Source organism: Ranitomeya imitator, chromosome 1, assembly GCF_032444005.1.
Source record: "Ranitomeya imitator isolate aRanImi1 chromosome 1, aRanImi1.pri, whole genome shotgun sequence".
NCBI lineage: Eukaryota > Metazoa > Chordata > Amphibia > Anura > Dendrobatidae > Ranitomeya > Ranitomeya imitator.
In genome coordinates, this window is record NC_091282.1 from 34,352,404 (window position 1) to 34,496,582 (window position 144,179).

At 44.5% G+C, this 144,179-nt stretch overlaps 1 long non-coding RNA gene across 1 annotated transcript; it reads right to left on the minus strand.

The window, feature by feature from the left end:
* Positions 1-12,588: 12,588 nt before the first annotated feature.
* LOC138657589 (uncharacterized) lies at positions 12,589-120,751 on the minus strand. The gene is made up of 3 exons (XR_011317078.1): positions 120,660-120,751; positions 25,691-25,835; positions 12,589-13,203 (listed from the first exon to the last, which is right to left on the minus strand). It is a non-coding gene; the product is annotated as an uncharacterized lncRNA (long non-coding RNA).
* Between the last annotated feature and the right edge of the window lie 23,428 nt (positions 120,752-144,179).

Here is a 144,179-nt window from a genome sequence, read left to right on the forward strand (position 1 = left end):
AAACGCATGCGTTTTTTTGTGCATGCGTTTCTTTGCATTAAAAACGCATGCGTTTTTATATTAAAAAACCAGAAAACATACTGATATGCCACCCTCCACCATAAAAGTGATAAAGGGGATCCTAACCCTAACCCTAAAGGGATCCTAACCCTAACCCTAAAGGGATCCTAACCCTACCCCTAAAGGGATCCTAACCCTAACCCTAAAAGGATCCTAACCCTAACCCTTACCCTAAAGGGATCCTAACCCTAATCCTAACCCTAAAGGGATCCTAACCCTAACCCTAAAGGAATCCTAACCCTAACCCTACCCCTAACCCTAACCATAAAGGGATTAGGGTTAGGGTTAGGATCCCTTTAGGGTTAGGATCCCTTTAGGGTTAGGGTTAGGATCCCTTTAGGGTTAGGGTTAGGATCCCTTTAGGGTTAGGGTTAGGATCCCTTTAGGGTTAGGGTTAGGATCCCTTTAGGGTTATGGTTAGGATCCCCTTTATCACCTTTATGGTGCAGGTTGGCATATCAGTGTGTTTTCTGGTTTATTAATATAAAAACGCATGCGTTTTTTTGTGCATGCGTTTACATGCGTTTTTTCACCATGCGTTTTTTTTTCCAAACGCATGCGTTTAAAAACGCAAGTGTGAAACCAGCCTAAAATGGTCCATCTGGTACCTTTGCCTAAGTTGCCTTCCTCCTCAGATCTGGTTCCATTATTTTTTCAGCATGTGGTTCGTTTGCATGGCATTCCGGAGAATATTTTGTCTGACAGAGGTTCTCAGTTTGTCTCTAGATTTTGGCGGGCCTTTTGTGCTAGGATGGGCATTGATTTGTCTTTTTCTTTGGCGTTTCATCCTCAGACTAATGGCCAAACTGAGCGAACTAATCAGACCTTGGAGACCTATTTGAGATGCTTTGTGTCTGCTGATCAGGATGATTGGGTGTCTTTCTTGCCGTTGGCCGAGTTTGCCCTTAATAATCGGGCTAGTTCGGCTACTTTGGTTTCACCTTTCTTTTGTAATTTTGGTTTTCATCCTCGTTTTTCTTCTGTCTCAGGAAAGGGCTTAGCGTTTTGCTAACCGCCGTCGGTGTGTTGGTCCCCGGCTTCGTGTGGGGGATTTGGTTTGGTTTTCTTCTCGTCATGTTCCTATGAAGGTTTCTTCTCCTAAGTTTAAGCCTCAGTTTATTGGTCCTTATAAAATTTCTGAAATTATTAATCCGGTGTCTTCGTTTGGCTCTTCCAGCCTCTTTTGCCATTCATAATGTTTTCCATAGATCTTTGTTGCGGAGATATGTGGTGCCCGTTGTTCCCTCGGTTGACCCTCCTGCCCCGGTGTTGGTTGAGGGAGAGTTGGAATATGAGGTTGAGAAGATTTTGGATTCTCGTTTTTCGAGGCGGAGGCTTCAGTATCTTGTCAAGTGGAAGGGTTATGGCCAGGAGGATAATTTTTGGGTTGTTGCCTCCGATGTCCATGCCACCGATTTGGTTTGTGCTTTTCACTTGGCTCGTCCTGATCGGCCTGGGGGCTCTGGTGAGGGTTCGGTGACCCCTCCTCAAGGGGGGGTACTGTTGTGAATTCTGCTCTTGGGCTCCCTCTTGTGGTTTCTAGTGGTATGGCTGCTCCTTGGAGTTAGCTGTCATCAGCTGCCTCCACTTATCGTCTCTTCTGCTCGGCTATTTAAGCCTGGCTCTTTCTTCAGCCAGTGCCACTTGTAAATGGTTCCTGGTTGGATTCACATCTCTTTGGAGTTCCCTGTTATCCTGACCAGTTCAGCAAAGCTAAGTTTTTGCTTGCTCTTTTCTGTCCATAGATTGTGGACTTATCCATTCTGTGCTTTCTATGTTTGTCCAGCTTATCAGTGTGAATTTATTCTGTCTTGCTGGAAGCTCTGGGAGGCAGATTTGCCCTCCACACCTTTAGTCAGGTGTGGAGATTTTTTGTAAACTCTGCGTGGATTTTTGTAGTGTTTTATACTGACCGCACAGTATTCCATCCTGTCCTATCTATTTAGCTAGACTGGCCTCCTGTGCTCATCCTGGTTTCATTCTGTGTATGTCTTTTCCCTCTCCACTCACAGTCATTATTTGTGGGGGGGCTAATCTATCCTTTGGGGATTTTCTCTGAGGCAAGATAGCTTTCCTGCTTCTTTCTTTAGGGGTAGTTAGCTCTTAGGCTGTGACGAGATGCCTAGGGAGAGTTAGGAGCATTCCACGGCTACTTCTAGTGCTGTGTTGAGCTTAGGGACTGAAGTCAGTACAGTTACCACTTCCTTCAGAGCTCGTTCCATGTTGCTCCTAGACCACCGTATCATAACAGCCATCCCTGTCTCTGGGGCAGATTCCCGGTGCCCTCAACGTCTCTGGGAGCAGATTCCCGGTGCCCTCACTGTCTCTGGGGCAGATTCCCGGTGCCCTCACTGTCTCTGGAGCAGATTTCTGGTGCCCTCATTGTCTCTGGAGCAGATTTCTGGTGCCCTCACTGTCTCGGAAGCAGATTCCCGGTGCCCTCACTGTCTCTGGAGCAGATTCCCGGTGCCCTCACTGTCTCGGGAGCAGATTCCCGGTGCCCTCACTGTCTCGGGAGCAGATTCCCGGTGCCCTCGCTGTTTCTGGAGCAGATTGCCACTGCCCTCACTGTCTCTGGAGCAGATTCCTGGTGCCCTCACTGTGGAGCAGATTCCTGGTGCCCTAACTGTCTCAGGAGCAGATTCCCGATGCCCTCACTGTCTCTGGAGCAGATTCTTCAGATTCTGTATTGAGTCATAAATCCTCCTGACAGATTTAGTCCTGTGTTGATGGAATTAAATACTTTAATAAGTTTGTTTTCCAAAACTCTGCAATGTTGTTGTGCTTTAAAGTTGCCTTTTAATATGACAACTTTCATATTGTTTATATTGTGTCCTGGACTACAGAAATGTAAATGGTAAATGTTTTTTTTTGTCTCCAATTGTGTGATGATGAGACCTCATTCTTGCTCTCAGTTTCTGTCTTTTTTCTCCCACATAGAGGCCCCCAGTAGGACACATAGTGCACAGAATTAAGTATTACACATTGGAAGAAGATCATGTGAATGTCCCGGGAATCGTATAGTCCTCCTGTGTGTTGGGGATCTGTATCCTGGCTTTGGTCTCTACATGAGTGCAGGTTTTGCAGTTCTTCACATCGTATAGATCAGTTCCTCTCGTTGTACCTGAGGGCATTGAAGTTCGGATCATGAGGTTTCTCAAGTTTGGATGTTGCCTGCAGCACAGCAAAGGATGATGTTTGAATATCGTCTTGAGCCGGTCATCCTTGTGTAAGATGTGATGAAGTTTTTTAGCAGTTTTTCTCAGTACCTCAAGCTGTGGGTTGTAGGTCACCACCAGAGGTACACGATTACTTTCCTCTTTTTCTCCGTATTGAAGTAGTTGATTTCTAGGGATCCTTGTGGCTCTAATAATCTGATCATCAATGGAGGTGCGGTGGTAGCCTTGATTTTAAAATGTCTTTTTAAGATGTGTTAATTGTTCATCCCGATCCGTTAGGCTGGAACAGATATGATTATGTACAATACTCATTATTCACAACACCTCTGCTACAGAACTTCGGAGAGAATACAGAAGTATACATGTTTTCTACAGCACCAAGAAAAAGGTCCAAATGGAAATACAAACTTTAAGGAGTCCACTTACTGAAATCGTACAGCAGAAATTGCAGCATTTTTATACAATACTGCAGTCATACCTAATAGACAACAATAAAAAGAAACTCCACAGACTTCGACTGAAAGCAGGAATCTATTCCAGCACCAGCATGGAGCAAAACTGCCAGAAGGACACAGGTAGTCAAATGTGTTATGAACTTGTCATCTCACATACCCACCAAACTAGAACTCAGTGAGCTTTCCAGAGGTCTCACATTTTGTCCTACAAAACCTCTGGATAAAACAGAACTTTGTAGTGACATGGAACAATATTTTAGGAGACTGATTCTTAAGGAGACTTTGATGCTAAAGAAGACTTGATGCTTCCAAGCGTCCAAACGCACTAAAGGACAAGAAAAAATCTGACTGGGCACCTCCTCCTGGCCGCAACACCATTCTAGACTAGGGTTGAGCGAAACGGGTCGGCCAGATTCAGAAGTCGCTGACTTTTGGCAAAGTCGGGTTTCATGAAACCCGACCCCTGTGTGGGGTCAGCCATGAGGTCGACGATCTTCTGAACTGGAATCGGAATTCCGATACCGATTCCCGATATGTTTAAGATATCGGGAATCGGTATCGGAATTCAGATTTAAGTGTAAAATAAAGAATAAAAATAAAAAATATTGCTATACTCACCCTCGGACGCGCCCTGGTTCTAACCCGCAGCCTTCCTTCCTAAGAATCAGCGCTTGAAGGACCTTTCGATGACGTCGCGGCTTGTGATTGGTCACGTGACGCCCATGTGACCGCTCACGCGACCAATCACAAGCCGCGACGTCATCGAAAGATCCTTCAGGCGCTCATTCTTAGGAAGGAAGGCTCCCGGTTACAACCAGGGCGTGTCCGAGGGTGAGTATAGCAATATTTTTTTATTTTTATTCTTTATTTTACACATTAATATGGATTGCAGGGCCTGAAGGAGAGTTTCCTCTCCTTCAGACCCTGGGAACCATTAGAAACCCAATGCACTGCATTGGGTTTCGTGTTTCGGCCGACCCCGACTTTTCTATAGGATCGGCTGATTTCACTCAACCCGACTTTTGAAAAAGTCGGGTTTCGTGAAACCCGACCCGATCCTATAAAAACAAAAGTCGCTCAACCCTATTCTGGACCAATATTTTGACTGATTTAGACATTTGGTGCAGGCCAATACAAAAAAAGAAAGGAAACAACTAAAACAAGGAGATCACTATTAAGCCTGCAGATAAAGGTGGTGCCATAGTCCTTCTGAATACAACTGACTACATTACAGAAGCACACAGGCAGCTGACGGACATACAGTACTACACCAAACTTGATGATGACCCAACTCTAAAATATATGAGGGAGTTGAAGAAGAGTCTTCAGAGGTCTGGGTACAGATTCCACAAACCTTCTGGACTTTATCCCTGAGAATCCCAGGATAGGAATCTTCTACATGCTTCCCAAGATTCATGAGCCAGGAAACCCAGGAAGGCCAATCATCTCAGGGGTGGGAACACTCACTGAAAAGATCTCAGGATGGGTAGAGAATGTCCTGAAACTGCTGGTAGGGAAGACAGACAGCTATTTCCAGGACACCACGAACCTTTTAATAAAGTAGGTCCTCTCCCAAAGAAGGCCATCTTAGCCACCATGGATGTGGAATCCCTATACTCAAACATCCCACATGAAGATTGACTATCCACCTGCCAAACGTTTCTTGAAGCTAATGGGATCCCTTCTGAGTCCGTATTAAGATTCACCAGATTTATACTCACACACAACTTTTTTTCTTTCGGAGAGGAGATATATCTACAACTCAACAGAACTTCTTTGGGCAGCAAATTGGCACCCCAGTATGCCAACCTTTTCATGGCTAAACTGGAAAATGAATTTTTAGCATCCTGCTCCATCAAACCCTTGGCTTATTTCCGTTATATCGATGACATCTTAATTAATATGCACTGAGTCTGAAAAAGAACTTCTAAAATTCCATGACAAATTTAATACATTTCATCCCACAATAAACCTGACATTGGACCACTCAAAAATGGAAATCAACTTCCAGAATACCACCATAAAAATTTAAAATGGTTCGATCCAGACATCGGTGTATCAGAAACCAATTGACCGTCCCACATATCTCAGATGGGACAGTTTCCACCCGAAACACATTAAAAAAATCCTTTGTCTACAGCCAAGCCCTTAGGTATAGTCCATAAACCGAAAAGAAGTATCCACAGAAAATTGTATACAGTGTAAACCTTATTACTAAATAAATTGATTGCACAACAACAAAGAAAATAAAAATAATTACACAAGACATAATTATACAAAAAAATGAAGAGGTTAAAAAATGAAATGTAAAACAATGATATGTGAGAGGGCAGGATATGTCACCTGGATTGGTAAAAAATAAATCAAAACAATAATACATCCATAATAACAATCAAAATTTATAATTTATAAATTATATGTAGTTACCTTCCTTGCCATATTACTCAATATCTTTTAACAAAGATACGTCAATTTCTTACACACATTGGGTCATTAGTATTTAAATTAATTAAATACAGCATTAGGCACTTTATATTATGAATTAATGTATCTTTAATATTGATTAATGCGTGTACAGCAGCCCCCATAATTTTGATTGTTACTATGGATGTATAATTGTTTTGATTTATTTTTTGCCAATTCGGGTGACATATCCTGCCCTACCACATATCATTGTTTTATATTTTGTTTTTTAAACTCTTCATTTTTTTTATAATTATGTCTTATGTAATTATTTTTCTTTTCTTTATTGTTGTGCAGTCATGTCTTAATATTTATCGATAAAAGTTTACACTGTATACAATTTTCTGTGAATACTTCTTTTTGGTTTACGCTTTGTATTTTGGTATTCATGGTACAACTTAATTGACTCTTATTTATGGGATTTCTTTTCTATATAGGTTTTTGTTCCTTAGATATAATCGTAACTGTTCCAGCCCAACGGATCGAGATGAACACTTAACACATCTTAAAAAGACAATTTTCAATCAAGGCTGCCACCGCACCTCCATTGATGATCGGATCATTAGAGGCACAAGGATTCCTAGAAGTCAATTACTTCAAGATGGAGAAAAAGAGGAAAATAATTGTGTGCCTCTGGTGGAGACCTACAACCCACAGATTAAGGTACTGAGAAAAACTGCTAAAAAAAACTTCACCACATCTTACACAAGGATGACCAGATAAAGACAATATTCAACGGCCCTCCCTTGCTGTTCTACAGGCATCCTCCAAATTTAAGAAACCTCATGATCCGAAGTTCAATGTCCTCAGATACACCGAGAGGAACTTATCAGTACCATGTGAAGAACTGCAAAACCTGCACTCGTGTAGAGATCAAAGACAGGTTTCAGATTCCCAACACACAGTAGGACTATAAGGTTCCCGGGACATTCACATGTTCTTCTTCCAATGTGGTGTACTTAATTCTGTGCACTACAGAATCTGAAGAATCTGCTCCAGAGACAGTGAGGGCACCAGGCCTCTGATCTTGGATATTGGGACTATAAAACGTTCACACCACTAATCTAATCCAATTAAGGAAGGGACCTAAGAAGGGACCTAAGAAGTCTCGAAAGCTTGCTTTCTAACATAATTTATTTTATTTTTGTTAGCCATTAAAAGATATCATAACTACAAGATTATCTTGTTTTACACACTGAGAGCATTATTTTATTACCATATCCCTAGCACTATTACTTACCAGAGTCCTATCCCTTAATGTTATTCCTAACCTTAACCCTGGTCCTAGCTGTATTGCTAATCTTAACTCTAGCGCTAATTCTAGACTTAATTCTAGTATTAACTCTGCCCCTAGTTCTAAGTATAGCAGAGCATCTTGTAAAAGTAATTTCGACTGATGCCTTGCTGCGCGCTGCAAAAGGAGGGGCGGCCATGCGTTGTGACTTGCTTGTTGGGTCCTTTGCACTCACTGCACCTGTGAGCCAGTGACTCAGTAACTAGAGTCTGATGGGCCTCGGTGCAAAACTTGGATCCCTGGCCCCACTTACATGTCCGACAGATATATGGGCCATTGTAGCGTTCCAGATCCTGTGAAGACATATGTGTTACACCCCCATGCAATAAAATCCCCCATTCTGGTATAAGGTCCCATTCTGGCCCCTTCCAGTAATATAGGCCCCCCATCCTGGTATAACGTTCACCCTTCCTGGGCCTCTTCCAGTAATAATGTCCCTGTTTTGAGGCTCTTCTCTAAGACATATATAGAAAAATAGACAATTCTACTCACCTTCACCGCGCTCCCATTGCATATGGCCCATTTTTCCATAGTCAGTGCATAAGACGGCAGTTGACTTCAGCGTAGAAGTGATGGGCAGCGTATAACGTCACTGCCATGCAGCGCCAGTGACTTACATGCCGTCGTCAGCTGCCGGCCTGTGAATGACTGTCAGTGTATGTTGCATTGCAAGGACCTGACGGGTCTCTGCGCCACAATACATTTCAGCAAAATGTGTGTCCTCTTTCCGATTGTTACGACCCTGCTGCAAACTGCAAAAGAAATTGCACTTCACAGCCTCTTAGTGAGGATTTCCTAGGGATCAGGGCTGGTCTTTTGATCATTTTCATAGCGATGGGTTGGGTGGTTGAAACCCTATAGAATTTTGCACTTGAGCAATTGCCCCTTTCGTCCCCCTTACTCTACACGACATCATGAAGGGATATCATACAACACCACCTTGAGAGCCCAACAGGAAGATCCCTATAATGGGTGCAGAGGCAACAGATGCACCTGGGCTATCGGCCCAAAGACCCACTCTGTCACTTTAGAAGACACCAATATCATAAATGACCCATGGTAAGTCAGGTCTTGTTACAGACTATGCATTTGGGCCAAGGAGCTTCCACTTACGCACATGGTGACTACGGATCTGCCGTTTACTGAGGTCTAATATAATAAAGTCTACATTTCAGCTATTCTCTTAAAGAACGACAAATATTAGAAAATGAGGTTAGATCCTACATAGTAAAGTGTCATCGAGGTCTAGTGGGCCCGGTAGCACTTTGATCATCTCGAGAGGCTCTTGACTTGTTTGAACTCTTAGGTGACTTCACCATAAACTAGAAAATCATATAGAAAAATTGTTAAAATAAGCTAAAGAACTTTCCATTGTGTATTGACCTTCGAGCGGCCACATGTCGCGGAGCTGTGTTAGAAGCATTATTTATCTAGCACAGTTGCCAACTATCCTGGATAGACTGAAAGGGAGACCTCCTAGACTACCGAATGACTCGGCAAGCTTCCTGGACCTCAGTAAAAAAAAATTAAACACATAGAAATTCAGTGATTTTGGAAGTTTTTGTTGATTCCAATCACACGTTCAAGGAGGTGAAGAATGAAGCATGAAGAACACTTTCCATTTTGGCATAAAAGTGGTTCCTCCCATGATCGCGAGGCCAAGTTTTTCCCTTTCTCTCCTAAGATACAATGAAGAAGAGTCAGTAACATGGGAAAAATTGATAAACTCATTGCAGGCTTCTGATGGCCAGGCAGAGGAAACCACCTCACTTTTTTAAACACCTTAGATGCTGAGGTCGTTTTTGACTGCAGCATTTAAGGAGTTTAACATAGGAAGGAGGTGAGTTCATTATGCATTTGGCACTATACAACATGAAAATATAACAGCTCTTGATGAAAACAGGAGTGACATTGTTTGGTCTGAAGATTCAAAATAGAATGATCCTTAAAGGAGTTGTCTGGGCTTGGGATATAAGTCTGCAGTTGCTCTGTGTGACTGCAAGCTAGTGAATCCTTACAGCTCAGCTTGGACACGTGGAATCCTCAGCTTCTACATGTTCAATACTCAGCTTGGACACGCAGTATGCTCAGATTGGACATATAGTCTCCTCAGCTTGTGCATGTGGAATCACAGACGTAACCTTCAGTGGAAAATTAAGGTAACATTATCGGAGGATCCCCCATCAAGTGCCTTTGTTGAAACCATACAGTTGATCCAAAACTATCTTGCAAGGATTTACGAATGTGGTGAGATAAAAGTTCTATAAAACTGTCACAAATGTCAAAGAAATCTTAAACATTATTTTTCTTTTGAAGAGACGCCTCCACCCAGACATCATCATCAAAAAGGCTAATTTTTACAAAAACAATTTCTATTAAGGAGTTTATGAGTTAAGTCATGTGTGAAGTATTGTTTTGGATCCCGCTGCTGTCACTATGTAAAAAAAATTTTAGAGTGCTGAGATGTGAAACGTTTATCCTTAATTGTGGGTTCCAGTCTGCGTCGGTAAGGTGGGGCAGAATAGTTGATGTTTGTGTCTTAGCTTGTAGAGAAAGGAAGCATCTAAAAGAGATTTCAGGTTATTTAAAATCAGGTTCTGAAATAGAAAGTATATGTCAATGTGAATGATTAGAGTTTTCTTAATTTTAATGCTTTCCTTCACATTAGGGCTGTCGTGTACTCTCGGCATTCCCTTGAGTAATGCCCAGAAGGCTTTCCTTTTTGGCCGCCAAATGAAGTAAACATTTATATAAATTTCCATTAATCAACTTAATCCAGTTGCATCAAGAGACTGGATTAACTCCAAGTTAAAGATTCCCAGTTACAAAAATAAAAAAACACATATCCGGGGAAGTTGGAAGAGGAGGAAGTTGGACGGATGTATTCAACATTTAGAACCCAAGGAGCTAAGATTTTGAAGGATCGTAAAACCTAAAATCTAAGTTACCTACAGATTCGTCCTTCATTGCCTTTCTTCTTGGCTTGACATATCCTGAGATGAGTGATGCGAGGTGGGCAGCTTTGAAACCCACCTCTGGGTGCTCTATCAGGAAATGTTACACGTGCAGCCTGTTAAAGTTAGCAGCATGTCTCGATAAAATACTGCTATTGTGAAATTTTAAGCTCTTTCAAGATCTGATGTCACCTCAAGTCCTTTCAAGAGTAATGACTTTTTAATTTTTATTGTGTTTTACAAGACTCTAGACACAATACAAACATAGCTAAGGCCACTATATACAGTACAGACCAAAAGTTTGGATACACCTTCTCATTTAAAGATGTTTCTGTATTTGCATGACAACGAAAATTGTAAATTCACACTGAAGGCATCAAAACTATGAATTAACACATGTGGAATTATATTCTTAACAAAAAAAAAAGTGTGAAACAACTGAAAATATGTCTTATGTTCTAGGTTCTTCAAAGTAGCCACCTTTTGCTTTGATGACTGCTTTGCACACTCTTGGCATTCTCTTGATGAGCTTCAAGAGGTAGTCACCGGAAATGGTCGTCCAACAGGAGTTCCTAGAGATGCTTAGCACTTGTTGGCCCTTTTGCCTTCACTCTGCGATCCAGCTCACCTCAAACCATCTTGATTACGATCAGGTCTGGTGAATGTGGAGGCCAGGTCATCTGGCGTAGCACCCCATCACTCTCCTTCTTGGTCAAATAGCCCTTACACAGCCTGAAGGTGTGTTTGGGGTAATTGTCCTGTTGAAAAATAAATGATGGTCCAACTAAACGCAAACCGGATGGAATAGCATGCCACTGAAAGATGCTATGGTAGCCTTGCTGGTTCAGTATGCCTTCAATTTTGAATAAATCCCCAACAGTGTCACCAGCAAAGCTCCCCCACACCATCACACCTCCTCCTCCATGCTTCACGGTGGGAACCAGGCATGTAGAGTCCATCCGTTCACTTTTTCTGCGTTGCACAAAGACACGGTGGTTGGAACCAAAGATTTCAAATTTGGACTCATCAGACCAAAGCACAGATTTCCACTGGTCTAATGTCCATTCCTTCTGTTCTTTAGCCCAAACAAGTCTCTTCTGCCTGTTGCCTGTCCTTAGCAGTGGTTTCCTAGCAGCTATTTTACCATGAAGGCCTGCTGCACAAAGTCTCCTCTTAACAGTTGTTGTAGAGATGTGTCTGCTGCTAGAACTCTATGTGGCATTGACCTGGTCTCTAATCTGAGCTGATGTTAACCTGCGATTTCTGTGGCTGGTGACTCGGATAAACTTATCCTCAGAAGCAGAGGTGACTCTTGGTCTTCCTTTCCTGGGGCGGTCCTCATGTGAGCCAGTTTCTTTGTAGCGCTTGATGGTTTTTGCAACTGCACTTGGGGACATTTTGAAAGTTTACCCAATTTTTCGGACTGACTGACCTTCATTTCTTAAAGTAATGATGGCCAGCATGGAGGAGGAGGTGTGGGGGTGCTTTGCTGGTGACACTGTTGGGGATTTATTCAAAATTGAAGGCATACTGAACCAGAATGGCTACGACAGCATCTTGCAGTGGCATGCTATTGCATCCGGTTTGCGTTTAGTTGGACCATCATTTATTTTTCAACAGGACAATGACCCCAAACACACCTCCAGGCTGTGTAAGGGCTATTTGACCAAGAAGGAGAGTGATGGGGTGCTACGCTAGATAACCTGGACTCCACAGACACCAGACCTGAACCCAATCGAGATGGTTTGGGGTGAGCTGGACCGCAGAGTGAAGGCTAAAGGGCCAACAAGTGCTAAGCATCTCTGGGAACTCCTTCAAGATTGTTGGAAGACCATTCCCGGTGACTACCTCTTGAAGCTCATCAAAAGAATGCCAAGAGTGTGCAAAGCAGTCATCAAAGCAAAAGGTAGCTACTTTGAAGAACCTAGAATATAAGACATATTTTCAGTTGTTTCACACTTTTTTGTTAAGAATATAATTCCACATGTGTTAATTCATAGTTTTGATGCCTTCAGTGTGAATTTACAATTTTCATAGTCATGAAGATACAGAAAAATCTTTAAATGAGAAGGTGTGTCCAAACTTTTGGTCTGTACTGTATAATTAAGTGTAAACTCTTTGGGAGAAGCAAGACCTAAAGTGGGAAAAAGAAAGATCCACGTCCCTAAACCAGACCGATCCGTTTTGACCTACGTAAACAAATATGCAACGATGATTCTGATATACAGATGTCTTTGAGTTGTAAACCCCCAGGTTTCATTATTAATGAAGAAACAAGTTCGCTGATGCGAAGAGCACCAAAAAAGGAAGGGATAAAAGAAATAGACAACAGAGAAGCTTCCCAGGGAGACGAACAAACATTACTACAAGCTGCTATTAATTTCAGAAGTACTGCATATGAGATGGTCCTCCTGCTGTCTGTCGAAACCCTTTCCTTGAGCCAGCCTTTAAGGGCTTGACGGATCATAAATTGCTTTGTAACATCACCTCACGCTAACAATTTGAAAAGGAGAAAGTGCCCTACAAATGTCTCTGGGCTACAGAGACAGATAAGCCCATGCCATGAAGATGTAATAAGTACTGAAATGCAGCCTCTAACCGTAGTACCTCATCACCACCTACGTTTCTGTTACCCACAAAATCTTTCCATTGGTGCCACATCTTATCGTAAAGCTGCCATTTCGGAGGAGACATGGAACTCCTGATCATTCCCATTAACCGATGTCCAGTAGGTCCCACATAAGTGGAGGGCATAGATGACCCGTTGGGTTGGCACTGGGGTGCATTGACTGGAAATCCTACCAAAGAGAATGAGACAATGCATTAGCAATTATATTTATGAAACCAGGAACATGCCAAGCCCTAAACCAAATATGCTGAAGACATCGTAGAACCAACTGTCACCACAGTCTCAATACTGGGAGGGAAGAAGATGACAAATGGTTAATACAATGTACAACACTTAAGTCATCAGTCCAAAATCAAATCTTCCGGTTACCAAATTCATCTGACGAAAGTTCAACTGCTGCCACAGTTGGAAATAATTATAATATAAACAGAGAGAAAGCTGCAGACCAAAAATTGGGGATCACCAGACACTAATACTACTTACTAACTATGTTACCCTTACTAACTATGTTACTATTGTATCATACAATTATTAGGTTCTGTAGAAGGACGTAGATCTGGGGATTTATTATGATGGAATATAGGCTGAACTGGATGGACAAATGTCTTTTTTCGGCCTTACTAACTATGTTACTATGTTACTATGTAATACAGAAATAATAATTTTATTGAATACAAAGCCAACACACATGTTAAAAACAATTAAAAGTCAAAAGACATGACATCAAAGAACCCAGACAGCCTATAATAAAGCCTAAGACTACCCCTCCCCAGGCCAAACATGATACATGTAGTAAAACAGGAATGTTGATCGCTAATGAAGGTCAAAGTAATATGTGCAGAAACCAACAGTGACTCGATGTAAATCACAATAATGCCTATAAATACAAGAACATATATCAGCGTAGCAACCAACCAAATTATACTATTATTCCACTGCACTGATTCTACCTGATAGTGGGCAAGAAGCCTCAGAATAAACTATCTACAAAGTGCAGGTATCACTCATAGCACTCGAACAGACCAAGAAACCATACTGTGCATGATAACACAGTGGCTAATACAGGCCCAAAACAGCGCATGGTACAAGTAGAAAGCCTGGGAGCAGGGGAGCCCATGGAGATGCCCGACGCGTATCGCCACCGCAGGGTGGCTTCGTCAGGGGCTCCACTGCTCCCAGGCTTTCTACTTGTACCATGCGCTGTTTTGGGTCTGATATATGTTCTTGTATTTATAGGCATTATTGTGATTTACATTGAGTCACTGTTGGTATCTGCACATATTACTTTGACCTTCATTAGCGATCAACATTCCTGTTTTACTACATGTATCATGTTTGGCCTGGGGAGGGGTAGTCTTAGGCTTTATTATAGGCTGTCTGGGTTCTTTGATGTCATGTCTTTTGACTTTTAATTGTTTTTAACATGTGTGTTGGCTTTGTATTCAATAAAATTATTATTTCTGTATTAGTGTCTGGTGATCCCCAATTTTTGGTCTGCAGCTTTCTCTCTGTTTGTATTGTATAAATTTTGTACAGACCTTGGGTGTATCCCTCTACATATATTGTGGTGCCCTCCTAAACAAATTTGGTAGTTGGAAATAATTACAAGAGCGTTAGGTTTTTGCAAATGCCAGACTCTCTCCACAACAACGGCCAGGCACCCTGACTCAACATATCACCAAAAATTGCACCAAACCCAACGGATCCAGTGGAATCAGTGAATGACGAAATCTCCTGACTAGAAGCCTCCAAACCGAACTGACCAACCATTGAATGACAAAAGGAATTGTTTTCATACCAGGATCTCCGCATGAAGGGAACGAGTTATGCGGATTCTATTATCAGGATGCCTGGCCCTCCTCGATGACAAAAATAGATGCTCAGAGAACACTCTGCCCATGAGGATGACTCTACACGCAAAAACCAGGAAACCCAAAAGCAATTGGATTTAAGAAAGGGTTACCTTCTTAACTGAACAAAGACTATCAAAGAGGGCTTTGAACTTAGAATTTCTTTCAGGAGGTAACCGGAAAACCATAGACTGAGTATCAGTTTCATTACCTAAGAAGGATAACACACAAGTAGGGCCCTAGATTTTTTTTTCAAGGAAAAAATAACCCAACATTTTTCCATGAGGAGTTTAAAAGTACCTAGTAATTGTTGGCATTCACCCGATGCATTACGACCGACGAAAAGGAAATCGTCCAAGTAATGAGTAACAAATCTGGAACCAGTTTCATACCACACAATCCATTCAAGAAAAGTACTAAACAATTCAAAATAATGGCACAATATGGAACAACCCATAGGGAGGCACGTTTCAAAAGAGTACTTGCCATTAACCGATCAACCTAGGAGATAATAACAGTCCGGATGCACAGGAAAAAGGCGAAAAGCAGATTCAATATCAGCTTGCTAACAGTGCTCTGACCCCAGTATCTCTGATCAGCCAAACGGCTCTATCAAAAGAGACATAAGACACTGAGGCATCTTCAAGGGGAATACCATAATTTACTGACTTAATGTTAGGATGAGACAGATGATTTATTAGATGGAATTTTCCAGGCTGCTTTTTGTGGACCACCCCAATGGAGGAAACTGGTAAATTAGAATATGGAAGGGAACTGAAAGGGCCAACCATTCTACCCAATGAAACCTCTTAAACAACTCGTCCCTTAAAACGTCTGGGTATTTTACTGTCGAATTTCATTTATGTAAGAATATTGGGGAACTGTTATATTGAAAGGGGATGAAAAAAATATGTAAATCCATATCTAATTTGACCTGCCGCAGATTTGTTGGGGCAAAGATCTAGCCACGGCCATGCTCGCTGGAGTCTTTGGGTTGTTTGTGTTGGCTTCCAGGGCAATCTAGATGGAGGTCGAGGGCAACGGAAAGCAGAGTGACCTCCCACACAGGAAGAGCATTCGTGCTTGCATAATCCATAGAATTGTCAGTAACCTTCATTGAAGAGCCAGCATTCTCCCGGTCACCGGATGGCCAATGAATCAAGGGACCTTGTGTAGATCCTGACGCAATAAATGGGGCAAGAAAGGGATTCTGTTTTGGAGCTGTCATGAGTTGTAACCAGACGTCAGTTGAACGAACACCCCAACCGATATTAGTGTGTAAGGAAAGATAAGAGTTGAAAATAAGGTCAAGCTAGATGAAGAGCTCCAAACAACACTCAGGGAAAGTCTTGTAACCAATTATGAAAATTCTTGCAACTTTTGGTTTCCTATCATAAACCAAATCATTCTTTACCCACGGTATGCTGATCAACAGATATTAGTGACCATGTAACTAAATAAGCATTATTCTATATTTTTGGTTTGGTTGTTTCATCTAAGTCAGAACCCAGCTGTGTTACCCCGCAGAAGATGGCATCTTTATAAATACTGGTATGATAAGCAGGAACCTAAAAATTGGTAAATTACATTGCAGTGCTAGGTGGTCCTCCAGTGCCTTAAGGGACAGAACTAGTGGTAACCCAGCTACTGCCCCCCAAACTCCGTTAAATTGAGACTCACCAGTAGAAGTTGGTGCCTTCAAGCTTGTATGAATGTAATTTTTGGCAGGCTTTGCATGGTGCAGAACTTTTATTAGTGTAGGAGTACAACTACATGAAAATTTGAACAGAATGTGCATGGTATGAGGCCCACCTTTATGTCTACCGTAATAGAGGGTGTACTGTATTGGAGTCCCTCTTGCATCACATTTTTTGGCTTTTCTTGTTTCCTTCATAAACTACACTGAAATTTTAAAGTTTTTACTAAAAATTTCAATTTTGGTATACTTTAAATTATTATTTAAAAAATCCTTTTTAAATTTTGCGTTATATGCAAGACATTATACAGAAAAGAATAATTCTTAACATGTTTTTTCTGTAAACTCCAACTTTTTGTCAATTTTGAATGTTTTATTGTCAGTCCTTAAAGTGGAGTAAAATTGTGACACCATTGTTCTCAGTAGCGATTTGGGAATCAGAGATGCTTCCAGGGGTCTTCCCCATGCTGCTTTTCCTCTATTCATCACTTTTTCCATCCATTTCAATATTTTCACTGCCAGCCAGAACTCTTTGGAGGGTCTGCTGGAAAAATGCTTGGAAATCCCATTGACTCCCATTATACTCGTTACTCGAAAAGAGCATTCAAGCACTAGGAATTGCTCAGTTCAGATAATGAACATCCGAGTATTTTAGTGCTCACTCATCTCAAATAATAATTCAAATTAGGCTTGCAGTGGTAGTAAATTGAGGTGATTGGGGCAAATAGCATCTGAGGGATAATTACTATTGCAAATTACTGTATATACTTGTGAATAAGCTGAGTTTTTAAGCACTTTTTTGTGCTGAAAATGCCCCCCTCAGCTTTTAGCTTATACACGAGTCATTGTCCCAGAAGCTGGCGGGGAAGGGGGAGCAGCGGATCAGTGGGTCACAGGAGGCAGGAGCTGGCGGGGAGGAGGAGCGGCAGAGCAGCAGGTCACAGGATGCAGGAGCCGGTGGCTGTGGCTGTAACTGTGCCCGCTGCTAAAGAGAAATGAATATTTACTGCAATGGCAATGAGTATTACTTTCTCTTATAGCGCATGCACAGTTACAGCGGCAGCCACCGTCTTCCAGCAGAAGTAAAGAAAAACCTCCTACTTACCTTCCCTGCACGCCCTTGCAGCATCTTATTGTTCCGGCTTCCAGAAGCTCCTGTGGCTGAGTGATCATGTGTCCCAGCTGAGTGGAGAGAGGTGAATATTCATTACCTTAATGAGCGGAGTCACATGATCGCTCGGCTGCAGGTGCTGCTGGAAGCCGGAACAACAAAATGCTGTGAGGGTGCGCAGTGAAGGTAAGTAGGAGGTTTTTTTAATTTTTTTAGGCTTTTTTCATGGGGGCCATGCATACAAGGATAGGGATGAGGCACTATGCATACAAGGATAGGAATGAAGAGCCATGCATACCAGGACAGGGATGAGGAGCCATGCAGACAAGGACGGGGATAAGGAGCCATGCATGCAAGGATGGGGATAAGGAACCATGTATACCAGAATTGGGATTAGGAGACAATGCATACCCGGCTTATACTCGAGTCAATACATTTTCCCAGTTTTTCGTGGCAAAATTAGGTGCCTCGGCTTATGCTTGGGTCAGGCTTCTACTCGAGTATATACAGTTTAAGCCTTAATGTAAAACATATTTTTACCAGCTGCAGATTATCAACATCATATCATTTTTATTTTTTTAACAAAATCATTTAATTAACATTGAGCAGAATTAACTTAAACATATTGGTTTGGCCTCCACAACTGTCTCAGTTTCTCATTTGTCTCCTTGGAACATTCATGGCCCCTAGCGGTTGACATTCAAAATCAAGAGAAACTGGTCAATTCCAACATGGGGATTCAGAAGTATTTTTCATTTTAGCTCTGCTACTTGTTATTTTTACCCATAAAAATGATCACCATGCACAACAGCAAGTTTTAGTTTCTAAATGGTGGACACGATACATAGACGACTTTTTTTGGTTGCAAATGGAAGTGGCCATGCAAAATTACAGAAACAACACTAGCATTGGCTATTGACTCCTTCTGATAATTACGGCTTAGTTCTATTTAGTTAAAGGGACGTTCTGCAATAACAGTCATCCTATGAACAAGAGGGGCGCTGGTTCAGGACAAAACAAAACTTTCTTATAACCTCAGACAACTCTGATAAAGGATTTGTCTCATTGTGACCATTCCTTTGAAACTGATAATTATCTCATGATAATCTATGAAATTCTAGGCTATCCCTGGCTAAAAAAAGTTCTGGTATCAGAGTTTCTCTTTCATGACGTCACATTACCCTAATGAAATAATCAAGAAACTAACAACAACAACTGGAACACAATTGCGAAGTTGAACGAAATTTATTGGTTATTTTAAATTTTTGTGGAAATTCAAAAGCTGAAAAGTGGGGCGTGCAATATTGTTCGGCCCCTATACTTTCAGTGCAGCAAACTCACTCCAGAAGTTCATTGTGGATCTCTGGATGATCCAATGTTGTCCTAGATGCCTAATGATGATAAATATAATCCACCTGTGTGTAATCAAGTCTCCGTATAAATGCACCTGCTCTGTGATAGTCTCAGGGTTTTGTTTGAAGCACAGAGAGCATCATAAAGACCAAGGATCACAACAGGCAGGTCCGTGATACTGTTGTGGAGAAGTTTAAAGCCGGATTTGGATACAAAATGATTTCCAAAATGTTAAATATTCCAAGGAGCACTGTGCAAGCGATCATATTGATATGGAAGGAGTATCATACCACTGCAAATCTACCAAGACCCGGCCGTCCCTCTAAACTTTCATCTCAAACAAGGAGAAGACTGATCAGAGATGCAGCCAAGAGGCCCATGATCACTCTGGATGAACTGCAGAGATCTACAGCTGAGGTGGGACAGTCTGTCCATAGGACAACAATCAGTCGTACACTGCACAAATCTGGCCTTTATGGAAGAGTGGCAAGAAGAAAGCCATTTCTCAAAGATATCTATAAAAAGTGTTGTTTAAAGTTTGCAACAAGCCACCTGGGAGACACACCAAACATGTGGAAGAAGGTGCTCTGGTCAGATGAAACCAAAATCGAACGTTTTGGCAACAATGCCAAACGATATGTTTGGCGTAAAGGCAACACAGCTCATCACCCTGAACACATCATCCCCACTGTCAAACATGGTGGTGGCAGCATCATGGTTTGGGCCTGCTTTTCTTCAGCAGGGACAGGGAAGATGGTTAAAAATTGATGGGAAGATGGATGGAGCCAAATACAGGACCGTTCTTGAAGAAAACGTGTTGGAGTCTGTAAAAGACCTGAGACTGGGACGAAGATTTGTCTTCCAACAAGACAATGATCCCAAACATAAAGCAAAATCTACAATGAAATGGTTCACAAATAAACGTATCTAGGTGTTAGAATGGCCAAGTCACAGTCCAGACCTCAATCCAATCGGGAATCTGTGGAAAGAGCTGAAAACTCAAGTCCCCTCTATAATTTGTACTAATAACAACCAAAGAAAAGTCCAAAGTACAGATATTTTAATCTCTCTACAATGAAGCTCTTTGTTGTGTCTTCCCTCTCTGATGGGACATTGTCTCGGTCTACAAGTAAAGAAGAATTTTCCAACATCTGAAAAAAGTTAAATTAAATCTAAATCTTAACTTTTCTGCCACCAATATAGTGGAAATTGTTAGAAGAAATGTTAGAAGAAAACTCGATCATTCCTTTTTTGGCCCTGTAGAACTTGGTTACAAAACATATCGTTTGATAGCCTTCGTCGAGAGAAGCTTCAGCTTGGAGATTGAGGAGATTGAGATGCATCAAAGTTCTAGAAGACCGTTTACCATAGTAATAGTTGTCAAGAAAAATCTATTCTTCCCACAAAAAGGATTTGATAAAGTCTCAAAAGACTTGAGATCTTAAGTTGGGTTTGCAACCATTTCCAAAACAAATTTGCTTTTCAACCCTTTATTTCTTCACTTTTTGGATTATTTAGTAATCTTAGACCTTCAATCAACTCTGCCCGTCCTTGGTGACATTTGGTCTCGGTACCTCTTACAAGAATCCCTATTGAAATCCTTCCCTGAAAAGACCTTTTTTGCTATTTCTCGATCAGTCAGGAAACCTTTTCTTTACGTGTGACCAGATTGCCACATACTAAGGACTGTTCCATTCTTCCTGCCAAAAGTTTTCTCAGTTGCCAACCTTAATTAAGAAATGTTTCAGCGAGCCAGCTCTGTTTTCTTCACGAAACAAACAACAAAGATCTTTACACTTCGTTCTTGTCAAAAAAGAGTTGTTCTATTAACACATTGAAAAGATCAAGTTCTGAAACAGCAGGGTTGTATTTCAACACCATGGACCTAGAAATGATGTTATAGGGGTCATCAACCCATGATTTATATAAATAAATAAAAAACATCCTGCATTCTTTAAATAATAAAGTATATGATACTCACCTTGCTCATCCCCTGTTGCTCCACTTCCAAAGTTGCTTGGGTCCCCCGGCTGATGCTGCAGCCAATCACCAGCAAAAGCAGCGCCTAAAATCTTTCCATATGGCCGAGTTTCAACCCATTAATGATGCAGACAATTTTCATTTTTGTGTTTATATTTTTTCTTTCCATTTTTTAATTTTTGGTCAATTTTATCATATGGGGGCTTATTTTTTGATGGGCGAGTTCTAATTTTCAATGTCATCATTGAGTTTACCATATAATGTACTGAAAAGTGAGGAAAAAAGCTCCAAAAGGGGTAAAAATTGTTGCAAAGAAAAAAATTAGGTCATTGTTTTTTTGGGGAATTAACCTGGTAACATCTCCAGCCCTGTACGATTGTGGCGATACCTTACTGGTCTAAGGTTGTATTAGTTTAGTACCTTAAAAAATGTTATATTTATAAAAAAAGAAAAAAAAAAGAAAAATTGAATGGTCTTGCCATTTTCTGAGACACATAACGTTTTTATTTTTCCACCTATGGTTCTGTCTGAGTTCTTGTCTTCTGTGTGCCGAGCTGTAGTATTTGCTGATACCATTTTGGGGTATATACTATGTTTTGAAAGCTTTTTATTGCATTTTTTGTGGGAGGTGCAGGAACCAAAAAATAGTAATTAGTCGGTTAAATTTTTTGTTACTTAATGATATTTCTCAAAACAATTTTATATATTAATGGATTAGACTTAAGGAAGCGGCGATACCAAATATATACATTTTTTCCCTTTTTTTAAACTGGGAAAATTTGGGGTGATTTAAATTTGTATTTTTTTAATTAGTTTAGTCCCTATAGAGAACATGAATTTGCCGTTATTTGATCACTTCTTCTTTTTACTACTCCATTGCAGTATATAGTGAAAATCACTGTGTTCTATGAAGCCAATTCTATTCCTGGGCTTCCCAGGAGTACCAAGATGGCAGCGAAAGCGGTCTTTAACGTCACGGATGGAGAAGTTATTGAGCGGGATTGCACAGCTTAAATACAGGTGGCAGAAATTAAATGGTTAACAGCAGCGATCAGACCTAATGCCGATTACTGCTACCTGAGGCAGATGTTGGGTGTGTAACACAGCCGGTATCTGCCTTGTAGGGAGCGGGTTCAGCCCCTGAGCCTGCTGCTTAGACCCTGAATAGCTCTATGATGGATCCATCATGGAGCATGAAGGGGTTAAGGAAGGCTCAGTTTTGCAATAGCTGGATAGACACATGTTGGAGAAATAGTTAAAATGTGCTAAACCAGCAGTCTCCACAAATCACTAACCCAGGAGTTATATTACAAAAGTCAAAACAAGACCTGGCAGTCTGATCACAGTCGGGTGCCCTAAATGTTATTGCTTCCAGCAGCAAAAGTGGATTCTTCACACGGCCCAGTGCAAGAATCTCCAAAGTAAAAATATTCATGTGCACTTCATAGCTGCCGGATAACACACCCTGATGGACCAGAATAAAAAAAAATCCCTTTAAAGCCTGCCTGGAAGGATTTTTTGTAGATTTCACATGTAGAAGAATTTTTGTTTCTCGAGAAAATAGTGAGAGTAAAGAACTCCTAAGTGGTAACATTTAGCAGTTATATCACTATTTTAGTTTCCATTTAAAGAAGCCCTCCTCCTCCTCTTCCTCATCCCATCAAAGTTTGCGTCATCATATTATATAGCGCTGTGTACTTACAATTGCTCATTTTCCCTTTCTACCCGGCTAATGCTTCTCTTTTCTCTTCTCTGTGTAGAAATAGGACGTTTCTTTTCTCTGCATGAATCATTGCCCCCCTTCAACTCCTGACCCAGCTGCTCCCTCCTCCCTCTGGCGGGAACTTATGACTCATGCAGGGAAAAGAGACTTCCTGTTTCTACATATAGTGGAGAAAGTAGAAGAATTATCTGGGTAGAAAGGGAAAATGAGCAATTGTAAGTGCACAGTGCTGTATAATATATTAAAACGATAAAACTTTGATGGGAGGAGGAAGATGAGGAGGATTAAGGCTTCTTTAAGTGGTAGTTCTTTTAAAGTAAAACTTCAAAAACTAGTTTTAGCAAAACACCACACAAAAAAAACCTAACGGTGTCTTCAAACTGGGTATTTGAGCAGTTTTTACAGCAGAAACAGATCATAAGTCCTTCAATAGCCAACTTCTCTGATTTTGGGGTCTTCCTAAAATAAATTAAGTGTGAGTACACCCAAAAAGAGGTAGAAGACCATAGTAAATTCATTAAAAAAAGATACAAATAAATCTTGGACTCCATGCAAGGAACCATAACAGGAGTTTGCTTAGTTGCCTCTGAGATCCTCAGTCTCAGCATCCAGTCCAGACCTCCTTGGCCAGATCAGGACATTGTTCACTTCTACAGCCAACATCTTCAGCCTATCTGAAATGTGATGACATTGTTGCGTCATGGACATAGTATTATCACAGGAACAAGTAATGTCGGACTGTTCCACCACTAGGGTGGCAATGCAAAAGTGAAGTCTCTCCTAGTCCGGCTGCCACCGAGGAATGGATTGGACAGCACAAATCTTTTGCTCATCTCCACTTTGTATGTCCTTGTCATGTTCTTCTACATTTCTTCTGGGTTCTCTGGTTTTGGGACTTGCGCCCTTCATTGTTTGACCTTCTGCTCATCTCCACTTTGTATGTCCTTGTCATGTTCTTCTACATTTCTTCTGGGTTCTCTGGTTTTGGGACTTGCGCCCTTCATTGTTTGACCTTCTGCTCATCTCCACTTTGTATGTCCTTGTCATGTTCTTCTACATTTCTTCTGGGTTCTCTGGTTTTGGGACTTGCGCCCTTCATTGTTTGACCTTCTGCCACTTCATTGTTTGACCTTCTGCTCATCTCCACTTTGTATGTCCTTGTCATGTTCTTCTACATTTCTTCTGGGTTCTCTGGTTTTGGGACTTGCGCCCTTCATTGTTTGACCTTCTGCCTCTTCTGTACAGGCAAAATCAAAATGTGGAAGGAAACACTGATGGGATTAGAAGATGCCAAATTAAAGGAGGGGCTGCAAAAACTGTAAGGGGTCTCCATATATCGTGTGTCCTTTAACATGTCGGTGTCTTCCTATAAGGAAGAGGAACCTTCCGACCTCTTCAGAGACCAGGACCTCAGTGTAAATATCACTTCTTATCTCCATAAAAGCTATGATAAACTCTATTAGCAAAAACAAAAAAACTTTCCAAAAAGTTTCTGCATACTACAGTGTGCCATGGTGGTGCCGTGTTTTGGGGATTGGGCGCAGTTCAAGCACCCGTGACACCTTCCCAATGATCAGGTCAAAAGAGCACACTGAGTATAGTGCCCCAGAGACCAAAACACTCACCCCCTAATAAACCCGAGACCACCAAGAGTCATCTGAAAATGAACGATTGTTTCAAACAAGTTTTTAAGTTAAAATATTTTGTTTAAAAATTGTGGGTTTTTTAACTAAATTAAAAAAAAATCTTGCAATTTTTATAAAACTTACATGATCTAATATTAGACCCCAGCATGCTCCAATATGGACAAAGGTCATTGTGAAGGAAGAGGAGGAGGAGGTGAGCTGTGACATCACCTATTGTGAATGGCAGATGCTGCGTTATCTACTGTATATATAGGTGTTATCAGTCATTGTACAGGAGGAGGAGGTGAGCTGTGACATCACCTATTGTGAATGGTGGATCCTGTGTTATCTACTGTATATAGAGGTGTTATCAGTCATTGTATAGGAGGAGAAGGTGAGCTGTGACATCACTTATTGTGAATGGCAGATGCTGTGTTATCTACTGTATATAGAGGTGTTATCAGTCATTGCACAGGAGGAGGAGGTGAGCTGTGACATCACCTAATGTGAATGGTGGATCCTGTGTTATCTACTGTATATAGAGGTGTTATCAGTCATTGTACAGGAGGAGGAGGTGAGCTGTGACATCACCTATTGTGAATGGTGGATCCCATGTTATCTACTGTATATAGAGGTGTTATCAGTCATTGTACAGGAGGGGGAGGTGAGTTGTGACATCACCTATTGTGAATGATGGATCCTGTGTTATCTACTGTATATAGAGGTGTTATCAGTCATTGTATAGGAGGGGGAGGTGAGCTGTGACATCACCTATTGTGAATGATGGATCCTGTTTTATCTACCGTATATAGAGGTGTTATCAGTCATTGTACAGGAGGAGGAGGTGAGCTGTGATATCACCTATTGTGAATGTTGGATCCTGTGTTAACACCTCTATATACAGTAGATATCAGTCATTGTACAGGAGGAGGAGGTGAGCTGTGACATCACCTATTGTGAATGGTGGATTCTGTGTTATCTACTGTATATAGAGGTGTTATCAGTCACTGTACAGGAGGGGGAGGTGAGCTGTGACATCACCTATTGTGAATGATGGATCCTGTGTTAGCTACAGTTTATATTTGTGTTCCTTTCTTAGATAATAATAATGTTAAGTCATGTATTTTGAAGTATGAGTAGATTTAAACAATCGATCATTATTGGATAACACGTTAAGTTCTTATTTTCTACCAGACCATCGGTAGCAGAATATAAACAACCTTCTCTTCTGACGCTAGATATTTACTCATGTCAATCTCTATTTGGAACAGGATTCATTTTTCCTTAATGACCCAAAAGTGTAGAAAATGTGACCTACTTTGCAAATATAATATGTTCAGCCTCCAACACACATCCTTAATCAGGGGCCCCTGGAGACACATGAACCTAATGTGCCATGGTAATATCGCCAGACTTCCACAGTGTGTAAGATGTCAGTCCCGAGAGGATTTCTTCAAGATTAGCTGCAAAAAGACAAAACACATGAAGCACAAGGATTATAAAAGGTAAATGACAATCCACTTCTGGAATGCACAAGCAGATGGTCCAGGAGGGCATGTACACGTGGCATTTAAAGGGGCACATTTGCCTAAAATAAGATGCAAGATGACGCTCCCGTAGACTTCAAAGACTTCAAAGACATATTTAAAGCCTTCCTTCTTTTTGATGTTCTTAAAGAAATGAGTTTCAGAAGCAGAAAAGTTTTGCGGCTGAATTTAGCAGCTAGACACGACGCATATTTCCTGTCAGTCCCTTTAACACTTGAAATCTCGACTCTACGTCAAAAGAGCTGCTAATCAGAACAGTCTCCCATCTGGTCAGCAGGACCATGTCGTATAGGCTTGTCTGTGGGAGTGTTTGAAGATATAATGGATATTTTTAAGATGTTTTGTTTGAAAGGAGACGGTACGAAAAAGACAAATTTACGAAAAGGTTCTCCTCTTTTTAAAGGGAAAGTGCCCCTAAATGTTTTTTCTTGACTTAAGAGAGTTTTCCCTAGAGTTATCCCAAGGGCTATCCCAAGAATTATCCCAAGAGTTATACCAATAGTTATCCCAAACGTTTTCCCAAGGGTTTTCCCAAGAGTTTTCCCAAGGGTTATCCCAAGAGTTATCCAAAGTGTTATCCCAAGAATTATTCCAAGGATAATCCCAAGAGTTATCCCAAGCATTATCCAAAGAGTTATCCCAATAGTTATCCCAAGAGTTATCCAAAGTGTTATCCCAAGAATTATTCCAAGGATAATCCCAAGGGTTATCACAAGACTTATCCCAAGGGTTATCCCAAGCCTAATCCGAAGCATTATCCAAAGAGTTATCCCAAGAGTTGTCCCAAAGGTTATCCCAAGGGTTATCCCAAGAGTTATCCCAAGAGTTTTCCCAAGGGTTATCCCAAGAATTATCCCAAGTATTCTCCCAAGAGTTATCCCAAGCATTATCCAAAGAGTTATCCCAAGAGTTATCCAAAGTGTTATCCCACAAATTATTCCAAGGATAATCCCAAGGGTTATCCCAAGCCTAATCTGAAGCGTTATCCAAAGAGTTATCCCATGAGTTGTCCCAAAGGTTTATCCCAAGGGTTATCTCAATAGTTATCATAAGGGTTATCCCAAGCATTATTCAAAGAGTTATCCCAAGCGTTATCCAAAGTGTTATCCCAAGAGTTATCCCAAGCTTTATCCCAAACGTTATACCAAGCATTATCCACAGAGTTATCCCAAGGGTTATCCCAAGAATTGTCCCAAGAGTTATCCCAAGAGGTATCCCAGAGGTTATCCCAATAGTTATCCCAAGAGTTATCCCAAGGGTTATCCCAAGAATTATCATAAGGGTTATCCCAAGCGTTATCCCAAGCATTATTCAAAGAGTTATTCCAAGAGTTATCCCAAGATTTATCCCAAGCATTATCCAAAGCATTATCCAAAGCGTTATCCCAAGCGTTATCCCAAACATTATCCAAAGAGTTATCCCAAGAGTTATCCCAAGAGTTATCCCAAGAGTTATCCCAAGGGTTATCCCAAGAATTATCCAAAGAGTTATCCCAAGAGTTATCCCAAGAGTTATCCCAAGGGTTATCCCAAGAGTTATCTGAGAGCTGACAGATTCTCTAAATAGAACCACACAGGAGAGCTGACAGATCCTCTATATAGAACCACACAGGAGAGCTGACCGATCCTCTATATAGAACCACACAGGAGAGCTGACAGATCCTCTATATGGAACCACACAGGAGAACTGATAGATCTTCTATATATTACACCACTCAAGCAGGGCTGGGATGAGGTATTTTGGTGCACTAGGCAGATGAAGCCAATGGCCCCTCCTAACCACTGATGAACAATCAGCCCCCAAGTAAAGGAATGGGTCAGAGATTAACATACCTCCAATCTGCCTCCGAAGGGTCCCGTAGCAAGCTCTGACAACCACTTCCACTACAATTGTTACCTTTTTCACTCATATAGTGCTGGGCAGCCCGCCTTATCTAATAGTATGGGCGTCATTAATAGGCTGTAAACCAGGCACTGTGCATCACACAAAACAAAAAAAGCACGCTATTATACTGAGAAAAAACAAGGGTTTGGAGGACTATTTTGACCAGGAAAGAAGTCAAATTGGTTAATTCAGTGACATACGTCTTCATTTACACGAAAAATCATGTTGACAAAATGCATAAATAAACACTAAAATCTTCCAAAATGGAATAATTTAATAGCTTTTGGTGAAAATGTAAGATGTTGTAATATTGCCTTGAGTTATGACTCACTCCTTCCAAAGAACATGCTGTTTGCAATTTTTTGATTTCTTTATAAGCTTTTAACAGTTGAAAAAAGAAAAAGGTTGTCAGGTCACCTTCGGTGAGATTAGCACATATCATTGTTATTCTAAAGAGTGATACTTTGTAACAAGGCCAAAAGAAACAATACCAAATCAGTAATAAACCAAAAATACAAAAAAAAATAATTACGACCACGGGGCAGAGATCACGGGAGGGAACGATCCAATCTGTAACTGTTCTTCCACAGAGCCAATAAAAATAACAATAGCTCGAGGTTCTTACTTTATAAGTTAATGTTCTCCTGGATGACCAGCTTTCTTAGCTAGGTAATAAAGGAAGGACGTGCCACTGCTCAGCAAACCGAGAAGCCTGGCAACAAACCATGCCTATCACAATCAAAGGTTGCCAATTTTACAAAATTCCATTAGATCATGTTATACTTTGGTGCCAAGATCTGAGTCTCAAAAAATTGATGCTACAAGATTTATACATCTGACCATAGACCCATGTGCACAGGTTTATGTACACATAGGTAGATGTACATGAACCAGAAAAGAGTGAAATAACACTGTCTAGTGACTTCAAAAATAATTCTCATAATTACAACACATCAATGAAAGTTACATTTCCCTCCAACATTAAGAAGGCCTCTATATAGAACCGCACAGGAGAGCTGACAGATCCTGTATATAGAACCGCACAGGAGAGCTGACAGATCCTGTATATAGAACCGCACAGGAGAGCTGACAGATCCTCTATAAAGGACCACACAGGAGAGCTGACAGATCCTCTATATAGAATCACACAGGAGAGCTGACAGATCCTGTATATATAACCACACAGGAGAGCTGACAGATCCTCTCTATAGAACCACACAGGAGAGCTGACAGATCCTCTATAAAGGACCACACAGGAAAGCTGACAGATCCTCTATAAAGGACCACACAGGAAAGCTGACAGATCCTCTATAAAGGACCACACAGGAGAGCTGACAGATCCTCTCTATAGAACCACACAGGAGAACTGGCAGATTCTCAGTATAAAACCACACAGGAGAGCTGACAGATCCAGTATATATAACCACACAGGAGAGCTGACAGATCCTGTATATATAACCACACAGGAGAGCTGACAGATCCCCTAAATAGACCCACACAGGAGAGCTGACAGATCCTCTATAAAGGACCACACAGGAGAGCTGACAGATCCTCTAAATAGACCCACACAGGAGAGCTGACAGATCCTCTATAAAGGACCACACAGGAGAGCTGATAGATCCTCTATATAGAACCACACAGGAGAGCTGACAGATCCTCTATATAGAACTACACCGGAGAGCTAACAGATCCTCTATAAAGGACCACACAGGAGAGCTGACAGATCCTCTAAATAGAACCACACAGGAGAGCTGACAGATCCTCTATAAAGGACCACACAGGAGAGCTGACGATCCTCTATATAGAACCACACAGGAGAGTTGACAGATCCTCTATATGGAACCACACAGGAGAGCTGACAGATCCTCTAAATAGAACCACACAGGAGAGCTGATAGATCCTCTATATAGAACCACACAGGAGAGCTGACAGATCCTCTATATAGAACCACACAGGAGAGCTGACAGATCCTCTATAAGGGACCAAACAGGAGAGCTGACAGATCCTCTATATAGAACCACACAGGAGAGCTGACAGATCCTCTATAAGGGACCACACAGGAGAGCTGACAGATCCTCTATATAGAACCACACAGGAGAGCTGACAGATCTTCTAAATAGAGCCACACAGGAGAGCTGACAGATCCTCTATATAGAGCCACACAGGAGAGCTGAAAGATCATCTGTATAAAACCACACAGGAGAGCTGACAGATCCTCTATATAGAACCACACAGGAGAGCTGACAGATCCTCTATATAGAACCACACAGGAGAGCTGACAGATCCTCTATATGGAACCACACAGGAGAGCTGACAGATCCTCTATATGGAACCACACAGGAGAGCTGATAGATCCTCTATATAGAACCACACAGGAGAGCTGACAGATACTCTATATAGAACCACACAGGTGAGCTGACAGATCCTCTATATAGAACCACACAGGAGAGCTGACAGATCCTCTATATAGAACCACACAGGAGAGCTGACAGATCCTCTGTATAGAACCACACAGGAGAGCTGACAGATTCTCTAAATAGAACCACACAGGAGAGCTGACAGATCCTCTATATAGAACCACACAGGAGAGCTGACAGATCCTCTATATAGAACCACACAGGAGAGCTGACATATCCTCTATATAGAACCACACAGGAGAGCTGACAGATTCTCTAAATAGAACCACACAGGAGAGCTGACAGATCCTCTATATAGAACCACACAGGAGAGCTGACCGATCCTCTATATAGAACCACACAGGAGAGCTGACAGATCCTCTATATGGAACCACACAGGAGAACTGATAGATCTTCTATATATTACACCACTCAAGCAGGGCTGGGATGAGGTATTTTGGTGCACTAGGCAGATGAAGCCAATGGCCCCTCCTAACCACTGATGAACAATCAGCCCCCAAGTAAAGGAATGGGTCAGAGATTAACATACCTCCAATCTGCCTCCGAAGGGTCCCGTAGCAAGCTCTGACAACCACTTCCACTACAATTGTTACCTTTTTCACTCATATAGTGCTGGGCAGCCCGCCTTATCTAATAGTATGGGCGTCATTAATAGGCTGTAAACCAGGCACTGTGCATCACACAAACTTGTGTGATTGGCGTCCTATGCAAGCCTCATTTATGTGTATTTTTTATTTGGCAGCCACCTCCTCCATGAATTGGTAGGTTTGTGTGTGGCTGTTTTCATCAGTAGTTGGCACCTGTGCTGCCCCTGCCTTTATCATGGGGGTCTGCTGCTTCTTGCTAGTGCATTTGTAATCTGACTTGGTGTTGGTATGTCTGTGACTTTTTTTGGTATGATTTTTTACTTTTTATCCTTTAGTGAACTGACAAATGCAGTTTGCAACAAACTGATGGTAGATGTGGTGCCATATTCTTGTACTGATGGTGGTTCTCATGCCAAATTCCTGACTGATGGTGTTTCTGGTGACTTATTCCTGTACTGATGGGGATTCTGGTGATGTACTCATACACGTGATAGTTGTCTTGGTGCTATATTCATGTACTACTTAGTGTTATGGTGATGAATTCATGTTATGATGATGGTTTTGATGCTATGTTCCTCAACAGAACCATCACCACCACTACATGTATAAGAAAATAAAATCATTCTCAGTACATAAATAGAACACCAGAGTCATAAACAGTACATAAATACATCACCAAAACCATAATCAATAAATAAATAGATCACTAGATCCAAGATCAGTACTTGAATACATCACAATAACCACCATCAGTACCATCATTATATTAATGAGTCAGGAGAACCTCAATCAGTACATAAATACATAACAAAAACCACTGTCAGTAAATAAATACATAAGTACCATCATCTGTACAAGTATTCATCACCAAAACCACTATCAGTACATGAATACATCACCAAGCTTAGTACAGCGAAAAATTGTATTGTCAAGTCAGGCCCAGGTACATTTGTATCTTGTGAACCTACACCTCCCAGTGTCTCCTTAACAAAGGTAATGATATGCTGGAAGTTGCTGTTATCAGTCTTTATCAGACTGCGGACCATACAGGAATCACAGTATTGATGAGACGAAGTCAGTATCAGCCAGATACCTTATAGGTGACATCTTCTCTGATGAAGTCATTTCTTTTTGTCATCCTCTATATACTACACCACACGGGACCCATCCTCTATATACTACACCACACGGGACCCATTCTCTATAATACTACACCACACGGGACCCATCCTCTATATACTACACCACATGGAACACATCCTCTATACAATACACCACATGGGACACCTCTCCTATATATACTACACCACACGGGACACATCCTCTATATACTACACCACACGGGACACATCCTCTATATACTACACCACACGGGACACATCCTCTTTATAATACACCACACGGGACACATCCTCTATATACTACACCACACGGGACACATCCTCTATATAATACACCACACGGGACCCATCCTCTATATACTATACCACACGGGACCCATTCTCTATAATACTACAACACACGGGACCCATCCTCTATATACTACACCTCACGGCACACATCCTATATATACTACACCACACGGACCCATCCTCTATATACTACACCTCACGGCACACATCCTATATATACTACACCACACAGACCCATCCTCTATATACTACACCACACGGCCCACATCCTATATATACACTACACCACACGGGACACATCCTCTATATACTACACCACACGGGACACATCCTCTATATACTACACCACACGGGACACATCTTCTATATACTACACCACACGGGACACATCCTCTATATACTACACCACACGGGACACATCCTCTATATACTACACCACACTGGACACATCCTCTATATACTACACCACACGGGACACATCCTCTATATACTACACCACACGGCCCACATCCTATATATACTACACCACACTGGACACATCCTCTATATACTACACCACACAGGACACATCCTCTATATACTACACCACACGGGACACATCCTCTATATACTACACCACACGGGACACATCCTCTATATACTACACCACACGGGACACATCTTCTATATACTACACCACACGGGACACATCCTCTATATACTACACCACACGGGACACATCCTCTATATACTACACCACACGGGACACATTCTCTATATACTACACCACACGGGACACATCCTCTATATACTACACCACACGGGACACATCCTCTATATACTACACCACACGGGACACGTCTTCTATATACTACACCACACGGGACACATCCTCTATATACTACACCACACGGGACACCCTCTATATACTACACCACACGGGACACATCCGCTATATACTACACCACACGGGACACATCCTCTATATACTACACCACACGGGACACATCCTCTATATACTACACCACACGGGACACATCCTCTATATACTACACCACACGGGATACAACCTCTATATACTGCACCACACGGGACACATCCTCTATATACTACACCACACGGGAAACGTCCTCTATATACTACACCACACAGGACACATCCTCTATATACTACACCACACGGGACACATCCTCTATATACTACACCACACAGGACACATCCTCTATAGACTACACCACGCAGGATACAACCTCTATATACTGCACCACACGGGACACATCCTCTATATACTACACCACACGGGAAACGTCCTCTATATACTACACCACACAGGACACATCCTCTATATAGTACACCACACGGGACACATCCTCAATATACTACACCACACGGGACACATCCTCTATATACTACACCACACAGGACACATCCTCTATATACTACACCACATATCCTCTATATACTAGACCACACGGGACACATCCTCTATATACTACGCCACAGGGGACACATCCTCTATATACTACACCACATGGGACACATTCCCTATATACTACACCACACGGGACACATCCTCTATATAACTTGAAGACACAAAAGAGCACAGTGAGGTCAAAAATACTATGTTGTAAAAAAAATCACAGTAATAAGCAAGTGCTAGTCAAAAGATGGAAAAACAGGGTATTTCGTTGATACGTTTTTTTGCAAAAAAAAATGTATACTAAGCTGCTCCACCAATCGTCAAGGTATACCCATATACAGCAGTCCTAACTAATGTATATAATCCCTATCTGATGTATTTAAAAACCTGATCATCTGTATAGTACCTGTATAAGCAGGGTTCAGAGAGGGAATATCCATGTGGACATGCTGGATGGAACAGCTTTGATGCAAATGACTCATAAGGAGTGGTGGACTCCCTAGTCTTGTAGAAACAAGAGAACAATTATAGAACCAGAAACACATGGGCTACTTGCACATTGAACACGTCTGTAGGAACCTGTTCACACACCACCAAGAAACTTGAAGACACAAAAGAGCACAGTGAGGTCAAAAATACTCTGTTGTAAAAAAATCACAGTGATAAGCAAGTGCTAGTCAAAAGATGGAAAAAACAGGGTATTTAGTTGATACGTTTTTTTGCAAAAAAAATGTATACTAAGCTGCTCCACCAATCGTCAAGGTATACCCATATAGAGCAGTCCTAACTAATGTATATAATCCCTATCTGATGTATTTAAAAACCTGAGCATCTGTATAGTACCTGTATAAGCAGGGTTCAGAGAGGGAATATCCATGTGGACATGCTGGATGGAACAGCTTTGATGCAAATGACCCATAAGGAGTGGTGGACTCTCCAGTCTTGTAGAAACAAGAGAGCAATTATAGAACCAGAAACACATGGGCTACTTGCACATTGAACACGTCTGTAGGAACCTGTTCACACACTGTTAGGGTTGGCGGAACGCACCGAATATATTTATTAAATGAGACAGGTGCGTTTGCAACCCGGGATCCACCGTGCAGGAAAGATCCTGCTGCTAAGCAAGGCGGCGAAGCAAATTAGTACAAACGAACTCTGTTACTTCACAGAGCCCGTAGTAAAGAGAACGCTGTACCCTGTTTAGCTCACAGGGGACACAGCTATTGTGTAGAGCTGGCAGTGGTCATGCAGTCCAACCAACAAGCAGCTCCTCTCCGGTGGAGCCAGAATTCTAATGGCTATTAGCCAGCCCTGAATTCAAACATAAAGTCCTCGCCGGAGGTGCCAGCATACTAGGGTCCCTGACCACACACATGACCACACTGGCGCTGAGCTTGTACATATTTGATACTAGCGCATGGCCGTGCGGTCATGAGAACCTTTTATAGCTGTAGCACCTACAGGACCTTCCAAGAAAGGACCAATGGATGGCTGCCACAGAACTTGATCAGGTACAGGACCTTCCTGGAGGACCAATGGAAGTTGCTGCAGTACCTGATCATATGACCCTTAATTTCCACTGAGAGATCTTACCCTGGGCATGCTCAGTGTGTGCAAAGCAGGACTTAGTCCCAGAAAAGCCTGCTCACCGCAGACCAGTGCAGGGTACAATAGTAGAGCCTGGAGAGGCAGCAGTAACTCTTTGCACAATATCAGATTCAGTGAGCAGGCTCCACTGCGGCCGATGCAGAATGGGAGACCGCAGCAGACATGGTTCGAGATTCCCCCTGTGCAGCGGCGGGAACTCGACTCCTAACATTACCCCCCTCCTAGGGCCCCCCTCCTTGAGCCTCGCTACTCTCAAAAGCTGCAATGAGCAGCGGAGCCCGAATGTGCTCCACAGGCTCCCAGGTTCTATCTTCTAGACCGTGACCCTTCCAGTCCATCAGATAAAATTTCTTGCCACGTACCACCTTGCACCCCACAATAGCATTCACCTCAATCTCATCCGTGGATGAACCCGATGTCTCGGCAGATGACTCAGAAAACCGGGACAAATGAACGGGCTTTAAGAGGGAAGCGTGAAAAGTGTCGGTGATACCAAGGCATGGAGGAATAGCCAAACGGTAGACCACAGGGTTGACCTGTTCCAGAACCTTGAACGGGCCAATGTTGCGAGGCGCAAACTTAGTGGACTCAACTCGCAGCCTGATGTTACGGGCGTAGAGCCACACTAAGTCGCCAGGAGCAAAGGTTGGAGCGGGGCACCGGTGTGTATCAGCAGAAACCCTCATTCTCTCCTTGGAGGCCTGGATGGCATCCTGTGTGTGGTCCCAAATGTCACGTGCCTCCACCACCCAGTCTGCCACCCTAGAATCGGTGGATGACACGGGCATGGGCACAGGGACACGCGGATGGTGGCCGTAATTAAGGAGAAAAGGAGTCTGCCCAGTGGAATCGGCTACGGCGTTGTTCAAGGTAAATTCAGCCCAAGGTAGCAAAGATGCCCAGTTATCCTGCCTAGCAGAGACAAAATTCCGCAAGTATGTCACCAGAGTCTGGTTGGTCCTCTCTACCAACCCGTTCGTCTCGGGATGGTATGTAGAGGAGAGATTCAACTCTATGCTGAGTAAACGGCAGAGCTCTCTCCAAAACCGAGACGCGAACTGGGGACCCCGGTCACTGACAATTTTATCGGGCATTCCATGTAAACAGAAAATATGCTTTATGAACAACGCCGCCAAGGCCCGTGCAGAAGGTAACCGTGGAAGCGTCACCAAGTGCACCATTTTAGATAAATGATTGGTGACAACCCAGATAACGGTGCAGCTACGAGACTTGGGTAAGCCCATCACAAAGTCCATCCCAACCATTTCCCAGGGCCTGTCTGCCACCGGTAGGGGGTAAAGCATCCCAGCAGGCCATTGCCGAGGAGACTGATTCTGGGCGCAGGAAACGCACGCCCGAATATAGTCCCCGACATCACGGGCCATATGCGGCCACCAGTACATTCTCGCCAAAAGCTCAGATGTCCTTTTGGTCCCAAAATGCCCACTCACTCTGGACGAGTGAGCCCAAGCGAGAACCTCCGGTCGCAGATTCGCTGGCACGAAAGTCTTGCCCGGGGGCACAAACTCTAGCGAAACCGGAGCTACAGTTCTCAGGCTCTCAGAAGGGACAATAAGCCGAGGCTCCTCCTCCTCAGATGACACTATGGAGCAGGAGAGAGCGTCGGCGCAAATGTTCTTCTCCCCGGAGAGAAAATGAAGAGTAAAATGAAAACGGGAGAAGAACAGGGACCATCTAGCCTGGCGAGAATTCAGCTGCTGGGCCGTCTGTAGATACACCAAGTTTTTGTGGTCAGTGAAAACCTGGAAGGGAAAGCGAGCTCCCTCCAAGAGGTGCCTCCACTCTGAGAAAGCCAACTTCATGGCTAGCAACTTCCTGTCCTTGATGGAATAATTCCTCTCCGCCAGTGTGAAGGTCTTGGAGAAGAAGAAGCAAGGATGCTTCCGACCTTGAGCATCCTTTTGGAAAAGGACTGCTCCAGCACCAACGGATGAGGCATCCACCTCCATGATAAATGGCTTATCTACATCGGGGCGATGTAGAATGGGAGCGCTAGCGAAGTGTGACTTAACCGAGAGGAAGGCCTTGGAGACATCCTCCGACCACTACTTGGGATTTGCTCCCTTCTTGGTGAGGGCAACCAAGGGAGCTACCAAAGTTGAGAAGTGTGGGATGAACTGACGATAGTAATTAACCCCTTAATCCCATATGACGTACTATCCCGTCCAGGTGACCTGGGACTTAATTCCCATGGACGGGATAGTACGTCATATGCGATCGGCCGCGCTCACGGGGGGAGCGCGGCCGATCGCGGCCGGGTGTCAGCTGCCTATCGCAGCTGACATCCGGCACTATGTGCCAGGAGCGGTCACGGACCGCTCCCGGCACATTAACCCCCGGCACACCGCGATCAAAGATGATCGCGGTGTGCCGGCGGTGCAGGGAAGCATCGCGCAGGGAGGGGGCTCCCTGCGGGCTTCCCTGAGACGATCGGTACACGGTGATGTGCTCACCGTGTACCGAGCGTCTTCTCCCTGCAGTCCCCGGATCCAAAATGGCCGCCGGGCTGCATCCGGGTCCTGCAGGGAGCACTTCCGGGTCAGGATCAGGCTGCAGCTGCAGCTCTAATCCTGCCCGGCTGTATGTCAGATCACCGATCTGATAGAGTGCTGTGCACACTGTCAGATCGGTGATCTGTGATGTCCCCCCCTGGGACAAAGTGAAAAAGTTAAAAAAAAAATTTCCACACTTGTAAAAAAAAATAAAAAAAAAATTACTAAATAAAGCAGAAAAAAAAAAATATTATTCCCATAAATACATTTCTTTACATAAAAAAAAAACAAAAAAAACAATAAAAGTACACATATTTAGTATCGCCGCGTCCGTAACGACCCGACCTATAAAACTGGCCCACTAGTTAACCCCTTCAGTGAACACCGTAAGAAAAAAAAAAAAAAAACGAGCCAAAAAACAACGCTTTATTATCATAACGCTGAACAAAAAGTGGAATAACACGCGATCAAAAAGACGGATATAAATAACCATGGTACCTCTGAAAACGTCATCTTGTCCCGCAAAAAACGAGCCGCCATATAGCATCATAACCAAAAAAATAAAAAAGTTATAGTCCTGAGAATAAAGCGATGCCAAAATAATTATTTTTTCTATAAAATAGCTTTTATCGTATAAAAGCGCCAAAACATAAAAAAAATGATATAAATGAGGTATCGCTGTAATCGTACTGACCCGAAGAATAAAACTGCTTTATCAATTTTACCAAACGTAGAACGGTATAAACGCATCCCCCAAAAGAAATTCATGAATAGCTGGTTTTTGGTCATTCTGCCTCACAAAAAATCGGAATAAAAAGCGATCAAAAACTGTCACATGTCCGAAAATGTAACCGATAAAAACGTCAACTCGTCCCGCAAAAAACAAGACCTCACATGACTCTGTGGACCAAAATATGGAAAAATTATAGGTCTCAAAATGTGGAGACGCAAAAACTTTTTTGCTATAAAAAGCGTCTTTTAGTGTGTGACGGCTGCCAATCATAAAAATCCGATATAAAAAACTCGCTATAAAAGTAAATCAAACCCCCCTTCATCACCCCCTTAGTTAGGCTAGGTTCACATTGCGTTAATGGGTTAACGCTAACGGACAGCGTTGCACGGCGAAAATGTCACAATTAACGCCGTGCAACGGGTCCGTTAGCACAACCATTGACAGCAATGTGATTTTCGGGTGTAGCGCATCGCTAGAGCGTGCCATTTTCGGCTCGCGCTAGCAAGGTGCCGTTCTTTTGTGGCGCGCCTCAGACGCTGCTTGCAGCGTCCGCGGCGCGCCCGAGGTCCGATCCCCGATCTTCCAGAGCGGGGACGTTAACGCGACCACTAAACACGACACCTAAAAAGACATTGCGTTAGCGCAATCCGCTAGTGCTAAACGGATTTCCCTAATGCAATGTGAACCTAGCCTTAGGGAAAAATAATAAAATGAAAAAAAATGTATTTATTTCCATTTTCCCATTAGGGTTAGGGTTAGGGCTAGGGTTGGGGCTAGGGTTAGGGTTAGGGTTTGTATTACATTTACGGTTGGGATTAGGGTTGGGATTAGAATTAGGGGTGTGTCAGGGTTAGGTGTGTGGTTAGGGTTACAGTTGGGATTAGGGTTAGGGGTGCGTTTGGATTAGGGTTTCAGTTATAATTGGGGGTTTCCACTGTTTAGACACATCAGGGGCTCTCCAAACGCGACATGGCGTCCGATCTCAATTCCAGCCAATTCTGCATTGAAAAAGTAAAACAGTGCTCCTTCACTTCCGAGCTCTCCCGTGCGCCCAAACAGGGGTTTACCCCAACATATGGGGTATCATCGTACTCGAGACAAATTGGACAACAACTTTATGGGTCCAAGTTCTCTTGTTATCCTTGGGAAAATAAAAATTTGGGGGGCTAAAAATCATTTTTGTGGGAAAAAAAAGGATTTTTTATTTTCACGGCTCTGCGTTGTAAACTGTAGTGAAACACTTGGGGGTTCAAAGTTTTCACAACACATCTAGATAAGTTCCATGGGAGGTCTAGTTTCAATATGGGGTCACTTGTGGGTGGTTTCTACTGTTTGGGTACATCAGGGGCTCTGCAAATGCAACGTGACGCCTGCAGACCAATCCATCTAAGTCTGCATTCCAAATGGCGCTCCTTCCCTTCCGAGCTCTGCCATGCGCCCAAACAGTGGTTCCCCCCCACATACGGGGTATCAGCGTACTCAGGACAAATTGAACAACAACTTTTGGGGTCCAATTTATTCTGTTACCCTTGTAAAAATACAAAGCTGGGACTAAAAAATCATTTTTGTGAAAAAAAAAAAGAATTTTTATTTTTACGGCTCTGCGTTATAAACTGTAGTGAAACACTTAGGGGTTCAAAGTTCTCACAACACATCTAGATAAGTTCCTTGGGAGGTCTAGTTTCTAATATGGGGTCACTTGTGGGGGGTTTGTACTGTTTGGGTACATCAGGGGCTCTGCAAATGCAACGTGACTCCTGCAGACCAATCCATCTAAGTCTGCATTCCAAATGGCGCTCCTTCCCTTCCGAGCTCTGCCATGCGCCCAAACAGTGGTTCCCCCCCACATATGGGGTATCAGCGTACTCAGGACAAATTGGACAACAACTTTTGGGGTCCAATTTATTATGTTACCCTTGTGAAAATACAAAACTGGGGGCTAAAAAATAATTTTTGCGAAAAAAAAAAATAAATTATTTTAACGGCTCTGCGTTATAAACTGTAGTGAAACATTTGGGGGTTCAAAGCTCTCAAAACACATCTAGATAAGTTCCTTATGGGGTCTAGTTTCCAAAATGGTGTCACTTGTGGGGGGTTTTAATGTTTAGGCACATCAGGGGCTCTCCAAACCAACATGGCGTCCCAACTTAATTCCAGTCAATTTTGCATTGAAAAGTCAAATGGCGCTCCTTCCCTTCCGAGCTCTGCTATGCACCCAAAAAGTGGTTTACCCCCACATATGGGGTATCGTCGCACTCAGGACAAATTGCACAACAACTTTTGTGGTCTAATTTCTTCTCTTACCCTTGGGAAAATAAAAAATTGGGGGCGAAAAGATCATTTTTGTGAAAAAATAAGATTTTTTATTTTTACGGCTCTGCATTATAAACTTCTGTGAAGCACTTGTTGGGTCAAAGTGCTCACCACACATCTAGATAAGTTCCTTAAGGGGTCTACTTTTCAAAATGGTGTCACTTGTGAGGGGTTCCAATGTTTAGGCACATCAGGGGCTCTCCAAACGCAACATGGCGTCCCATCTCAATTCCAGTCAATTTTGCATTGAAAAGTCAAATGGCGCTCCTTCCCTTCCGAGCTCTGCCATACGCCCAAACAATGGTTTACACCCATATATGGGGTATCAGCGTACTCAGGACAAATTGGCCAACAATTTTTGAGGTCCAATTTCTTCTCTTACTCTTGGGAAAATAAAAAATTGGGGGCGAAAAGATCATTTTTGTGAAAAAATATGATTTTTTATTTTTACGGCTCTGCATTATAAACTTCTGTGAAGCAATTGGTGGGTCAAAGTGGTCACCACACATCTAGATAAGTTCCTTAGGGTGTCTACTTTCCAAAATGGTGTCACTTGTGGGGGGGTTTCAATGTTTAGGCACATCAGTGGCTCTCCAAACGCAACATGGTGTCCCATCTCAATTCCTGTCAATTTTGCATTTAAAAGTCAAATGGCGCTCCTTCCCTTCCGAGCTCTGCCATGCGCCCAAACAGTGGTTTACTCCCACATATGGGCTATCAGCGTACTCAGGACAAATTGGACAACAACTTTTGGGGTCCATTTTATCCTGTTACCCTTGGTAAAATAAAACAAATTGGAGCTGAAATAAATTTTGTGTGAAAAAAAGTTAAATATTCATTCTTATTTAAACATTCCAAAAATTCCTGTGAAATCCCTGAAGGGTTAATAAACTTCTTGAATGTGGTTTTGAGCACCTTGAGGGGTGCAGTTTTTAGAATGGTCTCACACTTGGGTATTTTCTATCATATAGACCCCTCAAAATGACATCAAATGAGATGTGGTCCCTAAAAAAAAATGGTGTTGTAAAAATGAGAAATTGCTGGTCAACTTTTAACCCTTATAACTCCCTAACAAAAAAAAATTTTGGTTCCAAAATTGTGCTGATGTAAAGTAGACATGTGGGAAATGTTACTTATTAAGTATTTTGCGTGAGATATCTCTGTGATTTAAGGGCATAAAAATTTAAAGTTGGAAAATTGCAAAACTTTCTAAATTTTCGCCAAATTTCCGTTTTTTTCACAAATAAACGCAAGTTATATCGAATAAATGTTACTACTAAAATGAAGTACAATATGTCACGAGAAAACAATGTCAGAATCGCCAAGATCCGTTGAAGCGTTCCAGAGTTATAACCTCATAAAGGGACAGTGGTCAGAATTGTAAAAATTGGCCCGGTCATTAACGTGCAAACCACCCTCGGGGCTTAAGGGGTTAATGAACCCCATAAAGCGCTGCACCGCTTTAAGTGAATGGGGTTCCTGCCCGTCCATCACAGCCTGTAGCTTGGCAGGATCCATAGCCAAACCCTGGGCAGAGGTGATATAACCAAGGAAAGGCAAGGACTCTTGCTCAAACACACACTTCTCCAACTTGGCGTAGAGGGAGTTTGCCCGTAAGAGGTCGAAGACTTTGCGAACATTTCTCCGATGGGAGTCAATATCTGGAGAGTAGATGAGAATATCATCCAGATAGACTATGACTGAGGTGGTGAGCATATCCCGGAAGATGTCGTTCACAAAGTCTTGGAAAATGGCTGGGGAATTACAGAGCCCGAAGGGCATCACCAGATACTCATAGTGCCCATCCCTGGTGTTAAAAGCCATCTTCCATTCGTCCCCCTCACGGATGCGAATCAGGTTGTAAGCACCCCGCAGATCTAATTTAGTAAATACCCTTGCTCCCCGTAGCCTATCAAAAAGCTCAGATATCAGGGGTAGTGGGTACTTGTTCTTAACGGTGATGGCGTTAAGACCCCTGTAGTCTATGCATGGACGTAAGTCTCCACTCTTCTTCTGCATGAAGAAGAACCCAGCCCCTGCAGGTGACACTGACTTCCTAATGAATCCTCTTGCCAGATTCTCTTGGATGTACTGAGACATTGCCTCCGTCTCCGGGAGAGATAATGGATAGACTCGACCCCGGGGAGGCTCAGCACCAGGCAAGAGGTCAATAGGACAGTCATAGGGGCGGTGAGGCGGAAGGGTCTCCGCAGCCCTTTTGTAGAACACGTCCGCATAGGGCCAATAGTGCTTGGGGAGAGAGGAAAGATCTGCGGTACCTCTTTTGTAGCAACCTGAATGCACTCCCTCTGACATCTACCCTCACAGGATTTACTCCATCCCAAAATTCTCCCTGAGGACCACTCTATATGAGGAGAATATTAGCGTAGCATGGTATCCCCAACAGGACCTCATCAATTCCCTCAGGAATGACTAACAGAGAGATAATCTCCTGATGTGATGGAGACATGTAAAGAGTGAAAGGAATGGTTTGGTGGGTAATCTGTGAGGGTAGTGTCGACCCATTTACCACTCGAACGGTTACTGGTTTGGCGAGCATCACCAGGGGTATTGCGTGACGCTGGGCGAAAGCGGATGACATAAAATTACCCTCCGACCCAGAGTGCACACATAGCTCTACCATAAGAGTGGATGGGCCTATGGTAATTGTCCCCTTGAAGGACAACTTAGAGGCAAACGACGTTGTGTCTAGTGTACCTCCTCCAACTGCCACTAGATGCTGACGTTTCCCCGACCGCTGAGGACACTTGGAGGCAAGATGTCCTGACTGCCGGCAAACATGACAGACCTTAAGTGCCCGAGCAGACTGGGACTTGGACCGCACTCGTGTCACCTCTATGGCCTCATGTGACTCGGACGCCTGGACTGGAGATTCCAAGGGTCTGGCGAAGGTGGGAGCCAGCCGAAACCTCTGCCTGCACTGGGCTCGCTCCAACCTTCGCTCGTGAAAACAAAGGTCTATGCGAGTTGATACGGCTATGAGCTCCTGTGGCGGGAATCTCCCTAGTGGCCGAAGCATCCTTTACATGGTCAGCCAGCCCCCTCCAAAATACAGGAATTACGGTTTTATCTGGCCATTCCAACTCAGACGCTAATGTCCGGAAGTGGACGGCAAAATGGCTGACCATAGTTGAATTCTGAGTCAAAGCCAGCAGTTGGAGCGCTGTACCATGGGTGACTTGAGGTCCCACAAAGACCTGTTTCAGAGTGTCCAGACACCAAGGAACACTCCACACACATGATCGTTGCACTCCCACAGCGGCGTAGCCCACTCCAAAGCTCTGTCCAACAGGAGAGAGATTATGAATCCCACCTTTGCCCACTCTGTGGGAAAAGGTGCAGCCAGGAGCTCGAGGTGTATACCACACTGGCTCACGAAACCCCTACAGGACTTACTGTCCACAGAGTATTTCTCAGGCAATGGGAGGTGAGATAAAGTCGGAACAGATGTGGCAGTGGGTAAAGCTGCTGCAGCCACGCTAGCAGCCTGAACAGCTATTGCGGTAACAACCAGCGCCGAGGGAGCACACTCAAGAGACGCCAACCGGCCCTCCAGCAGCTGGATGTACCCCTGCAAACGCTGTTCATCCGCCATTACTTAGCCAGATCCTGGCACTAGTATACTGTTAGGGTTGGCGGAACGCACCGAATATATTTATTAAATGAGACAGGTGCGTTGGCAACCCAGGATCCACCGTGCAGGAAAGATCCTGCTGCTAAGCAAAGCGGCAAAGTAAATTAGTACAAACAAATTCTGTTACTTCACAGAGCCCGTAGTAAAGAGAACGCTGTGCCCTGTTTAGCTCACAGGGGACACAGCTACTGTGTAGAGCTGACAGTGGTCATGCAGTCCAACCAACAAGCAGCTTCTCTCCGGTGGAGCCGGAATTCTAATGGCTATTAGCCAGCCCTGAATTCAAACAAACTCCTCGCTGGAGGTGCCAGCATACTAGGGGCTTATTTCAGCCGGGTCCTTGACCACACACATGACCACACTGGCGCTGAGCTCGTACATATTTGATATTAGCGTATGGCCGTGCGGTCATGAGAACCTTTTATAGCTGTAGCACCTCCAGGACCTTCCAAGAAAGGACCAATGGATGGCTGCCACAGAACTTGATCAGGTACAGGACCTTCCTGGAGGACCAATGGAAGTTGCTGCAGTACCTGAGCATGTGACCCTTGATTTCCACTAGATAGATAGATCTTACCCAGGGCATGCTCAGTGTGTGCAAAGCAGGACTTAGTCCCAGAAAAGCCTGCTCGCCGCAGACCAGTGCAGGGTACAATAGTAGAGCCTGGAGAGGCAGCAGTAACCCTTTGCACAGTATCAGATTCAGTGAGACGCTGGGACCGATGTCTTCCCTGAGCAGGCTCCACTGCGGCCGATGCAGAATGGGAGACCGCAGCAGACATGGTTCGAGATTCCCCCTGTGCAGCGGCGATAACTCGACTCCTAACACACACCACCAAGAAACTTGAAGACAAAAAAAAGAGCACAGTGAGGTCAAAAATATTCTGTTGTAAAAAAAAATCACAGTAATAAGCAGGTGCTAGTCAAAAGATGGAAAAAACATGGTATTTAGTTTTTATGTTTTTTTGCAAAAAAAAGTATACTAAGCTGTTCCACCAATCGTCAAAGTATACCCATATATAGCAGTCCTAACTAATGTATATAATCCCTATCTGATGTATTTAAAAACCTGATCATCTGTATAGTACCTGTATAAGCAGGGTTCGGAGAGGGAATATCCATGTGGACATGCTGCATGAAACAGCTTTGATGCAAATGACCCATAAGGAGTGGTGGACTACCTAGTCTTATAGAAACAAGAGAACAATTATAGAACCAGAAACACATGGGCTACTGGTACATTGAACACGTCTGTAGGAACCTGTTCACACATCACCAAGAAACTTGAAGACACAAAAGAGCACAGTGAGGTCAAAAATACTCTGTTGTAAAAAAAATCACAGTAATAAGCAAGTGCTGGTCAAAAGATGGAAAAAACAGGGTATTTAGTTGATACGTTTTTTTGCAAAAAAAATGTATACTAAGCTGCTCCACCAATCATCAAGGTATACCCATATAGAGCAGTCCTAACTAATCTATATAATCCCTATCTGATGTATTTAAAAATCTGATCATCTGTATAGTACCTGTATAAGCAGGGTTCAGAGAGGGAATATCCATGTGGACATGCTGGATGGAACAGCTTTGATGCAAATGACCCATAAGGAGTGGTGGACTCCCTAGTCTTGAAGAAACAAGAGAACAATTATAGAACCAGAAACACATGGGCTACTTGCACATTGAACACGTCTGTAGGAACCTGTTCAAACACTGTTAGGACTGGCGGAACGCACCAAGAAAGATGTAATAGATGCGTTCGCAGTCCGGGGTCCACCGTGCAGGTAAAAACCTGCTGCTAGTAAATGGCAGCGTAATATGGCGGTGGAAGCGAACCCGGTAAAACCACAGGTCCGCAATACCGCACTAAAGAGTGCAAGCAAGGAGTCAGCGAACACAACCCCAAGACACAGGATTGAAGTCCGATTAGACCACTTGCTGACACAACACCGCAACAGGGTGTGTTAGGCAACTCTTATAATTAGAGCACCGAAGTGCGAACTGTGCCGTGCTGGCAGGCACCACTAAGCACCCAATCGTGGGTCAGGAAGTGCACTACTGGCGTGTGGCGCCGCACTGGCGGTCACAGCAATAGACGCTGATACGTGTGTGACACGTTGAGTGATTAGTCGGGCGCTAGATAGCAGCCATACTCCATACGCGAACAGTCATACAATAGGGTAGGGGTATTTAATGAACGACTTGCACTCACAACAAACACACGTATTCAATTGTAAGACAATACTAGCGAATGGCCGTCCGGTCATGCGCAGTTTATATAGCAGCAGCACAGGAAGTGGCCACAGTACCTTTGCCCTTCCAAGACCTGCCAAAAGGACCAATGGAATGTGCTGCAGAGCCTGAGCACATGACCCTCGATCTCCAATGGGAGATCTTACCCTGGACATGCTCAGTACGTGCAGACAAGGACTTAGTCCCAGAGAAGTCCGCTCGCTGCTGACCAGCACTGGCTTTAATGGCAGAGACTGGAGAAGCAGCAGTAACTCTCAGAACAGAGTGAGAATGAGCAAGACGCTGGGACCGACGTCCTTGCTGAGCAGACTCCACTGCGGCTGGACAAGAATGGGAGACCGCAGCGGAGGTGGCTCGAGATTCCCCCTGTGCAGAAGCGGGAACTCGACCCCTAACAAACACCACCAAGAAACTTGAAGACACAAAAGAGCACAGTGAGGTCAAAAATACTCTGTTGTAAAAAAAAATCGCAGTAATAAGCAAGTGTTAGTCAAAAGATGGAAAAAATAGGGTATTTAGTTGATACGTTTTTTTGCACACAAAAAATGTATACTAAGCTGCTCCACCAATCGTCAAGGTATACCCATATAGAGCAGTCCTAACTAATGTATATAATCCCTATCTGATGTATTTAAAATCCTGATCATCTGTATAGTACCTGTACAAGCAGGGATCAGAGAGGAAATACCCATGTGGACATGCTGGATGGAACAGCTTTGATGCAAATGACCCATAAGGAGTGGTGGACTCCCTAGTCTTGTAGAAACAAGAGAACAATTATAGAACCAGAAACACATGGGCTACTTGCACATTGAACACGTCTGTAGGAACCTGTTTACACACGACCAAGAAACTTGAAGACACAAAAGAGCACAGTGAGGTCAAAAATACTCTGTTGTAAAAAAAATCACAGTAATAAGCAAGTGCTAGTCAAAAGATGGAAAAAACAGGGTATTTAGTTGATACATTTTTTTTGCAAAAAAAAAGGTATACTAAGCTGCTCCACCAATCGTCAAGGTATACCCATATAGAACAGTCTTAACTAATGTATATAATCCCTATCTGATGTATTTAAAAACCACATGGATATTCCCTCTCTGAACCCTGCTTATACAGGTACTATACAGATGATCAGGTTTTTAAATACATCAGATAGGGATTATATACATTAGTTAGGACTGCTCTATATGGGTACACCTTGACGATTGGTGGAGCAGCTTAGTATACATTTTGTTTGCAAAAAAATGTATCAACTAAATACCCTGTTTTTTTCCATCTTTTGACTAGCACTTACTTATTACTGTTATTTTTTTTACAACAGAGTATTTTTGACCTCACTGTGCTCTTTTGTGTCTTCAACTTTCTTGGTGTGTGAACAGGTTCCTACAGACGTGTTCAATGTGCAAGTAGCCCATGTGTTTCCACATCCTCTATATACTGCACCACACGGGACACATCCCCTATATACTACACCACATGGGACACATCCTCTATATCCTACACCACACGGGACACATCCCCTATATACTACACCACATGGGGCACATCCTCTATATACTACACCACACAGGACACATCCTCTATATACTACACCACACAGGACACAACCTCTATATACTACACCACACGGGACACATCCTCTATATACTACACCACATGGGACACATCCTCTATATCCTACACCCCACGGGACACATCCTCTATATACTACACCACATGGGACACATCCTCTATATCCTACACCACACGGGACACATCCTCTATATACTACACCACACGGGACATATCCTCTATATACTACACCACACGGGACACATCCTCTATATACTACACCACACGGGACACATCCTCTATATACTGCACCACACGGGACACATCCTCTATATACTACACCACACTGGACACATCCTCTATATAATACACCACACGGGACACATCCCCTATATACTACACCACACGGGACACATCCTCTATATACTACACCACAAGGGACACATCCTCTATATACTACACCACACGGGACACATCCTCTATATACTACACCACACGGGACACATCCTGTATATACTGCACCACACGGGACACATCCTCTATATATTACACCACACGGGACACATCCCCTATATACTACACCACACGGGACACATCCTCTATATACTGCACCACACGGGACACATCCTCTATATACTACACCACACGGGACACATCCTCTATATACTACACCACACGGGACACATCCTCTATATACTACACCACACGGGACACATCCTCTATATACTGCACCACACGGGACACATCCTCTATATACTACACCACACCGGACACATCCTCTATATACTACACCACACGGGACACATCCTCTATATACTACACCACACGGGACACATCCTCTATATACTACATCGCACGGGACACATCCTCTATATACTACACCACACGGGGCACATCCTCTATATACTACACCACACGGGACACATCCTCTATATACTACACCACACGGGACACATCCTCTATATACTACACCACACGGGACACATCCTCTATATACTACACCACACGGGAGACATCCTCTATATACTACACCACACGGGACACATCCTCTATATACTACACCACACGGGACACATCCTCTATATACTACACCACACGGGACACATCCTCTATATACTATACCACACGGGACACATCCTCTATATACTATACCACACGGGACACATCCTCTATATACTACACCACACGGGACACATCCTCTATATACTACACCACACGGGACACATCCTCTATATACTACACCACACGGGACACATCCTCTATATACTGCACCACACTGGACAAATCCTCTATATACTACACCACACGGGACACATCCTCTATATACTACACCACACGGGACACATCCTCTATATACTGCACCACACGGGACACATCCTCTATATACTACACCACACGGGACACATCCTCTATATACTGCACCACACTGGACACATCCTCTATATACTACACCACACGGGACACATCCTCTATATACTACACCACACGGGACACATCCTCTATATACTACATCACACGGGACACATCCTCTATATATACTACACCACACGGGACACATCCTCTATATACTACACCACAAGGGACACATCCTCTATATATACTACACCACAGGGGACACATCCTCTATATACTACACCACACATCCTCTATATACTACACCACACGGGACACATCCTCTATATACTACACCACACGGGACACATCCTCTATATACTACACCACACGGGACACATCCTCTATATACTACACCACACGGGACACATCCTCTATATACTACACCACACGGGACACATCCTCTATATACTACACCACACGGGACACATCCTCTATATACTACACCACACGGGACACATCCTCTATATACTACACCACACGGGACACATCCTCTATATACTACACCACACGGGACACATCCTCTATATACTACACCACACGGGACACATCCTCTATATACTACACCACACGGGACACATCCTCTATATACTACACCACACGGGACACATCCTCTATATACTACACCACACGGGACACATCCTCTATATACTACACCACACGGGACACATCCTCTATATACTACACCACACGGGACACATCCTCTATATACTACACCACACGGGACACATCCTCTATATACTACACCACACGGGACACATCCTCTATATACTACACCATACATCCTCTATATACTACACCACATGGGACACATCCTCTATATACTACACCACACGGGACACATCCTCTATATACTACACCACACGGGACACATCCTCTATATACTACACCACACGGGACACATCCTCTATATACTACACCACACGGGACACATCCTCTATATACTACACCACACGGGACACATCCTCTATATACTACACCATACATCCTCTATATACTGCACCACATGGGACACATCCTCTATATACTACACCACACGGGACACATCCTCTATATACTACACCACACGGGACACATCCGCTATATACTACACCACACGGGACACATCCTCTATATACTACACCACACGGGACACATCCTCTATATACTACACCACACGGGACACATCCTCTATATACTACACCACACGGGACACATCCTCTATATACTCCACCACACGGGACACATCCTCTATATACTACACCACACGGGACACATCCTCTATATACTGTACCACTCAGGAGATCTAACAGATTTAGACTTGCTCTAAATGTGAGCCAGGGCAGTAATTACTTTGCAAATTGTTCCATTATCTGCAACGTATAGGATGCTACAAATCTAACAATCTCATCTTAATTAAAGATTTCTGTTGGTGCCAGACAAATACAATTACTTGTAATAAAACCTGGAGATATTAGTTTAAAATGTCAGAAGTTGTCGTCCATTCATCCATCTAAATGATCAGTTATGAAGACAGTGTCTGCAGAAGATACCTAATGAAATCCTGTGGCACCTTACAGTCTGCTGGGTAACATTAGTAATTATAGCCCAATAACAATATTCACAGCTGGAAATCTGCTAGAGAAGATAATAGGATAAAATGCAATCTAAATTATTTTATTATCCTTATGAGGTGTGTGGCAGGAATTGTAGAATAAAAGCAACTTTGAAAATAGATGAAATATCTCCAATTATTTTGTATTTACAGCTAAGGATCAGATCTATGTATCTAGAAGTGGGAGGCAAGCAGACATAGTCTGATAAAACTAAAAGTGAGTGGGGGAGGCTGCATTTCCCTGCACAGCTAGTCACCTCTCCTGTTTCCAGTGCCAGTCTATTAATCTTCTCTCTGTCGCAGATGATTCATTTTTATCTTATGTGCATTGTTTTACTATAACATTCCAGCGTATACCTCTGATATTTTCTCAGTAGGACACTGAAAGCCCACACAGGTGGCTGTCTGACACTTGAGTATTCAGGTAGCTAGCACTTTCTACTGCCACATACCTACACACAGTCTCACCACACCACAAAGCCAGCTCTGCTATCGACTGGGCACCCCTTCATCAAGGTACTTTCACACAACTCTGCTGTACTGATTCTAAGAGCTGTCCACAATTCCGGATCTGCTACAAGACTATATCAGACTTCTGTCTTAGCTCTGCTTTTCTAAGGTGCTGTTTGCACACTTGGCTCTCCTAATCCATAATGTTTACCAGTAGTGTTGAGCATTCCGATACCGCAAGTATCGGGTATCGGCCGATATTTGCGGTATCGGAATTCCGATACCGAATTCCGATACTTCCCGCGTATCGGATACCGGAATCGGAAGTTCCCAGAATTCAAATTGAACGCAGCAGCCAATGAGGAATGAATGAAAGTGTGGGCACATCCTGTTTAGCATGGTGGGCATGTAAGTACTGGCAAGGCTGGGATTGGCTGCTGAAATGATGTCACTCTGCACTATAAAAAAGCGCTGCCGCCATTTTGCGCTCACTCTGCTGTGATTTCAGTTAGGGACAGGACGCTGTGTTCTAACTGAGGGCCAGTTGAGCTTGCTAATTGCTTTATTTTCCTTTCCAAAGGCTAATTTAGCAAAACGCTGTGTGTTCTTCACTGTTCACCTTGCTCTTGCCTTGCAGCGCTGTTTTAACAGCGTTCTGCAAGGTCTCTGTGTGTGTGTGTGTGTGCAGCTCACTCTGTAGTCTGTGTGCAGCCATATACCCGGTTGTATTCAGCTCAGGGGGGGTTCACACTGCCTCACACAGTTGTTCTTTTTTGCTCTTAGTGCAGCCTGCTGCACATTTTTTCTCAAATTTCCTATTAGTGTTTTTCCACCAGTCTCCAGCTCTATTGTGGAAAAACACTACATAGGATAACCTAGAGGGGGGTTTTAGGGCCTTGCAGCGCCGTTTACGGCTGTCTGCACGGTCTCCGTGTGAGCCCAGCTCACCCTGCAGTCTGTGTGCAGCCATAGCCGGTTGGATTCAGCTCAGGGTTCGTTACTGGCTCATACCTTGAGAAAAATTTTCCTTTTTTTCAAATAGTGCAGCCTGTTTAAAATTTGAAAAAAAAAATTCCTATTAGTGTCTTTCCACTCGTATCCAGCTAAATAGTGGAAAAACACTATATAGGATAACCTAGAGGAGGGTTTTTTGGCCTTGCAGCGCCGTTTACGGCTGTCTGCACGGTCTCCGTGTGAGCCCAGCTCGCCCTGTAGTCTGGGTGCAGCCATAGCCGGTTGGATTCAGCTCAGGATTCGTTACTGGCTCATACCTTGAGAAAAATTTTCCTTTTTTTTCAAATAGTGCAGCCTGTTTAAAATTTGAAAAAAAAAAAAATCCTATAAGTGTCTTTCCACTCGTATCCAGCTAAATAGTGGAAAAACACTATATAGGATAACCTAGAGGAGGGTTTTTTGGCCTTGCAGCGCCGTTTACGGCTGTCTGCACGGTCTCCGTGTGAGCCCAGCTCGCCCTGTAGTCTGTGTGCAGCCATAGCCGGTTGGATTCAGCTCAGGGTTCGTTACTGGCTCATACCTTGAGAAAAATTTTCCTTTTTTTGAAATAGTGCAGCCTGTTTAAAATTTGAAAAAAAAAAAATTCCTATTAGTGTCTTTCCACCAGTCTCCAGCTCAATTGTGGAAAAACACTACATAGGATAACCTAGAGGGTTTTTTTTGGGCCTTGCAGCGCCTTTTACGGCTGTCTGCACGGTCTCTGTGTGAGCGCAGCTCGCCCTGTAGTCTGTGTGCAGCCATAGCCGGTTGGATTCAGCTCAGGGTGCGTTACTGCCTCATACCTTGAAAAACAATTTCCTTTTTTTCAAATAGTGCAGCCAGTTTAAAATTTGAAAAAAAAAATTCCTATTAGTGTCTTTCCACTTGTATCCAGCTAAATAGTGGAAAAACACTATATAGGATAACCTAGAGGAGGGTTTTTTGGCCTTGCAGCGCCGTTTACGGCTGTCTGCACGGTCTCCGTGTGATTTAAACTAGCTCTGTAGCCCGATCTGCACCAAAAAAAAAGTTAAGTTCACCAAACACAACTTAACACTTGTGTAGGCCACATTTGAAAAATAATAAAGTTTAGTCCACAATTTACAACATTAGTGTTTCTTACACCTGTTAGGAGGAGCATTACAGGAATAAGCACACTAAGGCCTTAGTACTTTTCTGCTTATCTTTATCTGTCAACCAAGATGAAGAGGGAAGGGAGTAAGGCACGTGGGCGTGGGCGCGGAGCAGGGAGAGGAGCAGGGAGAGGACGTGGTGATTCTGTGCCTGCTGCGGGCGCCGGTGACTCATCGTCACTCAGTTTCAGCAGGGAACAGTCCTTCATGCGCAGCTTTGTCGGAGAGCGCCGTGCACCGCTGCTGCGTGAAGACCAAATTGAAGCCGTTGTCGGGTGGATGGCAGCTAACGCCTCGGCATCGACTTCAGTTAGTGCCACATCCTCTCAGGCACAGAGCACTGGAGAGCAGCCATCTGTCTCTTCACCACCTGCCAAATTGGCCAGGCAGTCAGAGAGCCCAGGACAGGAGCCGTCTCTACTTCTGTTCTCTGAATCTCTTGGCTTGGAAACAGGGGGCCAGCCAAGCAGCATTGGAGAAATGGAAGAAGAGGCAGTGTGCAGTGATGCCCAACACCTTTTTCTCGCTGACTCTGAAGAGGCAGGTGGGCCAGTGCCTCCGGTGACCACAGCGCAGTACGCATCTGATGATGAAACTCAGGTGCCGGTTTCTCGTGCGTACTGTGCTGCTGAGACTACCCAGGAGGAGCAGTTGGTGGCAGAGGGTAGTGGAGATGATGAGGTCCTTGACCCATCGTGGCGTGAGGAACAGGAAGGTGGTGGGAGCAGCTCAGAGGAAGAGCTTCCTCTTACGGGCCAAAGAGGGAGAGGGAGGGGGAAGACTGCGGAGCCTGTAGCCTCCACTTTGGCACCCGTTAGGAGCCTGTCTCTTTCCAAAGCCAAAAAGGGCGCTCCCAAGACTTGCAGTGCCTGGTCCTTTTTTGACACAGTTGCAGATGACATTTGTTTTGTCAAATGCAAGCTGTGTCATCATAAAGTAAAAAGAGGGAAAAATGTCAGCAACCTCAATACCACAAATATGTGGAAACATGTGCGGACCAGGCACGCGGTGGAGTTACAGAAACACACTGAAGATGTAGGCCAACCAACAGCGGCAGCTACCACCTCTTCAGCTCGTGTTGCCTCTTCCTCCAGCTCACGCACAGCTGGTTTGGCTTCCTCCCAGAGACCTTGTGTAATTCCACCCACAGCACCACCTTCCCAGTCATCCTCACACTCCCAGTCTACTCTACAGCCATCGGTAGTACAGGCATGGGAGAAAAGGCGGGCATTCTCGGCCAACCACCCCCGAGCACAGGCTCTGAATGCAGGCATTGCCAAACTGTTGTCCCTGGAAATGCTCTCGTTCAGGCTGGTGGAGACTGACAGCTTCCGTGACTTGATGGCATTGGCAGTCCCACAGTACAAGGTGCCCAGCCGCTTTTACTTCAGCAGGCAGGCTGTCCCTGCCCTGCACAGGCATGTTGAGGCAAACATAAAACATGCGCTACTGAACGCCGTCAGTAGCAAGGTCCACCTCACCACCGATGCGTGGACCAGTCAGCATGGACAGGGGCGATATGTTTCCCTCACTGCCCATTGGGTTAATGTTGTTGAGCCAGGTACAGATCGTGCGAGTGGCGCAGGACGTGTCCTGCCCACTCCAAGGATTGCAGGAATCCAGTCTGTACGCATCGACTCCTCCTCTTACACCAGTTCCTCTGATTCCTCTCTGCAGGATCCGTCACAGTCCACCCCCACATGGACCCGTGAACGTTTACCTATGACCGACATGAGCACAGCCGTGGCCAAACGTCAGCAGGCCGTCTTGAAACTAGTTTCATTGGGGCATCGAAGCCACACAGCGCAGGAGCTCTGGAATGCCATCAAGCAGGAGAGCGATGTGTGGTTACTGCCAGCGAATCTCCAGCCAGGCATGGTAGTGTGTGACAATGGCCGAAATCTGGTGGCAGCTTTGGCCCTTGGCAACCTCACTCACATCCCATGTCTGGCACATGTGCTCAATTTGGTTGTGCAGAGTTTTCTGAGGGACTATCCGGATCTTGATGCCCTGCTGCACAAGGTCCGCCTAGAGTGTGCTCACTTGCGGCGTTCCAGCTTGGCCAGATCCCGCATTGCTGCTCTGCAGCGCAGATTCCGCCTTCCGGAACACCGCATCATATGTGACCTACCTACCCGGTGGAATTCCTCGTTACATATGTTGGAGCGGTTGTGTGAGCAGCAGCAAGCAGTTATGGAGTACCAGCTGCATCAGGCGCAAAGAAGTCGCAGTCAGCGCCGATCAGACTTCACAACCACAGAGTGGGCCACTCTGAAGGACGTCTGCCAGGTTTTGCGTCCTTTTGATTATTCCACGCGGATGGCAAGTGCAGATGATGCACTAGTCAGCATGACTGTCCCCCTTATCTGCCTGCTTCAGCAAACTTTGCAAGGGTTAAGGGATGATGTGGTGGAAGAGGTGGAGGATGAGGAGTCACCTTTTCCATCAGCTTCTGGAGAGTCAGCGCCACGTGGTTCCTCACAAAGGGGTACGCAGGTGCCAATTTGTGAGGAGGATGAGGAGGAGTCAATGGACGAGGAAGAGCTCCGTCCAGAGGAGGGAGCGACACAATTGTCCAGTGGTCAGTGTGTACAGCGAGGGTGGGGTGATGACGAGCGGGCAGAGATCATGTCTCAAGCAGGGGACAGCGTTTCTGGGCCGGTTGGCACTCTGCAGCACATGGTGGATTTTATGCTGCAGTGCCTGAGAAATGACCGCCGCATCGACCACATTCTCAACATGCCTGATTATTGGGTGTTCACCCTCCTCGATCCTCGCTACCGGGACAACGTCCAAAACCTCATCCCTGCGTTGACCCGGGAGCGTAAATTGCGGGAGTACCACGACACACTGGTGAATTCCATCATCTTCTCCTGTCCAACTGAGAGGAGTGCTGCTAGTGCTTTACAAAGCAGCTCAGTGCGTCGAGGCAGTGGGGGAGGCTCTGCCCAAAGAGGGAGCAGAAGCAGTGCCTCTGCCCAAGGCAAGCCGAGTATGGCACAACTCTGGCACACTTTTGTGTGCCCGCCCCAAATGTCTACACCATCACCGGCGGCTCCAGTCAGCAGGAGGCAACGGTTCCGTCAGATGGTGACAGACTACATGGCTTGCCCTCTTACTGTACTCCCCGACGGCTCTTCCCCGTTCAAGTTTTGGGTCTCTAAGCTGGATACATGGCCAGAGCTAAGTCAGTATGCATTGGAGGTGCTGGCTTGCCCTGCGGCTAGTGTCTTATCGGAACGTGTCTTTAGTGCCGCAGGTGGTGTACTAACAGACCGTCGCATGCGACTATCCTCCGATAACGTTGACCGGCTTACTTTCCTGAAAATGAACCAGGCATGGATCTCGCAGGAATTTGCCACTCCTCTGCCTGATTAATTAATTGGGTGTCATCCAGGTCTTCTGCTGTGTTCATCTTTCTACCACCTGAAATGCTATTCCTGGGCTCCAACACCGCCAGTTGCGGCTCAGAAGTGCAGGCTGCACAGTCAAAACATACGACCCAGTGTTATTGGGTTTCAGTAACGTCAGCTGATCCCCAGCTGTGTAGCCGGCAATGTGTCCTGCGACCGCTACGCTGGCACAACAACCTGAATGTAAGGGAACCTGCCCCCCCCCCCCCCCGTCGTTTGTTACTGAAAGAGCCATCTTGTGCAGCAGTAATGCTGCACAAGGAAAAGGTAGCTATTTTTTTTGGGCTCCTTGCACACGCAGAACTTAACACTTATAAAATGTGTTCACTGATACCGTTATACCGTCCCAGAGCTGGGACTTTCCTTCGTAATGTGACGCAGCACAGCCGTCATTCCTACCCCCTTGGTGCCATGCGCTGCCTCCTCAGCGTTGTTTTAAGCTGTCACGGAGCCTGCGCTGTTCTGTTATCCCTTGGCCATGCCCTATTTGCGCTGCCTGTCTTCTGACATAATTTGGTGTCAGGCTGGCTGCGCCTGTGCGGCCGCGCTGCCATAGATCCCGCCTCGCAGTGTCTTCTGATTGAGTCACACTGCGGGCCTGGGATCCATGGGCATGCGCAGTGCATATCTTCCCCTCGGGCTCTCGCTCATTTCCCTCCGCCTTCTTTAGACTGTGCGCCGTCAGCTGATCCCTAATAGCATGCCACGGCCGTGACAACGCACAGTCTGAAGAAGAGGGAAGGAGGGGAGTGAGAGTCGAGGATATGCACTGTGCATGCCCATGGATCCAAGGCCCGCAGTGGGATTACGTTAGACGAGACTGCGAGGTGGGATCTGGAGCAGCGTGGACGCACAGGCACTGACAGCCTGACACCAAATTATGTCAGAAGACAGGCAGCGCTAATTGGGCATGGCCAAGGGATAACAGAACAGCGCAGGCTCCGTGACAGTTTAAAACAACGCTGAGGAGGCAGCACATGGCACCAAGGGGATAGGAATGACAGCTGTGCTGTGTCCCATTACGAAGGAAATTCGCACCTCCGTGACGGTTTAACGGTATAAGGGGACACATTTTTAGTGTTTACTTCTGTGTTTGCAAGGAGCATAATTAAAAGAGCAACCTTTTCCTTTTGCATCCTTAGCGCTGCACAAGATGGCTCTTTCAGCTACAAACGTCTTGGGGGGGGGTTAAAGGTTCCCTTTCAACTTGCTCCAATCAGGCTTCGGCCTACACTCTGTTCCTCTGCTCCTCCTGCTGTCCCTGGGCTCTAACACCGCCAGTTGGTGCCTGGAAGTGCTGTGTGCACAGTCAACAGTCGCTCCTCTGTTATTGGGGTTCAGTAACGTCAGCTGATCCCCAGCTGTGTGTGCGGTAATACCTCCAATCTGCTCCTCCTGCTGTCCCTGGGCTCTAACACCGCCAGTTGGTGCCTGGAAGTGCTGTGTGCACAGTCAACAGTCGCTCCTCTGTTATTGGGGTTCAGTAACGTCAGCTGATCCCCAGCTGTGTGTGCGGTAATACCTCCAATCTGCTCCTCCTGCTGTCCCTGGACTCTAACACCGCCAGTTGGTGCCTGGAAGTGCTGTGTGCACAGTCAACAGTCGCTCCTCTGTTATTGGGGTTCAGTAACGTCAGCTGATCCCCAGCTGTGTATCCGGCAACGTGTCATGCGACCGCCACGCTGGCACAACTAAAATGTAAGGGGACCTGTCCCCCCCCCCCCTAGGCGTTTGTTACTGAAAGAGCCACCATGTGCAGCACTAATACTGCACAAGGGAAAGGTCGCTCTTGAAATTATGCTCCTTGGAAACGCTGAACTACACACTCATGTAATGTGTCCCCTCACACCGTCCAACCGTCCCAGAGGTGGGACTTTCCTTTGTAATGTGACGCAGCACAGCCGTCATTGCTACCCCCTTGGCACCGTGCGCTGCCTCCTTAGCGTTGTTTGATTCCGTCATGGACCCTGCACTGTTATGTTATCCCTTGGCCATGCACAGTTTGCGCTGCCCGTCCTCTGACATCATTTGTTGTTATCCTGGCTGCGCCTGTGCGTCCACGCTGCCCGAAATCCCACCTCGCAGTGTCGTCTAATGTGATCCCACAGTGGGCCTGGTATCCATGGCCATGCGCAGTGCATATACTAGCCTCTCATTCCCCTTCTTCATGCTTCTTCAGACTAGGCGGCGTCAGCTGATCCCTAATAGCATGCCACGGCCGTGACGCCGCACAGTCTGAAGAAGCATGAAGGAGGTGAGTGAGAGGCGATGATATGCACTGCGCATGCCCATGGATCCCTGGCCCGCAGTGGGATTACATTTGATGACACTGCAAGGTTGGATCTCGGGCAGCTTTGACGCACAGGCACTGCCAGCCTGACACCTAAATGATGTCAGAAGACGGGCACCGCTAACTGTGCATGGCCAAGGGATAACATTACAGCGCGGGCTCCGTGACAGAACCAAACAACGTTGAGGAGGTGGCGCACGGCACCAAGGGGGTTGGAATGACGGCTGTGCTGTGTCACATTACAAAGGAAAGTCCCACTTCCGGGATGGTTTGACGGTGTGAGGGGACACATTATATGAGTGTGTACTTCAGCGTTTGCAAGGAGCATAATTTTCGGAGCCACCATTTTCCATGTGCAGTATTACTGCTGTACAAGATGGCTCTTTCAGCAACAAATGCCAGGGGGGGGGGGGGGGTTAAAGGTTCCCTTTCAACTTGCTCCACTGCAGGCTTCGGCTCTGCTCCTCTTTGATTCCCTGGGTTTCAACACTGTCAGTTGACACCTGGAAGTGTTGTCTACACAGAAAAAACACTAGGTGATGTGTCAGTGGGGTTCAGCACCGCCAGCTGTTCCCCTGCTGTGTAGTCGGCATCGTGTCCAGCACAAGCCACGCTGGCACAACCGACCAAAAGCTTCCACCAGTGCAGGCTTCGGCCTACACTTTGCTCCTCTCCTCCTCCTGCTGACCCTGGGCTCAAACACCGATAGTTTTTGCCCGGAACTGCTAGCTGCACAGAGAAAAACACCAGCCAATGTGTTAGTGGGGTTCAGCAACGCCAGCTGTTCCCCTGCTGTGTAGCTGGCAACGTGTCCTGCAAACGCCACGCAGGCACATGAACTGAAATTGAAGGGAGCCTGGCCCCCTCTCCCCCAGGTGTTTCTATGTATAACAGCCACCTTGTACAGTAGTACTGCTGCATTTGTACAAGGTGGCTGACTTTTTATCCTTGCCCACGTGGAACTCAACACGTACAAAATGTGTCTCTTTGAGACCATTCCACTGTCCCTGAGGTGTGACTTTCCTTTCTAATGATACGCAGCACCCCCCTTGGTAGCGCTTCCCATCTTCTGACATCATCGGTTGGCTAGTTGCGCCTGTGCGTCCGCCCTGCCTGAATAAAATGCTCCTCGTTGTCTTAATTATTTTGACTGCGAGGGTGTGATTGATGGGCACGAGCAGTGCATATCTTCGTCTGTCTTAACTCATCTCCTTCTGCCTTCTTCAGACTGTGCAGCCTCATGGCCGCGGCATGCGAGAAGGGATCAGATGAGGCCGCCCAGTCTGAAGCAGGTGTAAGGACATGTGTGAGCGGCAAACATATTTAGTGCACCAGGGCACAAATCCCAGCACCGCAGTGTGATTTTTTAAAAACACACTGTGGGTCTGGGATTCATGTCCACCGCTAACCGCAACGGCCAACATGAAATGAGGTCATAAGACAGGAAGCACTCACAGCGCATGGCCAAAGGATCACAAGAGCGCAGACTCCTGTACAGCAACTAACAACGCTCAGGAAGCTGCGCCCATGCAAAAAGGTGTTGTTTTCGACACCTGTGCTGCTTTTCTTTAAAAAGACAAGTCACGCCTCCACTACTGTTTAACAGTATAATGGGCTAAATAGTGTACGTGTTGCATTCAGCGTGTGCAAGTAGACAAATTAATAGAGCAACCTTTTACTTGTGCAGCATTATGCTGCAGAAGGAGTGGCTCTTGTACTTTGTAACACCTGAGGGGGGGTTAAAGGTAACCTTTGAAATTGGTTCAACTAGGCTTCGGCCTACACTCTGCTCCTCTCCTCCTCCTGCTGACCCTGGGTTCTAACAACGCTAGTTTTTGCCCGGAAATGCTAGCTGCACAGAGAAAAACGCCAGCCAATGTGTTAGTGGGGTTCAGCAACGCCAGCTGTTTCCCTGCTGTGTAGCTTGCATCGTGTCCAGCACAAGCCACGCTGGCACAACCGACCAAAAGCTGCCACCAGTGCAGGCTTCGGCCTACACTTTGCTCCTCTCCTCCTCCTCCTGCTGACCCTGGGCTCTAACACCGCTAGTTTTTGCCCGGAACTGCTAGCTGCACAGAGAAAAACACCATTCAATGTGTTAGTGGGGTTCAGCAACGCCAGCTGTTTCCCTGCTGTGTAGCTTGCATCGTGTCCAGCACAAGCCACGCTGGCACAACCGACCAAAAGCTGCCACCAGTGCAGGCTTCGGCCTACACTTTGCTCCTCTCCTCCTCCTCCTGCTGACCCTGGGCTCTAACACCGCTAGTTTTTGCCCGGACATGCAATCTGCACAGAGAAAAACACCAGTCAATGTGTCAGTGGGGTTCAGCAACGCCAGCTGTTCCCCTGCTGTGTAGCTTGCAACGTGACCTGCAAACGCCACGCAGGCACATGAACTGAAATTGAAGGGAGCCTGCCCCCCACCCCCAGGTGTTTCTATGTATAACAGCCACCTTGTACAGCAGTACTGCTGCATTTGTACAAGGTGGCTGATGTTTTCTCCTTGCCCACGTGGAACTCAACACGTACAAAATGTGTCTCATTAGAGACCAATGCTAATGTCCCTGAGGTGTGACTTTCCTTTTTAATGACACGCAGCACCCCCATTGTTAGCGCTGCCCGTCTTCTGACATCATTGGTTGGCTGCCTGTGCCTGTGCGTCCGCCCTGCCCGACACAACGCCCCTCGTTGTCTCATATTTTGGATGCGAGGGTGTTATTGATGGGCATGTGCAGTGCATATGTTCACCTGTTTTAAGTCACCTCCTTCCGCCTTCTTCAGACTGGGTGTCCTCATGGCCGCGGCATGCGATAAGGGATCAGATGAGGCCGCCCAGTCTGAAGCAGGTGTAAGGACATGTGTGAGCGGCAAACATATTTAGTGCACCAGGGCACGAATCCCAGCACCGCAGTGTGATTTTTTAAAAACACACTGTGGGTCTGGGATTCATGTCCACCGCTAACCGCAACGGCCAACATGAAATGAGGTCATAAGACAGGAAGCGCTCACAGCGCATGGCCAAAGGATCACAAGAGCGCAGACTCCTGTACAGCAACTAACAACGCTCAGGAAGCTGCGCCCATGCAAAAAGGTGTTGTTTTCGACACCTGTGCTGCTTTTCTTTAAAAAGACAAGTCACGCCTCCACTACTGTTTAACAGTATAATGGGCTAAATAGTGTACGTGTTGCATTCAGCTTGTGCAAGTAGACAAATTAATAGAGCAACCTTTTACTTGTGCAGCATTAATGCTGCAGAAGGAGTGGCTCTTGTACTTTGTAACACCTGAGGGGGGGTTAAAGGTAACCTTTGAAATTGGTTCAACTAGGCTTCGGCCTACACTCTGCTCCTCTCCTCCTCCTGCTGACCCTGGGCTCTAACAATGCTAGTTTTTGCCCGGAAATGCTAGCTGCACAGAGAAAAACACCAGCCAATGTGTTAGTGGGGTTCAGCACCGCCAGCTGTTCCCCCGCTGTGTAGCCGGCATCGTGTCCAGCAAAAGCCACGCTGGCACAACCAACCAAAAGCTGCCACCAGTGCAGGCTTCGGCCTACACTTTGCTCCTCTCCTCCTCCTGCTGACCCTGGGCTCAAACACCGCTAGTTTTTGCCCGGAAATGCTAGCTGCACAGAGAAAAACACCAGCCAATGTGTTAGTGGGGTTCAGCACCGCCAGCTGTTCCCCCGCTGTGTAGCCGGCATCGTGTCCAGCACAAGCCACGCTGGCACAACCGACCAAAAGCTGCCACCAGTGCAGGCTTCGGCCTACACTTTGCTCCTCTCCTCCTCCTCCTGCTGACCCTGGGCTCTAACACCGCTAGTTTTTGCCCGGACATGCAATCTGCACAGAGAAAAACACCAGTCAATGTGTCAGTGGGGTTCAGCAACGCCAGCTGTTCCCCTGCTGTGTAGCTTGCAACGTGACCTGCAAACGCCACGCAGGCACATGAACTGAAATTGAAGGGAGCCTGCCCCCCACCCCCAGGTGTTTCTATGTATAACAGCCACCTTGTACAGCAGTACTGCTGCATTTGTACAAGGTGGCTGACTTTTTCTCCTTGCCCACGTGGAACTCAACACGTACAAAATGTGTCTCATTAGAGACCATTACAATGTCCCTGAGGTGTGACTTTCTTTTGTAATGACACGCAGCACCACCCTTGTTAGCGCTGCCCGTCTTTTGACATCATTGGTTAGCTGGCTGCGCCTGTGCATCTCCCCTGCTCGAAACAACGCCCCTCGGTGTCTTATTTTTTTGGACAGCGAGGGTGTGATTGATGGGCATGTGCAGTGCATATGTTTGCCTGTGTTCACTCATCTCCTTCCGCCTTCTTCAGACTGGGTGTCCTCATGGCCGCGGCAGGCGATAAGGGATCAGATGAGGCCGCCCAGTCTGAAGCAGGTGTAAGGACATGTGTGAGCGTCAAACATATTTACTGCACAAGGCCACGAATCCCAGCCACGCAGTGTGATTTTTTGAAAACACACTGTGGGTCTGGGATTCATGTCCACCGCTAACCGCAACGGCCAACATGAAATGAGGTCATAAGACAGGAAGCGCTCACAGCGCATAGCCAAGGGATCACAAGAGCGCAGACTCCTGTACAGCAACTAACAACGCTCAGGAAGCTGCGCCCATGCAAAAAGGTGTTATTTTCGACACCTGTGCTGTTTTTCTTTAAAAAGACAAGTCACGCCTCGACTACTGTTTAACAGTATAATGGGCTAAATAGTGTACGTGTTGCATTCAGCGTGTGCAAGTAGACAAATTAATAGAGCAACCTTTTACTTGTGCAGCATTAATGCTGCAGAAGGAGTGGCTCTTGTACTTTGTAACACCTGAGGGGGGGTTAAAGGTAACCTTTGAAATTGGTTCAACTAGGCTTCGGCCTACACTCTGCTCCTCTCCTCCTCCTGCTGACCCTGGGCTCTAACAACGCTAGTTTTTGCCCGGAAATGCTAGCTGCACAGAGAAAAACACCAGCCAATGTGTTAGTGGGGTTCAGCACCGCCAGCTGTTCCCCCGCTGTGTAGCCGGCATCGTGTCCAGCAAAAGCCACGCTGGCACAACCGACCAAAAGCTGCCACCAGTGCAGGCTTCGGCCTACACTTTGCTCCTCTCCTCTTCCTGCTGACCCTGGGCTCAAACACCGCTAGTTTTTGCCCGGAAATGCTAGCTGCACAGAGAAAAACACCAGCCAATGTGTTAGTGGGGTTCAGCACCGCCAGCTGTTCCCCCGCTGTGTAGCCGGCATCGTGTCCAGCACAAGCCACGCTGGCACAACCGACCAAAAGCTGCCACCAGTGCAGGCTTCGGCCTACACTTTGCTTCTCTCCTCCTCCTGCTGACCCTGGGCTCTAACACCGCCAGTTTTTGCCCGGACATGCGATCTGCACAGAGAAAAACACCAGCCAATGTGTTAGTGGGGTTCAGCAACGCCAGCTGTTCCCCTGCTGTGTAGCTTGCAACGTGACCTGCAAACGCCACGCAGGCACATGAACTGAAATTGAAGGGAGCCTGGCCCCCACCCCCAGGTGTTTCTATGTATAACAGCCACCTTGTACAGCAGTACTGCTGCATTTGTACAAGGTGGCTGATGTTTTCTCCTTGCCCACGTGGAACTCAACACGTACAAAATGTGTCTCTTTGAGACCATTCCACTGTCCCTGAGGTGTGACTTTCCTTTCTAATGATACGCAGCACCCCCCTTGGTAGTGCTTCCCGTCTTCTGACATCATTGGTTGGCTACTTGCGCCTGTTCGTCCGCCCTGCCTGAATAAAATGCTCCTCGTTGTCTTAATTATTTTGACTGCGAGGGTGTGATTGATGGGCACGAGCAGTGCATATCTTCGCCTGTCTTAACTCATCTCCTTCCGCCTTCTTCAGACTGTGCAGCCTCATGGCCGCGGCATGCGAGAAGGGATCAGCAGAGGCCGCCCAGTCTGAAGCAGGTGTAAGGACGTGTGTGAGCGGCCAAAATATTTACTGCTCAAGGCCACGAATCCCAGCACCGCAGTGTGGCTTTATGAAAAGACACTGTGGGTCTGGGATTTATGGCCATCGTTAACCGCACCGGCCAACATGAAATGATGTCATAAGATGGGCAGCGCTAACAGGGCATTGCCAAGGGATAACACAAGAGCGCAGACTCCTGTACAGCAAATAACAACGCTCAGGAAGCTGCGCCAAGCACCAAGGCGTTATTTTGGACACCTGTGCTGCGTCTCATCAAAAAACCAAGTCACGCATCCACTACAGTTTGACTGTAGAATGGGGTAAATTGTGTATGTCTTTCATTCAGCGTGTGCAAGTAGACAAATTAATAGAGCAACCTTTCACTTGTGCAGCATTAATACTGCACAAGGTGTGTCTCTTGTACTTTGTAACACCTGAGGGGGGGGTTAAAGGTTTCCTTTGAAATTGGTTCAAGTAGGCTTCGGCCTACACTCTGCTCCTCTCCTCCTCCTCCTGCTTCAACACGGGCTCTAACATCGCTAGTTTTTGCCCGCAAGTGCTAGCTGCACAGAGAAAAACACACGCCATTGTGTTAGTGGGGTTCAGCAACGCCAGCTGTTCCCCCAGTGTGTAGCCGGCAAAGTGTCCTGCAAACGCAACGCAGACACAAAGCTGCCTCCAGTGCAGGCTTCGGCCTACACTCATCTCCCCCTGCTTACCCTTTGCTCCAACACCGCTAGTTGGGGCTCTAGGAAGACAATCTTTAATAGGCAAGGCAACGCATCTGGGTTCCAGCACCGCCAGCTGGTTCTCGGCAGTGTTCTTGTCACAGGTACTCCCTCGTGCCAAGCCTGGTTTCAGCACCGTCAGCTGTTTCCGGGTTGTGTCAACTTCACTGAGACGCCTATGCTTGCCCCGTCGTGGTGCGGTCGAGTTAGCCAACTCCAGGGTGCCTCCAGTTTAGGAGCTTCCTATGTGGGCTGCGTGAACTGGTAGTCAAGGCTGGTTCTGTAGTGCCAGTAGGCCCAGCTCCCCCTGTAGGACTGTTGGGGTTCGGTAACTGCGGCTGCCTCGCGGCCTAGCTGTTCTCTCCTCTCCTGTGGACCTTCGGGTCCACCACCTGGTTCCAGCACCGTCAGCTGGTTCCGGGCCGAGCCTTTGGCTTAGGTGCCTCCTCCTGGGTATCCGAGTTCCGCCAACGCCAGGCGGTCCTTGGTAGTGCTTTTAAGCGCGGGCACCTACAGCTTAGTAACCGGGTTCCAGCACCGTCAGCTGGTCCTCGGTCGTGCCATTGGCTCTTGCACACTGGGGCAACGCATCCGGGTTCCAGCACCGCCAGCTGGTTCTCGGCAGTGTTCTTGTTACAGGTACTCCCTCGTGCCAAGCCTGGTTTCAGCACCGTCAGCTGTTTCCGGGTTGTGTCAAGCTCACTGAGACGCCTATGCTTGCCCCGTCGTGGTGCGGTCGAGTTAGCCAACTCCAGGGTGCCTCCAGTTTAGGAGCTTCCTATGTGGGCTGCGTGAACTGGTAGTCAAGGCTGGTTCTGTAGTGCCAGTAGGCCCAGCTCCCCCTGTAGGACTGTTGGGGTTCGGTAACTGCGGCTGCCTCGCGGCCTAGCTGTTCTCTCCTCTCCTGTGGACCTTCGGGTCCACCACCTGGTTCCAGCACCGTCAGCTGGTTCCGGGCCGAGCCTTTGGCTTAGGTGCCTCCTCCTGGGTATCCGAGTTCCGCCAACGCCAGGCGGTCCTTGGTAGTGCTTTTAAGCGCGGGCACCTACAGCTTAGTAACCGGGTTCCAGCACCGTCAGCTGGTCCTCGGTCGTGCCATTGGCTCTTGCACACTGGGGCAACGCATCCGGGTTCCAGCACCGCCAGCTGGTTCTCGGCAGTGTTCTTGTCACAGGTACTCCCTCGTGCCAAGCCTGGTTTCAGCACCGTCAGCTGTTTCCGGGTTGTGTCAACTTCACTGAGACGCCTATGCTTGCCCCGTCGTGGTGCGGTCGAGTTAGCCAACTCCAGGGTGCCTCCAGTTTAGGAGCTTCCTATGTGGGCTGCGTGAACTGGTAGTCAAGGCTGGTTCTGTAGTGCCAGTAGGCCCAGCTCCCCCTGTAGGACTGTTGGGGTTCGGTAACTGCGGCTGCCTCGCGGCCTAGCTGTTCTCTCCTCTCCTGTGGACCTTCGGGTCCACCACCTGGTTCCAGCACCGTCAGCTGGTTCCGGGCCGAGCCTTTGGCTTAGGTGCCTCCTCCTGGGTATCCGAGTTCCGCCAACGCCAGGCGGTCCTTGGTAGTGCTTTTAAGCGTGGGCACCTACAGCTTAGTAACCGGGTTCCAGCACCGTCAGCTGGTCCTCGGTCGTGCCATTGGCTCTTGCACACTGGGGCAACGCATCCGGGTTCCAGCACCGCCAGCTGGTTCTCGGCAGTGTTCTTGTTACAGGTACTCCCTCGTGCCAAGCCTGGTTTCAGCACCGTCAGCTGTTTCCGGGTTGTGTCAAGCTCACTGAGACGCCTATGCTTGCCCCGTCGTGGTGCGGTCGAGTTAGCCAACTCCAGGGTGCCTCCAGTTTAGGAGCTTCCTATGTGGGCTGCGTGAACTGGTAGTCAAGGCTGGTTCTGTAGTGCCAGTAGGCCCAGCTCCCCCTGTAGGACTGTTGGGGTTCGGTTACTGCGGCTGCCTCGCGGCCTAGCTGTTCTCTCCTCTCCTGTGGACCTTCGGGTCCACCACATGGTTCCAGCACCGTCAGCTGGTTCCGGGCCGAGCCTTTGGCTTAGGTGCCTCCTCCTGGGTATCCGAGTTCTGCCAACGCCAGGCGGTCCTTGGTAGTGCTTTTAAGCGCGGGCACCTACAGCTTAGTAACCGGGTTCCAGCACCGTCAGCTGGTCCTCGGTCGTGCCATTGGCTCTTGCACACTGGGGCAACGCATCCGGGTTCCAGCACCGCCAGCTGGTTCTCGGCAGTGTTCTTGTCACAGGTACTCCCTCGTGCCAAGCCTGGTTTCAGCACCGTCAGCTGTTTCCGGGTTGTGTCAACTTCACTGAGACGCCTATGCTTGCCCCGTCGTGGTGCGGTCGAGTTAGCCAACTGCAGGGTGCCTCCAGTTTAGGAGCTTCCTATGTGGGCTGCGTGAACTGGTAGTCAAGGCTGGTTCTGTAGTGCCAGTAGGCCCAGCTCCCCCTGTAGGACTGTTGGGGTTCGGTAACTGCGGCTGCCTCGCGGCCTAGCTGTTCTCTCCTCTCCTGTGGACCTTCGGGTCCACCACCTGGTTCCAGCACCGTCAGCTGGTTCCGGGCCGAGCCTTTGGCTTAGGTGCCTCCTCCTGGGTATCCGAGTTCCGCCAACGCCAGGCGGTCCTTGGTAGTGCTTTTAAGCGCGGGAACCTACAGCTTAGTAACCGGGTTCCAGCACCGTCAGCTGGTCCTCGGTCGTGCCATTGGCTCTTGCACACTGGGGCAACGCATCCGGGTTCCAGCACCGCCAGCTGGTTCTCGGCAGTGTTCTTGTTACAGGTACTCCCTCGTGCCAAGCCTGGTTTCAGCACCGTCAGCTGTTTCCGGGTTGTGTCAAGCTCACTGAGACGCCTATGCTTGCCCCGTCGTGGTGCGGTCGAGTTAGCCAACTCCAGGGTGCCTCCAGTTTAGGAGCTTCCTATGTGGGCTGCGTGAACTGGTAGTCAAGGCTGGTTCTGTAGTGCCAGTAGGCCCAGCTCCCCCTGTAGGACTGTTGGGGTTCGGTAACTGCGGCTGCCTCGCGGCCTAGCTGTTCTCTCCTCTCCTGTGGACCTTCGGGTCCACCACATGGTTCCAGCACCGTCAGCTGGTTCCGGGCCGAGCCTTTGGCTTAGGTGCCTCCTCCTGGGTATCCGAGTTCCGCCAACGCCAGGCAGTCCTTAGTAGTGCTTTTATGCGCGGGCACCTACAGCTTAGTAACCGGGTTCCAGCACCGTCAGCTGGTCCTCGGTCGTGCCATTGGCTCTTGCACACTGGGGCAACGCATCCGGGTTCCAGCACCGCCAGCTGGTTCTCGGCAGTGTTCTTGTCACAGGTACTCCCTCGTGCCAAGCCTGGTTTCAGCACCGTCAGCTGTTTCCGGGTTGTGTCAACTTCACTGAGACGCCTATGCTTGCCCCGTCGTGGTGCGGTCGAGTTAGCCAACTGCAGGGTGCCTCCAGTTTAGGAGCTTCCTATGTGGGCTGCGTGAACTGGTAGTCAAGGCTGGTTCTGTAGTGCCAGTAGGCCCAGCTCCCCCTGTAGGACTGTTGGGGTTCGGTAACTGCGGCTGCCTCGCGGCCTAGCTGTTCTCTCCTCTCCTGTGGACCTTCGGGTCCACCACCTGGTTCCAGCACCGTCAGCTGGTTCCGGGCCGAGCCTTTGGCTTAGGTGCCTCCTCCTGGGTATCCGAGTTCCGCCAACGCCAGGCGGTCCTTGGTAGTGCTTTTAAGCGCGGGCACCTACAGCTTAGTAACCGGGTTCCAGCACCGTCAGCTGGTCCTCGGTCGTGCCATTGGCTCTTGCACACTGGGGCAACGCATCCGGGTTCCAGCACCGCCAGCTGGTTCTCGGCAGTGTTCTTGTTACAGGTACTCCCTCGTGCCAAGCCTGGTTTCAGCACCGTCAGCTGTTTCCGGGTTGTGTCAAGCTCACTGAGACGCCTATGCTTGCCCCGTCGTGGTGCGGTCGAGTTAGCCAACTCCAGGGTGCCTCCAGTTTAGGAGCTTCCTATGTGGGCTGCGTGAACTGGTAGTCAAGGCTGGTTCTGTAGTGCCAGTAGGCCCAGCTCCCCCTGTAGGACTGTTGGGGTTCGGTAACTGCGGCTGCCTCGCGGCCTAGCTGTTCTCTCCTCTCCTGTGGACCTTCGGGTCCACCACCTGGTTCCAGCACCGTCAGCTGGTTCCGGGCCGAGCCTTTGGCTTAGGTGCCTCCTCCTGGGTATCCGAGTTCCGCCAACGCCAGGCGGTCCTTGGTAGTGCTTTTAAGCGCGGGCACCTACAGCTTAGTAACCGGGTTCCAGCACCGTCAGCTGTTTCCGGGTTGTGTCAACTTCACTGAGACGCCTATGCTTGCCCCGTCGTGGTGCGGTCGAGTTAGCCAACTCCAGGGTGCCTCCAGTTTAGGAGCTTCCTATGTGGGCTGCGTGAACTGGTAGTCAAGGCTGGTTCTGTAGTGCCAGTAGGCCCAGCTCCCCCTGTAGGACTGTTGGGGTTCGGTAACTGCGGCTGCCTCGCGGCCTAGCTGTTCTCTCCTCTCCTGTGGGCCTTCGGGTCCACCACCTGGTTCCAGCACCGTCAGCTGGTTCTAGGCAGTGTCTTTTGCTCTTGTACCTTCTGCTCCCCATCCTGGTTCCAGTAACGTCAGCTGGTTCCGGGCAGAGCCTTTGGCTTAGGTGCCTCCTTCTGGGTATCCAAGTTCCACCAACGTCAGGTGGTCCTTGGTAGTGCTTTCAGGCACGGGTACCTCCTGCTTAGTAACCGGGTTCCAGTAACGTCAGCTGGTCCTCGGTAGTTCCATTGGCTCTTGGACCTTCGGCTACCCATCCGGGTTCCAGTACCGTCAGCTGGTTCTCGGCAGTGTCTTTTGCTCTTGTACCTTCTGCTCCCCATCCTGGTTCCAGTAACGTCAGCTGGTTCCGGGCAGAGCCTTTGGCTTAGGTGCCTCCTTCTGGGTATCCGAGTTCCGCCAACGTCAGGCGGTCCTTGATAGTGCTTTTTAGCACGGGTACCTCCTGCTTAGTAACCGGGTTCCAGTAACGTCAGCTGGTCCTCGGTAGTTCCATAGGCTCTTGAACCTTCGGGTAGCCATCCGAGTTCCAGTTCCATCAGCTGGTTCTTGGCATTTTCTCAGCCTTCTTGTACCTTCTGCTACATTTCCAAGTTTAAGACCCTAAAGTCGACGACCCGGAAGACCACCCCGATGACGACGACGACGACGACCCGGAAGACCACCCCGATGACGACGACGACGACGGCGGAGACGACGACGGAGACGACGACGGCGGAGACGACGACGGCGGAGATGACGACACTGAAGACGACGACCCTGGAGACGACGACATGGAAGACCGAGAAGCAGAAGAACAAGAGGCTGCAGAACAAAGAGCAGAAGAACATTAAGCATAACACTTAATATCAGAGCAAAAGATATTATCTAAATTATATGCAGAAGAAGACTAAGCAGTGTATGGGGGTGAGTCCGTTCCTCCTCGTGGTGCCCCTGGATAAAGCCTGATGCTGCAGGCCAAACTGAAAGCGGACAAATGTAACTTTTGTGACTGGCAGAACGGAAGGTGTAATCTTCCAACTTTTATAGATAACAACTACGGGAATGCCTGTCACAAATGAGAATATGATGAAGAAGTAGAATAGGAAGAATAATAACAGTGGAATAAAAAGAATATGTAGAATAGGAAGAATAATAATAGTTGAATAAAATGAATATGAAGAATGTAATAAAAAAAAAAATAGCTAGAAGATGAAGAAGAAGATGAATAAGGTGAAGAAGTTGATGTCAAAGATGCTGATGATGATGAAGATGAAAGTGTGGGAAAAGGAAAAAAAAGAAGGGGAAGGTCGTGGAATAGTGAAACATCAATATCTGACAAAATAAAAAAAAATTTACATAGTCAATATCTTTTTCAATCCGAACGTCTTTAAAAAAAAAAAAAATCATGCTATTCTATTTGATTGGACTAATCCTCATTGCCTTTAATATCTCCGCCACCTCCCCCATACATCCTACATTATTCTTAGTTGTTTTCCTTCATGTAGAATGAACCTACAAGGAAAGAAAGGGTTTATTTTAATTCCGATATTTTGGTCCCATTGACTTGCATTGGGATCGGGTATCGGTATCGGCGATATCCGATATTTTTTGAATATCGGCCGATCCAAACCGATACCGATACTTTCCGATATCGGAAGGTATCGCTCAACACTATTTACCAGTCAACTCAGATAAACTGCTCCTGGGCTCTGTCCATGTAACCAGCTCTGCTCCTGCAAGGTACCTGTCTGCCAACTCAGCTCTACTGTTCCTTGGTGCTATCCACACTCTTGGCTCTGCTACTCCAAGGTGCTTGATTGCCATTATGATTCTGCTGTTCCTGTGAGCTGTTCGCATACACGACTTTGCATCAAGGAAGCTGTACATCTATGCGACTCTGCTGTTTCAAGTCATCATTCACACACTCAACTATATTTATGTACTTGTATTTCTACACTTCTCTGCTGTTCCAAGGTGACTTCTCATTTAGGTGCTTCTCACAAAATTAGAATATCATCAAAAAGTTAATTTATTTCAGTTCTTCAATACAAAAAGTGAAACTCGTATATTATATAGAGTCATTACAGACAGAGTGATCTATTTCACATGTTTATTTCTGTTAATGTTGATGATTATGGCTTACAGCCAACGAAAACCCAAAAGTCATTATCTCAGTAAATACTTTATAACACCAGCTTGAAAAATGATTTTAAAATCCGAAATGTTGGCATACTAAAATGTATGCTCAGTAAATGCACTCAATACTTGATCGGGCTCAATTTGCATCAATTACTGCATCTATGCAGCGTGGCATGGAGGCGATCAGCCTGTGGCACTGCTGAGGGGTTATGGAAGCCCAGGTTGCTTTGATAGCAGCCTTCAGCTCGTCTGCATTGTTGGGTCAGGTGTCTCCCAGATCAGGCGAGTTTGCTGCCAATCAAGCACAGTGATACTGTTGTATGTAAATCAGGTAGTGGTACTTTTTGCAGTGTGGACAGGTGCCAAGTCCTGCTGGAGAATGACATTTCCATCTCCAAAAAGCTTGTCGGCAGAGGGAAGCATGAAGTGCTCTAAAATTTCTTGGTAGACGTCTGCGCTGACTTTGGTCTTGATAAAACAGTGGACCTACACCAGCAGATGACATGGCTCCCCAAACCATCACTGATTGTGGAAACTTCACACTAGACCTCCAGCAGCTTGGATTGTGGCCTCTCCACTCTTCCTCCAGACTCTGGGACCTTGATTTCCAAATGAAATGAAAAATTTACTTCCATCAGAGAACAACACCTTGTACCACTGACAACAGTCCAGTTCTTTTTCTCCTTGGCCAGGTAAGAAGCTTCTGGTGTTGTCTATTGGTCATGATGAGTGGCCGGACATAAGGAATGTGACACTTGTAGCCCATGTCCTGGATACATCTGTGTGTGGTGGCTCTAGAAGCAATGACTCCAGCAGCAGTCCACTCCTTGTGAATCTCCCCCCAATTCTCCAATGGCCTTTTCTTAACAATCCTTTCAAGGCTGCGGTTATCCCGGTTGCTTGTGCACCTTTTTCTACCACACTACTTCCTTCCACTCAACTCTCCATTAATATGCTGGATGCACTCTGTGAACAGCCGGCTTCTTTAGCAATAACCTTTTGTGGCTTACCCCCATTGTGGAGTGTGTCAACGACTGCCTTCTGGGTATCTGTCAGGTCAGCAGTCTTCCCCATGAATGTGGAGCTACTGAATCCGACTAAGGGACCTTTATAAACACTTAGGAAGCCTTTGCAGGTGTTTTTTGTTAATTATTCTAATTTACTGAGATAATGACTTTTGGGTTTTCATTGGCTGTAAGCCATAATCATCAACATTAACAGAAATAAACACGTGAAATAGATCACTCTGTGTGTGTAATGACTCTATATAATATATGAGTTTCACTTTTTGTATCGAAGAACTGAAATAAATTAACTTTTTGATGATATTCTAATTTTGTGAGTAGCACCTGTATATCCAAGTATACTGATTTTAGCTTGTCACGGCTGTAACTTTCATGCCTCCTCACCGCCACCCTACTCGCCATTGTCACCACACTGCTTCTCCTCGTCTCAGGTTGGCTCACATTGAGTTTTGCTTCTTTCAGTTCTCCTCTGCACTGGAGCAATAACATATTGCTTTCATTTGGCCTTTGGGGAGTGTGGAAGGTCTCTGCAGAAATCTATCCATTCTGTGTTCTACAGAGATTAGGTTCCCCTGTCTATCCCGTGCTAAGAAGCCCTGTATTAGGCAGCTCATCCCATCACTCCTTGCCCTAAGGTTGGTTGCTAGCTTCCTAACACCTACTTGTTGCATTTCACCATATTCTGTTACCCATTAACGACTTAGCTTGATCACCCATTCTGCCTGACTTTTCTGCTCCTGAACTTGGCTAGGTGTTTTTAACCTGTGCTGCCTGCCCTGACCTCAGAATGTCGGACCATGTCTTTGTCTTTGCCTTCTTGTAACGTGTACCCGAGCCTCTAACCCTCTGTTCACCTGCTGCTGGCATCCCAGCCTATCCTCACCACCAGAGGCCATAATGAAACCTAGTAAACACCTAGTCATGCCTCTCCATGGTAAGCCTGGCCCATGGCCCAGTGGGCCCACACCCACCTGCGTTACATCGCTGTTCCACATACTTTCCTGCTTCGCTATCCCACACTATGCCAGTTGTCGACTTGTTAATATAGCTGTGATATTCCACGTTATCTGGCCAACTAAATGCCTCTGGTCGGTTCAGCTTACCCTGGTCAGTGGCTTAGCTAATCCACATCACCAGATGAGCCCTTAACATCAGTCAAGTAGAATGCCATTATGCTGCTAAAAATGACGAAGGGACTCCATCCTCAGTATCAGTGCAGCTCTCAGAGCTCAGAATCTCAGCAATCAGTAGGTGATGGCATATCCTAGCAATATGCCACCATTTTCTGAGATGGGAATGCCACTTTCAGGTCTATCTACTTTTGTGATGTAATATCACCCACTCATCAGTTACTCCTTTTCTCCAACTTACCTTCTCGACTCACTCTTGAAAATCACAGAAGAAATCTGCCCTCTGTGACATAGTGTGAGGCGGCATACTACATTCTCGTGCCCATTATACATGGCACATAGTAGGTGGGTCCTGGTACAGATTTGGCAGTGAGACTTTGGTGGCCTATTTCATTTTTAGCCATTTTGATTTTTAAAATGTATAGTCTGCGATGGTCTGGATAGTATTAATTGGTAGAATTGTATTTTTTCATTTTATGTTATTATTTGCCTTTTTGTTTATTTTTTTTACAATTTTTGATAGGTCCTTTTCACTCTGCTATTTGTTGTATGTGCCAGGAAAACTCCCTGAGGTCTCCATAGAGCGCCAAAGTCATTTTAACCTCTGTACGAATTGCACATATTGGTATAGTATTGTTTTTTATAGGGTCTAAGGTCTTTCCACTTTGTGGACACAGATAGAAAAGGGCCCCTTGAAAGAACAGTAAATTCAATTGCATATGTTTTGGAGGTGGAAATCGGCCCCCTTACCTATTGGACCCCTTGACAATCTCTATCCAGATTGAGGAAGGAGCAAACCCTCTTTTGAATCATTCCTTGATAACTGCTGATTACGGCACCACAAGTGGTAAACGCACTAGATCCCATAAACCATCTGTCCACTTTTCCGCATTAATTTACTAAGAAAAATAACATGTCGGACCCCTCTTATCTCTTTAGTGCAGTGCCAGTGATATATGCAGTAGTAACATGTACAGCAGCTTTGGCAATGTAGAGAACGGGTTAAGTTTCTCCAGTGAAAATCCTTTCCATATCCTTGAGAAGCAGATGACGCTTTAATGGATTCATGGTCTGTCACGAAGCTTTATGCAAGAAGAATGTTCTCGCTGTACATCAGCCCTTTACCCAGAAGGGAATTGTACTAAAAAAGATGTGTAAATTCTCCGAGCATCTAGAAATGATTTATTTATGACTGCTCGTCTGTAAAAAACAGAGACAAAAATTATGTCCCTTTTACAACGTCAAGAACCAGAACCACAGATTCTTCATTGTATAGACCTGAGCTGATTGGAATATATTTTTCCCAGGGACCATTACTCTAAATACTCGTCTCCGCCGCTAATCTCCGAAAGGAGAACCAGTGGGCTTCCAAGATGAAGTTCTTCTCCTAGCGATATCCCGATATTTCCACTGCTTATCCCCCATATTGCTCTGAATTGTAGGAATGAAATTATACTTAGGCCACTTGTAGATGGTGGTCAATTGTTCTTAATACAGATCTACCAAACAAGGACTGGGCTGGCTCCAGGTTTATGTGGGCCATTAGTTAATAAAGTTCTGGTGGGTCCTACTTTGCTTACGATTTTTCCTTTTTGCCTTATAAGAGCCAGGGTCGCTGTGGGTCCCTTCAGCACATGCCACAATTCATGACGTACACATAAGAAATATAGGTATAGCATAATGCAAGGGTCGACACTGAAAGCTTGGGGCCCCTGTGCAATAAATCTGTCTGGACCCCGGCATGCCGCTTATGATGAGGACCATCTGGCCGTGGGACCTCCGGAGCCTTGGGCTCTGGCCATACTGCCCCCATTATCACCGCGTACATAGAGTTCAAAGAGCACCATAGTGTTGACATATGCAACAGATTAGGACTTATTATAAGTAAAAGGAGGACTTTATACTAACCAGACAGCAGATGGCGATAGTGTGTAAAGTTATATACTTGCTGTAATGTGGGGAGGGAAGCTCTCAGTGGTTGGTTGTTTTCTTACTTTCGGTTTTGCTTTTCTTCATGAATGTGTTGTCTTCAGTGCACGGACTGTGTGACACTGAATTGTATCTCATGTTTATCCAGTATGAAGTAAATACTGTTTACTCAAGATATCTTGCTGATTGAAGCTCTCCTAAGGGTACCGTCACACTATACGATTTACCTACGATCACGACCAGCGATATGACCTGGCCGTGATCGTAGGTAAATCGTAGTGTGGTCGCTGGGGAGCTGTCACACAGCCAGCTCTCCAGCGACCAACGATGCCGAGGTCCCCGGGTAACCAGGGTAAACATCGGGTAACTAAGCGCAGGACCGCGCTTAGTTACCCGATGTTTACCCTGGTTACAAGCGTTAAACTAAAAAAAAACAAACAGCACATACTTACATTCTGGTGTCTGTCAGGTCCCTTGCAGTCTGCTTCCTGCACTCACTGACTGCCGGCCGTAAAGTGAAAGTGAAAGCACAGCCGCTGTGCTCTGCTTTCACTTTACAGCCGGCAGTCACAGTGCGAGAAGCAGAGACGGCAAGGGACCTGACGGACACCAGAATGTAAGTATGTGCTGTTTTTTTTTTTTAGTTTAACGCTTGTAACCAGGGTAAACATCGGGTAACTAAGCGCGGTCCTGCGCTTAGTTACCCGATGTTTACCCTGGTTACAAGCGAACGCATCGCTGGATCGCATCGCTAGATCGCTAGATCGGTGTCACACACACCGATCTAGCGATGACAGCGGGAGATCCAGCGATGAAAGAAAGTTCCATACGATCTGCTACGACGTACGATTCTCAGCAGGATCCCTGATCGCTGCTGCGTGTCAGACACAGCGATATCGTAACGATATCGCTGGAACGTCACGAATCGTACCGTCGTAGCGATCGAAATGTTATAGTGTGACTGTACCCTAAGTACAGCGGTGACTGCAAGAAGACGCACTCTGCAACAGGTTATGGGCCCAGGCACTCCAGATAACCCCAGATAACCCCTGGCACCCCAGATAACTCCAGGCAACCCAGGCACCCCAGACACTACAGGTCTGCACTACAAGCTCAGGCAGAAGGATCCTGGTTTATAGCCCAGATAACGGAGCACACAGATAAGCTCTGTAAACAGAAGGAACTAAATCCAGATACAGAGTGACAGAGGAATTCAGCATCCCAGGAGCTGGATATAATTGCAGAGAATTCACAGGACATACAGGAGAATATCTTCAGTACAACTCTCTAAACAAGTAAGACTATATAAAGATGATGAGTAACACAGAACTGAAATTTACAGTAGCTAAACTGAATAGTGAAAATTATCAGTTATGGAAATTCAAAGTAGAGATGTTGTTATCTAAGGATGATCTATGGGAAGTAATTGTTACAGCAAGACCAGATCAAGATAATCAGACATGGGATAAGAAGGATATAAAAGCTAGAGCCACCATTAGCTTATTAGTGGATGATGCTCAATTAATACATATAAGAAATGAAGAAACAGCTAAGGGAATGTGGGAAGCATTAAGAAAACTGTATGAAAGGCCTAGCTTGAATCACAAGTTGTTTTTATTAAGAAAGCTGTACAGTATGAGACTGAGTGCAAATGACGATATGCAGAAGCACATATTCTTAATGATGGAAGTGATATCACAGCTAAGATCTATTGGTGAAGATGTTAAAGAAAGTCATGTAGCAGCTATATTGTTGTGCAGTTTACCAGATTCGTATACAGCCTTGATAAATGCCCTTGAGACGAGACCAGAAACTGACATTACATTAGATTTTGTGAAAACAAGACTAATAGATGAATATCAGAGAAGAAAAGAACAAAGAAATGATTCTTCTACTGAAAAGGACAGTGAAAACGCTCTTAAAGCTACAGAATTCCAAAAAACCTATAATAAAGAGACAAGAGAATGCTTCAGATGTAAGAAAAAAGGTCATTTAAAGAAAGACTGTACCATATGGAAAGCAGAACAACAAAAATTACAACATAAAAAGCATACACAGAAAGTAAAAAACACACAATTTCCGATTCATGTGAGAATAATTGGAATGGCACATTTAAAGTAACAGACAAGAAATCATCACTTGGTTGGTTTATTGATTCAGGAGCAACGAGTCATATGACAAGTGACAAGAATTTCTTTACTGATCTTGATTTAGATAAGAAAGAAGCCATTTATCTCGCAGATGGAAGCAAAATAACCGCAGAAGGTATCGGACAAGGTATGCTAAATTGTTCAAACAAGTTCGGACAAGATACAAAGATACTTGTACAAGATGTGTTGTATGTTCCAAAATTGGAAGGCGGATTATTATCTGTGAAACGTTTAACAGCAAAAGGACTTACAGTGAAATTCAAAGACAATGAGTGTGCAATTATTGCAGGAAACAAGGTGATAACCAAAGTCAAGGCAGATGAACAATTATATCATTTTGACACACCAAAGGAACAGATGAAGGTATGTACACATGATCACAAAAACTGTATTCACATGTGGCATAGACGTCTAGGACATAGACACCCTGACAGTATAAGGGAACTACAGAGAAAAGAATTGACAAAAGATTTAAAGATATCAGATTGCTCAATTACCATAAGATGTGATTGTTGTATAAAATCCAAAGCCACAAGGATATCTATTCCAAAAGAAAGTGAGATGAAAAGCGAAAGACCACTTGATTTGGTGCATACTGACGTATGTGGACCCATGAAAGTGACTACATCAGGAGGCAATAGATACATGTTGACTTTTATAGACGATTACTCAAGATACACAGTCACATACTTAATTAAAAACAAAAGTGAAGTTTTTGATAAACTTGTAGACTATGTAACAAGATCAAGTAACAAATTTCAAAGGAAGCCAATTGTCATCAGAAGTGATAATGGAGGTGAATTTACAAGTCACAGAATAGAAGACTACTTAAGACAAAATGGAATAGAACACCAGAAAACGGTTCCATACACACCTGAACAAAATGGAGTAGCAGAAAGGAAAAACAGAACTCTAATAGAGATGATAAGATGTATGCTGACGGATTCCAAACTACCAGAGAAATATTGGGGTGAGGCAGCAATGACAGCTACTTATCTACAAAACAGACTTTTTTCTAGAAAACTGACGAAAACTCCATATGAACTGTGGCAAGGTATGAAACCAAGTGTCAATCATTTAAAAGTTTTTGGATGTAAAGTTTTCATATTCATTCCAACAGAAAAACGTTCCAAACTTCAAAACAGATCCATGGAAGGAATATTTGTTGGATATAGTGAAAATTGCAAAGGATACAGAATCCTAGATCCCAAAACAGACAGAGTTACGGTGAGTAACAGTGTGACATTCATTGAAGATTTAAATGAAGATATTATGATTTCAGTTGAAACAAAAAAATGAGAAAACCAATAATGACACAACTGAAGAAATATCTGATGAGAAAGAAGTAGAAATTAATGAAGAACAAAATACTGAAAGTGAAGAATCACAACTACAAACAGACACAGAACCAAGACGTTCAATGAGAGAGAACAAAGGAAAACCACCAAAACGTCTCTAATACAAGACAAGCACAAGAAAAATCTATGAGCCTACTTCTTGGGAAGAAATATCTAAACTGCCTGTTGGAGAAGACTATGATGAGACATTTGCTCCAGTTGTCAAACACACTACAATAAGAACTTTGTTTACAGTTGCAGCAATGAAACAGATGCAACTGAGACATCTGGATGTAAAGACAGTTTTTCTGAATGGAGATGTAACAGAAGACATTTATATGGAACAACCTCCAGGATTCAAAGATGAAAGAAATCCAAACAAAGTTTGTAAACTACAGAAAAGCATATATGGTTTAAAGCAAGCAGCTAAAGCGTGGAATGACAAAATCACGGAAGTACTTACAAATTAAAAATTTCAAAGAAGCAAAGCTGATCCATACTTATACACAAAAAGGCTGATTAAAAGATGGATTTACATACTCATATATGTAGACGATATTTTGATTTGTTTTGAACAAGAAAGGGATAACGAAAACATTCTAAAAATCCTGAAGCAACATTTCGAAATCAAAGACTTGGGAAATGTAAAACAATACCTAGGAATACAAGTAGAAAGAGAAGAAGATGGAAGTTTCCTACTGAATCAAAATCATATGATTCAAGACATAACAGAAAAATTTGGATTAAAAGATGCAAAAACAGTAAAGTCTCCAACGGAAACTAATTATCTCAAAGAGATGAACAGTGAACAAAATATGCTACCAAATAATGAAGAATACAGAACAGCAATAGGAAAACTACTGTATCTAGCGACCGTTACAAGACCAGACATCGCAGCAGCAGTAGGAATCCTGAGTAGAAAGGTATCAAAACCAAATAAAGCTGATTGGAATGCCGTGAAGAGAGTAATACGTTATTTGAAAGGAACTAGCAATGTTAAGCTGAAATTACCCAAAGCAATGATTGCATTTTAACAGGATATGTTGATGCAGATTGGGCTGGAGATCCAACTGACAGAAGATCTACCAGTGGACATATTTTTTTCCTCTCAGGTGGACCAATAAGTTGGACAAGTAAGAAACAGTCAATTGTGACACTATCTTCAACAGAAGCAGAATATGTTGCAGCAGCACACGCGAGTCAAGAAGTACTGTGGTTAAGACAATTGTTGACAGAATTAGGACAACCACAGTTGCCACCAACAAAACTGAAAGAGGACAATCAAGGATGTCTTGTTCTTGCTCAGATGGAAAGAGTCAATCCAAGAACCAAACATATTGATGTGAAATATCATTTCTTGAGAGATCATCAGGAACACGGAGTCTTGAAGTTAGAGTACTGTCCTACTGAAGAAATGACAGCAGACATTTTCACGAAGGCGTTGAATGCTGATAAACATCAGAGACTAATAAAAAAGTTGGGTTTAATTGAATAAGTCCTTACTGTTGAGAAAGGGTGTTGGCATATGCAACAGATTGGGACTTATTATAAGTGAAAGGAGGACTTTATACTAACCAGACAGCAGATGGCGATAGTGTGTAAAGTCATATACTTGCTGTAATGTGGGGAGGGAAGTTCTCAGTGGTTGGTTGTTTTCTTACTTTCGGTTTTGCTTTTCTTCATGAATGTGTTGTCTTCAGTGCACGGACTGTGTGACACTGAATTGTATCTCATGTTTATCCAGTATGAAGTAAATACTGTTTACTCAAGATATCTTGCTGATTGAAGCTCTCCTAAGTACAGCGGTGACTGCAAGAAGACGCACTCTGCAACACATAGCAGTTCTATTTGGCCCCCACACCTCTAATAATATATATAGATATATTTTTTTACTAAGATGGAGATATATATCTACGTTAGGAGTCGGTTATGCTGTATATATTATATTAGATTATATGTCTGGTATCTGTACCATCTGGTATCTGATAAAGGATATTCCCCAAATAAATCACGTTATGCCCAATCCCAATGATAAGGGGTAACTTACTGACTTTTGGTGGACTGACCCCTGGGAACCCCAGTAATCCTGAGAACAGGACTCATGAGCTCAGCCATGAATGTATTGGAGGGGCGCATGCTGTACTTCTGCTCTATTCATTGTCTATGGAACTGATGGAACAGAGTCGAGCGCGGCACTCAGCAGCTCTATAGATAATGGGGAGCAGAGGCTGAGCATGCACAACTCTACTCTATTCAGGGCGAGACTGCAGACCCCTGTTCTGAGGATCTCTGGGGGCTCAGCAGCTCTATAAATAATGGGGAGCAGAGGCCGAGCATGCACAACTCTACTCTATTCAGGACGAGACTGCAGACCCCTGTTCTCAGAATCTCTGTGGGCTCAGCAGCTCTATAGATAATGGGGAGCAGAGGCCGAGCATGCACAACTCTACTCTATTCAGGACGAGACTGCAGACCCCTGTTCTCAGAATCTCTGGGGGCTCAGCAGCTCTATAGATAATGGGGAACAGAGGCCGAGCATGCACAACTCTATTCAGGACGAGACTGCAGACCCCTGTTCCCAGAATCTCTGGGGGCTCAGCAGCTCTATAAATAATGGGGAGCAGAGGCCGAGCATGCACAACTCTATTCAGGACGAGACTGCAGACCCCTGTTCTCAGAATCTCTGGGGGCTCAGCAGCTCTATAAATAATGGGGAGCAGAGGCCGAGCATGCACAACTCTATTCAGGACAAGACTGCAGACTGTTATGTAGGCAATCCAGTGACACAGTGTGCCAGCAATCAGAGCACATACAGTGATCTGACAATAACCCAAAAACAAAAGAACGAGCTCTGAGACGTGGAATCTCTGTAGACCGCAATACCTGAACCTATCCTAAACACAACTAAAGGCAGCTGTGGATTGCGCCTGACACTACCTATGCAACTCGGCACAGCCTGAGGAGCTGACTAGCCTGAAGATAGAAAAACAAGCCTGGCTTGCCTCAGAGAAATACCCCAAAGGAAAAGGCAGCCCCCCACATATAATGACTGTTAGCAAGATGAAAAGACAAAACGTAGGGATGAAATAGATTCAGCAAAGTGAGGCCCGATATTCTAGATAGAGCGAGGATAGCAAAGAGAACTTTGCAGTCTACAAAAAACCCTAAAGCAAAAAACCACGCAAAGGGGGCAAAAAGACCCACCGTGCCGAACTAACGGCACGGCGGTACACCCTTTGCGTCTCAGAGCTTCCAGCAAAACGAAAATACAAGCTGGACAGAAAAAATAGCAACAAAAGCAAAGAAGCACTTATCTAAGCAGAGCAGCAGGCCACAGGAAAGATCCAGAAGCTCAGATCCAACACTGGAACATTGACAAGGAGCAAGGAAGACAGAATCAGGTGGAGTTAAATAACAAAGCAGCCAACGAGCTCACCAGAACACCTGAGGGAGGAAGCTCAGAAGCTGCAGTAGCACTTGTGACCACAGGAGTGAATTCAGCCACAGAATTCACAACAGTACCCCCCCCTTGAGGAGGGGTCACCGAACCCTCACCAGAGCCCCCAGGCCGACCAGGATGAGCCACATGAAAGGCACGAACAAGATCTGGAGCATGGACATCAGAGGCAAAAACCCAGGAATTATCTTCCTGAGCATAACCCTTCCATTTAACCAGATACTGGAGTTTCCGTCTAGAAACACGAGAATCCAAAATTTTCTCCACAATATACTCCAATTCCCCCTCCACCAAAACCGGGGCAGGAGGCTCAACAGATGGAACCATAGGTGCCACGTATCTCCGCAACAACGACCTATGGAATACATTATGTATGGAAAAGGAGTCTGGGAGGGTCAGACGAAAAGACACAGGATTGAGAATCTCAGAAATCCTTTACGGACCAATAAAACGAGGTTTAAATTTAGGAGAAGAAACCTTCATAGGAATATGACGAGAAGATAACCAAACCAGATCCCCAACACGAAGTCGGGGACCCACACGGCGTCTGCGATTAGCAAAAAGTTGAGCCTTCTCCTGGGACAAGGTCAAATTGTCCACTACCTGAGTCCAGATCTGCTGCAACCTGTCCACCACAGAATCCACACCAGGACAGTCTGAAGACTCAACCTGTCCTGAAGAGAAACGAGGATGGAACCCAGAATTGCAGAAAAATGGAGAGACCAAGGTAGCCGAGCTGGCCCGATTATTAAGGGCGAACTCAGCCAACGGCAAAAAGGACACCCAATCATCCTGGTCTGCAGAAACAAAACATCTCAGATATGTTTCCAAGGTCTGATTGGTTCGTTCGGTCTGGCCATTAGTCTGAGGATGGAAAGCCGAGGAAAAAGATAGGTCAATGCCCATCCTACCACAAAAGGCTCGCCAAAACCTTGAAACAAACTGGGAACCTCTGTCAGAAACAATATTCTCAGGAATGCCATGCAAACGAACCACATGCTGGAAGAACAAAGGCACCAAATCAGAGGAGGAAGGCAATTTAACCAAGGGCACCAGATGGACCATTTTAGAAAAGCGATCACAGACCACCCAAATGACTGACATCTTTTGAGAAACGGGAAGGTCAGAAATGAAATCCATCGAAATATGTGTCCAAGGCCTCTTTGGGACCGGCAAGGGCAAAAGCAACCCACTGGCACATGAACAGCAGGGCTTAGCCCTAGCACAAATCCCACAGGACTGCACAAAAGTACGTACATCCCGTGACAGAGATGGCCACCAGAAGGATCTAGCCACTAACTCTCTGGTACCAAAGATTCCAGGATGACCAGCCAACACCGAACAATGAAGTTCAGAGATAACTTTACTAGTCCACCTATCAGGGACGAACAGTTTCTCCGCCGGACAACGATCAGGTTTATTCGCCTGAAATTTTTGCAACACTCGCCGCAAATCAGGGGAGATGGCAGACACAATGACTCCTTCCTTGAGGATACTCGCCGGCTCAGATGAACCAGGAGAGTCGGGCACAAAACTCCTAGACAGAGCATCCGCCTTCACATTTTTAGAGCCCGGAAGGTACGAAATCACAAAATCGAAGCGGGCAAAAAATAACGACCAACGGGCCTGTCTAGGATTCAAGCGCTTGGCAGACTCGAGATAAGTAAGGTTCTTATGATCAGTCAATACCACCACGCGATGCTTAGCTCCTTCAAGTCAATGACGCCATTCCTCGAATGCCCACTTCATGGCCAGCAACTCTCGGTTGCCCACATCATAATTACGCTCAGCAGCCGAAAACTTCCTGGAAAAGAAAGCACATGGTTTCAACACTGAGTAACCAGAACCTCTCTGTGACAAAACCGCCCCTGCTCCAATCTCAGAAGCATCAACCTCGACCTGGAACGGAAGAGAAACATCTGGTTGACACAACACAGGGGCAGAACAAAAACGATGCTTCAACTCCTGAAAAGCTTCCACAGCAGCAGAAGACCAATTAACCAAATCAGCACCCTTCTTGGTCAAATCGGTCAATGGTTTGGCAATGCTAGAAAAATTACAGATGAAGCGACGATAAAAATTAGCAAAGCCCAGGAATTTTTGCAGACTTTTCAGAGATGTCGGCTGAGTCCAATCCTGGATGGCTTGGACCTTAACCGGATCCATCTTGATAGTAGAAGGGGAAAAGATGAACCCCAAAAATGAAACTTTCTGCACACCGAAGAGACACTTTGATCCCTTCACAAACAAAGAATTAGCATGCAGGACCTGGAAAACCATTCTGACCTGCTTCACATGAGAGTCCCAATCATCTGAGAAGATCAAAATGTCATCCAAGTAAACAATCAGGAATTTATCCAGATACTCACGGAAGATGTCATGCATAAAAGACTGAAACACAGATGGAGCATTGGCAAGTCCGAACGGCATCACTAGATACTCAAAATGACCCTCGGGCGTATTAAATGCAGTTTTCCATTCATCTCCTTGCCTGATTCTCACCAGATTATACGCACCACGAAGATCTATCTTAGTGAACCAACTAGCCCCCTTAATCCGAGCAAACAAGTCAGATAACAATGGCAAGGGATACTGAAATTTAACAGTGATCTTATTAAGAAGGCGGTAATCAATACACGGTCTCAGCGAACCATCCTTCTTGGCTACAAAAAAGAACCCTGCTCCCAGTGGTGATGACGATGGGCGAATATGTCCCTTCTCCAGGGATTCCTTCACATAACTGCGCATAGCGGCGTGTTCAGGCACGGATAAATTAAATAATCGACCTTTAGGGAATTTACTACCAGGAATCAAATTGATAGCACAATCACAATCCCTATGCGGAGGTAGGGCATCGGACTTGGGCTCTTCAAATACATCCTGATAATCAGACAAGAACTCTGGGACCTCAGAAGGAGTGGATGACGAAATAGACAAAAATGGAACATCACCATGTACCCCCTGACAACCCCAGCTGGATACCGACATAGAGTTCCAATCCAATACTGGATTATGGGTTTGCAGCCATGGCAACCCCAACACGACCACATCATGCAGATTATGTAACACCAGAAAGCGAATAACTTCCTGATGTGCAGGAGCCATGCACATGGTCAGCTGGGTCCAGTACTGAGGTTTATTCTTGGCCAAAGGTGTAGCATCAATTCCTCTCAACGGAATAGGACACCGCAAAGGCTCCAAGAAAAACCCACAACGTTTAGCATAATCCAAATCCATCAGATTCAGGGCAGCGCCTGAATCCACAAACGCCATGACAGAATACGATGATAAAGAGCATATCAAGGTAATGGACAGAAGGAATTTGGATTGTACAGTACCAATGACGGCAGACCTATCGAACCGCTTAGTGCGCTTAGGACAATCAGAAATAGCATGAGTGGAATCACCACAGTAGAAACACAGACCATTCAGACGTCTGTGTTCTTGCCGTTCAACTCTGGTCATAGTCCTATCGCACTGCATAGGCTCAGGTTTAATCTCAGACAATACTGCCAAATGGTGCACAGATTTACGCTCGCGCAAGCGTCGACCGATCTGAATGGCCAAAGACATAGACTCATTCAAACCAGCAGGCACAGGAAAACCCACCATGACATCCTTAAGAGCCTCAGAGAGACCCTTTCTGAACAAAGCTGCCAGCGCAGATTCATTCCACAGAGTGAGTACTGACCACTTCCTAAATTTCTGACAATATACTTCTATATCATCCTGACCCTGGCACAAAGCCAGCAAATTTTTCTCAACCTGATCCACTGAATTAGGCTCATCGTAAAGTAATCCGAGCGCCAGGAAAAACGCATTGACATTACTCAATGCAGGGTCTCCTGGCGCAAGAGAAAATGCCCAGTCCTGAGGGTCGCCGCGCAAAAAAGAAATAATAATCAAAACCTGTTGAACAGGATTACCAGAAGAATGAGGTTTCAAGGCCAGAAATAGCTTACAATTATTTTTGAAATTAAGAAACTTAGTTCTATCACCAAAAAACAAATCAGGAATAGGAATTCTTGGTTCTAACATAGATTTCTGATCAATAGTATCTTGAATCCTTTGTACATTTGTAACGAGATTATCCATTGAAGAGCACAGACCCTGAATATCCATGTCCACACCTGTGTCCTGAAACACCCAAATGTCTAGGGGAAAAAAAAAGACTGAACACAGAGCTGAGAAAAAAAAATGATGTCAGAACTTCTTTTTTCCCTCTATTGAGAATCATTAGATTGGCTCCTTGTACTGTTATGTAGGCAATCCAGTGACACAGTGTGCCAGCAATCAGAGCACATACAGTGATCTGACAATAACCCAAAAACAAAAGAACGAGCTCTGAGACGTGGAATCTCTGTAGACCGCAATACCTGAACCTATCCTAAACACAACTAAAGGCAGCTGTGGATTGCGCCTGACACTACCTATGCAACTCGGCACAGCCTGAGGAGCTGACTAGCCTGAAGATAGAAAAACAAGCCTGGCTTGCCTCAGAGAAATACCCCAAAGGAAAAGGCAGCCCCCCACATATAATGACTGTTAGCAAGATGAAAAGACAAAAGGGATGAAATAGATTCAGCAAAGTGAGGCCCGATATTCTAGATAGAGCGAGGATAGCAAAGAGAACTTTGCAGTCTACAAAAAACCCTAAAGCAAAAAACCACGCAAAGGGGGCAAAAAGACCCACCGTGCCGAACTAACGGCACGGCGGTACACCCTTTGCGTCTCAGAGCTTCCAGCAAAACGAAAATACAAGCTGGACAGAAAAAAAAGCAACAAAAGCAAAGAAGCAGTTATCTAAGCAGAGCAGCAGGCCACAGGAAAGATCCAGAAGCTCAGATCCAACACTGGAACATTGACAAGGAGCAAGGAAGACAGAATCAGGTGGAGTTAAATAACAAAGCAGCCAACGAGCTCACCAGAACACCTGAGGGAGGAAGCTCAGAAGCTGCAGTAGCACTTGTGACCACAGGAGTGAATTCAGCCACAGAATTCACAACAGCAGACCCCTGTTCTCAGAATCTCTGTGGGCTAAGCAGCTCTATAGATAATGGTGAGCAGAGGCCGAGCATGCACAACTCTACTCCATTCAGGATGAGACTGCAGACCCCTGTTCTCAGAAACTCTGGGGCTCAGCAGCTCTATAGATAATGGGGAGCAGAGGCCGAGCATGCACAACTCTACTCTATTCAGGACGAGACTGCAGACCCCTGTTCTCAGAATCTCTGGGGGCTCAGCAGCTCTACAGATAATGGGGAGCAGAGGCCGAGCATGCACAACTCTACTCTATTCAGGACGAGACTGCAGACCCCTGTTCTCAGAATCTCTGGGGGCTCAGCAGCTCTATAAATAATGGGGACCAGAGGCCGAGCATGCACAACTCTACTCTATTCAGGACGAGACTGCAGACCCCTGTTCTCAGAATCTCTGGGGCTCAGCAGCTCTATAGATAATGGGGAGCAGAGGCCGAGCTTGCACAACTCTACTCTATTCAGGACAAGACTGCAGACCCCTGTTCTCAGAATCTCTGGGGGCTCAGCAGCTCTATAAATAATGGGGAGCAGAGGCCGAGCATGCACAACTCTACTCTATTCAGGACGAGACTGTAGACCCCTGTTCTCAGAATCTCTGGGGGCTCAGCAGCTCTATAAATAATGGGGAGCAGAGGCCGAGCATGCACAACTCTACTCTATTCAGGACGAGACTGCAGACCCCTGTTCTCAGAATCTCTGGAGCTCAGCAGTTCTATAGATAATGGGGAGCAGAGGCCGAGCATGCACAACTCTACTCTATTCAGGATGAGACTGCAGACCCCTGTTCTCAGAATCTCTGGGGGCTCAGCAGCTCTATAAATAATGGGGAATAGAGGCCGAGCATGCACAACTCTATTCAGGACGAGACTGCAGACCCCTGTTCTCAGAATCTCTGGGGGCTCAGCAGATCTAAATATAATGGGGAACAGAGGCCGAGCATGCACAACTCTACTCTATTCAGGATGAGACTGCAGACCCCTGTTCTCAGAATCTCTGGGGGCTCAGCAGCTCTATAAATAATGGGGAATAGAGGCCGAGCATGCACAACTCTATTCAGGACGAGACTGCAGACCCCTGTTCTCAGAATCTCTGGGGGCTCAGCAGATCTAAATATAATGGGGAACAGAGGCCGAGCATGCACAACTCTATTCAGGACGAGACTGCAGACCCCTGTTCCCAGAATCTCTGGGGGTTCAGCAGCTCTATAAATAATGGGGAGCAGAGGCCGAGCATGCACAACTCTATTCAGGACAAGACTGCAGACCCCTGTTCTCAGAATCTCTGTGGGCTCAGCAGCTCTATAGATAATGGTGAGCAGAGGCCGAGCATGCACAACTCTACTCCATTCAGGATGAGACTGCAGACCCCTGTTCTCAGAAACTCTGGGGCTCAGCAGCTCTATAGATAATGGGGAGCAGAGGCCGAGCATGCACAACTCTACTCTATTCAGGACGAGACTGCAGACCCCTGTTCTCAGAATCTCTGGGGGCTCAGCAGCTCTACAGATAATGGGGAGCAGAGGCCGAGCATGCACAACTCTACTCTATTCAGGACGAGACTGCAGACCCCTGTTCTCAGAATCTCTGGGGGCTCAGCAGCTCTATAAATAATGGGGACCAGAGGCCGAGCATGCACAACTCTACTCTATTCAGGACGAGACTGCAGACCCCTGTTCTCAGAATCTCTGGGGGCTCAGCAGCTCTATAGATAATGGGGAACAGAGGCCGAGCATGCACAACTCTACTCTATTCAGGACGAGACTGCAGACCCCTGTTCTCAGAATCTCTGGGGCTCAGCAGCTCTATAGATAATGGGGAGCAGAGGCCGAGCATGCACAACTCTACTCTATTCAGGACAAGACTGCAGACCCCTGTTCTCAGAATCTCTGGGGGCTCAGCAGCTCTATAAATAATGGGGAGCAGAGGCCGAGCATGCACAACTCTACTCTATTCAGGACGAGACTGCAGACCCCTGTTCTCAGAATCTCTGGGGGCTCAGCAGCTCTATAAATAATGGGGAGCAGAGGCCGAGCATGCACAACTCTACTCTATTCAGGACGAGACTGCAGACCCCTGTTCTCAGAATCTCTGGAGCTCAGCAGTTCTATAGATAATGGGGAGCAGAGGCCGAGCATGCACAACTCTACTCTATTCAGGATGAGACTGCAGACCCCTGTTCTCAGAATCTCTGGGGGCTCAGCAGCTCTATAAATAATGGGGAGCAGAGGCCGAGCATGCACAACTCTATTCAGGACGAGACTGCAGACCCCTGTTCTCAGAATCTCTGGGGGCTCAGCAGCTCTAAATATAATGGGGAACAGAGGCCGAGCATGCACAACTCTATTCAGGACGAGACTGCAGACCCCTGTTCCCAGAATCTCTGGGGGCTCAGCAGCTCTATAAATAATGGGGAGCAGAGGCTGAGCATGCACAACTCTATTCAGGACGAGACTGCAGACCCCTGTTCTCAGAATCTCTGGGGGCTCAGCAGCTCTATAAATAATGGGGAGCAGAGGCCGAGCATGCACAACTCTATTCAGGACGAGACTGCAGACCCCTGTTCTCAGAATCTCTGGGGGCTCAGCAGATCTAAATATAATGGGGAGCAGAGGCCGAGCATGCACAACTCTGCTCTATTCAGGACAAGATTGTAGACCATTGTTCTCAAAAAATCAGGGGGGATGCAGTGGTTGGTTCCTATGGATCAGAGATTACTTGACTATTTGGTGAATAACCCTTTAACCCCTTTACCCCCGGCGGTGGTTTGCACGTTAATGACCAGGCCAGTTTTTACAATTCTGACCACTGTCACTTTATGAAGTTATATCTCTTGAACGCTTCAACGGATCTCACTGATTCTGAGAATGTTTTTTCCTGACATACTGTACTTCATGGTAGTGGTAAAATTTCTTCAATATAACTTGTGTTTATTTGTGAAAAAACAGAAATTTGGTGAAAATTTGGAACATTTTGCCATTTTCAAACTTTGAATTCTGAAATCCTTAAATCAGAGAGATATGTCACGCAAAAGAGTTAATACTGTAAATAACATTCCCACATGTCTACTTTACATCAGCACAATTTTTGAAACAAAATGTTTTTGTTAGGAAGTATAAGGGTTAAAAGTTGACCAGCGATTTCTCATTCTTCCAACAAAATTTACAACACCATTTTTTTTAGGAACCACCTCATATTTGAAGTGACTTTAAGGGGTCTATATGACAGAAAACACCCAAAAGTGACACCATTCTAAAAACTCCACTCCTCGAGGTGTTCAAATCCACATTCAAGAAGTTTATTAACCCTTCAGATGCTTCACATGAATTTTTGGAATGTGGAAAAAAATTTTACTTTTTTTCGCAAAAAATTTACTTTAGACCGATTGTTTTTTTATTTTCACAATGGTAACAGGAAAAATTGACCACCAAAGTGTTATGCAATTCCTCCTGAGCAAGCTGATACTCCATATGTAGGGGAAAACCACTGTTTGGACTCACGGCGGGGCTCGTAAAGGAAAGAGCGCCTTTTGACTTTTTAAATGCAAAAAATGCTTGAGCATTTATCGGACGCCATGTCATGTTTGCAGAGCCCCTGATGTGACTAAACAGTGAAAATCCTCTACACGTGACACCAATTTGGACACTACACCCATCAAGGCACTTATCTAGATGTGTATTGAGCACATTGAACCCTCAGATGTTTCACAGAAGTTTATAACGTTGAGTCATGAAAATGTAAAAAAAAAATCACATTTTCCCCAGAAATATGTTTTTTGCCAAAGATTTTACATTTTCATAATGGGAACAAGAGAAATTGCACCAGACAATTTGTTGTGCAATTTCTCCTGAGTATGCCGATACCTCATATGTAGGAGAAAACTACTGTTTGGGCGCATGGCAGGGCTTGCAAGCAAAGGAGTATCATTAGGCAATTTGAATGTAAAGTTAATAGGAATCATTAGCTGACGCCATGTCACGTTTGGAGCATGCTGATGTTCCTAAACAAAGGAAACCCACACAAGTGACCCCATTTTGGAAACTAGACCCCTCAAGAAATGTATTTAGATGTGTGGTGAGCACCTTGAACCCCCAGTTGCTTCACAGAAATTTATAATGATGAGCAGTGAAAATAAAATAATCACATTTTCCCCACAAAAATGTTTACAAATTTTAGCCCCAATTTTTTTTTATTTTCACAAGGGTAACAGGAGAAATTGTACCATACAATTTTTTCTGCAATTTCTCATGAGTATGCCGATACCGCGTATGTGAAAGAATACTTCCTTTGCAGCACAGTGCAAAGCTAAGAAAGGAAGAGGCGCCATATTGGAGTTCAGATTTTGCTAAAATGGCTTGAGGGTGCCTTGTCACATTGGCAGAGCCCCTGAGGTGCCAGAACAACAGAAACCCCCCATATGTGAACCCATTTTACAAACTACACTCCCCAATGAATTCATCTAGGGGTGATCATATTGACACAACATGTGCCTCACAGAATTTTATACCATTGAGCAGTGGAGAAAGAATAAGTTATGTTTTTACCTCTAAAATGTCATTTTAGCCCCAAGTTTTTAATTTTTCTCAGGGCTAATAGGAATTTTTTTTACAGAAAACTGAGGTCCATTTTTTTCCTGAGTGCATCAATACCCTACATGTACTCGGGAAATATTTTAAAGGCACAATGCAAAACTCAGAAAGGAAGGAGCGCCATACTATAGTGCAAATTTTACTATTATGGATTGTGAGTGCCATGACCCACTGGGAGAGCCCCTGAAGTGCCAGTACAGCAGAACCCCCATAAGTGACCACATTTTACAAACAACACCTTTCAACTAATTCATTTAGAGATGCATTAATCATATTGACACCAGGGGTAATGTACCTTGCGAGTCTAAGTCTCTCAATGAGTTCATCAACGTAGGGCATCGGATACGTGTCAAAACTGGATACCTCATTCGGTCTGCGGTAGTCGTTACAAAACCGCCACTTACTGGCAGGCTTCGGCACTAGGACGATGGGACTTCTGTTATGACCTGGTGGTCAGGACAATAATGGACCTGGTGGTTAAGAGCACACGGAATGACCTGATAGTTACTGATAAATAAGGACAAGCTCTGGGACGTGGGAACTCTGCTGACCGCAATCCCTAATCCTATCACGCACACTAGAAATAGCCGTGGATTGCTCCTAACGCTCCCTATGCAACTCGGCACAGCCTAAGGAACTAGCTAGCCTGAAGATAGAAAAATAAAGCCTACCTTGCCTCAGAGAAATTCCCCAAAGGAAAAGGCAGCCCCCCACATATAATGACTGTGAGTAAAGATGAAAATACAAACACAGAGATGAAATAGATTTAGCAAAGTGAGACCCCACTTACTGAACAGACTGAGGATAGGAAAGGTTGCTTTGCGGTCAGCACAAAACCCTACAAAAAGACCACGCAGAGGGTGCAAAAAGACCCTCCGCACCGACTCACGGTGCGGAGGCGCTCCCTCTGCGTCCCAGAGCTTCCAGCAAGCAAGACAACAATAAAAATAGCAAGCTGGACAGAAAAATAGCAAACCAAAGAAAATACAAGCAGGAACTTAGCTTCTGCTGGGAAGACAGGTCACAAGAACGATCCAGGAGAGAACTAGACCAATACTGGAACATTGACAGGTGGCATGGAGCAAAGATCTAAGTGGAGTTAAATAGAGCAGCCAGCTAACGAATTAACCTCGTCACCTGTGGAAGGAAACTCAGAAACACCCACCAGAGGAAGTCCATGGACAGAACCAGCCGAAGTACCATTCATGACCACAGGAGGGAGCCCGACAACAGAATTCACAACAGACTTCTCCATCCACTTTTTTACTCCTCTATCACGCAATGGTTTAGCATTCTCCTCCCCTCGTTTGATATTACTTCATGGCGTGCTCTGTCAATATGTCTTGCTCCACCTCCTGCGTATGCCCTGGCAACTCCAAGAACAGGTTACGGTTCCACTGAAGCAGTTCCCGACAGTGTTGCTTCTGGTCCGGAGGTAGAGTCTCCTTCCAGCGATTTCCGATCTCATCACGGCTTGAGCAAGTTCACGTGGTATACTTGGTGAGACTTCCTTTGACTTGGCTGGTGTATCTTGTAATTAACCTTGCCCAGTTTTTCCTCCACCTCATATGGGCCTTGCCACTTGGCTGAGATCTTGCTCTCGATCATGGGGATAAGCACCAGTAGACGGTCCCCAGGCTGGAACTGCCTCAGCCTCGCTGATTGGTTATACATCCCTGCTTGTGCCTCATGTGCCTGGAGAAGGATCATTTTTTGCCATTCTCTCCTGCAACATGTTCTTTGTTGCTCCGGTGGGGCATGACCTCGGCTTCCCAAGTTTCCTTGGCGATGTTTAGGAGTCCTCACGGATGTCGACCATACAAGTGCTCAAACGGAGAGAAGCCGGTGAAGGCTTGCGGAACTTCTCTGATGGAGAAGAGCAGAAACAGAAGCAGATAGTCCTAATCTCAACCGACCTTCTCAATAAACTTCTTGAGCATGGCGTGTAAGGTCTTATTGAAATTATATAATTGGCCGTCTGTCTGTGAATGATAGACTGAGGTTCGCAGCTGGGCAATCTGGAGGACCTTACACAGCTCCTTCATCACCTTACTCATGAAGGGTGTTCCATGGTCTGTCAAGATCTACTTTGGCAGGCCCATCCTAGCAAAAATATGGACAAGTTCCCGGGACTAAACTTTTGGCAGAGGGTTCCATAGTGTTACTGCTTCTGATTACTGAGTCGCATAGTCCATGACCACTAGGATGTATTGATGCCCCCGTGCAGACTTAACTAAGGGACATACTATATTCATGGCAATTCTCTCAAACAGGACCTCTATCACAGGTAACAGGACTAGGGGACTTCAGAAGTGAGACGAGGGAGCCGTTATCTGGCAGTTGGGGTAGGACCTACAATAATCTAGGATCTCCCGGTAACATCCTGGCCATTAAAACCTCCGCGTTATCCTCTTCCGAGTTTTCTCTACACCCAGATGTCCCCCCAAAACGTGTGAATGGGCCATGTCTAAAACCCTCTGCCGGTAGGGTTCTGGCATCAACAGTTGCTCCACTATCTCACCTCACCTCAGTTTGGTCACCCAATATAATAACTCCCTATTAACTGTAAAGTATGGGAACCTGGTGTCTGCCCTTGGCTCTTGAGCATAACAGGAACAACGCTGGCCTAGGCCGCAGTCCATTGGTTAAGGAAACGTATGACACCGGGTGGCTATGTGTCCAGACCATGTCCTTAACAACAGCCATTGAGGCACCCTCAGTGGGATTGGGATGCCCCCGTTTTGTGGCTCAAGACCCCCTCCATGGTGAGTCCACCCTCTTTGGGTATTCCAGTATGGGGAAGTAACAATGTAAGGTTTCCCAAGGGATTTCTCGACAATCTGGTATCTCACTACAAGGCTAACCAGGTCATCTGCATTCCGAGGGTTGCCCTGGGCAACCCAGGTCTGTATCGGCCTGAGAAGGGAGTGGATGGTTCTGTCCATCACCACACACTCGACACTCGACCATCTGGGCCGGAGTGGAAGACTCTGGCTGCAACCACTATTGGACTAGATGTAACTAACACGTCATCTGTGCGTCCTGCTCATCTCTAATTGGACCTGTGAATTATTTTTTGTTCTTTCATTCACAGTCTGAGCCACCAGAACTTTCTTATCTTTATGTTGCTTCACTATACGACATCTGGCATTTTGGTGTCTGTAAAGCCGTGTTCACATGTAGTGTAAATACTGTGTTTTATTGTTTTCTTCAGGTTCCGCACCAAACTACACAATAACAATCATCTCTGATTATTGCTGCATTCTTTAGGCCTTTTACCCCTTATGTGATGTGTTTTTGGTGCAGATGTGAAACCGCATTTTTAATGTGTTTTTTATGTTACAGAAAAGTATTAATTCTGCTGTTAATAAAATATCTACAGTTTGTTACATGTTTTTTTTAGGCTCCACATAGAAGACAAGAGAAAAAAAAAGCACCAAAACCTCACAGTTAATCAGTGTCTGTAGACCACAGGGGGCGCAGTTTTCATGAAATCACATCCACTTTGCTTGGACAGTTAAACAGCAGAATTTCTGTGCAGAAAAAACCTGCAGCATTTATGTTACATGTGAACATGGTCTGACTATCTAAGCAAAGTGGATGTGATTTCAAGAAAAGCAGCAAACAAGCAATAATCAGAGAAGATTATTATTGTGTCTTCTGGTGCAGACACCGGCAGAAAAGAAAGCAGTAGAAAAAAAAGCAGCATTCACGCTACATGTGAGCACGGCCTCAGCATTACATCTTTAGTACATTTTTTTATGGGTTCAATAGATAAAAAACATCAATCACGCCTTTTTTTTTACACTATTTGCTGATCCCGGTAAATAATCTGATCGCTGTGAAGTGTGGGTCGTTACAATTAGGCCGGTTTCACACGTCAGTGGCTCCGGTACGTGAGATGACAGTTTCCTTACGTACCGGAACCACTGACACACGTACAGGGCCGGCTCCAGGTTTTTGAGGGCCCCGGGCGAAAAGTCTCAGTGGGCCTCCCCTTTTAACACATACCATGATTCATGAGTGCATATAATACAGCCATGTAGTATATAACACAGCCCACGAAGTATATAACAGCCCACGTAGCATATAACACAGCCCACGTAGCATGTAACAGCCCATATAGTATATAGCACAGCCACATAGTATATAACACGGCCCACGTAGTATATAGAACAGCCATGTAGTATAGAGCACAGCCCACGCAGCATATAACAGCCCATATAGTATATAGCACAGCCACATAGTATATAACAAGGCCCACGTAGTATATAGAACAGCCATGTAGTATAGAGAACAGCCATGTAGTATAGAGCACAGCCCACGCAGCATATAACAGCCCATATAGTATATAGCAAAGCCTACATAGTATATAACACAGCCATGTAGTATATAGCACAGAGATGTAGTATACAGCACAGCCCCCCTCCCCACAAGAATGCCCCCATAGTCCAGTACTCACTGTTATAGTTACAAAAAAAAACACTCCTCACCTCTCAACGTGCCCACACTGCTCCCTGCTCTGGTCTCGGCGGCTGCCGCTGCACTGCCTGACACACAGCGAGTGCGCGATAACGTCAACGCTCACCCGCAGCGGCAGTGTCAGAGGCAGAGTGGGGAATGATGGGAGAGGGAACGTCAGGTGACGCTCTCTTCTCCATCATTTGCTTTGAACTTTACCGGCAGATGCCGGTATAGTTCAATTCGGCGATGGGGGAGCTGGTGTTGGCGACAGGCGGGCCCCCCTGCCTCACAGAGGCCCCATAGCAGCTGCGTGATGTGCCGCTAGCTGAGGGCCTCTGGGGGAGTGGGGGCCCTAGGCAGCTGCCTGCCCTTAATGCCAGCCCTAAATGGGCCCTCCTGTCTCGCCAGGGCCCCGGCATTTGCCCGGGTACGCAGGGGGCTGACGCCGGCCCTGCACACGTAGACACATTCAAATCAATGCATCTGTGCAGATGTCATTGATTTTTTGCGGACCGTGTCTCCGTGTGCCAAACACGGAGACATGTCAGTGTTCGTGGGAGCGCACGGATTACACGGACCCATTAAAGTCAATGGGTCCGTGTAAAACACGTACCGCACCCGTGTGCCGTGCAGGAGACAGCGCTACACTAAGCGCTGTACCCCCCACCCCCCAGGGACCTTTATTTTAAACACGAGAAACAAAACAAAAAAAGGATTATTCATATCTTCTTTACAGCAAACGCTGCTGCAGAGAAGATATGAATCGCGGCTTCAGCACCAGATGCAGGGGACAGCGCTAAACTTTAGCTCTGTCTCCTGCATGGTGCGTGTGGTACCCAGTGGGCACATAGAAATGTGCCACAGAAATGCACGGGCACACGGACACGGATAATTCCGGTACCGATTTTTCCGGTACCGGAATTATCTGGACGTGTGGGACTGTCCTTACAGGGACACCAAATATGTCTGTGTGATTTATGATGTTTATTATTTTAAAAAAATGCATTAAAAATATGGCAATATTTTAAATGTTTTTCATTATTTTTAGTAACTTCATAGCATACAAAATTATTCTACCTCTAAAATACAAATACAAGATTAGAATGTCATCAAAAAGTTAATTTATTTCAGTTCTTCAATATAAAAAGTGAAACTCCTATATTATATAGAGTCATTACAAACGGGGTGATGTATTTCAAGTGTTTATTTCTGATAATGTTGATCATTATAGCTTACAGCCAATGAAAACCTCAGCATTTGGTCAGGGCTCCTTTTGCATTAATTACTGAATCAATGGCATGGGGGCGATCTGCCTGTGGCACTGCTGAGGGGTTATGGAAGCCCAAGTTGCTTTGATAGCAGCCTTCAGCTCGTCTGCATTGTTGGGTCTGGTGTCTCTCGTCTTCCTCTTGACAATACTCCATAGATTGCTGCCAATCAAGCCCAGTGATACTGTTGTGTGTACACCAGGTATTGGTACTTTTGGCAGTGTGGACAGGGGCCAAGTCCTGCTGGAGAATGAATTTTCCATCTCCAATAAGCTTGTCGGCAGAGGGAAGCATGAAGTGCTCTAAAATTTCCTGTTAGACGGCTGCGCTGACTTTGGTCTTGATAAAACACAGTGGACCTACACCAGACCTCCAGCAGCTTGGATTGTGGCCTCTCCACTCTTCCTCCAGACTCTGGGACCTTGATTTCCAAATGAAATGCAAAATTTACTCTCATCTGAACACAACACCTCGGACCACTGACAACAGTCCAGTTCTTCTTCTTCTTGGCCCAGGTAATTCGCTTCTGGCTTTGTCTATTGGTCATGAGTGGCTGACACAAGGAATGCGACACTTGTAGCCCATGTTCTGGATACGTCTGTGTGTGGTGGCTCTGGAAGCAATGACTCCAGCAGCAGTCCACTCCTTGTGAATCTCCCACAAATTTTTGATTGTCCTTTTCTCATCAATCCTGTTATGATTAGGTAATTCAGTACCACAATGGACATAGAAGTCAGAGCACATACAGTGACCTAACTATAACCCAAAAACATAGAACGAGCTCTGAGACGTGGGAACTCTGCTGACCGCAATCCCTAATCCTCTCCAACCACACAAGAGGCAGCCGTGGATTGCGCCTAACGCTCCCTATGCAACTCGGCACAGCCTGAGAAACTAGCTAGCCTGAAGATAGAAAATAAGCCTACCTTGCCTCAGAGAAATACCCCAAAGGAAAAGGCAGCCCCCACATATAATGACTGTGAGTTAAGATGAAAAGACAAACGTAGAGATGAAATAGATTTAGCAAAGGGAGGCCCGACTTTCTGAACAGAGCGAGGATAGGAAAGGTAACTTTGCGGTCAACACAAAACCCTACAAACAACCACGCAAAGGGGGCAAAAAGACCCTCCGTACCGAACTAACGGCACGGAGGTACACCCTCTGCGTCCCAGAGCTTCCAGCAAGCAAGAAAAAACAAATAAGCAAGCTGGACAGAAAAAAAACAGCAAACAAAATAACAAAAGCGGAACTTAGCTATGCAGAGCAGCAGGCCACAGGAACGATCCAGGAGGAAACAGGTCCAATACTAGAACATTGACTGGAGGCCAGGATCAAAGCACTAGGTGGAGTTAAATAGAGCAGCACCTAACGACTTCACCACATCACCTGAGGAAGGAAACTCAGAAGCCGCAGTACCACTCTCCTCCACCAACGGAAGCTCATAGAGAGAATCAGCCGAAGTACCACTTGTGACCACAGGAGAGAGCTCTGCCACAGAATTCACAACAGTACCCCCCCTTGAGGAGGGGTCACCGAACCCTCACCAGAGCCCCCAGGACGACCAGGATGAGCCATATGAAAGGCACGAACAAGATCGGGAGCATGGACATCAGAGGCAAAGACCCAGGAATTATCTTCCTGAGCATAACCCTTCCACTTAACCAGATACTGGAGTTTCCGTCTTGAAACACGAGAATCCAAAATCTTCTCCACAATATACTCCAACTCCCCCTCCACCAAAACCGGGGCAGGAGGATCAACAGATGGAACCATAGGTGCCACGTATCTCCGCAACAATGACCTATGGAATACGTTATGAATGGAAAAAGGATCTGGAAGGGTCAGACGAAAAGACACAGGATTAAGAACCTCAGAAATCCTATACGGACCAATGAAACGAGGTTTAAACATAGGAGAGGAAACCTTCATAGGAATATGACGAGAAGATAACCAAACCAAATCCCCAACACGAAGTCGGGGACCCACACAGCGTCTGCCATTAGCGAAACGTTGAGCCTTCTCCTGGGACAAGGTCAAATTGTCCACTACATGAGTCCAAATCTGCTGCAACCTGTCCACCACAGTATCCACACCAGGACAGTCCGAAGACTCAACCTGCCCTGAAGAGAAACGAGGATGGAACCCAGAGTTGCAGAAAAACGGCGAAACCAAGGTAGCCGAGCTGGCCCGATTATTAAGGGCGAACTCAGCCAAAGGCAAAAAGGACACCAAGTCATCCTGATCAGCAGAAACAAAGCATCTCAGATATGTTTCCAAGGTCTGATTGGTTCGTTCGGTCTGGCCATTAGTCTGAGGATGGAAAGCCGAGGAAAAAGACAAGTCAATGCCCATCCTAGCACAAAAGGCTCGCCAAAACCTCGAAACAAACTGGGAACCTCTGTCAGAAACGATATTCTCTGGAATGCCATGTAAACGAACCACATGCTGGAAGAACAATGGCACCAAATCAGAGGAGGAAGGTAATTTAGACAAGGGTACCAAATGGACCATCTTAGAGAAGCGATCACAAACCAGCCAAATGACTGACATTTTTTGAGAGACGGGAAGATCTGAAATAAAATCCATAGAGATATGTGTCCAAGGCCTCTTCGGGACCGGCAAGGGCAAAAGCAACCCACTGGCACGAGAACAGCAGGGCTTAGCCCGAGCACAAATCCCACAGGACTGCACAAAAGAACGCACATCCCGCGACAGAGATGGCCACCAAAAGGATCTAGCCACTAACTCTCTGGTACCAAAGATTCCAGGATGACCAGCCAACACCGAACAATGAACCTCAGAGATAACTTTATTCGTGCACCTATCAGGGACAAACAGTTTCTCCGCTGGGCAACGATCAGGTTTATTAGCCTGAAATTTTTGCAGCACCCGCCGCAAATCAGGGGAGATGGCAGACACAATTACTCCCTCTTTGAGAATACCCGCCGGCTCAGATAAACCCGGAGAGTCGGGCACAAAACTCCTAGACAGAGCATCCGCCTTCACATTTTTAGAGTCCGGAAGGTACGAAATCACAAAGTCAAAACGGGCAAAAAACAGCGACCAACGAGCCTGTCTAGGATTCAACCACTTGGCAGACTCGAGATAAGTCAAGTTCTTATGATCAGTCAAGACCACCACGCGATGCTTAGCTCCTTCAAGTCAATGATGCCACTCCTCGAATGCCCACTTCATGGCCAGCAACTCTCGATTACCAACATCATAATTTCGCTCAGCAGGCGAAAACTTCCTGGAAAAGAAGGCGCATGGTTTCATCACCGAGCAATCAGAACTTCTCTGCGACAAAACAGCCCCTGCTCCAATCTCAGAAGCATCAACCTCGACCTGGAATGGAAGCGAAACATCTGGTTGACACAACACAGGGGCAGAAGAAAAACGACGCTTCAACTCTTGAAAAGCTTCCACAGCAGCAGAAGACCAATTGACCACATCAGCACCCTTCTTGGTCAAATCGGTCAATGGTTTAGCAATACTAGAAAAATTGCAGATGAAGCGACGATAAAAATTAGCAAAGCCCAGGAACTTTTGCAGACTTTTCAGAGATGTCGGCTGAGTCCAATCATGGATGGCTTGGACCTTAACAGGGTCCATCTCGATAGTAGAAGGGGAAAAAATGAACCCCAAAAATGAAACCTTCTGAACACCAAAGAGACACTTTGATCCCTTCACAAACAAAGAATTAGCACGCAGGACCTGAAACACCGTTCTGACCTTCTTCACATGAGACTCCCAATCATCGGAGAAGATCAAAATATCATGCAAGTATACAATCAGGAATTTATCCAGGTACTCTCGGAAGATGTTACGCATAAAGGACTGAAACACTGATGGAGCATTGGCAAGTCCGAATGGCATTACAAGATACTCAAAATGGCCCTCGGGCGTATTAAATGCAGTTTTCCATTCATCGCCTCGCTTAATACGCACAAGATTATACGCACCACGAAGATCTATCTTGGTGAACCAACTAGCCCCCTTAATCCGAGCAAACAAATCAGATAACAACGGCAAGGGGTACTGAAATTTAACCGTGATCTTATTTAGAAGGCGGTAATCTATACAAGGTCTCAGTGAACCATCCTTCTTGGCTACAAAAAAGAACCCTGCTCCTAATGGCGACGATGACGGGCGAATATGCCCCTTCTCCAGGGATTCCTTCACATAACTGCGCATAGCGGCGTGCTCAGGCACGGATAAATTAAACAGTCGACCTTTTGGGAATTTACTACCAGGAATCAAATCGATAGCACAATCACAATCCCTATGCGGAGGTAGGGTATCGGACTTGGGCTCATCAAATACATCCCGGTAATCAGACAAGAACTCTGGAACCTCAGAAGGGGTGGATGACGAAATAGACAGAAATGGGACATCACCATGTACCCCCTGACAACCCCAGCTGGACACAGACATGGATTTCCAATCTAATACTGGATTATGGACTTGTAGCCATGGCAACCCCAACACGACCACATCATGCAGATTATGCAACACCAGAAAGCGAATAACCTCCTGATGTGCAGGAGCCATGCACATGGTCAGCTGGGTCCAGTACTGAGGCTTATTCTTGGCCAAAGGCGTAGCATCAATTCCTCTCAATGGAATAGGACACTGCAAGGGCTCCAAGAAAAAACCACAACGCCTAGCATACTCCTAGTCCATCAAATTCAGGGCAGTGCCTGAATCCACAAATGCCATAACAGAATAAGATGACAAAGAGCAGATCAAGGTAACGGACAAAAGAAATTTTGACTGTACCGTACCAATGGTGGCAGACCTAGCGAACCGCTTAGTGCGCTTAGGACAATCAGAGATAGCATGAGTGGAATCACCACAGTAGAAACACAGCCCATTCTGACGTCTGTGTTCTTGCCGTTCAACTCTGCTCAAAGTCCTATCGCACTGCATAGGCTCAGGTTTATGCTCAGATAATACCGCCAAATGGTGCACAGATCTCCAAAAAACAAATCAGAAATAGGAATTCTTGGTTCTAACATAGAATTCTGAACCACAAAGTCTTGAATATTTTGTACTCTTGCCGTGAGCTGATCCACACATGAAGACAGACCTTTAATGTCCATCGCTACACCTGTGTCCTGAACCACCCAAATGTCTAGGGGAAAAAAAAGGCAAAACACAGTGCAGAGAAAAAAAAATGGTCTCAGAACTTCTTTTTTCCCTCTATTGAGAATCATTAGTACTTTGGGCCTCCAGTACTGTTATGATTAGGTAATTCAGTACCACAATGTACATAGAAGTCAGAGCACATACAGTGACCTGACTATAACCCAAAAACATAGAACGAGCTCTGAGACGTGGGAACTCTGCTGACCGCAATCCCTAATCCTCTTCAACCACACTAGAGGCAGCCGTGGATTGCGCCTAACGCTCCCTATGCAACTCGGCACAGCCTGAGAAACTAGTTAGCCTGAAGATAGAAAATAAGCCTACATTGCCTCAGAGAAATACCCCAAAGGAAAAGGCAGCCCCCACATATAATGACTGTGAGTTAAGATGAAAAGACAAACGTAGAGATGAAATAGATTTAGCAAAGGGAGGCCCGACTTTCTGAACAGAGCGAGGATAGGAAAGGTAACTTTGCGGTCAACACAAAACCCTACAAACAACCACGCAAAGGGGGCAAAAAGACCCTCCGTACCGAACTAACGGCACGGAGGTACACCCTCTGCGTCCCAGAGCTTCCAGCAAGCAAGAAAAAACAAATAAGCAAGCTGGACAGAAAAAAAACAGCAAACAAAATAACAAAAGCAAAACTTACCTATGCAAAGCAGCAGGCCATAGGAACGATCCAGGAGGAAACAGGTCCAATACTAGAACATTGACTGGAGGCCAGGATCAAAGCACTATGTGGAGTTAAATAGAGCAGCACCTAACGACTTCACCACATCACCTGAGGAAGGAAACTCAGAAGCCGCAGTACCACTCTCCTCCACCAACGGAAGCTCATAGAGAGAATCAGCCGAAGTACCACTTGTGACCACAGGAGGGAGCTCTGCCACAGAATTCACAACACAATCCTTTCAAGGCTGCGGTTATCCTGGTTGCTTGTGCACCTTTTTCTACCACACTTTTTCCATCTACTCCACTTTCCATTAATATGCTTGGATACAGCACTCTGTGAACAGCCGGCTACTTTAGCAATGATTTTTTGTGGCTTCCCCTCCTTGCGGAGTGTGTCAATGACTGCCTTCTGGGCATCTGTCAGGTCAGCAGTCTTCCCCATGATTGTGGAGCTACTGAAACTAAGGAACCTTTTTAAACCCTTAGGAAGCCTTTGCAGGTGTTTTTTGTTAATTATTCTAAATTACTGAGATAATGACTTTTGGAGTTTCATTGGCTGTAAGCCATAATCATCAACATTAACATAAATAAACACTTGAAATAGATCACTCTGTGTGTAATTACTATCAAATATACGAGTTTTACTTTTAGTATTGAAGAGCTGAAATAAATTAAATTTTTCAAGAAATTTTAATTTTGCGAGACGCACCTGTACATAGAAATATTCTGCAGTGTACAATGTATTGGAGTAATCTGACTGTGGAGTCAGAGCCTGCAATAAGGATCAAGTACACAAAATTCTCCCCATCACATCACCAGAGCCTGTGGCTCAATTGCTTTGGCGTTTGCCTATAATGTAGAGGGGTATGGGTTTGATTACAGGGTAGATTCACAAAAAATATATATATATTTTTATTGTTTTTAGCAGTTTTGTAGGAACAAAAAATATCGGACTTTTTCTACACCTCAGTATACAGGGAACATAAAAATACATTGAAATATACAATGTATCTCTATGTACAGTGCATGTATAATCTGCTTCTGGATTCACGGTATAGAGCACAGGTCAAGATTACCAAATTTTCCTATGTTTATGATTCATGAGCTATGATTTATAGATAAAGCTGCTGCCTATGAATATTGCGATGGACATCGCCCCCGAGGAGGAGGAGCCATAGAATGATGAAGACGGGACAAATCTCTGACATGGCGGGACTGAGTCCTCATAGCAGGACAGTCCCTCTGAATCCGGGACGGTTGGGAGTTATGCTGATATTATAACTCAGCCTATTCTTGTAAACGCCACAAAATTTTAAGAAGAAATAACCAGGATTTTTCTACGAACTCCGACAGTGCTATTTCACTGGAACGCTCCGTTCACCCGGCAATGCAATTGTGGGGTCCCATGTGGCTGACATGTCTAATGAAGGCATCCCATCACCAAAATCAAGGGTTTACGTCCTCGAGGGGAAGTAAAAAAATAAAGGGAAATAAAGAAAAAAAAAATAAAAAAAAATAAAACTGAGAAATGTTACCAATTTTAAAATAAACGAATAAACATATCAGGATTGCAACGTCCATAAATATCTGATCGAAAATGTTAAATGATTGAATTCATACAGTTAATGCTTTAAAGAGAAAATAATCAAAACGCCAGAATTGCCATGTTTGAGTCTACGCAGGTACAGCAAGAAAAAATGCAATCAAGTAATCAACATGTCATGTTTGTACCCGAATATGATACAAAAAAAAACTACAGCTGACCGCCCAAAAAACAAGTTTGCTGTACAGCTCAGTAGATGAAAAAATAAGTTTTTAATATATTTTTTCACCAACAAAAGATTAAAAAATACTATACAAGTTTGCTAGTGCCGTAATTGTACTGACCTGGAGAGTCTTGTTTCTGGTCATTTCTACTGCACACAGAATGCCATAAAAGAAAACTCTAAAAATAATGGCGGAATTGCACTTTTTTTCTCCATTTTTCCCCATTTAGAATCTTTTTCATTTTTTTCACTACTTTATGTGATAAAATGATAATTGTCATTCAAAAAAAAAAAATGAAAGAAAAGAAAACAGCTCTCACATGGCTATACAAATGGGAAAATAAAAAAGTCATGGCTCCTGGAAGAATAGGAAATAAACAACAACACAAAAATAAAAAATGGCCAAGTCACGAAGGAGTTAAAACATAGTTGATTTAAAAAAGAGCACCACCGGTTGTGCGTGGTATTGCGACTCAGTCCTGCTAACGTCAATGAAGCTGAACTGCAGTACCACGCACAACCTGTGAGTAAGAGTGGTGCTGTTTTCCGAAAAAAAATCAGCCACGTTTTTTGTACTTCTATCCCATCTTTATTTTCTACTGCTATGCAGAAACTTCCATGGAGAAGATTAAGCCCCATCGTAAGAGAATGAATCTGCCGAGTCAAAGAGAACGCTACTACTTTTACTACTGCTAAAATTGAAAAACATGTAACCTAAGAACGCCCCAGACACCTTTCTTCTTCACTTCTAACGAGGAGCCATGACATTCCCTTCGACCCTAAATATTCTGACTGAAGGAATTCATCATATCTCGAACCATCACATTCCTGCTCTTTGGAGGAATTCAGTTGTGGAAATGGTTGTAGAAATCTTATCTGGGTTTGCCTGAAACATCACTTTAGAAAAATGGCCGATTTCTGCCCCTAAGGCTGCCGTCACGGGAAGCAGTTTACAAGAGAAGAGTGATCAAATATTCCAGTTGAAAGGAGTAGGAAGCTTGTGGATGGTTATAGGAAGTGATTGATTGCAGTTATTTATTCCAAAGGGTGGGCAACCAAGAATTAAGTTGAGGGTGGCAACTTCATTTTCTGGAGCAATTTCAAGGGTGCCAACACTTTTGGCCATGACTGTAGTTCTCTTCCTTAAATAAGTCTTCCACTAATACATTTTATTTCACGAAACGGACCACTGTAATCTTAAAAATAAGTAAATACTTACCTATTGGTACCCCCACCCCTTCTACTCCTCTGCACTGCTGCCCATTTCACCCGCCGGTCTCTTCACTACTGCAGGAGATGTTAAATAACCACTGCAGCCAATCAGTAGCCACTGATCGGCTACAGTTGCAGTAGTGAAGTTCCATCTGAGCTAGAACACTGTTTTTTCCATCTTAGACAGAATATCACCGAGGAGACCCACTGGAGAACATGGTTAATGTGGTGAAAGAGGGGTCCAGTTAGAGAAGTGCGATTTGTTTTGGGGGGTTTTAATCCAATATATGTCATTTTGTGGAATAACATAAATGGACAATTTCTTTGATGTCTTCTCTCTCAAACAATCCCAAAAGCTCCTGTAAATCTTATGTTATGACTCCCTTTTTGGCCTTGTCGTCCCGGCTCACTCTACTGATCTTGGTGACCATGATCTTCCTTATTGAAGGGAAGACACTGATGACTTGCAGTATACCTCGTGAGTCTACCCCAAACTCTCGCCCATGTTCTATATTGTATCTTCTGTATATTTGATCCCATGATGGAGGAAAACATTTTTTTTGCACTTCTCCCTCTTCTCTCCTAACCATCTTTCTCATCAAAACTATTGCAAAACAGAATAAAACTTTCATCCTCTCTCATCAGGAAACTTCCCTTTGTCTTTTAAGCAGGCTGTACTCATCTCAATTATCCGGACAAGTGCCGATGCTTCGGCTCCAGTCTTCTCTTGACTGTTTCGGTGACAACTAGGTCTTGATGCTCATTATCTTATCATGTTGGTTTTTAGTCCTTTCCCAGTCCATATGAATCCAGAAAAATGGCAACTGCCACTCATATACTAAAACATTCAGATTGGCCAGAATCCGTGAATTTGAAGAAATTCTAAACAAATTTGTTTAGTTTCTTTAGATGTTATGGATGCACCAAAACCGAATCTTGTTGGGTTTTTTTTATGTGGTGAATGGAAATTTTACTTTTTTTGTGCCCAGTTTCTTTATATGGATGATATCCAACTATCTCCATACTCTCCTAAATGTATATAGTGTCATCTCTATATCTCAGAACTACTTTTTTTAAAAACTGACCTCTTTTTGGTCCTTCTAACATCTTCTTTACCTAAACCCCAAAACACCATCCCCATCTGTAATACTTCCATACACCCTAAATATTACAACCCATGCCTCGGAGCCTCACATGAGTCAGATATGTCATCTTTTCTTTTCTTATGGGTTCCAAATCCTGTTATATGACCTAATAAGTCAAATTTGGTTAAGAATTATCCCCAAATTTCAGATTTTCATGACTCCAGCAGTGTGGGTACATTGAACGACTTGCTCCATTCCGGTATTGAATGAAGCAAGTGAATCTGTGAATCTGTGAATCAGTGAATCTGAGTTTTGTGATTGGCTTCATGTGGTCACATGGTTGGGGCAACACATATCATGATCTGCATCACCCTTCCTATGTGACCGTCTGGGCCCAATAACAGGACTCAGATTTAAAGCAGCTCCAGACTGGGGCAAATCAAGTAACGAAAGAACCATAGCCTGGGGAGCTGCAGCAGAGGAGGCAGTGAGGCAACTTAATGACAGGTAAGGAAAGGATAGGAAAGGTGAGCATAAGGGGTTTTCTTTTTACTTGTAAATTGGAACCTAATTTATTCAGACTGAATGAAATCTGCCTGTTAAATTCGAGTGATCTCATCTCTATCACAATGTTCTGCTGGACTTCTCTTGTTCTTTGTTACACACTTGTCTGGGCTTCAATGACATTTGCTCTTTTTTGTGCTCCACTTGGGTTCCAATAACATCATCCGAGGCCTTTTCAAGCTGACTCAGACAGTTCTGCTTGTCTGAGTATTCAGTAAGCTTTGTGTTCAGTTACCCTGTGTTTTGGAGCCTGTCTCCCCAATTTTCTAAGCTGACAATAATATCCATTTTGTTTCTAAAATCTGATTTTATTGCCTTACTCAGATCAGCAAGTATCCCTTTCTCTGCTTCAACTCTTCTCTGGATTTTTTCACACTACAAGCCCTGCTGCAACAGTCTGAATCATTTATACTGTACAAATAAATTTGCCTGTTGATTTCTGTTGCCTGTGGTTATTCATTATTTCTGTTGATTAACTCTTTATCGCTGGAGTCGTTCAAACTACTTCACTGCAGAACTGCAAGTCTTGAACTGACTGTAGACCTTCAGTTACTGTGTGTGTCAATCCTTGCTCTATCTTCTGGTGTTCCTCACTCCATTGTCTGCCTGCTGTCCTGTCCTCTCATCTGGCAAGTCCTTCTAAGGCTGCTTTCACACATCAGGTTTTTGGTTTCAGGCTAAATCCGGCAAATTTGCTAAAAAACGGATCCGGCGTAAACTGTGAAAAACTGATGCACCGGATCCGTTTTTTAGCTGGATCCAGCTCTCTGTATTGCGCATGGTTTTTGACTGCCTGGGAGAGAGAGAGAGATTTCGTGCCAGAATCAAAAACAAAGCTTCTGGGCATGCTCAATGTGTAAAAACGGATTCGGTCGCCAGAAACGTTCATTCACACATCAGTTCCATGCGTTTATTGCCGGAAACGTCACTTCAGGCTTTTTCGCCGGACACAAAAAACGTTGCAGGAGACGTTTTTTTTTGTCCGGCAAAAAAGCCTGAAGGGACGGATCCAGCACAAAACGGATGAAACGCATGTCCTTCAGGCACAATCCAGCGCTAATACAACTCTATGGGAAAAAAACTGATCCGGCATAAGAAAAAAACGGATCCGGATTGTGCCTGAAACTGCCGTATTGTGCCTGAAAGAAAAAAACCTGATGTGTGAAAGCAGCCTAACTGTGCCATCACCTTCAGTCTGAGTTGTCTACCCTGACCTGTGGCTACGTGAATCCACCTCACCAGGTGAACCATTACCTTTCTATGGCACTCGCTACCCTTCACCATTAGGCTTGCCCCTAGCATTTCTAATTTTAGTCTTGTTATCAAAACTCAAGTTCCATAAGTATATTTTACCTGCATTGTCTATGATTGATCCACAGCTTAAACTTTGAATTATGTCCTCTGCACATGACAACATCTGCTAATCCCATACTTGAGTGGGTCAACATCCTCAGAAATGTAAAGAATCCACCTAGGCAAATAGAAATGTAAGGCAATGTGGAGGACTCTGTTTATGAGACGTTATTCTCTGCGTGACGGTAACTCCAGAAATATCTCCGGGGACGTATCCATATGTATGTGACATCAGAGGTGTAAGCTGAAACTCCTGGGCCTCAAAGCAAAATATGCACCAGGGCCTCCACCTACCTTGTGCCATTTATAATAATTAGCAAAAAGGAATTTTTGGCCCCCCTGAACACCAGCCCAAATGTAACTGTTACTTCTGCACCCCCCTTAGCTATGTCCATGTCACTGAAGACATACTATTTTTATACAGTCTAAAATGTGTTTTTGTAGCTAAATTCCTTCTCCGTCTACTAGTCGTAAGCTCCTGACAACCATTTTTAACCCAGCATTTTTATCTTTTTTATTTTTTCTAATTACAATTAAAATTAAAAAGTAAATCTCGGGAACTCAGCTTTGTTCTTCTCTTCCTCTATATATGTAGTATGAATTACAGTACTCAAAGAACCTAAGGGAGGCTAAAATAAAGTCAAAACATTAAATACAATTAATAAAACAGGAAAGTTTTATGGTAATTATTTTTTTTCCTTTTTTCCAATGAAAAATGTAAGAAATAAAAAAAAACACATATTTAGTATTGTTGATTCCATCAAAGTCACATCTATCAAAATATAAATTTTATTGCCCACATGGTAAGCATCGTAAAGAGAAAAACAAATCAAAATTCCAGAATTGCTGTTTTCTGATCTGCTCATGAATGCAATAAAAAGCAATCAAAATGTCATAAATGCAAAATTATATCAATAAAAACAATGGCTCACTGCATAAGAAACAGACCCTCACCGAAGTTGCTGGGGTCAGAAAATGGTGGAACAAGCAAAAAAAAGGTTTACGAAATTCTGAATTTTTTTAAACTGCTAAATTATAAAAAATAATATCCAGTGGGGCAAAAAAGTATTTAGTCAGTCAGCAATAGTGCAAGTTCCACCACTTAAAAAGATGAGAGGCGTCTGTAATTTACATCATAGGTAGACCTCAACTATGGGAGACAAACTGAGAAAAAAAAATCCAGAAAATCACATTGTCTGTTTTTTTATCATTTTTTTTGCATATTATGGTGGAAAATAAGTATTTGGTCAGAAACAAACAATCAAGATTTCTGGCTCTCACAGACCTGTAACTTCTTCTTTAAGAGTCTCCTCTTTCCTCCACTCATTACCTGTAGTAATGGCACCTGTTTAAACTTGTTATCAGTATAAAAAGACACCTGTGCACACCCTCAAACAGTCTGACTCCAAACTCCACTATGGTGAAGACCAAAGAGCTGTCAAAGGACACCAGAAACAAAATTGTAGCCCTGCACCAGGCTGGGAAGACTGAATCTGCAATAGCCAACCAGCTTGGAGTGAAGAAATCAACAGTGGGAGCAATAATTAGAAAATGGAAGACATACAAGACCACTGATAATCTCCCTTGATCTGGGGCTCCACGCAAAATCCTACCCCGTGGGGTCAGAATGATCACAAGAACAGTGAGCAAAAATCCCAGAACCACGCGGGGGGACCTAGTGAATGAACTGCAGAGAGCTGGGACCAATGTAACAAGGCCTACCATAAGTAACACACTACGCCACCATGGACTCAGATCCTGCAGTGCCAGACGTGTCCCACTGCTTAAGCCAGTACATGTCCGGGCCCGTCTGAAGTTTGCTAGAGAGCATTTGGATGATCCAGAGGAGTTTTGGGAGAATGTCCTATGGTCTGATGAAACCAAACTGGAACTGTTTGGTAGAAACACAACTTGTCGTGTTTGGAGGAAAAAGAATACTGAGTTGCATCCATCAAACACCATACCTACTGTAAAGCATGGTGGTGGAAACATCATGCTTTGGGGCTGTTTCTCTGCAAAGGGGCCAGGACGACTGATCCGGGTACATGAAAGAATAAATGGGGCCATGTATCGTGAGATTTTGAGTGCAAACCTCCTTCCATCAGCAAGGGCATTGAAGATGAAACGTGGCTGGGTCTTTCAACATGACAATGATCCAAAGCACACCGCCAGGGCAACGAAGGAGTGGCTTCGTAAGAAGCATTTCAAAGTCCTGGAGTGGCCTAGCCAGTCTCCAGATATCAACCCTATAGAAAACCTTTGGAGGGAGTTGAAAGTCCGTGTTGCCAAGCGAAAAGCCAAAAACATCACTGCTCTAGAGGAGATCTGCATGGAGGAATGGGCCAACATACCAACAACAGTGTGTGGCAACCTTGTGAAGACTTACAGAAAACGTTTGACCTCTGTCATTGCCAACAAAGGATATATTACAAAGTATTGAGATGAAATTTTGTTTCTGACCAAATACTTATTTTCCCGCATAATATGCAAATAAAATGTTAAAAAAACAGACAATGTGATTTTCTGGATTTTTTTTTCTCAGTTTGTCTCCCATAGTTGAGGTCTACCTATGATGTAAATTACAGACGCCTCTCATCTTTTTAAGTGGTGGAACTTGCACAATTGCTGACTGACTAAATACTTTTTTGCCCCACTGTATAAGGTTAAAATATACCACAAAGAATATTCGGTGCGTTTTTACAGGTGCGTATTTTCACGTGAAAAAAAACCCCACTGGGCTTTTTTTTTACATTGTGGAAATTGACCTGAGGTGCGATTTTTAAATCTGCACCATCAATTTCTATTCCAGTAAATATGCATTTAGATTTAAATGAAAAAATTTAAAAGAGGAACATCTGCAAATAAAAAACATGCATGTGACTGTAGCAATAAAGCTTTATGACTTTTAATTAAAGTTTCCAAAACTAAGCAGTTATAATAAAAAAATGATCAAAAAGAGACAAAACCACCGATGAAAAGAACGTGATAACACGTGTGAAGAACATTGGAGATATAATTTCATGTCAATCATTTGTATGCTATTTGTGCAGCTGCAGCTGGACACCTGGCTCAGCAGTGGGCCCAGCCTTCACAGCTTCAAAGAAGAAATTCTAGCTCATACAGAAGACTCCGTGTGTACCATGCAGTCTAACTGCTTTGTTCAGTCAGCTATGATTTCATAAGGAGAATATGGACGTACCATACGTCCTAGCCACACACAAGTTACATTTTTGAGATCTTTGGAACTGGCTGTCTCGATCTCGATCCGTTCTAGCACATCAGAATGGGGAGATACGTAGAATGGTTAGTAGGAGCCAGGTAGCAAAGCCAAGTTTTGTCTGCAAGCGTAACGGGGCCTGGCCGAATTCATTGGCGCCTGAACTGCCGTTCTATGGCCTTCTGTTGGGAAGTTATGATCTTTCATAGGTTTGGTAGCTACATACCTCCAGGGGAGGGGGATAAGGACCCTACCGGGGGCAGAAATGGGTGTGACCAACCAAGGGGATAAAGGCTTGTGTAAGGCGATGTGCTCTCTACCTGTCTCTCTGTTCACTCCGGAAGTGCAGGCCATGTTGAATAACGTGCTGTGAAGGAACCTGGAACCAGCTGTCAGTCCATGCCTCTGCGGCCCTGAGCACAGATGGTCTTACATCAAACTGGTAATTGACATGATTCATCTGCTTATATCTTTTGTACTTCACCTGTATTTCCATATCTGACTATTGTACAGTATATGTATAACCATTGCGTATATATTGTGCTCTTAAGGCGATTAAATATATAATTTAATCTTGAAGTACCTTGAAGTAAAACGTAGAAAGCCTGTTTCCCAGCTAGATAATAGTAAAGATAACTATAAAATATATATGAAAATTGTACTAAAGTCAAATAAAGGAAAATGCGATTGCGAAAAGATAGAATGGCAGACCATTCGGAACACACAGCGTATAAAAAACGGTTTTACACGGACGAGAATCGCAGAAATGTTCCCTGAACCGTGCTCGGTATGTCATCCGTGGGCAGTACAAGGATGCTATTTTCTCGCATGTAAGCATCCGTGTGACATCCGTATGGCGAGATTTTCTCGCCGGCTTGCAAAATGGACGTATAATGGATCCATTGGCTCAAATATTCATGAAAACATATATACAGTCTATATATACAGTATATACGTCAGTGAGACACACACACATATATATATATATATATATATATATATATATGTATATTTATATTTCATCCAGAGATAGATAGCAGAATAGCTAATAATTCAATTGTCGGGTTCTTTAAAGTCATTGCAGAACCCCACAGGATATGAGACATGGTGAACATACAGTAAACCATTGCATATCCATTAGTTTTTTTATATGTCCCTCACTAACAATGTTAGTAGTCTGTGTGTGTAAAATTTTGGAGCTGTAGGTGTTAAATTAAAGGATTAATTCACAGAAAAAAACTGGCGTGGGCTCCCACGCAATTTTCTCTGCCAGAGTAGTAAAGCCAGTGACTGAGGGCAGATATTAATAGCCTGGAGAGGGTCCACGGTTATTGCCCCCCCCTGGCTAAAAACACCTGCCCCCAGCCACCCCAGAAAAGGCACATCTGGAAGATGCGCCTATTCTGGCACTTGGCCACTCTCTTCCCATTCCCGTGTAGCAGTGGGATATGAAGTAATAAGGGGTTAATGTCACCTTGCTATTGTAAGGTGACATTAAGCCTGGTTAATAATGGAGAGGCGTCAATTAGACACCTATCCATTATTAATCCAATAGTAGGAAAGGGTTAAAAATACACACACACATTAAGAAAAAAGTATTTTAATGAAATAATGAAACACACAGGTTTAACATCTTTATTGCACTTTCAATCCAAGCCCTCATTCTTCTGTAAAAAAAAATCCAAAATAAAAAAGCAACAATATCCCATACCTGTCCACCATACAGTCAAGTCCCACGCTGCAATCCATCTCAAGGGGTTAAATAGTTTACAACCCGGAGCGGTGCTAATGCGTCCGGCCAGGCTGTAAACCATGAAGGAATGAATGAAAAGCTGCCTGCGCAGCCTCCCCGCCTGACCGGACATGAACTCATTAGCGTGGGAAAGTTTCTGAACATTTTCCCACGCTGTCAAGTTCACCGCGTCAGGTGGGGAGTCAGCGCATGCTCAGTGACGTCAGGCAGGATCACAACATATGAAAAATAGACTGAAGAATGAAATGAAAAAACGCATGTAACTAATTTGTGTGGAAATACTACAGCATCAAAAACGCACCAAATACTCATTGTGGGACGGTAGCCTTAGTTTGGTATTGCTATAATTGTACTGTCCTGGAGTATTGTGTTACAGGCCATTTTTATTCCACAATGAACACTGTAAAAACAAACCGCAAAAAAATAATGGCGGAATTCAGTTCTTGTTACCCTTTCACCTCACTTGCAATTTTTCTCTAGTTTTTCAACGCATTGTATGGTAGAATGAATAGTACAACTCGTACTACAAAAAAAAACAAGCCCTCATATGGCTGTGTTGACGGAAAATTAAAAAAAAAAAGTTATAGCTCTTTAGCTTTTGGAAATAGGGGAAGGAAAACATAAATCAAATTCCAAAAATGAAAAATGACTTTGGAGGGAAAGGGTTAGGTTTTTTTTGTATGGGTACCTAAGACTTTATGCTGATTTTGAAGACCTATTGCTACTGTATATTAACCCAATTGACAATTGATTGATGATTCCAGGTGTAAACTATCCCATTGGTCTTTAGCTTTGCTTCCTCATGATTGCGCTCTCATGTATTCTTAAAATTAACCATTTAGTTATTGAAATTTGGCACATTACAATTTTTTTTCGGGGAAAAATTTTCAACTTTTTTGCGATTTTATGCTCCCCTCTCCACTTTTCAACAACGGGAGAGGTTAACTATTCAAATCAAGGTTTGGACCAAAAATGAGTGGATCGAATTTGTGTTTTAATTTTAAGAAATTCACTAGATCCAACGAATTCACATAATTTCCCACCACCATTTTACATTGCAGCAAAAGGCTCACAAGCGTTGCCACTAGGGCCTGCCTATAAAGCCTTGCAGCTATCACTTGGTAGAGCACAGTCAATCAGGTGAGACTATCATAGCCTTCATAAAAGCCGAGGCAGGGAATGTAGCTGCCTTTTTGTAGCGACTCTAGATAGAAAGAGAACATTATAGCTCAGCCCCATAGATAAGGAGAGAAAGTCTTAAAACGCATACAATGTGTCAGGGATAACAGCAGGGGGAATCACGCTGATCCCACCGCTGCCACCAGTTTGTCATAAGTGGCAAAGACAATTATGTAATTGACTAAAGAGGCCACAGCCAAACTAATTATTGGGGTACTCACAGTGAGCGTATTGTATATACACCTCCAACTCCAATGAATGGACTATATATATATATATTTACCCCAATACGATCAATGCCAACTCCACAATAACAAAAGGAACTGCTCGCTGCCACCACCAATAGTTTACACAGCCTGATTGGACACTCGTTACAGGTAGCGTATGGCTTCAGGGGTGCGGTGTACAGAGCAAGAGGAACAGAGCTATTACATTTTACATATTTAATCCAAAAATATACGTAGTGGTTCTAAAAAATATAAAAATATGTTACGACATGGGAACAAAACAATACGGTATATTTAATCACATGAAATAAAAGGGATAATGGCGGCGAATTATTAAATATGTGTCACAATAATGGCTCAGAGCTTAGCAGAGGGAGGTAATTCATAGGAAAATGGACAAAACTACAGCAAGCTGTACCTCCCAGAATGGACAAAATACAAAAACCCAAACTTTGGTTTTTATTAGATCCAGGTTAAGCCCACATATCTCCCCTTGGTGAGCTTATGGGGGCTGCTTGTGGGATGTGCTAGGTCTTTTAGAAGATTATGAGATCCCAAACTTTCAGGATATCTTTGCTCCAGGATGTCTCAGGCAGGAGATATTGTTGTCTTGTTTCCTATCACCATTTTAACGTTCTCTAGAGGTGAAACATGGCATGGATAGCATCATCCATCTGACCAATATTAAGTTGGATATATTTTGCTGGCCTTACAGTGATGAGATTGAGGGTTTCGTTGGTCTCTTCGTTACGATGCTGAAAATATATCTCCCATAAATATTGGATAGATGCAAACCCTAATATTTATCACTGACCACTGGCTCCAGAGTCTGAAACAAGTCCTTTGAACAAATGAAGCTCTTGCTTCAGAAATATTCTTCTTTGCCTTTGAATAAACGAATCCTAGGTTCTCAGCAGATCTCTGCTCTTTTTACCTATTCACAGCAGGAGGCCCTACTCCAATGGAGGTTGACGTGTCACCAATTTTTCACGTCCCTAGTTATAATCAATCCTATATGCTTAATGTGAGGGTGAGGGTAATATGTACACTTTCCGGAGATGTCTTTATGGATTTTACAATTTTCTCTACGACAATGATAAACAGCTATCATCCTTTTACCCATAGCAATACATGCTGAGGTCAATTGGACATTACTAAGGCTGTGTTTCAATAAAAAATGTTTGGAAGGTGTTTAATGCAGTCCTAGGGGATCTCAGAGTGTTACACACGTGTTTTCAGGGTATCTGCAAATCAAATTTTAAAAAATGCTGGTGAATTTGAAAAATGTACATTTTTCGCGCATCTCTATTTTAGACTCATTTATGATTCACGAAGTCATAAAAAAAGACACATAATAAGTCCAATTATGAGGCGCGGTTTGTAAAAACTAGAGATACATTTTTGGACATACCGGTATATAAATTTGGTGCAAGTAACGGCAACGTGGCCACAAAGAAAAGGTTAATTTAAAAATGCTCCTGTTGATGCATGAAGGCAAATTAATCTTCTCTTCTCGATCATTGTCCAAAATGTTACCTGAAATGAATTCTGTATCCAGAATACAACAACTGCCGCCAAAACAAACACAATAAGCTCAAATGAAAATATCCTGAGGCAAAGCTAAAGTTTATTCACGCGTAATCCATGTGTCAACAGGTGGGTGACCTCTGTAAGGTAACAGATGAAGAAGTTGGGGGCAAACAGAGAGTCCGGGACAAGACATGCATTTAAGCATTTTGCGACCCCTTAGCCCATGGGGACCATTAGTGCCCCCATCCGCCAGCCCTTATCCCCCAAGCACATGTATGGTATTTTAAGAAAATACTCATGTCATTATAATTTGGCCTTTGGCGCTCTATTTTTTCAATCTTGCTGAAATCTGACATTAAAATTGAAATATACAAAGTTTTACATTTGATAACAATAATTTTAAATAAATTATTTTTTGATGTACATTTTTTATTATCCTAAACTCTAACCCTAGCCCTAATTTTCTCCAGTGCTTATTCCTATCCCTATCACAAGCAGTTGCTGACCCTTCAAAAGCTCAGTTGTTACCTATGCAGAGCGCAGCAGCCAGTGACAAACTCATCTGAACTTCTGCGCTCTGCTTCCAACCTGACATTTTTATACCTGATAGAGTTTTGTGCCACGTTCTCTCCCCCCCCCCCAGAGGCAACACCTCTTTGGTGAAGGAGAGCTCATAGGTGTCTCTAGATTGAGGACTATGTAAGGGACAGCATTGTACATAACAGCACAGAGAGCTATATAATAGGGGATGGCACCATAAATAACAAGAGAGGATGGTACGTAATAAGGGACGGTGTTATACATGATAAAAGAGGAAACTATGTAACTAAGGACGGCGCTATACATAATATGTGAATACACTATATACGGAGGGACTGTGCTATACATATTAAGTGAGTACACTATATACTAAGGGACTGTGCTATACATAATAAGTGAGTACACTATATACTAAGGGACTGTGCTATACATAATAAGTGAGTACACTATATACTAAGGGACTGTGCTATACATAATAAGTGAGTACACTATATACTAAGGGATTGTGCTATACATAATAAGTGAGTACCCTATATACTAAGGGACTATGCTATATATAATAAGTGAGTACACTATATAGTAAGGAACTGTGCTATACATAATAAGTGAGTACACTATATACTAAGGGACTGTGCTATACATAATAAGTAAGTACACTATATACTAAGGGACTGTGCTATACATAATAAGTGAGTACACTATATACTAAGGGACTGTGCTATACATAATAAGTGAGTACCCTATATACTAAGGGACTGTGCTATATATAATAAGTGAGTACACTATATAGTAAGGAACTGTGCTATACATAATAAGTGAGTACACTATATACTAAGAGACTGTGCAATACATAATAAGGCTACATCCCTGTATCCGTGTGCAGTGTTGGTGTGCTGCCCGCTTTTACAGACGCATTGAGCATGTCCTATTCTGATCCTCAAAATCGGATCAGAACAGAACATTCTCTGACCCTCGCAGATCTCATTCTCAGATCCGTGATTTTCATGTATGTGTGAATGGATCTATAAAACTCTATGAGTCCATGTGCTTCCAGGTTTTTTCATTGGATGGCACACAAATATGAGAATGTAGAACATTGGATTTTACATATAATTTTATCACTCCACGTCACACAGTGCAGATACAGAATAATATGTACATCCACTTACCACTGACGTCTCGTCTGATTAGAGCCGCTTTCTCCTGTTTGTTCTCCATCTGGTCAGTACTTTATATCGACCTCTCCCAGCCACGACTCATCTTTTCCAGATGATCGTCGCAGCCCTGAAAATAACAAGATGACATACATTGTATACATACATGTGTCTCCCCCCCGTATACAGATATGTACCCCACCATTAATATACTATTTGCCATGCACCATTAACAATATAAAGTGATAAGCAGCTCTGTGCCCCCATTACCTATAATCTCTGACTCCCAATAATATAAATGATTCAGTCTGTGACTCCCCAATTACCTGTAAGGCTATGTGCACATGGAAATTACACAAGGTTTTACAGTACCAGCAAAGCGAATGAGATCCCTGAAGTCTCCTGCACACGCTGCTTATTTTTTCCTTGCAGATTTGCAGCAGATTAAAATCTGCATAATATAAATTCTTGCAGCGTATTTCACCCGTACTAAGGGGGGGAAAATGCGTAAAGCATGGGAAAAATATGTTAAAAAAAATAAATGTATTTTACGCAACTTTCTTCCTGCCAGCACATTAAGATATGTAGCAGAATTTTCTCCTGCAAATCCTTAATTGCGTGCACATAGCCTTAGTCCCTGTCCTGTGTCCCCATCATTTATTATAAGTCCTTTATAGCATCATAATGAATTTGGGGGTGGGAGAAGACGCCATCAGGTACTGAACATCCTCCGCCACCTCCCAATTCATTACAAGTCCCTGACAGCGTCTTCTCCCACCTTTCAGTTCATTATAAAGTGTCCTATGCACCTTATCACCTCCGCTCCCAATCCCCAATAAATTTTAAGTCCCCGATAGCATCACAATGAATTCTCCACCACCCAATTCATTTTACATCCATATCTAACGTCCTTCTCCCCTTGTTCATAAGTCCATCATAAATCCCCCTTCCTCCCATCCCAATTCCCCACATTACATCACTGTTCTCCCCCCCAACTCCATCATTGTGGGCACTTGGGGCCTAGTCATATCCAGAAAACCCGTAGACCAATGCCAAAAGATCCAAAACGAAGACTGGAGGATCATACAGAGAGCAGAAGACGTTAAACAAAGGATAAAACATTTTTACTGTATTTACAAAATATTGAAACACTCCTTTAATTTTAAAGAATTACCCGGAATATTTTTACAAGTTCATCAAAGGTATCGATGAGGTAGAAAGAAAACAAGAGGAGCGACCACCTATAGAGAGCAGTTATGATTTACTACCACCGCTGTGACTCAGTCCTCTTCTGCAATCTGCATGTTAGGTCCGACTGTGCAGATAGTAAACACCAAAAAAACGCCACCTCGTCTGGTCAGGGCAGCTCCGGTGAACCCTATAAAATGTTTCCCATTCCTTTCTGTGTCCTTAAATCACAAACTGCTGGGAAAAGCGACTTTAAAAAAAGAAATAAAAAAATAGCCTAAAACAATGTTCTAGAACGCAACGAGCAAGAAATACATTTCATGGTAGTCAGCACTTCCATAGATCAGTATAAATAGAGTAATGTGTCATCTCTAAGGACAAAGACATAAATTAGTTTTTTTTTTTCCTCTAGTATTCTAGGTTCAGCAAATATTTGTTGAAAAGTTACACAATTTTTAAAATATGAGAACACAGAAAATATATATATATATATATATATATATATATATATATATATATATATATATATATATATATATATATATATATATACCGGAATCCCTCCTCCTTTCTTTGATCCTATTTTGTCTCATATTAAAATTAAAACTGAGAAAATGAATAAAGAACTCTTCCCTGTGTGTTTTTCTGGAGCTCAGCCATGGCCCTCTCCTCTACCTCCTCACTGTACTACCTGTGGCAGAAAGACAACCGACTGCAGCAGGAGCCTCCCCCCACAGCTCCGCCTATAGTGGAACACAAAGACCATTAAGCCTCGCCCACTCAGGATTTCTACCAATCAGGAACATGCAGAAAATCCCACCAGATGACAAACAGCACTGGCAAGAATATTTGCTGTTTATTCATCATTCATCTCTAGGTTTAGTGTTCATAAACAGTTTATGGCATAGCCAATTTTTCACTTTTATGTTTTTTTTTCTTCTCCTTCTTTCAAAATGCATAATTTTTATTTTTACATCCACATAGCCACATGAGGCCTTTCTTATTTTGCGAGACCAGTCATATAAGACCATCCACTCTATCATGTAATGTATTGAAAAACGGGAAAAAAAATGTAAAAGAAATAAAATCACCATTGCTTTATTTATTAGTTTTTTTGTTCTTTTCCTTTGTTTCCCGAAAATCATTGTGCGGTAAAAATGACCTGACAAGTTGATTCTTCAGGTCAGTAAAATTTGAGGTGAAACCAGGCATAATAATAATAATAATAATAATAATAATATTTCATGGTTAAAAAAATTCTGAACATTGTAAAAAAAAAGCGTTGTGTCGCCACTTTCTCAGGTTTTGTGCATATGTTAAGTGTTTACAGTAGATTTTTTTCTGCATTAAGAGTGTTGGCAGGAAAAATACAATGCAAAATACACACTTTTTTATTCATTTTTCCATCTGTTTTTATGCTTTTTAGTGCTTTTTTTTACCATTCATTTAAGTGGGTGAAAAACACATAAGAATTAACATGCTGCAAATTTTTAAAAAACAACTTTGATGGTACAAATCTGCATGGAAAAAGTGAACAGTTTATATAGGAAACTTTAGAAATCTCACTCAATTTACTGATACTGTAAAATTGCGTTTTTTTTACCCATTTAAATGAATGGTAAAACTGCGTTTTACCCTTGAAAAAAATGCACAGAAAAAATGCATCGTATGCACGAGCCCTCAGGTGAATAACTTTTTTATTTTTCTGTTGTTTTTTTTTTTTTCATTGATACCATTTTAAGGTACATACTTCTTCTTCATCACTTTTTATTGCCTTTTTAGCAGAGTGATCGAAAAAATTGAAATTCTGCCTTGCAATTATTTAACCCATACGACTTTTACAACAAATAATTAAATTTTTTTAACAGATTGGACTATACCAAATATTCCATTTTTTTATATTGATATTTGAATTTTTATGTTGCTTTTTTATATATATCATTAAAACATTTATCTTTATTTTATAATATTGTTAGTCTTAAACAAGTGATCGCTTGTACTTGCTCCTATCCGGCCACTCTGACCGCTGCTATCAGCTACAGGTACTAGTTATGTTATACCGCCTCTCTGAGTAGCGCACTCAGCTCCCGAGCCCGCTACATACATTCGTACCTGTTCCATTACATAGAAGGTGGTACATCATGAGGCTGGAAGGAGTTAAAGGGTTATTTAGATAACACAGACACTGAAAAAAATCTGCATATTCCTATATTTCAATAAAATTTTTTTAGCTCTTGCAGTTCCTGATTTGACTTTGACTTTGAGGTCTGAGTTAATTTCCCGCACTAGTAATGGTCATGTTTACCTCCTGAAAATCTAGGGCCTTTGTGGCCAAGAGTAACCAATCAGAGCTCGGCTTTTATTTTTTAAGCATCTCTAGTGAAATGAAATCTGCCCTGTGATTGGTTGCTATGGGCAACAAAAGTCCCTAGAAGCAACAAAAACCTCAAAAAATGAAAATTGGCACAAACAAAAAAGGGTTTAAAGGGATCACGTCCCTGTAAAGAAACGTTAAATTGCACCATATACACTATTTCGCAACTGAAGTGTTTGTATTGTGCGTACTTCTATATACCGTTCCCTTCCATGACTCAAGTATGGATATATCCATAGTGAATGACAGTGTTGTTGACATTTGCGTAACCCGCCCCTCCAGGGCATTTTTTTGTGTGTTGAAATGTGACCGGTTTCTCATCTCACGTTTCCTTTTATCTAATAGTTTTCCGTGAATACATTCTTCCACTGAATCTGAAATACTCTGTGCCGCACAAAACATTGTGCAACTCTCAATTACAAGATGTATATAAGCTATCTGTCTATTATTCTGACAAGTCCGGTTGTGGATGTGAGTTTTATAAGTTTTATAAGTACAAATGCATCCAAGTTGAAAAAGAATTCAAGTTTGCAAATGTTCATAAATAAAAAAAAAATGACCATTTTGTATCTACAACTCCTATGCAGACCCATGTGTTTCCATGGTAACAGACTACAAACAAATCATGTGTAGTCTGATCCTTCCATCTTACTGTCTATGGATTAGCTAGATAAGGAAACCAAGTAGCACATAACTGTACCAGGATTGTCTCTTGTCAGTTTCTATGCAGACACAGTTCTCCTTGGGAGTTGCATACAGAAGATTGTAGGAGATTTTAACCCCTTCCCGGCATTTGCTGCATACGTACAGTGCATGTCAGGTGTATGTGTAAAGAGGTGCCGTCACATGCCTCCTCTTCTTTGGACACTGTTCACATGGATTACGTGGATTACCAATGCTAATGTTTTCCTGCAATGTTGCTGTATGGTGATTGTACTGTTCATAAGCTTAGGGATAGAATAGAAGGTAGTATAGGACAATAGTGAGATTAGAATAGAGGGGGCATACTAGAGATAGGGAATCGGAGTATTAGCTTAGGTTTAGTCAGCATAGGGGTTTTCCAGACGGGGAGGAGTTTACAGTGTAGTGTAGTGCAGAGTAGTAGGATATAGTGCAGACACTTCCTGGTTACTGAGCAGAGCCGGGCAGCCTTGCCAAGGGCAAGAAGCAGTGCAGTGAGAAGAGGCAGTCTGACAGCCGTGGGGATGAAGCTGCTGAGCCAGGAAGGGACCCCAGGCTGAGTATCGTGCAGGCGGTCACCAGCTTAGACAGAACCATTCTGAGGAAGGATCCGAAGCTTACAGCAGGGATTACGGGCAACTGAGACGGCGAGCCTGTTACTCTATAACTCGAAGCCGGACCAGGGGAATGGCGGAAAGCTGGTGGGCATAAAGGCACGGATGGGACAGGGATTGTCCGAAATGGAAGTGACTGCTGGAAAGGGACAGGGATTGTCCGAGAATAGCAGTTATTGCTGGAACAGGACAGAGATTGTCCAGCGAGGCAGGGATTGCTAGAGACGAGGCAGGGATTGCCAGAAGTGAGGCAGGGATTGCCAGAAAAGCTAGGCAGGGACTTCCAGAAGGAACAGAGGTTGCTGGGAAGGCAGGGAAAGCTTGAGAGATGCCACTCTGTGTAGACTGTGCTGCATTTGTGATGGATGCCCTACTGCTAAGTAAAGTTGAACTGTTGAAAAAGGACATTGTCTCTGAAATGGTTTGTGGAGCACGTGGATATGGAGCCAGAGTGGCAGAAGCCAAGGAGACTCTGACAGTAAATGTAAGTGTACTGCTGCACACGCTGCGCATGCAGCAAAAGGGACATTGTATTTCATCTGTGGGGCGCCAGGGTGTGGGAATACTACAGCCCGTTGCCATGACTACCACCCTAGCCATCTTACATATGGACCAGGAACTGCGTTACACAGCTTTCATCTGTCTGTAACGGCAGCCATCGGTCTAAGCTCTGATCACTGCTGGTAACCCATTGAATGGTGCAGTCAATCACTGACAATGATCTTTAAGGCACCCAGGAGTGAGGCACATGCGAAACCCGCTAGGGCTGTGGGGTACTCGGAAGCGGCAGCAGTGACCCGGTCCATGGCCCTGGGCGCGCAATAAAAGTGATGAGGAGAATAAAGTTTATATAGGGAAAGGGGATTGTTCGTGATGTCACCTGTGGTACTCGGCCAGGGATGGCCGACGCTGCTTAAAGGGACTGCTGGGGCTGACGGTGATGCAGCTGGAATGGTTCTGCTCCCCGCAGGTGGAACGGGGCCCCAGGGCTACCGGTACAGTTCTGTAAGGGAATTGTGGATGTTGGAGGAAAGTACTGAGGGTGCAGGAAATTATAGGAGTACACGAGGACTGTATTTTCTTTACCTTTAATTGCAGGTGCAGTCCGGAGCACTGGTGACACGTGATCATGGAGGTCCAGGCAGCCTGGAAGCATTTCAGGATCCACCTACCCTGGTGGATTTAGAGGCCTTCCCTCTACGCTGCTCCCTAGGTCTTTGGTGCATTAAGCTCCCACATGTCCCTGTTACAGTCTGTCCATGAAATGGAACCTTTCCCTGCATGGCAGGCAGCTTGAGCCTGTTCCAGGTGTCACCCCCTCGTGGTGACTTTGGGCTCTCGTATGCTGCTGTGCCTCAGGGTGTCAGTTGGGGCTAGGAGACCTGCAATCTCCTGCCCTCCAGTTTTAGTTGCCGGGCCTGCAGTTCCCACACAACCACAGACTCCTTTGTTCCGTCTTTGGCGCTCAGTCCTTGGGTGAGCTCAGTCGCAGCTCCAATCCCTCAGGTTCTCCTTACTTGCTTCTTCCTCTTTCACTTTCTCAGTCTATCACTAAAACTAAATCACTAGCCCCTCCTCCAGCCAGAACTTATAGGGAAGCTCCCCTAAAACAGGTGTTAGAGCTCCCCCTTCTGGTCTGGAGTCTGGAAATGTGTTACATGCTGATGTACCTGGAAAAGGGATCCCTCTTTGCTTCCAGGCATGACATCACCTCCTGTGAGGGAGGCAATGCCACTGTGGCAACCGGACTCCTGGGGTGCCACACCCATGTCAGGTTCCTATGGCCTCTTTCAAGCACCCCTACTCCCAAGAGTCAATCACACGGAGAAAAATGAGCTGGCATTGCAGCCATAGGCCTGCTAAAAGGTGTCATGAATTCCATTGTGGTACTGCTGCGAACTATAGCTATTGGGTGAGCTTCATAGGAGACAATGATTTTATCAAAATACTGAAATACAGTGGTATTACACAAGATTTCATGGCATGTAAAAGTTTGGACCCTCCTGGTCAAAATTACTGTTATTGTGAACAGCTAAACAAGTTAAAGATTAAATTATCTCTAAAAGGCCTAAAGTTAATTCCACATTTCCTTTGTATTTTCGGCCAAAAAAAAATATATTGTCATTTTTTACATTTTAAAAGTTGCAAAAAGGAAAATGGGCCACTGTAAAAGTTTGGGCACCCTTGGAGATTTGTGTGCTTAGATAACTTTGACCAAGGTCTCAGACATTAATTAGCCTGTTAGGGTTATGGCTTGTTCACTATCATCGTTAGGAAAGGCCAGGTGACACAAATTTCCCAGCTTTATAGAAACCCAGCATCCTCTAACCTTGTGCCAAAAAACAGTAGCCATGGGTTCTTCTAAGCAGCTGCCGGGCATTCTGAAAATGAAAATGGTGGAGGCCCACAAAGCAGAAGAAGGCTATGAGAACATAGCAAAGTGTTTTCATGTTTCCCTTTCCTCAGTTTGAAATTTAATTAAAAAATGACAGTAAACCATAACAATGGAGGTCAAGATAAGGTCTGAAAGATCAAGCAAAATTTCAGTGAGAGTTGCTCATAGGACTGCTAGAGAGGCAAAATAGAACTCCTGCTTGACTGCAAAAGACCTTCAGGAAGATTTCACAGACTCTGGAGTTGTGGTACATTGTTCTACTGTTCATAGATAATAAAACACATATGAACTTCATGGAAGAGTCATCAGAAGAAAACTTCTTCTGCATCCCCACAATAAAAAACAGAGTCAGATGTATACAACAGAACATCTAAGCAAGACTGATCCATTTTGGAAACAACTCCTGTGAATCGATGAGGTTAAAATAGAACTCTTTGGCCACAATGATCGAAGTTATGTGTGGAGAAAAAAGGGCCCAGAATTTCAGGAAGCAAACATCTCTCCAAACATTAACCCCTTACCGGCATCGGACGTACTATACCGTCCGATGCCGGCTCCCCTGCTTTGATGCAGGGCTCCGCGGTGAGCCCGCATCAAAGCCGGGACATGTCAGCTGTTTCGAACAGCTGACATGTGCCCGTAATAGGCGCGGGCAGAATCGCGATCTGCCCGCACCTATTAACTAGTTAAATGCCGCTGTCAAACGCAGACAGCGGCATTTAACTACCGCTTCCGGCCGGGCGGCCGGAAATGACGTCATCGCCGACCCCCGTCACATGATCGGGGGTCGGCGATGCGTCAGGATGGTAACCATAGAGGTCCTTGAGACCTCTATGGTTACTGATCGCCGGTGGCTGTGAGCGCCACCCTGTGGTCGGCGCTCACAGCACACCTCCATTTCTGCTACATAGCCGCGATCAGCAGATCGTTGCTATGTAGCAGAGCCGATCGAGTTGTGCCTGCTTCTAGCCTCCCATGGAGGCTATTGAAGCATGGCAAAAGTTAAAAAAAAAAGTTTAAAAAAATGTGAAAAAAATAAAAAAAACATAAAAGTTTAAATCACCCCCCTTTCGCCCCTTTATCAAAATAAATCAATAAAAAAAATATCAAATCTACGCATATTTGGTATCGCCGCACTCAGAATCGCCCGATCTATCAATTAAAAAAAAGTATTAACCTGATCGCTAAACAGCGTAGCGGGAAAAAAATTCGAAACGCCAGAATTACTTTTTTTGGTCGCCGCGACATTGCATTAAAATGCAATAACGGGCGATCAAAAGAACGTATCTGCACCGAAATGCTATCATTAAAAACATCATCTCGGCACACAAAAAATAAGCCCTCAACCGACCCCAGATCATGAAAAATGGAGACGCTAAGAGTATCGGAAAATGGCGCAATTTTTTTTATTTTTTTTTAGCAAAGTTTGGAATTTTTTTTCACCACTTAGATAAAAAATAACCTAGTCATGTTAGGTGTCTATGAACTCGTACTGACCTGGAGAATCATAATGGCAGGTCATTTTTAGCATTTAGTGAACCTAGCAAAAAAGCCAAACAAAAAACCAATGTGGGATTGCACTTTTTTTGCAATTTCACCGCACTTGGAATTTTTTTCCCGTTTTCTAGTACACGACATGCTAAAACCAATGAAATAAAACCCGCAAAAAATAAGCCCTCACATGGCTAAATTGACGGAAAAATAAAAAAGTTATGGCTCTGGGAAGGAGGGGAGCGAAAAATGAACACGGAAAAATGAAAAATCCCCCGGTCATGAAGGGGTTAAGCATGGGGGTGAATCAATAATGCTTCAGGGTTGTGTTGCAGCCAATGACACAGGGAACATTTCATGGGTAGAGGGAAGAATGGATTCAATGAAATGTCAACAAATTCTTGATACAAACATAACATCATCTGTAAAAAAAAAAGCTGAAAAGAGGAAGAGGATGGCTTCTAAAATAGAGAATGTTCCTAAATAGTGATAAGCGAGTATACTCGTTGCTCGGGTTTTCCCGAGCACGCTCGGGTGATCTCCGAGTATTTGTTAGTGTTCGGAGATTAAGTTTTCATTTCGGCAGCTGAATGATTTACAGCTATTAGACAGCTTGATTACATGTGGGGATTCCCCACCAACCAGGCAACCCCCACATGTACTCAGCTTGGCTACTAGATGTAGCGTGCTCAGGAAAACAAGTATATTCGCTCATCACTAATCCTAAACACACATCAAAATCCACATTAGACGACCTCAAAAGGTGCAATCTGAAAGTTTTACAATGGCCCTCACAGTCCTCTGATCTGAACATCATTGAAAATCTGTGACTAGACCTCAAAATAGCAGCGCATGCAAGATGACCCAGAAATCTCACAGAACTGGAAGAATTCTCCAAGGAAGAATGGATGGAAATCCCTCAAACAAGAATTGAAATGCTCTTGTCTGGCTACAAAAAGTGTTTACAAGCTCTGATACTTGTAAAAGGGGGCGCTACTAGGTGCTAACCATGCAGGGTGCCAAAACGTTTGCATCAACCCATTTTCCTTTTTGTAATTTTTAAAATATAAAAGATGTAAAAGAGATTCTCTGAGCCTCACAGATCTCATTGTCCGATCTGTGATTTTCACAGATGTGTGAATGGGGTTTTGACATTCTATCGGTCCGTCTGATAAAAATAAAAACTGTCTTCATGTGGGCAAGTCACACAAGTGTGTGAATGTAGCCTAAAGGAGGTTGTTTTACAAATAAGAGTATTACTCCCATCATCTCTCTGCATCATCTCACAGAGTACAGATACAGAATAAATATCTACATTCAGTAACTTAATGACGTCTCATCTGACTAGAATCATTATCTTTTGTTTCTTAGTCATCTGGTCTGACCTTCATAGCAACATCTTCCATCCGTGACTTGCCTGCCTACACTCATCACTGCAGCCTTGAAAATAACAAAGTCATATATATTTTATATATACATTTACCCCTGAATAAAAAAATCCCCCACACTGCACCCTTGAATACAAATATGTACCCCACCATTAATATATATTTAGCCACACACCGTTCAAATTATAACTGGATAAGCCAACAATGTACCCCCCATTAATTATAATTAGAAACTTTTCAGGCTGTCAATAAATATAAATTAATTAGTCACTTTGTCCTCCCCCATTTGATTACAAACTCAGTTCAGTGTTAACCACCCAATTCATTGCAAGTCCCTGTCCTTTGCCCTCCCAACCCCTCATTCATTATCAATCCCTACTGTGTCCCCCTTTTACCCCAATTCATTAGTCCTTGTCCTGTGACGCCCTCCCATTAATTAAGAGTCTCTGTCCTGTGACCCCCTCCCATTTATCATCAGTCCGTGTCCTGTGACCCCCTCCCATTCATCATCAGTCCCTGTCCTGTGACCCCCTCCCATTCATCATCAGTCCCTGTCCTGTGACCCCCTCCCATTCATCATCAGTCCCTGTCCTGTGACCCCCTCCCATTCATTACCAGTCCCTTTTCTGTGACCCCCCTCCCATTCATTACCAGTCTCTGTCCTGTGTACTCTCCTACCTAATTCATTATAAGTTTCTGTCTTGTATCCTCTTTTCCACCCCCAATTCATTATAAGTCCCTGTATAAAATCATCTCCACCTTTATTCCGATTGTGCTCTCCTCTTACAAATTAAGAATCCCTCACCTCTCCAGACGATCCCCCATGGCATTGCTTCCTTTCTCTTCTGGCTGAGTAGTTTCTAAATGATAATAACCAGGAGAATTCTGTTGCCAGGTATTTTTTACCTCTTTAAAAACAAAACCCAAAAAACAAAGATGCATTTTCTATCATTTCTGCGTGTAGTGAAATATGGATAGGTATGATTGTGTGACTTGCAGTGGTTTAGCATCTGCCCTGAAGGCTGCAGGTCTCACCAAGGTGTTAATATTATCCGGAGAAAGCAGCCTTCTGTCTCCAATCTCGCCAGGGGGCCTAGCTAACGACCAGGAAGGAGAGGAAGCCCTTCAAACCTTCAGCTCTTTTGAAGAGATATGTCAATAACAGCCTGACACTATCTATCTGTGAGAACCTTTAGGCAAAAGGTGTTCAGAGGAAAATAATATATTCATTGGGGAGCGGCCGTGACCCAATCAAAAACAAGCAATTATAATATTAACCTGAGAGGCTGTTCTAGAAACTTGACCTCCAGAGTAACTCTATAAATTAGGCTTGTATACATATAAAGTTGATCACAGATTGAGGGGCAGCCTAGCTGATGTGATCCAGTCCATATTCACCCCCCCCCCTTCCCTTAGGGAGCAGAAGCAGACTACAGGATAACTATTTCTGTAAGTTTTCACCTGTTTATTTTATAACTGTTTTGCATATTTGTCTCTTTTTATTACTATATTTTTATACCTTTTTTTTCACTGTAAGCACTGTACCTTTTTGTATTAAAGCATAAAACTTTAACAAGTTGAACCTTGTATGTTCTAAAGAATCCATAGCCTTAAACTGTTTGAGCCTTTTGAGTGGTAGACAGTAGTAGTAATATTTCCGGGACTCATCGCCCGTGTGTTCAGTGAGTGGTGGCAACATCTATGAGCGGGGTGTGTGGACTGTGTCGGGGTGTGGTTTATGCTCCCATTACAACATAGGACAGAGGTTGAATGCTGGACCAAGAGAATAGAGATAGATTAACCCTTGCAGGCGCAACCCCAAGTCGCGTGCTTAGAGCAGGTATGTGACAGCACGGAGGGATTCGTGACACTGTGCATTTGGAATTTTTCTCCTTCTTTCCAGCACTTTATAGGGTAAATTAAATGAAGCCATTCAAAACTACAACCGACTCAAAGAAAAATATGCTTTCATATGCCTACGTGAATAGTGATGAGCATGAGCGAACCCATGAATGTTCAGGTTCGCTGAATATACTGTAAAAAGATTGATTTTTAGAACCCCAAACCCAATAGAAGTCAATGGGGACCAGAACTTCAGTGCTTTAAAATGGCTGTAAAATGGTCATAGTCAGGGATAAGAGGCTGCAAAAGGAAGCAAAATGGGGATAAGAGAATGAAATTGACCTTCAAATAAATGTGAATAGGGAAATGACTTAAAATAACATATAATATAAGAAAAGAAAAAATAATAATCTTGAACCAGGAGGCAGAGGTCCAAGTGGAGGAGGTGGACACGGCAGTGTATGTGGAAGAGGCAGGAGAGGAGATATCCAACACTGTTTTTGTGGGAGGGGTTGTGACTTAAAAGAATATAGAATAAAAAAAATAACAATCTAAAACCAGGAGGCGGAGGTCCAATCGGAGGGGGAAGTTGAGGTGGAGGTGGAAGAGGCATAGGAGGAGGAAATGAACACTGGTTTTGTGGATTTTGTTTTTTTTGGGGGGTGAGTGGGCAGACCATGGTGTTCTGAAGCATGTGATGGTAACTAGAGAAGAGTGATTACCCGGTCCAGCAGCCACATCAGTATAGTGCGGCCGTCAGACGGGAGCCCTGAGAACCTCTTCCTACCAGCTTGCATACCCAGCTTCTATTTTGATTAGGAGATCTGGCGACATTTTGTGTCCTTCATGACAGAATAATAATGGCGGGCCAGGACAGCTAATCAAAAGAAGACCCAGGGACTACGGAGGCAAGGAGTCGGTTCACAGGACTCCAGTCCTGTGGCCATGTACTGCCAAATTCTGCAAATGTGTTCGCTTATCTCGCATACACTGTCAATTAGTCCAATTTAATCCCATAGTCAGTTACTGAAAGCGGCATGTAAATGGCTAAATGGCACCTATCGGCGCTAGCTTCGTTCGTTCATTTTACATTCATCTGCCCTACCATCCGCCCATGGTAACATGCCACTAATCAACCTACGAACCAATAAAATGCTTATGTGTTTAGTGATTGGATCATGTATTTCCCCATGAAAATCCTCTTTGTTGGCAGCGTTATTAGCCCCCTTGTAAATAGGATATGCTGCCATGTGAACTGGCCTCTAAACATGCGCCGATCAACTAATATATAGTTGAGCGTCATTTGTTCATGTGCAGAATCGCCTTAAATATCAACTGATATGATCTAAATAATGTGTTTGTATTTGTGGGCTGACCCACAGCATGGCTGAGCTTGAAGGTGTATGGGGCAGCTGGCGATAGCTGTCACAGCCTAGTGAGCATTGGCTGGCACTCGGCTATAAGTCTATAAGCAGTCTTAGGTCTGTGGGGGTGGTGGAGCTGATGGTCTGCTGTCTGACACTGTAAGGCAATATAGCCTAGACAGGGTTAACCGTAATGGCCGGCCCAGTTGGGGAGGAGAAACTGAAAATTAGTGCCAAGTTCAGGAAGTGACAGTTCAGTAGAGAGGACTAGTGAGAATTGACAGCAGCAGTGGCAGGCAATAAGCTCGGGGCAGAGGATTGACAAAAATACCCCTTACATGTGATTCCATCTGACGGCCTTTGAACCTTGAGATGGACATCAGGGACTTTAGGAGCCCTCAGCCTGTAAAGATACAGGGAAAGATGGGCTCAAATTCTGAAAGGCGGGAGGTGTTGCAATCTGGGTGCGCTACTAGGGGTGGAGAAGATAACAAGATGGATGCTCTACCCATACCGAGAACCAGGGCTGAAGTTGTGTCCGGTACCTGTGGGAAAGACGACAACCCGTTGGGCCTTATCCTTTATGCCTGTTTGTAAAGACAGCCATTTGTCAAGTAAAAGATTGATTGTTTTTACAAATCCTGTGTGGATTGATTTCTTCCAAGGTTCCAGAAGAATAAAACATGGAGCCAATGGAGGTCTGCAGGTCAGAAGTAAGTCACATGCACCCTACACACAGAGCACAACGGGACAGAGACACGTGTTGGCTGTAGAGTGCCAGAGCGAATGGGAACAGCAACTCACCCACAATGACATCACTTAGGCACTCTACATGCCCACCTCACACATCCAGGGTTTCTGGACTGGCGCAGGTCTCGTGACTAGAAATGAATGGACCCTTAGATGTTTGGGTTCGTCGGGTTCTGCCGAACTACAGTTGAAAATTCAGTTCGATATCCGAACTTGAACCCAATATTAGTCAGTGGAGACCTGAACTTCAGTGCTTTAAAATGGCTGTAAAATGGCCATAGTAAGGGCAAAGGGTCTGCAAGAGGAAGCGCAATGGTCGTAAGAGTAGGACAATTGCCCTGGAAACAAATTTGGATAGGTAAATGACTTAAAATAACATACAATCTCCTCAAAAAAGGACACATTTTGGGATGAATCTAAAAAGTTTGTGAAGAGGATTGGATTAAAAAAAAAATTGAAGATGAGGCCCTGTACCACAATGGCCACGTACACATGGATGGTACAGTGAAACTGTGAATAGTCATTAAGCCAGTTAATTTGGATTACATTCTTTGAATTACTTGCTACAGATTGATGTAAAACTATGAACCAGTTAAGGAATGCAAGGAAAGCATGACAGAGGCACCGCATAGGCCCCCACGCCCTCGCCCCTGTCATGCATTACGTTGGGTGAATTGGTTGACAAGGCCAGGCAGTCGTGTAGTCCTCTGAAGTCTATTCACCTCACCCTTGCCATGCAAGAGGCGTTATCTCTCTGTCTGCCACTTCTGGACCTGCCACCATAGCGATCCGCTCTCCCTTCCGACCACCACCAAGTGTTTTCCCCCCCCACCCCCCCGTGCCATATGGGCTCTGTTACATTCTGGTGTCCTTAGAGTAAAGTGAGTCAGGGTTTGTCTCTGGAGACGCAGCCTCATAAACGGGTACCACATCCAAGGCAGGAAGAATGATAAATGGGTGCCACATCCAAGGCAGGCAGAATGATAAATGGGTGCCACATCCAAGGCAGGCAGAATGATAAATGGGTGCCACATCCAAGGCAGGAAGAATGATAAATGGGTGCCACATCCAAGGAAGGCAGCAGTCAAGCAAATTAACCACTCCTCAACTGAGTCAGCGGATCATGTTTCAATCAAGACACGATATCTATCCACGAAAATTTCGAGGCTCTGTAATTGGAATGAGTAACTAAATCCTTTAATGAGCAACTATTGGAGGGCAAATCTGGTGCCAGCAGCCGTGGTAATTTCAGTTGCGTACAGTAAAGTCTCCCACCAATACGGCGCGCACACAGATGGTACAGTGAAACTGTTAATGCTCATTAAATGAGTTCATTTTGCCTGTATGGTGGCTCAGTGGTTAGCTCTGGAGCCATGCAGCACTGGTGTCCTGTGTTCAAATGCCATCAAGGATAACATCTGCAAGGAGTTTGTATGATCTCCCCGTGTTTGCGTGGGTTTTTTCCAGGTTCGCCGGTTTCCTCCCACATTCCAAAGACAGACTGATAAGTAAACTAGATTGTGATTTACAGTTAGGGCCAGAAATATTTGGACAGTGACACAAGTTTTGTTATTTTAGCTGTTTACAAAAACATGTTCAGAAATACAATTATATATATAATATGGGCTGAAAGTGCACACTCCCAGCTGCAATATGATAGTTTCCACATCCAAATCGGAGAAAGGGTTTAGGAATCATAGCTCTGTAATGCATAGCGTCCTCTTTTTCAAGGGACCAAAAGTAATTGGACAATGGACTCTAAGGGCTGCAATTAACTCTGAAGGCGTCTCCCTCGTTAACCTGTAATCAATGAAGTAGTTAAAAGGTCAGGGGTGTATTCCAGGTGTGTGGTTTTGCATTTGGGAGCTGTTGCTGTGAGCAGACAACATGCGGTCAAAGGAACTCTCAATTGAGGTGAAGCAGAACATCCTGAGGCTGAAAAAAAAGAAAAAATCCATCAGAGAGATAGCAGACATGCTTGGAGTAGCAAAATCAACAGTTGGGTACATTCTGAGAAAAAAGGAATTGACTGGTGAGCTTGGGAACTCAAAAAGGCCTGGGCGTCCACGGATGACAACAGTGGTGGATGATCGCCGCATACTTAATTTGGTGAAGAAGAACCCGTTCACAACATCAACTGAAGTCCAGAACACTCTCAGTGAAGTAGGTGTATCTGTCTCTAAGTCAACAGTAAAGAGAAGACTCCATGACAGTAAATACAAAGGGTTCACATCTAGATGCAAACCATTCATCAATACCAAAAATAGACAGGCCAGAGTTAAATTTGCAGAAAAACACCTCAAGAAGCCAGCTCAGTTCTGGAAAAGTATTCTATGGACAGATGAGACAAAGATCAACCTGTACCAGAATGATGGGAAGAAAAAAGTTTGGAGAAGAAAGGGAACGGCACATGATCCAAGGCACACCACATCCTCTGTAAAACATGGTGGAGGCAACGTGATGGCATGGGCATGCATGGCTTTCAATGGCACTGGGTCACTTGTGTTTATTGATGACATAAGAGCAGACAAGAGTAGCCGGATGAATTCTGAAGTGTACCGGGATATACTTTCAGCCCAGATTCAGCCAAATGCTGCAAAGTTGATTGGACGGCGCTTCATAGTACAGATGGACAATGACCCCAAGCATACAGCCAAAGCTACCCAGGAGTCCATGAGTGCCAAAAAGTGGAACATTCTGCAATGGCCAAGTCAATCTCCAGATCTAAACCCAATTGAGCATGCATTTCACTTGCTCAAATCCAGACTTAAGACGGAAAGACCCACAAACAAGCAAGACCTGAAGGCTGCGGCTGTAAAGGCCTGGCAAAGCATTAAGAAGGAGGAAACCCAGCGTTTGGTGATGTCCATGGGTTCCAGACTTAAGGCAGTGATTGCCTCCAAAGGATTTGCAACAAAATATTGAAAATAAAAATATTTTGTTTGGGTTATGTTTATTTGTCCAATTACTTTTGACCTCCTAAAATGTGGAGTGTTTGTAAAGAAATGTGTACAATTCCTACATTTTCTATCAGATATTTTTGTTCAACCCTTCAAATTAAACGTTACAATCTGCACTTGAATTCTGTTGTAGAGGTTTCATTTCAAATCCAATGTGGTGGCATGCAGAGCCCAACTCGCGAAAATTGTGTCACTGTCCAAATATTTCTGGCCCTAACTGTATAAGTCCAAATAAATAAACTTATTATGACAGATCACTGTAAAAACCATGCATCTGTCAAAGAATGTATGGAAGTAAGCTATCCAGATAAAAACTGTGGAAGTGATGTACTGTTGTGAGAAAAAGTGTTTGCCCCCTTCCTGATTTCCAAATCTTTTGCATGTTTGTCACACTTAAATGTTCCAGATCACCAAACAAATTTAAATAAATTAGACAAAGATAAGGCAAGTTAGCACAATATGCAGTTTATAAATGAAGGTCTTTATTATTAAGAGAAAAAGAAATCCAAACCTACACTACAGGGCTATGTGTGAAAAAGTGATTGCCCCTGACCCACCTTCCTAAAAACATAAATTAACTGTGATTTATCACATCTTTGGGAAACTGAGTTCAAATTGCCTAGCCACACACAGGCCTGATTACTGCTACACATCTGTTCTTAATCAAGAAATCACTTAATTAGGACCTGCCTGACAAAGTGATGTAGACCAAAAGTCCCTCAAAAACTAGACATCATGCTACAATCCAAAGAAATTCTGGAACAAGTGAGAAACAAAGTAATTGACATCTATCAGTCTACTAAAGGTTATAAAGCCATTTCTAAAGCTTTGGGACTCCAGCGAACCACAGTGAGAGCCATTATCCACAAATGGCAAAGACATGGAACAGTGGTGAATTTTCGCAAGATTGGCCAGCTGACCAAAATTACCCCAAGAGTGCAGCGACAACTCATCCAAGAGGTCACAAAGGCTCCCACAGCAACATCCAAAGAACTGCAGGCATCTTCTGACTCAGTTAACTTCAGTATTCATGACTCCACCATAAGAAAGAGACTGAGCAAAAATGGCATGCATGGCAGATTTCCAAGACAAAATTCACTGCTGAGAAATTAGAACATACAGGTTTGTCTCAGCTTTGCCAGAAAACATCTTTAATACACTGTGGACTAACAAGATAAAAATTGAACAACAGCATTTCAGAAAAGGAACATCATACCAACAGTAAAATATGGTGGTAGTAGTGTGATGGTCTTGGCCTGTTTTGCTGCTTCAGGGCCTTGGAGACTTGCTGTGGTAAATGGAACCATGAATTCTGCTATCTACCAAGAAATCCTGAAGGAGCATGTCAAGCCATCTGTTTGTATACTCAAGCTGAAGCACACTTGGATTATGTAGTAGGACAATGATCCAAAACACACCAGCAAATCCACCTCTGAATGCCTTAAGAAAAACAAAATTAAGACTTTGGAGTGGCCTAGTCAAAGTTCTAACCTTTAATCTGATTGAGAAGCTGTGGCATGACTTTAACCCCTTCCCGACCTGTGACACAGCGTATGCGTCATGAAAGTCGGTGCCAATCCGACCTGTGACGCATATGCTGTGTCACAGAAAGATCGCGTCCCTGCAGATCGGGTGAAAGGGTTAACTCCCATTTCACCCGATCTGCAGGGACAGGGGGAGTGGTAGTTTAGCCCAGGGGGGGTGGCTTCACCCCCTCGTGGCTACGATCGCTCTGATTGGCTGTTGAAAGTGAAACTGCCAATCAGAGCGATTTGTAATATTTCACCTATTATAACGGGTGAAATATTACAATCCAGCCATGGCCGATGCTGCAATATCATCGGCCATGGCTGGAAATACTAGTGTGCCCCCACCCCACCCCACCGATCGCCCCCCCAGCCCTCCGATCTGGCCGGTACACTGCTCCGGCTCCCCTCCGTCCAGTGCTCCGCTCCCCCCCGTGCTCTTGTCCGCTCCCCCCGTGCTCCAATCACCCCCCCGTGCTCCAATCATCCCCCCTGCATTCAGATCCACCCCCCCGTGCTCCGTTCCACCCCCCATGCTCCGTTCCAGCCCCCTGTGCTCCGTTCCACGCCCCCCGTGCTCCGTTCCACGCCTGCCGCGCTCCGATTCCCCCCCCCGTGCTCCGATCCCCCCCCCCCCCGTGCTCCCCCCCACCCCATCATACTTACCGATCCAGCCGGGGTCCCGTCCGTCTTCTCCCTGGGCGCCGCCATCTTCCAAAATGGCGGGCGCATGCGCAGTGCGCCCGCCGAATCTGCCGGCCGGCAGATTCGTTCCAAAGTGCATTTTGATCACTGAGATAGATTATATCTCAGTGATCAAAATATAAAAAATAATACATGACCCCCCCCCCCCTTTGTCACCCCCATAGGTAGGGACAATAAAAAAATAAAGAAATTTTTTTTTTCCACTAATGTTAGAATAGGGTTAGGGGTAGGGTTAGGGTTAGGGGTAGGGTTAGGGTTAGGGTTAGGGGTAGGGTTAGGGGTAGGGCTAGGGTTAGGGTTAGGGTTAGGGCTAGGGTTAGGGGTAGGGTTAGGGCTAGGGTTAGGGTTTCGGTATGTGCACACGTATTCTGGTCCTCTGCGGATTTTTCCGCTGCGGATTTGATAAATCCGCAGTGCTAAACCGCTGCGGATTTATGGCGGATTTACCGCGTTTTTTTCTGCGCATTTCACTGCGGCTTTACAATTGCGATTTTCTATTTGAGCAGTTGTAAAACCGCTGCGGAATCCGCACAAAGAAGTGACATGCTGCGGAATGTAAACCGCTGCGTTTCCGTGCAGTTTTTCCGCAGCATGTCTACAGCGATTTTTGTTTCCCGTAGGTTTACATTGAACTGTAAACTCATGGGAAACTGCTGCGGATCTGCAGGGTTTTCCGCAGCGTGTGCACATACCTTTAGAATTAGGCTATGTTCACACGGTGCGGATTTGGCTGCGGATTGGCCGCTGCGGATTCGCAGCAGTATTCCATCAGGTTTACAGTACCATGTAAACATATGAAAAACCAAATCCGCTGTGCCCATGGTGCAGAAAATACCGCGCGGAAACGCTGCGTTGTATTTTCCGCAGCATGTCAATTCTTTGTGCGGATTCCGCGTCTTTTTAAACCTGTTCCTCAATAGGAATCCGCAGGTGAAATCCGCACAAAAAACACTGGAAATCCGCGGAAAATCCGCAGGTAAAACGCAGTGCCTTTTACCCGCGGATTTTTCAAAAATGGTGCGGAAATATCTCACACGAATCCGCAACGTGGGCACATAGCCTTAGGGTTAGGGTTGGAATTAGGGTTGTGGTTAGGGTTGTGATTAGGGTTATGGCTACAGTTGGGATTAGGGTTAGGGGTGTGGGGGGGTTAGTGTTGGAGGTAGAATTGAGGGGTTACCACTGTTTAGGCACATCAGGGGTCTCCAAACGCAACATGGCGCCACCATTGATTCCAGCCAATCTCGTATTCAAAAAGTCAAATGGTGCTCCCTCACTTCCGAGCCCTGAAGTGTGCCCAAACAGTGGTTTACCCCCACATATGGGGTACCAGCATACTCAGGATAAACTGCGCAACAATTACTGGGGTCTAATTTCTCCTGTTACCCTTGTGAAAATAAAGAAATGCTTGCTTAAACATCATTTTTGAGGAAAGAAAAATTATTTTTTATTTTCACGGCTCTGCGTTGTAAACGTCTGTGAAGCACTTGGGGGTTCAAAGTGCTCACCACATATCTAGATAAGTTCCTTGGGGGGTCTAGTTTCTAAAATGGGGTCACTTGTGGGGGGTTTCTACTGTTTAGGCACACCAGGGGCTCTGCAAATGCAACGTGACACCCGCAGACCATTCCATCAAAGTCTGCATTTCAAAAGTCACTACTTCCCTTCTGAGCCCCGACGTGTGCCCAAACAGTGGTTTACCCCCACACATGGGGTATCAGCGTACTCAGGAGAAACTGGACAACAACTATTGGGGTCCAATTTCTCCTGTTACCCTTGGGAAAATAAAAAATTCTGGGCTAAATAATTATTTTTGAGGAAAGAAAACGTATTTATTATTTTCACGGCTCTGCATTATAAACTTCTATGAAGCACTTGGGGGTTCAAAGTGCTCACCACACATCTAGATAAGTTCCCTTGGGGGTCTAGTTTCCAAAATGGGGTCACTTGTGGGGGGTTTCTACTGTTAAGCCACATCAGGGGCTCTGCAAACGCAACGTGACGCCCACAGAGCATTCCATCAAAGTCTGCATTTCAAAACGTCACTACTTCACTTCCGAGCCCCGGCATGTGCCCAAACAGTGATTTACCCCCACATATGGGGTATCAACGTACTCAGGAGAAACTGGACAACAACTTTTGGGGTCAAATTTCTCCTGTTACCCTTGGGAAAATAAAGAATTGCAGGCTAAAAGATCATTTTTGAGAAAATAATTTTTTTTTTTATTTTCATGGCTCTGCGTTATAAACTTCTGTGAAGCACTTGGGGGTTCAAAGTCCTCACCACACATCTAGATTAGTTCCTTTGGGGGTCTAGTTTCCAAAATTGGGTCATTTCTGGGGGATCTCCAATGTTTAGGCACACAGGGGCTCTCCAAACGTGACATGGTGTCCGCTAATGATTGGAGCTAATTTTCCATTTAAAAAGCCAAATGGCATGCCATCCCTTCCGAGCCCTGCCGTGCGCCCAAACAGTGGTTTACCCCCACATATGGAGGTATCAGCGTACTCAGGACAAACTGGACAACAATATTTGGGGTCCAATTTCTCCTATTATCCTTGGCAAAATAGGAAATTCCAGGCTAAAAAATCATTTTTGAGGAAAGAAAAATTATTTTTTATTTTCATGGCTCTGCGTTTAAACCCCCAGGTGCTTCACAGAAGTTTATAAGTGCTCAATGTGCATCTAGATAAGTTCCTTGGGGGGTCTAGTTTCCAAAATGGGGTCACTTGTGGGGGAGCTCCAATGTTTAGGCACACAGGGGCTCTCCAAACGCGACATGGTGTCCGCTAACAATTGGAGCTAATTTTCCATTCAAAAAGTCAAATGGCGCGCCTTCCCTTCCGAGCCCTGCCGAGTGCCCAAACAGTGGTTTACCCCCACATATGAGGTATCAGCGTACTCGGGAGAAATTGCCCAACAAATTTTATGATCCATTTTATCCTACTGCCCATGTGAAAATGAAAAAATTGAGGCGAAAAAATTTTTTTTGTGAAAAAAAAGTACTTTTTCATTTTTACAGATCAATTTGTGAAGCATCTGAGGGTTTAAAGTGCTCACTAGGCATCTAAATAAGTTCCTTGGGGGGTCTAGTTTCCAAAATGGGGTCACTTGTGGGGGAGCGCCAATGTTTAGGCACACAGGAGCTATCCAAACGCGACATGGTGTCCGCTAACGATGGAAATAATTTTTCATTCAAAAAGTCAAATGGCGCTCCTTCCCTTCCGAGCCTTACCATGTGCCCAAACAGTGGTTTACCCCCACATGTGAGGTATTGGTGTACTCAGGAGAAATTGCCCAACACATTTTAGGATCCATTTTATCCTGTTGCCCATGTGAAAATGAAAAAATTGAGGCTAAAAGAATTTTTTTGTGAAAAAAAAGTACTTTTTCATTTTTACAGATCAATTTGTGAAGCACCTGGGGGTTCAAAGTGCTCACTATGCATCTAGATAAGTTCCTTGGGGCGTCTAGTTTCCAAAATGGGGTCACTTGTGGGGGAGCTCCAATTTTTAGGCACACGGGTGCTCTCCAAACGTGACATGGTGTCCGCTAAAGAGTGGAGCCAATTTTTGATTTAAAAAGTCAAATGGCGCTCCTTCCCTTCCAAGCCCTGCCGTGCGCCCAAACAGTGGTTTACCCCCACATATAAGGTATCAGCGTACTCAGGACAAATTGGACAACAACTTTCGTGGTTCAGTTTCTCCTTTTACCATTGGGAAAATAAAAAAATTGTTGCTAAAAGATAATTTTTGTGACTAAAAAGTTAAATGTTCATTTTTTCCTTCCCTGTTGCTTCTGCTGCTGTGAAGCACCTGAAGGGTTAATAAACTTCTTGAATGTGGTTTTGAGTACCTTGAGGGGTGCAGTTTTTAGAATGGTGTCACTTTTGGGTATTTTCAGCCATATAGACCCCTCAAACTGACTTCAAATGTGAGGTGGTCCCTAAAAAAAATGGTTTTGTAAATTTCGTTGTAAAAATGAGAAATCGCTGGTCAAATTTTAACCCTTATAACTTCCTAACAAAAAAAAATGTTGTTTCCAAAATTGTGCTGATGTAAAGTAGACGTGTGGTAAATGTTATTTATTAACTATTTTGTGTCACATATCTCTCTGGTTTAACAGAATAAAAATTGAAAATGTGAAAATTGCGAAATTTTCAAAATTTTCGCCAAATTTCCGTTTTTATCACAAATAAACGCAGAATTTGTTGACCTAAATTTACCACTAACATGAAGCCCAATATGTCACGAAAA